Here is a 106,481-nt window from a genome sequence, read left to right as displayed (position 1 = left end):
TCTCAGTGAGTTATGCAGTTCACTCATCTGATCTACTAATGTGTTTTTCTAAAAGCTATCTTTCAGACTTCTTTTTTACTTTCAAAGACTTCCTTAATAGTGCAAGACAATCTATTTCAGTGAGTCACAGGCCTCTCAATCCTTAGAAAATTAACCACATTGAACCTTCCAATATAAAGCTGTTACTTCTTTTCCTAAATGCTATTAACATCCAAAGCATTATTCTGATTACTCTTTGAAGCAGTCTTATTAAGTAACCTGAGAGTATCTCACTTGAGTCTCATTTTCTCTAGACAGGGAAAAATTCTCTTTAATTAATTTTATATTTCTCCTTCTCTTTAGACCATGTCATCAGTCTCACTGGTCTGTACTGGAATTCTGCAATCTGTCTAATGGACAGATATTTTTCCTGGGGTGTGACATCTGAAACAGTATTTTGGTCATGACTTATTTATGATGAATGGAACAAAATGATTACAAAATCCATTCTCAAAGATAAATAGGAGGGCTTCTTCATTCTCTTCTTTGCCTGAGAGAAAGCTTAGTTAATATGAGTCAGATAAATTGGCAATACCAGAGAGATTAATAAATTCTAGTAGGATGAATGTCATGACAAAAGAAAGAGAGGCAAACTAAGTCCATTTGAATGACTACATATAGGAGCAAGTTTTCATATCTCACTGGCACAGGGGACAAAGTCTACAGTCTGCTCCCCACGTGCAGTAAGTAATGTCAATGTTATCCTCTGGATTTTTGGTGTAATACTTGCATTTTAAGCTGAGCCTTAGTTTTTGTTTTATATGCAATTTAAATGAAAATACTTTGATCTCATTCAAGGTGCAAAGGGTTCTGCTGATCTGGAGAGATGAGTCAGAAGTGACTCATCACCTGTTTTTTGGCAAGATGTTTAGAACATGGACAAATCACAAGGTGAATGGTAGGAATAATTTGAAACACTATGGTCTCTTGCCGTTAAAGGCTTGGTTGGTTTAATTTTTTTTTTCTTTTTTTTTCTTCTGAAGCCTCACAGGTAAACCAGAAGGCAGAAGGTTTCTCCTCACTAGAAAATTCTTACTCTCTTTACTTGCGTTTCACAGACAGTAACATTCTGCCAAGTAGCACAGCCTGTGCAGCAGAACCTACCACAGACACCAGTTCCTATCACCTGTGATCCCTTGAAGCACAGAAATCAAAAGATGACTCATGGCCTGCAGATTCCAAAAAAAAACACCTTCCGGTCCAACATTTCTATTCATGTTGTGTCCTTTTTAAAGGGTGTCTGTAGTGTCACACAGAACCAAGTAAGCATTAATCGCTCACATACTTTAAGCATTCGTTGTTCTGAGTGTATCACAGTAGCATTTAAATTCAGATTATTTCTGGACAGACGTTTCAATCTCAGAATCAAAGGAAAACAGTTTCTTCTTTACTGGAACCGCCTTCTACAGCTTAATGCTATTATTAACAAAACAAGCAACTGCTAGTTACTCTGGTTTTTTGTAGGGTTTTAGAATATTGAAGATATCAGAAATGAGACTAACCAAGTCTAAGCCAGAAATGTCTTCGAGAAATGACAGTAACAAATGGACAACAAAATCACTGAGATTCTTAATTTAAGAGTTCTGTATCTATTAGTTGGATTCAGAAGGATACAGGGGATGTACACTATGCCAGGAGGGTCACTGCCAACTAGAAACTCAAGTGCAATGGAATGTTTATCCTATAGCAACTTAGTCCATCAGCTTGCTTTCCTCTTTCTTCTTTCCTCTGAAATATGTTATTCTTTTGCATTTAGCAGAGGGCAAATACACTCACTGCTTATGGCCTTATTAAATTAAGACCAGATAGGGAGAAGTTAACAGCTGTGTTCTTTTGACAGCTTCATCTCTGAGAATCTACAGTATATTTTTTATAGCAAGTTAAAAGCTTACTTCAGAAGATATTAAAAGGAAAGTTCTCCATTGCAAAAATGAAAGCAATTCATTACCTCATTTGCCTTAACATCGACATGAATGAAGCAGGATGTTGTGCAGAACACAATTCTGAAGAAAGCTGGAGGAAAAAAAGCAAAATAAATACTGACTTGATCATACTTTTTGTACCTCCTTTAATCAACTTCCTACATTTATTTTCTCTCATCTAATCTTTATTGGCCACAGAAAAATCAATTTTCTAAAACTTGCATCACTACTTAAGTTCTGATAATTCTATCATTGTTTTCATTACTATTTTCATTTAATTTTTAACAATCCAAGTATTCTAACTTGCCAAAGATATCCTCTTTCCATATTATTTTGAATATGAACTGGCTTGAGACAATAAATAGCATCACTCATCACAATATCTTTTGTATATTTGTGTGTTTTATGTCATCCTTACATCCTCCTATTCTCATGCTCTAAGCAAATTCCATCCTTTTGCTCCAAAACATGCCTCTGAGACTGAGGTTCCTAATCTCACACTCACCGGTGTATGAGACACTTCTCAAAAATATTTTGGACAAATGGGAAAGTTCTGCCATGTGAATGTTAGTGCCACACAGGAACACAGGCTGGGTCAGGTTGGAAGGGACCACAGTGGGTCATCTGGTCCAACCTCCCTGCTCAAGCAGGGTCATCCTAGAGCACATGGCACATGATTGAATCCAGATGGTTCTGGAATATCTCCAGTGAGGGAGACTCCAACCTCTCTGAGCAATAACACGCACTGGATTACCTCAAATTCTGTGCCTGCTTCCAGAGGATCCAGAAGCCCAGCCTCGACTACGCCTGCCTAGGAGGAAGCACAAAAGCCAAAAGCGAGCTCTTGAATTCTGCTAACTCCTTTTGCTGATTCACCTGCCACGGCTGTGGTTAAAACTGAATGCAAGAAGTACAAAGAAACAGTTCTATGTGCAAAGCAAAGCAGGTGTTACACAAACTTGTTTAGTTTGAACTTACCTTAAGTAATGTTACACAGTTCCTTCCATTTTGAACCTTAGACTCACCGTTTAACTTTGTTGTGGAGGAAGAACTCATGGGAAGAGGATCCAGGTAATTATTTTGATAGTTTAGAACCTCCATAATATCCAGAGGTCTCCCGAAACACAAGGAGAATTTTGTCCTTATCGAAAAATTTGTAGTCTAGTTTTGTATGCACTGTATGCATGGGAGCAAGTAATCTGACATACATTTTAAAAGAAAGCAATGGGGAGATGGGAGACTCAACTTAAATGTGAAAATATTATGCATAAAACATGTATCTGCTGCATCAGCGTGAACTTCAGTGTAGGCTAATTTGGTCCACTTCTTGAACAAAGAAAAAGCAGTGTTTCATTAGAAAGTATTTAAAGTGTGTTCTGTGTATTCTTCGTTGCTGTGAAGTGTGATCACAGATTTAATTTGGTTGCAGTTTCTCAGTGGGTTCCTACCAGAATAAGAGTAGGAACTTATATGGAGACATGTTCTTTTTGACGACAGCTCAATCAACATTCAAACACCTTTCCATTACCATTTTTGAAAAATTAAGACACCTTTAGTTAAAGTTACATCCACTTCTGCAAACATGCCCTAAACCAACCTTTGCTGACATTTGCACATTCTTTTCCCCTTCCTCTTAGAGAAATAATTCGTCCCACACTGTGCATACATAAATAACAGACATTTTAAGGTGGATTTTGAATACATTCATAAATAAAAGTATCTTTGAATCAAGCTTATGTAACTTGAAAACATCTAATTGGAAAAGCACTGAGGTTTGCTACTTCTTACTGAATTTTAAAATTGCTTCAGTATTTCTACAGAGTTTAAGGGAAATCTAATATAAGAAAGTTGCTGGGAAAGGTTTCACCAGATATAAATGCTGCCAGTGCTTTAGTAAAAAATAAAGTGTTACATTTACCTTCTTATTATTTTGTTATTTTTTTAATAATAATTTTTAAAGGGAAACTAAAAATGGAAACCTATCATGTCAAATAATAGAACAGTGACTTTAGACAAACTAATTTGTATCATGTTTTCAGGTAAATCAAGATGATACTAAACAGTATTAAAATGATATTTTATATCTACAAGCACACAGGCTAAACACAAAATGCTGAGAATACAGCATACTGAAAGAAGTAGAGTTTCTGTAGTCTTCACATTATCTGTTAGGAAAATATATGACCAAGAGACATACAACTGTATGATCAATAAGTGCCAGCTTCAATAGTGCAACATTTTATTAATGACAGAAATATCTGTTTTTAACACTGCTCATGTTACAAAAAAAATGCAGTGATAGTACTAATGGCAGTAAAGGGGGATTTTGCACTGAAGATATAAAATAGCAAAGCATGTTTCAGTGGTCTTTTAAGTGGATCAACAAAAAGCTTATTAGTGAAAAATGGAAAAAGACCCTTTCATTGATTTAAACTGGCCAATCAAAGAGCAGAATAAAAATTTAGGTAAAATAGTGTAATACAATGTACTCAAGGTTATCTTAGAAATGTTACCTTTTTTTTTCAAGTCAACTGATGTAAATGTAAACACAAATTGCTAAGATACATTTAGCAGTGGCACACACGTGCATTTGATTTTTATTGAATTCAACTACACAGCATATAAATGTTTAGTACTAAAAGGTGCACTTTTAAAACTAGGCTTATTTGTGTCTTGCTTACTTACTTATAGCCTAAATTTATGCCTTCTTTTGTTTGTTTGTTTTCAAATTAGACCTACAATGGTAGTGTTCCTAATAATACATTTGTGTGGAATGTCTTAAGTTTCCTATTTTAAAACTCAACAATCTAAAATGTAAAACAGTACCGTGTTGTTTTCAAAACTTTACACAAAATTTTCACATTCTGGTTTCCATATGTGTATTTCAGGATGTATATCAAATTTGAAGGTGATATAAGCTGTGTCTATGATGAAAGAAAAGATGTGGGGCAAATTAAAATAGCCATTTTGAAACAGTAGTTAATGTCTTTTTTTCTTTAAAAAAACCCCCCTCTTTAATTCTCCTAAAGCTTTACATACAAAGAATAAATGAGATACGATCTTATTTCCTTAAAATTTAATATTGGAAATCGGTGCAAGATAAAAATCTATGATGTAGTTGACTTGTTTTTAAACGTGAACCTGAGTAAGGGCAGGAAATATAACATGACTTCTGACTAAAAGAATAAAATTCCTTCATAATTTAAGTAGCGGAACAGGTTTTTAATGTTCTACCACAAAACAGCAAGGCAACAGATGATAATGGCCTTGTATTCAATGAATTATCATGAACATCCACTGCAAACCTGAATATTTTCTGCAAAAATAAAACATCAGATTATGCACAATAATAAAAAGCATCAGAAATAGATGCACCTGGATCTTCTTTTCTTATTTTAAACCACAAATATCAGAATTCAGCATTTATGTCACAGTCCTTGAACAGTTGCTCTGAGATGACTACATTAAGCACACTACTGCACTAAGTAGACACCCCACAACAGGCTTGCACTGCAACAGTAACATAGTTTTCATATAGGCACAGACCTTTTCTCATTCATGTTCAAAAACAACATGAAATAAGCAACTCAAGACAATATTAGGATTCATCCTGCGTTTCCTGGTTAGCGAAAAGTTCTTGCCACTTTGGTAGTTGAAGTCACTGAATGTTTTTAAAAACTGCAGGTACCTCAGGGAAAAGAAGAGTTCCATATTCAGCAAGGCAGCATTATATCAGGATATTTTATACCAACTAAGGCATAAAGAACTTTGCATCAGGGTATACAATATTCAATCTCTGAATAAAGTTTCATCATATTCTGTGTGGCGAAAGTGCATAGGAGTGGGATTCCACTAGAGTAAAAAGAATCCTCTCACAGTATTAAGGCCTTTCAATTTTATGCAAACTGTGTCAGGCTAAAGTCAGCACAGTGGAAAAAACGTAGGCTGTCATCATACTGGACACCACTGGAGTTTTCTTAGCATGTCTTGTCTTCTCCTAGTTGTCGTTCATCATCTTCATCAGCTTCCTCAATAACCTGAATTTCGTCTGCTTGAGGTAAAGATGAGATTTCAGTCAGCAGTTTAGCTCCTTCGGTTTTGTTTTTTTCTTCCTCTTCAATGACTTTCTTCCATATTTTGTGATTTTCACTGAGGTGGTGTATTAGCTGGCAAAATATTCGTCTACCTTTTTTTCTTTGAACTTCTGCAAAATTATAAGCATATTTGATTGTTTGACATTCAAAGCAATTGTATTTTACACATAGAAAACCAAAGGCACATTGCAGAAGAGATGTAAGTTTGAACAAGACACATGAATGCTTATTATGAGTATTTAAACAGTGGCATGGCAAAGGACATCAATGAGTTTCTGTTTCAAGTTTCAAGTCTTCTGGTAGTAACAAAAATTTTATTGAAAGAGTAAAATTTATGAAGCAGCATAATAGGAAAACCCACAAAATTTGTACTACTCAGTTTCTACTGCCATTGCTGATCTGAATCTATTAAATGACAACTATGCACCAATTGAAATACAGAAACTTACTTAAAATAAGATCATCTTCCATTTCTTCATCATCACTCTCTAACTGTGCACCATCATCATCTTCAGTACTTTCTGCATCCTCCTCCTCTTCATCAACCCACTGCCCTGGAAGCAACCCAGCTGCATTGTAGGAGTTACAAAGGGGACCAACTATGTGAGTGATGAAAGATTCTTGCAGCTTAGCAAGCTGTGGAGAAGAACGATCCATGAAGGGGCTTATAGGTAATCCAAGACTTGCTTCCTCATCACCCTGAAAAAGAAGTGAAAAAAAATATCAAAATTTCTCACAAAATTAACTTTAAATTTTTATTTTAAAAATTACTTGTAAGGAACCAAGGAACTACAGTCTACAGCTTCCTCATAGGGGGAAGAGGAGGGCAGGCACTGATCTCTTCTCTCTGGTGGCCACTGATGGGACGTGAGGAAACAGCATGGAGTCAGGGGAGGTTTAGGTTGGATATTAGAAAAAGTTTCTTCACCCAGAGGCTGTTTGGACACTGAAACAGGCTTCCCAGAGAAGTGGTCACAGCACCAAGCCTGACAGAATTCAAAAAGCATTTGGATGATACTCAGGCATATGGTATGATTCCCGAGGATGGTCCTGTGCAGGGCCAGGAGTTGGACATGATTATCCTTGTGGTCCCTTCCAACTCAGGATATTCTACGATTCCCTGAACCATCACATGGATTGTATCTTTTTACTGGAGGCAATAACAGTAAAGATTAAGTGAATGAAAATGTAATTAGGTAAATTTAAAATAAAGACACATTATGGCTGAGATTTGCATAGTCCATAATATTTCTTTGCTGTGAGAGATCCTTGTGCCTGTTATTTCTCTGCATTTACAGGGCAGCTTTCTTCCCATTTTATAAACTGGAGAAGAAAAAAATTGAACAGTTGTTCATAGAAAAATCTGAGTTATAATCATCTATTTCAGCACTTCCATGCACCTGACAGTTTTATAAGAAAAAGTTTGTTTCATAAATCAGCAACTTAGAATACTAAAGTCTTACAGTAAGTGTAAGCACTTCAGATTATTATTGTTATTACTTAAATCTCCAAAGGACTTTTATTGTTTACTTTTATCTTCCTAGTTTGAAAAAATATTTTTCAATCCTTGATTGTTGCCTCATAAATAGTTAACTCCTCAGGAAGGTGACTACAGAAAAATAACAGAGAATACAGAATATATTTTGGGGGACTTATGGAAGTTGTTAATATAAAAATAGGCGACAAATTTTCGTACTTTTTCCACTTGATAGGATTACTTATCAAAGTTCCTTTTTAAAATTGTTATATACATTTTAATACTGCTAGTTACTAATGTATATTCTTAATATTTCATTTTCAAAGTTTTGAAATATCCTCTGTCTTTGCACTAATAGTTAGCTGAATATACATTTCCAGTCTTGTGGATTTTGTACATATTCTTTCACCTGGAAACATATCTGTGAACTTTACTTCCCACAGTGGAAGAATTAATTTTGGTTTATCAGCATTATGCTATGAAAAGAACCCCTCCCTTCCAAAGCAACCCCTAATATCTGAAAAAGGGACAACACTGGCTGGGAACTTGCTTTGTAACACAATTAATAGAAACTGAAAGATCATGTACGTAAGCTATGAAAAATAAAAATTTTACTATTCAGAATGAGAAGATGGAAATATCTGACCCAAAGATTTAACACAAGAAATTATGCTTAATTTAGTTAAACCATTGGTAAAGCAAAGAATCATTAAAAAAAGAGTGGATTACCCTTTCCACACCCACCTGTTCATAAAATTCATTAACAATGCCTTCTGTCCACTTCAGATGCAGCTCTCTAATTTTGGCTGGACCATTAATATCTGCCAGTTTGATGCATATTTGACAGGCCAGTAGTCGATCGTTTTCATTGCTCCATTCTATACCATTACTGTTGATATCATTGACCTGGATTAAGCACACACATTTTTAAAAATTAAATTAAAACTATTCATCAGTGGGTTTGGTTTTGGTTTCTTTCAGGCTTTGTACAACAGAGACTTGCAATAGTTTTTCTATATCACCTTTTGTCTTATATAGGAAAAGAAAAAAAAGGTTCTTTATTATGTCTCAGAAGACAGAAGTGTGAGACATGATTGAGGTCTCCTGTAAGCCCCTGTGTCACACCTGTTAGGTTTATTAAGCAATCTACAAACAATCTACAATTGACTTGTACAAAGGAAATACTCTATTTGCATTTTAATAACTTAAATTCAAATATTATAAAACTTAAATGCAAGTTATTAAAGCTAACAACTACCGAGAAGCAATGACAACATGAGTATATCAGGATCAAATCAGTGCAGATGCTAAAATGTAACAAACCTTGGCATTAAATTCTGCAAGGAAATCAAAATGCTTCTTGAGATCTGTGGCAAGGATTGCTTCAATCACTAAGAAGCGAAAACGCTTGAATTCTACATGATCAAGATTTGATAAAAAGTTGTATTCTGGTCGTGATAAGAAAAGATTCCAGGCAGAAGCAGCGTGGTGATTTTCTAAGACTGATCTGTCGTTGTAGAGAACAGCCTACAGGAAAACAAACAAACAAACAAAAAACCAAAGGATCATAAATGACAGAGTCAAGTTTTAGAGTTATAATTAAATATTTTGAAGTTTAAGGGCTAGTAAGAAACAAGTCTTAGGTAAAACAAAACAAAAAAAAAAATTGGAAATTATGTTTTGTCTTCTAATTTTGGGGTTAAAATGACATGAAAATGGCAGATGAGGGAAAAAACCCAAACCCAACAGTTACCCAAGTTTTTTCCTTCTTTACAAAGCCCTTAATATCTTGGTGCCAGCTACATTCAGACTGTAGGCACACATATACAAACCACTTAAAATGTAGACTTTGGAATGTGTGTATGTGGACCAAAGAAAGATCTAAGTATATCCCTTTAATTCCTCTTAATTCCAGTCTTCTTTCAAAAAAATCCAAAAAAAAACCCCAAACCACAAAAACTAACAAACAACCAAACACAAAGAGAACTCCAAAGCATATAAGAACTGTTGTTAATGGGAAATGGTTATCACTAGTTTTCAAAGTGCTACGTTTAATGCTGATGCATACCTTTTAACTGTAAATGAGTTAACTAAAATATTAAAACAGTAATAGATTTTACTCACAACTTCCATGTTTATATGAAACAGCCTAAAAATTAATTAATTGAATATAAATTAGATAGAACCTAAAAAAAGTCTTTGAAAAACTTCAGAAAGCATGAACAAAATGAATGTTTGGATCTTTGAAAATTGAAGATGAATGTCTGTGTTATTTTTGTTCTTCTTTGTATGTTGTTTTCTGCAGAAATACTTAACTGCCAATATCCTAAATTCTTTTTGCATAAGAAATTACTAAAAACTTACTGAAAATTACATTTTAAAGTCTCTATCTGCTGACAAGTCATATCGGTTTCTGATTTAGTGTTGTTGATGTTGTGGTTACTATAAGTTTCTTGTCTCTAACTTATTAAAATACATGCAAATAGCCATCATAAATATTCTTCCTCAGACAATATTCCACCCTTAAGATAAAAATATTTCACCATGCAGCTTAGGCATCTTTTCCTCAGTGCTCTTCGTTCCAATTCTTCCCTGCCCTACCCCGATTTTTTATTTGCTATTTCATTCAGCTTTATTCTCCTTTACCTCTTCTTGTCTTTGCCTTTTAGACCCTGAAGTGCATAGCATCTCCTTCCTCAGGTTGCTCAGAGTCCCATCCAACCTGGCCTTGAACACTGCCAGGGATGGCACAACCTGTTCCAGTGCCTCACCACTCTTACAGTGAAGAACTTCCTCCTAATATCAAGTCTAAACTTAATGTCAGTTTGAAGCCATTCCCCCTTGTCCTGTCACTACATGCTCTTTTAAATACTCCTTCTCCATCTTTCTTGTAGGCCCCTTCAGTTACTGGAAGGCCACAATTAGGTCACCCCTGAGCCTTCTCTTCTCTAGGCTGAAAAATCCCAATTCTCTTATTAGGTGCTGCAGTCAACTGGATTATTAGAAGAACCTGTTTTTTCACAGTAATTGCAGATAACATTAGATCTCAGAGTACTCCCAAAATGTAAGATATCCATGAATTAGCTGCTGAGACAGTGCTAGGGCCAGCTCTCTATGAAATAATCCCCTACTCAAACCTGCATTAATTTATGTCATTATTTTCAGTGTAGTAAACTGGAAATTGTTTTTACATGCATACACAACCAATAGGTACAAAACACACCAGAATTTATCAGGGAAGAAAAATAAAAATATTACACAAGTACAGTTCAAATTAATTTCTCAATTTCTTGAATTGGGCAAATGATCCTAAACAGGCTACAGTAGGCATATAGAAGAGAAAAATTTTCTTTATTCTGATTTCAGACACAGTCAAATAATTTTCTGGATAAAGAATGTCTTACCTGAGGTGCATTTGTGGCCACCAGAAAAGCATTTGTACGACCAGGATGATCATAATCGTGCATGGCAGCTGCTACATATAAAGCCATCAATTCCAAAGCAGGAATGTTTGATGCCAAACAACCATAGCTGTCATCAGCAATAGGACAACTTTTTGAAGAAATATAGCTGACTTGAACAGGGGAAATACCACTGGTTTCCTCTAAAAACAATTGAAAGTACAAAAATAAAATATTTTTTAGAACAGTATTTCATTTGTAATATATTTTAAATTACTCAACCAGACGCTATTGCGAACATAGTATGGTTATCCTTGTAATTAAGGAGCTGAGTAATTGGCAGAGAAAGACTTATACTTTAAAAAAGAAAAAGTGTTACTATTGTTTAGAGATAAACCAACATTTTTGAAGAAAAGTTGCAAATTCATCAAGGAGAGATTTGCCTTGGTCCTCAAAACTATGCAGTGCCTTAGTAGTCATGAGAGGAAGTCACTTCTTTTTCAGCTACACTTGTGCTGCAGAAAAGGCTGTTTCAGCAAGCACAAAAGGCAATCTAGTGGAACAAGGAACACTGGCCATCTAGGCCATGTCTCTTGATTGCAGTACAGTTGTCATTTAGATTAGAAAACAACAATAACGATCCAAGACTTTCATTATTAAAATGCACTTGTAGGTATTTGCTCCATGGAAGGGAAAGAAGTGAAGGGGTAAAAACTAGCAAAAGTGTACATCTTAAAGTCCAAACTACAGATCCTGGAAAATCCACATGGATACCTATGGTTACACATTACTGTTAGGGTCATACTTTTGCCTTCCCCTTATTGTTGTGCTGCTAAAGATCTTCAGCTGCCAGGCGCACCTGGAATTTCATTGTCTTCTTAAAATGACAGCACTAAGAGAGCATTCTACAGTTTGCCTCCAACAAAAAAAGATCAAACAGCACCTCCCTTAGTATTTCTATAATTTGCCCATATCTTGAACTTGCAGGCCTATAGGAAAAGCTTGGGGGACAGCAGAAACTACTGCAAAAGGAACTAAGGGCATTAAGTTAAAAATATTTGCACAAAGAGAGATTCAGAGTTTCTCATTTACAAAGTCACTACTTTAAAAAAAAAAAAAAAGAAAGAAAAGAGCTACTGGGGTTTTTTCTTTTATTTCATCAGCACAAAATAAAAAAGGAACACTTTCGCCTTCATAGAATAAGCAAGGATTAAAAATCCTAGTAACATTTAGACTGGAAGAGTTTCAAAGCAATAAGACTATAATTTCTTATTCTAATTTTACTTTTTTTGTAAAAGAGAACAAAAGGATTTTTGCCACTCTATTTTCTTCCAGCCAAGTGTCCAGTCCCAACATATTTAACATTTAGAAAAGGCAATAGGGTGCAATCAGTGGATATGGACAACCTGGGAAAAAAGAAAGGTGACTGCAGAAGGGCTAATTAGTAAGAGAGAAATAACATATTCTGTACAGTTCACAATTTACTTCTTAAAATTCCAGCCTTTTAAAAGCCGTGACTTGCATCTTGCCTCTTTTTACTGCACATATAAAACAGAGTGTGCTTGATTTCCTCATTTCATTTTTCTGAAATAGAAACCATTTACTATGAAAGTCTATGTTTAAAATAGTTATACTTTACTTACAGGATACATTTCAGCAAAAGCTACAAATTTATATTTAAAAGTTAGTTCCATGAAGTCAGAGACAACACAAAAGCAAGGTTCATTGAAAGTAACTTCACACAAGATCTGAATTTGGAGTCTTTATTTCTCTTTCAAGGATGCTCCTATGCAGTTATTGTTAGGATGGCCATGTAATGCCTGAAAGTCTGCATGTGATACCTAATACAGAATTCAAAAATAGTCATTTTTACAATAAAGCCATTAAGAAGAACTTCAATTAAGTTAAATACTTTGGTATCTTTTCTTTGGTCTATTTAATTTTCCAATAAAGTTAAGAAATATTAGTCTAATGTATTTCAAATGCTAAAAATACCCTGACTGTGGCAGAGTACAGAGGTTTCATTCAACACAGAAAATTTATTAAGTGAACCAGTACTCTTGGCTAACAAACTAACCATTACTCATCTAATAATCTTTCTAAAAGTCAACTGCATGATAGTTCTGAACAGTGTGTGCTAACTTTGTGATTTTTCTACGGCCTTATATTAAAATACAAAAAAAAAAAAAATTAGTGATAAGAATAATTATTTTCTTCCAGAGTAATTTGGTTTACCTATTGTAGTTTCACTGAAACATTCTCCAGCAAAACAGAAAAATAACCTAGGTGAATACATACCCATTTCATTTTCCATTATATGCTCATTGTGAATTTGCTGAAATCCAGGAATGGGCCGTGTTGTCAGGTACCACACTGCATGGAGAACATCCGTGGCATGGATACGATTGTGATCTGAAAATTATCAAGATATAATAAAAACATTACGTGAAACATAATCAAAAGGAAGAAAAAAAAATGTAACGTACCAAATGCATAAGTGAAATTTTGATTAAATATAAAGGAAAATTTGAATTGAAATTGTTAGTAGAGGCTCTATGTATCACCAAACAGTTTTAGGAAGTAAGTTAGATAAACATCAAATATTGTGTATGCACACCTTATCCTGCCTAGGAGTCAGGAAGGGATTAAGTGACCTTTTAAATCAATGATGGTAAATCACTGGAGTGGCTGGCAATCTGACACCTACAAGCATCTGAATTGGACAAACATCCACCACATGAGGGAGTGGGAGGGTGTGAAGGGGCAAGTGTGTTTTTTGCTTTGTTTTCCAATAAATTTGGCTGCCCTAGACAGCAAGATGGATAATTACCATCAAAATTCTCTATTTTCTTATTATTTTACTAAGGAATTAACCCAAATTTCTGTTAAATCAGCAAATATTCTCCCAGTAAATTCAGTATGTTTGATTCAACTACTCAGTCAGATTCTTTAAGATTATTTTCAACCAACATATTAACAAATTCAGTTTGAGAGTCCACTCATTTTGTCCTGCAGTTCATTCAATCAGTTCTAAATTCTGTCAAGTGTGTTCATTAAAAATGTACTAAACTCAGATATTGTCTACTTCTACATTAAACATTAAACAAAACACACATGCTAAAGAAAATAGACTGATATATACAAAACCCAAATGTAGTTGGATAGTACTTACAGGGAATATCTCTGTAGCCATTTTCTAGTGCACGGAAGTAATTCATGAATTCTTGAGATGGAATTTTGAAAATTTCAAACAAGCCAGTGTCTTGAAACAAGGTATAAGTTACCTAAATACATATTAAAATTAAGTTTAGTCTGAAAAACATACCTGTGCATATTCTGCTTTTTTAACTTTAAAAAATATTAATGTTTTAAAATTTTTCTTGCCAACAGAGATGGAAATTACTGAAATTCCACTACAGATTATCGGAATGCTACTGTCATAAAGATATATTTAATTACTTTTTTACCACAAAAATGTGGATTTTTATTATCCTCTCAATGCAGAATAATAATAAAAGCTTTTATTTCCTAACTGATAAATTTATGCACAACTGATTAATTTTAATATTTCCCAATTTTTTTTGTCAGGTGAGTAACTCATGCTTTGTTCCATTACTGACCTAAAAATAAGAAATCTATATTCTGACTTATTATTCAAAAATTCAAATTACTTAACTGTGGCAGCAGTCATCACTATTAAAAAACCCAAAACAAACAAACAAACAAACAAACAAAACCACGTCTCAACATTGTGTTTGGTTTTGACACTTTTGGCGGTTTATAACAAAGGTAGTTGGTAAAAGAAAAAAATTTCAAAAATGTACTAAGAACACCCTTATATGTATATAAACCATATATTATGGTTTACATATAGAACTTAGTGAACTTCACCACTTGATCTCCCCACAAGGCTGCAAATATTAAGAAAACGTTTTAAAATAAGTGACTGCTTCTCATTTTTATAACTTTTGTCCCAGACACATGAGAGAAACAGAGGTTCCAAGGTGTGGGATGTGCTCAAAGGAACAGGAGAGCAAAATGAGGGGAAATCACTCATTCCACCAGTTCCAACCATTCCCCTTTCGCAGACCCAATCTCAGAACCTTAAAATAGATGGTAAAATTCAGTTTTTAATTGTCTGTTAAGTAAGACTTGTCTCAGGTGCTTGCAGCAGAACAGGCAAAAGGACTGGGATGGGAGAGGGAGGAGGAGAAATCATACACATACACACAATATCAGGGAGAAGTGATACACAGATTCTGGTAGAGTCAAAACCTGTACACTGAAGTACTTAGAGGTTTCACCTATCCCCTAGACTGCACACAAATGGAATGCAAGCCAATGGGGATCACAGAGTACTAGTATCCTGCTGTAAAAACACCACTCAAAAGTGGATTGTGGCATTCTAGTCTGTACCTTAACACTTGAACTAAGTCAGGTGACAAAAGACCTGAAAACATTTGATCAAACAAGGCCAACTGAAGATTCAAAACAATGCCCAGAATATTGTGAGTTATGAAAGAAAATACAGTGTCTAATGACAAAAATGAAATTATCCCCATTGTTTTTTCCTGACTTCAGTACAGGTGCAGGCTTGTGGTTCCAACTGCACCAAAGTGTCTCTAACTTGTTTCCTTCCAGTTGCTTATTCCTAACACTGATCTTGAACAAAAATAACATGCATTCTACTCCAGGGTGGAAAACTAAGATACTGGCAATAGAAATATTTTGTAGGCAGATCAGAAGCAAATCCAGCTCTACTACAGCTCCATGGTTGCTAATCCACTATAAAGAAAGAGAGAGAAGCTTCCAGGTGACACTGATAAATGAGAGAAGCTGGGAAAGAGCAAACAGGATCATACTTTTGCACCTGCCAGTAGATTGGCTTCAGCACAACATGAAACTGCACAAAAGAGCTTAGTAGTAAGTCAGAAAGAGATAAAAGGGATACTACATGCAGAAAGCAGCATGGAAAAAAAATCCCATTGTTTGTAGGATCAAGAGGCAAAAGACTGCCTAAAAGATCACTTCTCTTCCCCCACAGGTGTAGCGCTGGCAGAAATATTTTACTGAAATAAAGAAAAAAGAAATGGTTGACAAACAAGGTAGTAATTCTGAAAGCAGGAGACAATTCTTCACAGGAAATGGCATATTATGACAAAACCTAGTCACTGTGAGTCTAACTTATTTTTACACTGAGAACAAAATTCAGAAAATTTGGAACAAGTTGTCTATAGACAAAACACTTTTTATGGTTTATGGGATGGAGCACGCAAGAAATCCTACTTCTACTTGCCAAGATAGCTTTCATATATATGTTGACTGCAAAACATCTTCATGGTTTAAATAAAATATATAAACACAACAGCTTTACATACCCTCCCTCATATAATAAAAGACAACAAACCTGGCTAAGGATTCTTCCAGACTGATCTCCCATTTCTTTTACAAGGTCAAAAATTTGGAAATTCCAGTTGTTCATCTTCTCCATTAGTGAATCATGGTCTAATAACATTGTTTCCAATGTATAACTCTGCTCCACCTGTATGAGATTAAGATACTTTATCATCCCTAAAATAACAATGAAAACTAATTTATCAGTTGAGCTGGCAAAAAAAAAAGCCAGGAAAATGATAAAACTTTAGTGAACTTATTGAATGGTGCTGTAACTACAGCCATGATAAAATCATAAATCAATAGTACAAATAGCACAGTTAAGGGCTTGACCTTTCCCATATTGGGGCAGCAGATTCCAGCGTTTTCTGAGATGGTGCTAAATTTTCCTTCTTACTTCTTTTTAAACAAGATGAGTTAATAAAACAAAGCAAAAATATGCATAGGTTAACTAGATATTTACTGAGCTTTACCAGTTCACTATTTGAACAAGTTTTAAGAGACCTGATATATAAATCCAAAATTATACTAAAGAATAAACCATTTGTATCCCTGTTTTTCCAATCAACTGCATTGTATCAACATTCATTTGTAAGTCTTACTGGAGCTTCTGAGAGAAAATACTAGTTGATCACTGTTTGAGCATACTCTCAGCATTAAATATGCACAAATCAATTTTGATCAATAAAAACTTCATACAATGACCAGCTTTCTTGTCATTTGCTAATAAAATTTATGCAAGCTAGAAATAAACAATTCTTAAATAAGAATTTGAATTCCAACAATGCATCATTTCCCTTTAGAAATTATAATTTTGGTAATGCAAAGACCTCTTCACAACAAGTTAGAAATTATAAAGGAATATTGTATTGATAAAAGTTATTGCAAGCTTTTTTTGCAATTACATGCTTACAAGGAGATTATTTTGTGCTTGATCGATCATTTCCTTCCTTTCATCTTTTTTCTTCTCTGTATGGTGGAAAGATTCTTTTGAAACATTAGCACTTCCAATTTCGCCTGAAAGAAAACACATAAGTACTGTATCAATAATTTCTTTGTGAATTACTACTGTCTAATAATTTCTCAACTGATCATACAGATTATTCACAGAAATATAAGTAACAGCTTGTTTCTAAGCCATTTTATTTAAGAATTATACAACAAAAATTGTAATGGACAAAATGGATTAGACGAAACTTATCTGGAGATTGAGAAAAGCTAAAACTAGCTTTTTATTTGCAGAAATTAGTTCAGTGATTAGTTTAGCTGAGTTGGCAGAGAACTTGTGTGATATATGGAGTACAGAACTATGAAGGTATGAGTGGAAGCCTGTTTTAAAATCCTTACTATGAAGCAGGCAATATTTTGTGTTACCTTGATTATTCTAACTCACAAAATAAAGTAAAATATATGCATATGAGTTAAAGTATAGGAAAAATTTTATGTAGAAATATAAAAATTTTAAGTTAACTGGCCTAGAAAAAAAAAAAAAAAGAAGCAAGTTGATATCAAATATTTGTCTATTTTGAAGTCCCACCTGATTTTCTGTCTCTGTGTTCTGCAGATTCTGGTTCTGGTGTTGGAACAGGCTTGAGTATCTGACGTCCACAGCTTACAGAATACATGAAAAATATTTACAACATTCAGTAATTTTCTTCTTTTGCTACTGATGTCTTCTACTGAAAAATATCTGCAGACTACTTTTCTTAAAAAGGCTTTTGAAGGTTCCTCCAAGTGACCTTAGTATTTTCTCCTAAATTTGGCACACAAAGATTTAGTCTGTGCTAAATAATCAACCATCACCTCCCCCAAACTCACCTCCATGCACTAATAAAGTAGAGCTCATTACTTAGAAAGTATTCAGGAATACAGAATTCAATTCCCAAGTAAGAAGTCCTTCTTTTCTAAAAATCCATAGAATATTGTTACTCTAAAATAACAGCTGTTGTGAGGGATGGGTCATTTCAAATCAGTGACATACATAGAACATTCTTTAGTTACCCCTGGATAACACAGTCACAGATTATTATGATATCATGTGCCCTTTTTTTCAATCCTAGCAGATGCATAGGTGTTGCTATATTTTTTCATTTTAACTCTATTCTTTTCAACACACATGAAGTTACCAAGTATGTAACAGAGTTTACAGTACCTGCTACACATATAACCTACAGGTGTTTTAATTTGCTGCTGAAAATCTGGAGAGCTAGATGTGTGTCCTGGAGGCTTATGTATGTTAATGCTTGGTTTTGTAAGGAAATCAGCAGTATCAGGAAATTCTACAGGTGACCAGTTGCTGAAAGCCCCGCTGGAGACAGATCCATGGCTGGGTGAACCCACAGGACTCAGACCAGGCGAAGCACCTTCCAAAACAAACATTACATGGGGTTCAGGTCACAATAAAAACATGTCTGTTTACAAAGACTAGATTTAAACAACACGAACATGCTGATGTTATTTTAGTACTACCTTTACATGAAAAAAAAAACCAACTGTAATACATGATGTACTAACTACTGTCTTGTGCCATGTCACTAAGCTGCATAAATTGCACGGTCTTACCTGCTCGTCTGGGACCTACATAATGAGTCAACGTCATAGAAGATGATCTTTGCTTTGGTATTGTCAGCAAGTTTGCACCAAAAGACCCACTTGAATGAGATCCTTGGCTGAAAAGAAAACAATAAGAATTATTTTTTTACTTTTCTAGTTTTTCTTCCATTTTTATTAAATAAAATGCTTTAAATATAGCTATATTGTCCTGCGACAGATCCACTACCATTCAAGAAAGACAGAGTATTAGAAACATCAGCTAGACAATATATGTCAATTATAGGGAATAAAAACTACTGGGTACTGGGTGAAAGCAACAGACAATTTTATACAGTCCTAAAATGACACAATAAATATACTCAGACCAAGTGCAATAGGTGTTACTTCTAACATGCCACTGTTCTCAAACATTTGAACAAAGCAGGCTATTTACTATCAGATCTGAGAACATTTAGAGGATTGATTACTTTGGAAATACCATCAAAACCTTACACAGCTACAATGATTTTCAAATGAATTTTGAATACTTAATTATTTTATTTATTACAAACTTAGAACTAAAGCTGGTTTTGACATCAAGTCAGATTGTGCTTCAGTAGCCAAATCATTCAGCTCAATAGTTGAATCCTGCCATCTGCTGTTCTAGGCATGAAATTTCACTCAAAATTCAAATTTATTCCTTTAGCAAACAAAAATGTAATATGCAATTAAAAATAACTGTATATGTGTACTCAAAGTGGAAACATTTAATGTAAAACTAACTCTTTCTCTTCAGCGGGGGAAAACAGTGTTTACTGATGCAAGATTTAATCTTGCTTAATCAGATTGCAAATAAAAGTCAAATATGGAAAATATTCTTAATCTCCCATCATTTGTTTAAAAATATGAATAAAAAAATGAGTTAAAGAATAAACATAGATTTATTTCTGCATATATCCATCTACTGGAGAGGGTCCAGCGGAGGGCCACAAAGATGATGAGGGGTCTGGAACACCTCTCTTATGTGGAGAAGAGAAGACTGAGAGGGGTTCTCATCAACAGATATAGATATCTCAAAGGTGGGTGCCAAGAGGATGGTGCCAGACTCTTTTCAGTGGTGCCCAGGGACAGGATGAGGAGCAATGGCCATAAACTAAAACTTCCACCTCCACAAGAGGAAGAACTTCTTTACATTCAGAGTGGCAGAGCACTGGAACAGGCTGCCCAGGGAGGTTTTGGAGTCTCCCTCCCTGTAGACATTCCAAAGTCATCTGGACACATTCCTGTGTCACCTGCTCTAGGTGAGCCTACCTTGGCAGTGGGGTTGGACTGGATGATCTCCAGAGGTCCCTTCCAACCTTAACAAATCTGATGCTTGACATGTTAGTCAGATTTCAGAAATGTTTGGGTTGAAAACTAGGATAGATTGATCTTTTCACTGTTTGTACATTGTTTAGCTATCACAGCTCACATGTACTACTTTAAAGCACATAAAAATGCTGCAAGAGTATTTAGTGTAGGAAGACTACATATTAGGGAAGGTCAGTTCATCTTGAGTTAGTGTTTGAATGAGAAGCCAAATCAAGAATTCACATACAAATAAAACAGTAGATATCAAGATTTGCTTTTAAGCACTGTCTGGATGGGAAAAAAAAAAATTGTGAAACATTAAATCAAATTTTGCAGCAATATTAATTTATAGTACCACTATGTAATATCTTTTTCAATTCAGCAAGAATTCAGTTCAAAGCAGTCAGCTGTTATTTTTCTGACAATTTAAGCATCTGAGTGATCCAGGAGTGCAGGAATGGCAGGACTGCCTCTTGGCAGAAGGAACAGTTATGCCAGTGCATCTATTTCATCTAACCTTATCTATAAACACCCACGGGGGTTTGGGAGATGACTATATGTTAGAAGTTAAAGGGAACCTGATAAGAACAATTGTTGGAAGGTGCAAAGAGACAGGGATAGAGCAAGTGTTGGCAAGAACTTTGGAGGGCAGGACACCAACCATAAAACAGTGAACATGTCTTCTAGGTGAGGGTGTTTTCCATATTGCTACTTTTAATCAGGTGGGCTTAAGCATATTTTATTAAAGCAGAAAAAGCCATTACAAAGGCCAAATTATTTAATTGGTTCACTTCAAAATTAAATATAATACTGATAAATAAATTCTTGGATACATGTATATAAACCTTCATCCATTAATAATTATTAATTATCAGCATAACTCATATTTTCTTTTTTAAAAATACTTCTATTATACTTTACTTATGACCAAAGAAAAAAACCCAAACAAACTAAAAAACAACCAAACAAAAAAAGCAAAACTACACACATTTTTACAGATTTCAGGAGCAAAGGCACACCCATTTACACATTTAAATAAAACTAAATGTGTGAAGTTTCACTCATATACAATATTAAACAAAAAGAAAAAAAGCATTTATTTTAATCCTAATTCAAAATGTTATCTTAATTCTGAAAATAAAACTTTATTTGCACCGTATTGACTAACAAGCAGAGAAGAGATGGCTACCTTAATTTACCTTACCACTTGCTTGATGGCTGTAGGAATAATAAACGTTGCAACACACAGAACAGTGACTACGAAACACAAGAAAGTTGTATCACCTTTTTAATTATATATGGGTATATGGAAGTTGGAGAGTGACACATATTTTAAATAAAAAGAAGGAGGAAGTCAGTACAAGTTCAGAGACTAAACCAGTTTGTTTTGCAATCATGTATGTTCGGCTTTTTTTTTTTTTGTTTTGTTTCCTACTTAAACTGTTGTGCAGGCCTACTTGTAATGACAGAGCACACCATTTAACCTCAGAATGACCTGATTTCTACTCAAGATCAGAGTTACAAAGCACAGTATATAATTAACTTTTCCAGTTTATACTGGCAGAATTTGGAGCCTTAATTAACAAGATTTTACACCAAATACTTCTGCTGCCAAGTTCCAACATTATTATTGCCCTTAAAATGTCATTCAGTGCCTACCTTGATGTGCTATATTCCTGATGAGATCTCTTGCTGTTACTTCGTTCCCATCTCAAAGATGTCGATTCTATAGGTGACATGCCAGAAACTCCTGAAGTTCGTCTCAGCTGTGGGGTTGGTAGGCTACTCCTGCTATTTAATCCCTGTTGAGTAATTTAACCATGGTTAAAATCTATGTAATTAAAAACAGATGTTAAAATTTTATTTGTGGTTTGTAAGGGCTATTTATTGTTACTTTTTACAGTGAAACAGTAAATATGGTATCTTACATTCACTCTTATTGCTTAAGAAAATAGAAAAGATGCCATCTAATTATTTTATTAAGAATAATTACTTTTTGCATCTCTTTTTCTTTCCCCAAATTAATATAGGTAGTGATAGTAATTTCCTGTAGGATTATGGATTCTTTTTCTACAACCACAAAGCTCTCCAGCTCCCAGGGTAGTCTGAGATTTTGATAACTCAGATGCTAAATATTGAACAGTGCAAGTACTGTGGAACTTGTGGAAAGGGTGATGTAGAATTCACGGGGTCAGTTCTGATTCATCAAGGATCCCTCTCTACTTCCATAGCAGCCTCACAGCATTCAGGAAGCTTCCAAGGCACCTCACCACTCCCAGCCTGGAAGCTGTGCTAGTTTAGGCACGCTGCAGCTCAGCCATTGGGCATCACCATTTTACTTGAACAAAAAGCCCTCTGCAAAGAGGGGCAGTGGCATTCAAACAGTTCTGCGTGGAAATAGCTCAGGACTTGCTACCTCTGCCTTACTGAAATACCCCTGAAAAGCATATCTGTGTTTAAATAGCAACTAGTAGAACCTAACTAATAGAAAGGATAGGATCTCTGAACTGAAATTGGAAATGTGGAATGGCATACCTGCATCCATTGCACAGAGAGCCTATACACTGTGTTAAAAAAAATTTAAAATATATGTATATATCTCACTGCATTAAGTCTACAGTCCACTTGATAACTCATGCCTAGATCTGACCATTAAGCAGAGGGAGGGAAGGATGGGCAGGGGAGAGAAGGATGGGCAGTGGAGAGATTCTTCTATGTAATAATGATGTGTGTAATCAGATCCTACATAGTAAAAAAGATGTCAGGAAAAAATTGTTTAAAACAAAAAGCCAAGGCAATATTTGCAGTGTTGAGCAAGGTCAGCAGGTTTGTGTAAGGACACGTGAACCTTGCATAGTAACACTTTGAAGTCTGTCAGAAATAATGACTTGGCAATTTTAACCTTCATCAGAGATCGTATGTGACTCACACAGTTATTGCATATTTAAATTTTAAAAAAATGGTGAAACTGTGTCAAAACAAAGCAGTACAGTTTCTTACCCTGAAAAATCAGACTGCTCTGAGCCCTTGGATATGCCTTGACTCTGTTTGCTTTGCTGCAAAAGTGCAGTCAGAGCCAGAAAGGTGGAAATGCACAGGCAGAATAGGACCCACCCCATCATCCACAGAAACCTGCAGCAGTGCTTAACCAGCCCTACCAGAAAGGGAACCAGAGGAACGTGCCATCACACAGGAAAGTGTTCTCAGGTTGGAATGGATGTTTCTGCCAGTGGATCACAATCCAACCTGTGTGCTCCATGCTATTTGGAGAGCACAGATGAAAATCCCCGACACTGGAGGAGAAAGGTCCACTCCCAAGTGCACATGTTAGCACAATATGGAAAGAAGGCCAGAGCACCTGCGCTTACTTGTTCCTCTTCCTGGCTACTCTGAGAATGAAGGAACACTGGGGATATGGCAAACATCCAGAACTTCCCCTACTAGTTACAGAAGCACAGAATAAACAAAACATGGGTAGCAAAGGACTAAGGAATTCCAGATGCCTCTATCCTAGGAAAGTCACTGGTAATCACTAAACAAAGGGGAAAAGTTGCTCTGGAAATAAAACTTACACCATGCTAGAAATCAAAGTTATTATGAAAGGACTTGTGGTTACCAGCAACAAGAAGAAACATAGAATCATAGAATGAATTTGATTAGGAAGGGACCTTGAAGATCATTTAGTTCTAGTCCCCAGAGACGTCTTTCACTAGACCAGGGTGCTCAGAGCCCCATCCAGTCTGGCTTTGAACACTCCCAGGGATGGGGCATCCACAGTTTTGCTGGCCTGTTATTATAACTGAATGCACTTTGGAAGCCAATCAGGGAAGAGAAATAAAAATGTACAAATCCTCAGCAAAAAAAACAACTCATTTGAAATCTGGAAGAGACCTTCCATATTCCAAATCTGAAAGAGAGAATGGGAACCTCTCAACATAGTCTGAAAGGTACCATTTTGAAGAAATACTCTCTCATTATTTTCTTTGGTGTGTCATAATCTGGAGTTTGTGCTCACTTATTTGGTTTTTGAAAGAAAGAGAAATCTTGTTCTTACAGTAATATACATAGGGGGAGATCTTTTTGTTTACCCCTAAGTCAAACAATCATTGAATGACAGTGGTAAGCACTGTTTTATCCACCATGTAAATTTCTGTACAGAAACCTCCCCAAACTTAAAGGAAAAGTTACTTTTAGGAAGGAGGAAAAGAAAGTAGCTGTGAAAAACCAGAGTCTTCCAATTTCACATACTCTTCATAGCCACTCTTCAGTAAGGAATAGTTTTCATTTCAAACAATTCTGACTAGCTGCATAGAAATTTTAAAAATTAAAAAGTATACTAATCCTTAGAAGCTTTTAGAGAAATCCACAAGAAAAAACATGATGAATGACTTTGATCCCTACCCAGCTGATTTCTGCAGATATCCATGTGACATTCCAAGGAATTTCTTACTGTAATTGTTCTGCAGGATATTCCAAAGAATAACCCGCAGACAGTGAGTTTTCCCCTCCCAGAAATATGGATCCCAACAGATATTTCACAGTCAGGCTGAATCTGGCTCAAGGCAGTTTGTCTGGCTCCAAAGTACTAAGCCAACAAATTGATCAATTTGGGCCCAGCTGCCCACTTCCTGGAAATATAAACAACTACAGGGCAAGGATGTCCCAGACCAGCCTCCACAATAAACAGCCTCAAGCTGCCAATACAGGGCTACCCTAGAATTATTAGCTCTGGTGCCCTGCAGCTGAGTTTCTATATTTTAATGTTTTTCCACTACATTCTTTAACACATCACATAGTAACTACATTCTTGCTTTCACTTATTTACCCTAGATAATGGAGAAGTGACAGCAGATTTAAACAGTGGTCTCATAATGTGATTTGCTGCACAGAAAGAAGCAATATTTTTCCTTTTACGTGACTGATTTGCTTCTGTCTAATGGCTAGTTTGCTGTCCACGAGAGTAAATTTCTTGGGGTAAAAAGGTCAGTGAAAAAGCTGCAGCGACAGTAATTGTTAGGTAAAGAATGTGGGAGAATCAAGAACACCCCTGTTTGTTCCATATCATGAGAATATAACATCTCCAGTTTATATTTGCTGTTATTTTGAGGAATTACGTGTTCAGGGTGCACACCAGTGCTTTTTTATCTGTCCGTCCACCAACCACTTGAATCTGCATTTTGGTACCTATCACATTACATTCAATGTGTTTTCACAGCTGCTCTCTTTTGACCTTAAGGTACCACAGGTACTCAGTAAAGAAGCTACAATGCATACAGGAGCATTCTTTCCTGATGAACTTTCTCTTTTTTTTTTTTTTTTTTAATTGCAACACACACATGAATGAAAATTAAAATCATTTGACCTTGAGCAGCTTTCGATCTTTTTCAGCAGGATCCTCTATTTCAGGACAGGGGAAGAAACCAGGAAATGGTGTGAATGGACTAGCCTTTGGCCTGCATGTGCCTGAGAAAGCACCAATCAGACTATTAATGCTTCGAAGGGAAGAAATCACATGTGGTGGAAGAGATGGATCAGCCAGGAGATCTGTCAGCATGTTCCGAGCCTCATTTAGCACTGAAAGATCAACTCCATTTCCACTGCCAGCATTCTGGAACAGAGGGAAATGTTGCAAATTATTAACATGTCAAAACTTTTCAGGGTATTCTCTGTTTTAAATAAGTCTCCTATCCATTGCAAATTTGAAAAATAAGTTGGAAAAAAAAAATCAATGCAATATTATTAATTAAATTTATAATATACTGACCTGGTAATAGGGTTTGTACCATTGCTTCAAATCCCAATCCCAAAGTATCATCTGTAAAGATAAAAAAAAAAAAAAAGAGTAATAGGTGATATGCTAATATTGAAAAACAGCAATGAGATAACTCTTGATTATGTGACGTCATGAAAAATGTTTCTCCCTTCATGTTTTTATATGTAACTTGGGCCATTTTCTTAGCTAATGTTACCCAGCAAAAGCCCTATAGACGAATCTGAAGAAATTGCATGCAACAGAGATATCTTGATGACAGAATAATTATGTGGCCTTATTTCAATATTTCTGGATTGTTTCTAAATCTTTTAACGTGTACACTAAATTAGGTGGTGACAGTACTTTCCTGCATCTGTTCACCTCAGCCTACAAAATCAAATCTAGCCTAAAACCTGCAATATATTTTTTCCTTCCAGAACCATTCAAACAGTAGCAATTTTTGTAAATACCGTGCAGAAAGCATTACACCAAATCAGTCACTTTTTAAAAAGGTAAAAAGCTCCCCAGTACCTCAGGTTAAAAACCGGTAATGTCAAAAGCATTTTCTTGCAGGAGGTTTCGTTAGGTTTTGCTTGAACATGGTTACAAAGCTCCGTGTTCTGAATAACCTCACAAAACCCACCAAACCCGCAAAAGAACGTCAGCAACACGATCTGAAGATACTATCAGCTTCAAGTACGTCAACAGCACTCACTTAATTTGTCTTCTATACTGACAAAAAATGAAAACAACATACAAGAAATGAAAGTCAGATGTCTGTTTTGTTTCAAAAGGTTTCAGCCTTCGTGACTTCTTGACAGGTTCTAATTATTCTCTGATGAATTAACCTGTTTGCACAACGGATTCACAAATTAAACAAATATAAAGATAACCCTTTTTGTCCTTTTTTTCATAGTTACAGAGCACAAATAAAACGCCAATACCCCACTTGGTAGTTCATAGTCTGCAGTCCTGGATACTTTTCTGCCTTTTTTTTTTTTTATAGGTGAGAACTATGTATGTTCTTGTTCTTCTGAGACTAATAGCTCTTTCATGGAGAAAACACAATGTTCCAGTCTGGCACTTGTCCAGCAGAAGGTGCAGAAAGTGTCAATTAAAAAAACACAGGTGGACGTGTCAGCATTGCCCAGGCAAGGGTGGCACTTAAAGGCCCTTTTTCTCTTCAGTTATCTTCACTGAGATACCACTAAACCACGTTTAAAGTCAATAGTTATGACATCCACTTGCTATGAAAACTGAAGAGATCTATCATTAAGCATGTGCTTGAACTGGGAGTAAGTTATGCTCTATTAGAAATTCATGCTGGTTAAAGCAAGCAGATCAAAATAAGAATTAAGAATTTAAGTATTTGAAGTGTTTAAGTGATTGATCTAGCTACCATGTCTCTTTTTTTTTTCTTTTTTATTATGAGACAACTGTTAGTCTGTCACTGACAAGCATTAAGGTAATAACCAACATTATCTGGCAATACCCACTTTCCCATGACACATTTGGTTGTAGCAACATCTTCATTCTGAGGTTTCTCTTTCTAGATTGACATTTATTTACTGCATTGGACGTCAGTAAATCTTTTGCTTTCATTCTGCTCTCCTAAGCTTGCACACAGAGACTGTATTAATCTGCTTCATTAACTTTTGACTCAATCAGCAACAAAGATCAGCTGTCCACATGAGTTTTGTTAGTTATATTAGTAACCTTTGATACTAATGGTCCACAAAGTTGCGTCAGCTTGCCTGCAATCTTGCAACCTCCTTTAGGGGACAGAAGACAGGTTTCCCTCTTCTAATATTTTATTTTTCTTTTAAATGTATGGTGTGTTAGTTAATTTTATTCATTTATTGTTAACGAGCTCTTAATAAAAAGAGCCCTTCTTACTCCAGGACATTTCTGTACCAAAATCTTAGCTGCAACTACTTTTACTCCTTTATTCACCCTTTAAGCCACTGGGAGCTTTTGTGTACAGGTATGTGTACACACACACATGCTCACATAAGCTACAATTGCAGGGGTCAATCTTCTTGACTAAAAAGGTTCAAAACCTTCCTTTTGGCTTTAGACCTGCTATAGTAAAAAAAGTCACAGAAGCAGAACTTATTCAGTGGAAAGCATTACTGCTCTATCTTGTGTCCCATGCTCACCCAGTATACACAAGGCAAAATAATCTTCCAATCTGCTTCCAATGCAAAAAATGGTTTGATATTTTAGATGGCAGGGCACCATTTTATTCACAAGTTTATTTAGATGAAAAATTTCACCACTTGGATTCATCATTGAAAATTTTTTGTTGTCAATTAAACCAGAAGATTTAAGCTTTGCCACTGATACCGATTTTATAGCAAAGGAAGCAAAACAATTTTGAAGTAAACATAACTTAAGTTTACCTGTACTTTCCTAACAACTTTTTCTTTAATTCAATATACACCACCATTAACTAGAATTCATATCTTCTGAGAGAAGACAGGTCTAGTATATTAGCACAGCTAGCAGGCTGCCACGGTCTCTCAAATTATCAGGGCTCATTCCACATGCCACACATCAAAGTAATTAAAATGAGCTGATGAAAGTTTGAGGCAAAAAGTAGCAATCGTTTCCACTAAGCACAGAGGGGAAAAAATACAGATTGCTAGACAAGGAATATTTTTCCGTGGTAATTGCAACTTGGTACATCTTCACACCAAGCAAATCCTTATAGGTTGCTAGTGAAGGGAGTGTTACCTTTCCTTAGGTGCTCACAATGCTCCACAAGATGGCACTCAAATCCAGAAAGCCTCCCCCACAAAAACAATTTGGGGAGAAAGGAACAGAAGTCAGCAACATATTCCTTAACAGACTTTCTGCGGAACTGACATGGTTAGAAGGACTAGACGAGTTAAAATTTTAAAGGTTAACAGCTGATAAATTCTACTTTCGGGCAAAAAAAATTCTCTGTTTAAAGAATTTACTCCTTACCACTAAAAGAATTATGGTTCGTCTCTCACTACCCACCTACCTTAGTTTAATTAGCCTAACTCTGTGCCTTGTAAGTTAAATCTGGAATACTAAACAAGAAGCATTTCTGGCATTATTTTTTATTGAGAGTTAGACAGTCAAAGCTTTAATCACTGTGGATCATCAAAAGTTACAAAGTATTCCCAGTGTTGTGTTGATCTTACAATAGAAGTAAAAATGATATAGTTTATTTTTACTTAATGTGAACAGACCAAGAGACCTTAAATTAGGTCTTAGGCAGAGCCTCAGCAATTTTTGATTTTGCAACATGAGACTTGTTGCAGAAAGATCTGTACTCTGTAATACTAAGATTTTGTAATCCATTGCACATAACGTTCTTCCTCACCTCCTCCATCAAGAAACACCTTATCTAGGACTGACTTGAGTCACAAAACTTCCAAGCTGCAACTTATACCTCTGCTTAGTAACTCACACACTTCGGCTTTCAGCAGCCATTGTCACTGGATCACATCACAGCAACTGAATGTTTGGGAGCTCCTCTGAAAATGAAACTGCTCTGGGCTCTGATAGTGCAGATGAACTGAAAGGTGAGAAATGTATAGCCCTGCCCCCCCAGAACCATCTATGCCAAATTACCAGTCAGCTTGGAGGAGTTCTCATATCAGCCTGACTCTAAACCCAGAGTCTTTCCCTTTCATGCAAAGAGCAATGAACACACTTCCCTGGTTTTATACACTTGCCTGTCAAGCTGATAAGGATTTTGAAGAATAGCTAATAAAAAAACCAAACCAAAAAAACCACACGTGCCTTGGTCAATTATAATAATTGAATCTATTTAACATCTGAAATAAATTTCAACATGGCTTAAAGAAGACAAGCCAGCTCACGAAGTACAAGTGACCTTTTCCGATCTGGCTGCCATCAGGCATCCATGTCAAAATGAAACATGTCACTCAAGACAGGCCAAGAGTGTCAACAGAAGGAATTTGCATCACTGAAAACTCTTTTTTTAAAGGCTAAAAAAGTTGCTAAAGCTCAACAAATTCTCCACAAAGTTGCTGTTCCAAAGAATGAACACTGTATTCAGTGCTATGGGTGTTTAGTCAAATCTCAAGAGTTTTAAATATGTAACCCTAAGTGCATATATGCAGGCAAATTGACAGTAGGCATCAGTTGGTTTATGTTTTCTCAAACAATAAGAACAACATTTCCATATACTGCAGATGAATTGCCATGTTATTTGAACACAAGAATATCAACCAAACCATTACCAAAACTTAAGGATGGCACTTTTGCAAAGCACACATTGTTAGCAATATCAGAAACATGCTGAAAAAGGTAACAGTAATAGAGGCCTTCCCTAATACAGCTTATAGCTCTAACAGGAACAGGAACAAAGCAACATTAATTTTCACAAAGAAAAAGGGAATAAGTGCTCCTCTGAGAAGTTTATAGTCTAAGTAAACTAAAAACAGATGAGAAATGAAAGAAGACAGTCAATGAAAACCAGCAGGGCTCCAGAGGTTTTTATTTTGTTTTTAATTATTTTTCTATAGAAAAAGTTATCTTTCCTATCGCAGCACAGCCAGTGTTTCCAGGGCCTGCAATAGAAGTGTCTTTCAGAAGAAAGCTGATGCCATGGAGGGTGGAGTTCTTTCAGATCTTCTTTATATGAATACCATGACTCCATTTGGCTAAAGACATGCCTTAGGAATATTTTCAACTTCTAAAGGCTTAAGCATGATAAAAGAGTGTGGATTTTATTTTTCTCAAATTAAAATCCACTAAAATTACTAGAAAAGAGCACTAGTCATTTTTAAACATTTTTTTTTTTTAAATTTTAATGCTGAACTCAAACTATGTTTGGCTAGATAATTCTGGAAATATGTCTTCAGGATATTTTAACTTATAAAATACAAAATCATATCAGCTTAGTTACTCAAGAATTATTTATGTTTGTGCAAACTTATACTAAGGACAATGCTCATGCTTACACAGAGATTTAAAATAGACAGCTACAAAAAAAGATGTTTCGGAGCCTAAAAAATCTAAAAATCAATCTTAAAAGTCAAATATAACTAATACACGCACACTGCCTAAGGCTATACACAGCATTAAGATTTGTTGCATTGCTGTATGATTGCTTAAACCTAAACCAGGATTTAGTTTCACTGACGATACTTTTCAGGAGATTCAATGTGTGCTTTAATGTTTGTTAAGGAAATAAAACTTGTCCTATTCGAGAACACCCATTACATTCCATGCTCCAAAACTTTAATGGAGAAAAATGAGCACAAAATTGAGTTTCTACTTCTGACTGAGTCTTTCATTGATCAAATATAAAGGATTCCTAGTTGCTAGTAGCATCTGTTTGACACCATTAGGCATTAGCTCCGTAAATAAGTATTTCCATAGCAACCAAGCATAGAATTAACTAAACAATGAAACCAACACCATAGCAACTTGATTCAGAAATCAACTCTGTGCAAATTCACCTCATTCAAAAGCAAAATTCTACAACTAGATGAGAAATTAATTTATTGTAAAGTATGAAAAAGGTTACATTACATATCCATTTCTTTTCATGACTGCCTTTCAAACAAGACTAATGCTCGATTCATTGCTTTTATTTCTAGATTAGTCTTGTGTAACAGCTTACAAGCAATTAGCGTTTTTAATCCATGTAATTTAATGACCCCAAAAACCAAACACTGCACTGTACAACCTAGATTCTTAGGGGTTTTATTAATTTATTAGGGTTTTTTCCCCTCTCTCTGTAGGAAAGGTAGATGTTGAAAAACAGTATGTTATTAAGTAGTTAAGTTGTATTCGGTGTAAACTAAAGGTGATGCAACCAAAGAATGACTCTCAAAGTAGAGGCAGCATTATTTAGATAACACAGACAACGTTCTGTTGTGAAATCTTGCAGGCCAAAACAGTAGCCACTTGAGTGGATTATTGTAATAAAGACAAAATACAGCACTCACTATGATACTCCAGGCATTTAGAATCATGATGGTATTTCTCCACTCACTAAACCTTCCCACGAAAATAAATGGGACAGGAAAAAAACTAGGATATTTTTGGAATCCTAATACTTATCACTTCCTGACTCTATATACAATTTATTTATCCAAGGTTGCAAAATGGCCAATAGGTTGTGAAGTCTGCAGATAGCCACAATCTTTGAATAGAAACTGTGTGTGCTTTCCTGCTTCTGAGGTTTGGATACATGTACTGACGGAAACAGTCATATCCCCTGTCCAACGACTCAGCTGTGGACTCTACTGCACTATGTTATGAAAGGCATTGCTTTTGCTTTTTTAAGAAGTCTAAAATCTTCCTTCAATGAAAAGAGATTTGCTTCTACTTAATTGCTTTAGTTAATACTATTCTCTACATTAAACAGTACCTGCAGTAAATTTGGCTGGACACGTAAGAACAACACTGGAACACGCAGGTGTCTGGTCACTATAATGTTTTCCTCCACAGCATTCTGATCTTCCCTGTAAATACAAATCTTTCACAAGAGCTGCACCTAAGTAAACTTTAACAAGTGACTTTAGAGTCTTCACATGTTTAGTTACTATTTTCAGTAACTTTGCCCTCAGCACAGATATAAAAACAGAGTAAAAATGCTCTGCTGTATGCTGAAGTTTCAAATAGGTCTTCAGCAGGCCTATTCTTAAAGCTAACACTACTCCCTGAAAGTAGAAAAGATTTTGGTTTTTGTTTGGTTGGGGTTTTGTTGCTTTTTTTATATGTTTGTTTCATTTGCTTGCTTTTAAAAAGACATGTTACTTCTGCTTTTGTAGCCAGGAGTATCAGCAGGTCAGCTTCTACTTTGTCTGCTGTAGAAAGTTTACAGTTTTCTTATTGCTTGATATTTTGATCTGGTCTGTTTTATATTTTTTTTAAGATCTTTAATTGTTTCAAAAAGGTTCTAAAAGGTGTTTTGTCTATCAAGGGAAAGGAGAGGTGTGTTTTTTTTTTTTCTTATTATGTAGGGAATGAGAAAAAAACTGTCTAAAACCACACTTAGGTCATTTCCTGTTCCTTCTAGGTTTTGTCAGACTTGCACGTCAGAGTAAAGGCCAACCAGCAATTTATGGCAACTGGGGGAGGGAGGGCAGAGGGAAAAAAAAAAAAGCCTGCTATGTGCAGATCCTTTAATTGCCCATTATAAGCATTTTCCTTTGGAGCATGTGGTTCTAATCACCATCAAAGAAAAGCAGTAGTGCTAGGTGGATTATTGCTCTGGGCTGGTACAGTTGCTTCCGTATTCTGGCATTCTGTACGAACTTTTAGTGTCATCCAAAGCCTAGAGCCTTTTCATTTTTTTTAAAGTTGTGTTTATTTTACAAAAAGCAAAATTCCTCCCAAAACATCCTTTTTGCATTTACCTATTGGCATTATTTTACAATTATACACAGTAAAAGCCTTTAGTGCTGTGTTGACACACTGTTGGAACAGACAGAGAGAGCAACCTTAAATTTTCTCTTTCTGTAATAGAAGGATGTGCTTATGCACATCTTATGCCAAAATAATTTACTGTATGCTGATGTATTCTTAATGCAATAATTAAAAACACTTAATAGAGATGAACGAATTTCTCCCTCTAGTGACTTAAAATTTTTCAATTAACTGGTGTTTTTCCACCTATTACACTGGAGATATAGGAATGAATCTCAGATCTTTTTCTTTTCAGCGAAGAGAAACTAGTTCATATGACCACAAGTCTTTTTTTTTTTCAGCACTAAGGTAAAAAAAAAAAAAGGAGTTACTGAATTTTTCTCAAATAGTTTTCTCACAAATTTCACTTTAAAATCTCATAGAAATACTTACATTTGCCTCTCTCCCTCAGTGCCCCTCTAGAACAAGCAGCACAAAATTAAACTGTACAACTTTCACAGTCAAAAATTAACATGAACTTGAAAATGGTTAGCATCAAATTAATTAGACCAAATGATCAACTAATCCAGTGTCTTGTCGATGGCAAGAGCAGCCATCTAAAGATCTAAAGCAAGCAGTACTAATTCTCAGATTATTTTTTCAGCCTTAACAACACAGCCCAAGGAGCCATATGTCATATATGCCTTTGTATATTACAAAAGTTGATAGGTTTTTCATCTTTGCATTTCCCTGATCACCTTTCCCAGAACAGACACAAAATTCCACAATCCATTCTCCACGATCCAATACCACACACAAAGGCATTTCACAAGTTCAATACAGATTTTGCTAAGTTCCCTTTCACTCTGTTGATGTTGAAGTTGTACAGTGAGGAAGCAATCAGCAATACTTTTGTGCAGTTCACCCACTGAACAAGTTGTTTTTGCAAAAGTTTATGGTTGTTCTCTGTCTGACTTCAGGCACCAGAGAAATTTTTTCAGACTATGAGGTTGCATTTTCAAATCCCTCAGGCCAGTTCAGAGACACAGTGCCTTCAGAGTAAAAAACCCTCTGAACAGCAACATTTTTCATTTGATTGCATTGTCATCTTAAGGATTTTTTATTTACAATATTGCCACAGGGTAAAAGTTTTACAAATATGAGTGTTGTTTTCTTTCAATAATTTGATGGTGATCCAAAAAGAAATGTTACAGGGACCGAAGTTAAGAGAAGTAAGCTGATAGAAGCTGGTCAAGACACTAAAGATGTTATGTTATAAGGGGTAGCAAATATTGCTGCAGTGCTCTGGTTGAAAGTTATACATGGGGAGTGAACTGGCCACATTCTCAGCTGCTCAAGCTAAAGAATTATAAGCAATAATTTAAAAACAGGCAAAAGTATAATTATGAGTCTGATTACAGGAGCAATTGTGTTAGTGAAAGTTAAATCAGTATTAAGAAAAATGTCTTAATGGACAAGTTTCTGGTTGAAGTGCCAGGAAATACAAGATGAGATCTCTCAGGGGGAAAAATATTGAAGCTCCGAAGAATGTAATACAGATTGCTCTCAGGAACAGAGGGGGATGTAAATTGCTGCATTCTACAGAAAGTGCCAATTTACTTTTCTCTCATGTATTCATGATAAAGAGTACTTTATTTGGCAGCTTCATAAGCAGCTGAGAAAATACTCAAATGCAGTAGATTTGAAAGAAAGTAGAAATTTTTTTTCCATGTAGTAACATTGTGATGCTGTTCTAAATGAAAAAGAAAGAACAATGATGCTTTCCCACTTGTTGTAGCATTAGGCAATGACTAAATTAGATAAAAGTACTTGGGGAGATCCACTTGTCCCCAAAATGACAAGTCTTGCATAGACCATATGTTTATGTCATGCTTATCTTGCATGTTCCAACTGAACAAAGGATCACTTTCGATTACCACCACTAGCAGTATAGGCAGGGCCATGTACATCATCCTACTTGCCTCATAAATTCACTCATCTAAGGAGAAAACATGCAGTCAGACACCTCTGGCAGTGGCTACCGCTCACTAATCTGGTGAAAGAATTCTCTATGAAAAGACTGAGGGATGAACAAGCTCAGATTTCATTTAAAAGATGGAAAAAGAACCCCAAATACCTGAAAACTCCAGAAGTTGTTGTGAAATGCTGAGGGCTCAATAAGGTTTAATAGCACATCCTCCTGGATGTGATTCACTTTGTGCAGATGCAAGCTGAATTTCACATTCTGCTAATACGGTAACTAAAGGTGCACTTACAGGAAAGAAAAATCATCTCTGTACCACAATCAATATCTCCTAAACTAGAGGTTCTTTTCTTCATTGGCCTTTTTGTGTATTATGTTCCATTCTGCTGTTCAAACAATCACAGGACTCTTCCACACTTGAAGACATAACTGTACAACCCACTACACACAAAGGTAAATTGTACGCAAAAGCCTGTTTTCACTACCCTGTTTTGCTTTACTCTCTAAGCTGCTTTGCTACCCTATTTGTAGAGCAGAAGTTACAATTGCCTACATCATTCTTATTACAAAGGTTTCTGAATACTGTCAGACAAAAGTCTAGTGCAAAAGAGGATTGTGAAAATTACTGAGGCTGACTTGATCCCTAGTAAAAGTAACCTACCAATTTTTGTTTTTATAATGAGTTTTCCTACAATTTTGATGGGTGAAATAATCATCCAACCCCTCTTTCAAAAAAAAAAAAAACAAAACCACTTTTTTTCTGGAACAGATTTTCTTATGATTTTGATGTGTGAAATTGTTATCCAAACACCCTCTCCCCCCCAAAAAAAAAATCAAAACTTATGATATATCAGGTTGAGTTGATCTTAAAAACACCCAGACAACACAACTTTTTTTCTTTCATTTTGGTAGCATGAGTCAGATGGAGAAACTAATACGAAAGAAAGAGGTCAAGATGGGTCAAGTGTCTTCCAGTGGTCGTAAGATAATAACTTGCCAGTCTCTTCTATACAAGCAGAAAAGCATTGGGATGTTGTTTTAAACTGCAAGACATTTATGGTAAAATTATTACAATAGTGAAAGTTACATAAATGTCTGCAGAGAACAACACTGGCAGTGAGAATATCATTTGCCATTTGGGACAAGTATTACTTACAATAAAGTTGCAGTGTAGCATGCCCAATAAATCCATCAAATATTACAAATGCACGCAAAGTAACTTTTCCTTGGGGAACAATACTAATTTTTTCATTTCTCAGCGTTTTTCTTAGAGCCTTTAATGTGTTTCCTATGAAGTCTCTTTCAGACTGTGTTTTTAAAATAGCTGCTAATAAGATGAACCTAAAAAACAAGTCTACACTCATCTGTGACTAATTCTATGTTCTTATCAACAAATTCAACTCTGAACTAGCATCTCCTAGAACTTGCATATGTTTTGATTTTTTTTTTCTAAAGCAGAAAAAAGGAAAATGCCAAGAATTTTAACCATAGAAAAACAATGGGATGATGAGACTCCCAGCAATATCTGCCTAGAAAAATACTGTCCCAATGAGACAAGCAAAAAAGCTTTGATAACACCTATCAGACTGTTGTAATTGGCTATTCCATTTTATAAAAAGAAACATCAATCTTTATTAAAGAGGCACAGTTTAGGGTTTTTTAACTGAAAGCTATGCAACTTATGATTAAAAACAAACATTTTTTTACCATTAGGGAAATTATAGATTGCATTCTAAAATTAATATATACAACAAACATCTCCTACAGCATTTAATTACAATCTTTACACTGAAATGTAGTAATTTCAATTTTTTTATCCATTTGAGTATTTTTAACATAGCAGTTAACTTACAACATTCAAAATGTATATATTAATCAAATACCCTCGTAAAGCACATAAAATCAAAGTAGGAGATAGACTGGACAAAATAAATAATCAGGTATTTAATTGTTTGATCCAATATATGAAAGAAAATGTGTTATTCTAGTAACCTTCAAAGGAGTAAAATCTGTATTCCGTGTTATAACCAATGACAAGCTACATCTTGTACCATGGAACCAGAAACTAGCAGCTATAACATCAGCTTTTAAAGGGTTCCAGAAGAACATGGGGAAACTATCAGAGAAAATGGACAGAAACTGGTGGAGATGGGATGGGGATGGGACCCTACAAAATTAATTAATAGCTGCACCATTTAAATGAAATATTGACAAAAATTGGTAGGATTTTCCTACACCAATACCATGACAGACAAATCTACTGGTCTTTTTCTAACAGACTGAACACACCAATAAAAGTGAACCAGTCAACCAGTGTACTTTGATTAAAAAACCAACCAAACAAAACAATCCACAACAAAAATCTGATATGGTCTCCCCTCAACAGTCCTGAAGAAATCACATTTACATAGGAAGAAATGGATGGTTCTTCTCTGAATTAGCAATTTCTTAAAACATAGAAGTAAAGAACAAGAGTAGAAAGTTCACAAAAAGAAAAAAATTGCCAGTAGATGTTTCCTCAAAGATCTTAATCAGCCCACTCAGATTAAATTGAAATGGCAATAGCCATCTGAAGTGTCAACATGCACTGATGATATGAAAGTCCTGAGGATATTCTGAAATAGAGTTGATTGTGAAAAAGCATCAATAGATCTTACTATAGTGAGAATAAATAGGAATAGGACATTGCTGAAATTCAGTACTACCTAATGAATAAATGCTGAGAGTAAAAATAAATTTTGAACTATTTATATAGAAAGCTGGGTTAATATTACATCAACAGCAACCAGAAAAGGGATCTTGAAGTCCTTTGCATCAGTCCAATTCTCAAAGAGGTTAAATTAAATACTACAAAAGAAACATCAAACAATACAGACAGAACAATGTCACTTCCTAGGTCCATGCAACACCCACAGCCTGAGCTGCATAGAGATATAGAAGTATTGAAGAAATAAAAAAGGACCGTCTGATAAGTGAAATCAAAGATATGGAGCAGCCTCTGCTTTGAGGAGCTACACAGACTGGGATCCCTTCAGCATGAGGAAAACAGAGGGATTATTACAGTGCTCTATAGTTACCAGTGTTATGTAGTCTGTGCTGTCCAAAAGCACGTGAATGGGGGCCATGTAATTAGACATCTGGCAGGAGGCTTAAAACAAGCCAAAGGAGGTATTTCTCACATCCTACATAATTAAATTATTGCAGTCATTACTGCAGGTTTTTACAGAAACTGAAAGTAAGCATAGATGTTAGAGAACTTCACAGAGACTGATCAGTCCATGGCTGCTCACCACAGCCCAGACACATTCTCTTCCTAAGGATGGTCCAATCCGTAATACGACAAAACATGGCAGAGAACCCCAGACGGGAAAGAACCCACTTCTGAAACAAATGCTACTACTGACTATTATTAAAGATAAAAAACCTGGGCTGGGTGGACCAGTTTGATATCATCTCCATAGTAAGGAAAAACAAGTAATGATAAAAATGGGCCCATCCTAGCAATCTTCCTAGTTGTATCAAATCATAATATCCTTTCATATCCTTGGGAAGTTTCCTACTGAGGCCTGCTTATAGAATTGCTCCTCTGATCCATCTCTGAACTACAGGTCCCCAGATTCTTTCTCTAAATCTCACAGAATCACAGAATTGTTAGGGTTGGAAGGGACCTCTGCAGATCTAGTCCAACCTCCCTGCCAAAGCAACGTAAAGAAGTACTATCTCAGGTTGAGGTAGAAGTTCTTGTATTTTAGCTTGGAAAACCTTGATTTCATTTCCTTTTCATACTGTTGATATTTTTATATACAGGTATGTGCATGCATATGTATGCATATACATACCTATATATATAATGTGTATACACACAAATTCTACAGAAAAGAGTATTTAAAGTATCTAATCACATTATAAAAGCTTTTAAAAACATATCATTCTACTAAAAATATTATCACCTCCGTCATACTAGAGCATCAGCAAACTAAGTAACACAGCAAAATAAATGAAGAAACATACTAAAACATCATCTTCCATAATGCTTAGAAAATCCTTTGGAAAAGCAAGTTACAGAACTTTTGCTTTTTCATGCAATGCATCTCAATTTTATTTCTCTTACACTTTGAAAATGGAAGTATCTGGCTGGCAACTAAAAATGATCAGAAAGGTTCAACAGAGAAAAATAAGGGGAAGAGCAGCGCTTCCAGCAGCACGGATCTCCAAGTAACAGAATGCAACATAAAATATTACAATAAACACAAAACTGAAGCCAAAAGAGCTGAGAACTTGCTGACAATTATACTTAACTAATCAAACACATGATGCATCTGTTATTAGCACATCCAGCTAGAACCTACTTTATAAGATCAGAGTAAACTGCAAGTCTAATCTGAAGATGACAGGCACTGTCACAATCATAACTATACCTGCTGTGAAAGGCACAAGGTATATGTCTCTAAACTGAACATTATATGACCCAATAGCTTAAAAGAACCCAAATTCATAAAAGATGTGTAAGAATTCTTGCAGAGATTAACACTTCCCTTAAAACTAGCTAGAGACCTTCAGAAGCTGCATTTAAAATTTAAATTGCACTTCTAAATGAAAATAAGTTCAGTTATTTTCCCATTCTTTATCCTCCAGTAATTTTACTGTTACTGCTTGGAAAGAAATTAGATGAGCAGCATCTTGAGAGAAGAGAAAGGAGAAATAAGGAAAGACTAATATTCTGGTGAGATTCTAAATTACCGGTCCTTAACTTATTTTCTTTCAGAAGGATTACTTAATATTTGAAATGCATTCCAGACTCCTCAGATTGTCATATAAAATTCCATGACCTGCTCTATCTACATAAGTGCTTATTTTTAAATTTGACAGTGACAGCTGATGATCACATGAATGCATTCTACTGCACTGAATCAAATAACCTGAAAGAACAGTTTTGAAACATAAGTTTATGTGTCCTCTTAAGCAAAGATGATCATATGATAGGAAGGTGGAGAACAGTAAATCTTCAAGTGAAAGGTTCTTTTGAACCATGCTGGATTTACTCATGCCTATCACTAACATTTGCCTTGTCCAGCTGCAAATAGCATAATGTAAGGTTAAACTGCTTTAATTCTCATATTCAAGCAGGAAATTTTTGAAGAAAGAATAACCAACATAACCAATATCTTATTCCCTGAAAAGTAATGGTAAATAGATACCGAATATTTGTCTCTTCACTCCAACTATATTCTAGCAAATAATCTGTAAGAAAGAAGAGAAAAATAAAAAACAGTATATAGAAAAAGTTCTATTTATGCTAATGGAATTGGAAAAAAAAAAATCACAAAAAAATCACTGACATATAAGTTTATATGTCACGGATACCACTGAAAGGAAAGACACAACAAATGAAAAGTTTCAGACAAACAGAGAATGATTTCTTCTACAGTATTTTTTTCACCTCTCCTTTTTTTTTTTTAATTCCCTCTTTTCAATCCACCTGTTTATACTGACTTTTTTTTATTTGTTTCTGCCAAAGACAGTCAGCTGGGCTATAAGGGTGATTAGATCAGCAAGACATCATATAATTACCATGCATATTGCCAGCGATTTTTTCCTAGAGATCAGTCAAGAGGAAGTGGACAGCAGACAAAAATAAAAAAAAACAAACCAAATTACCAAAAAATCTCTCAAATTTTGAAGAAGACAGCTCTTACTTAGGAAAAAAAAAAAAAAAATGAAAAATCACCTGAAAATTGCCCACTGCCTTTGCTGCTTCTTTTTTCCTTGCTTTCATATTTTTTCGAGAAAAAAAACCTGAACACAGAACAGCCTGCCTTTATTTCAACTGCCTCTCTTCACCAGAGCATTATGATTCAAATCTTTCCAGGTCTACCTGTGCAGTACTTTCTCAGCCTGTGAAGACAGTTATCATAGAATCACAGAATATCCAGAGTTGGAAGGGACCCACAAGGATCATCAAAGTTCAACTCCTGGGCCTGCACAGGACAGCCCCAAGAATCACACCATGTGCCTGAGAGTGTTATCCCAAAGCTTCTTGAACTCTGTCAGGTTTGGTGCTGTGACCACTTCCCTGGGGAGACTGTTCCAGTGCCCAACCATCCTTTGGGGGAAGAACCTTTTCCTAATATCTAACTTAAACAACCCCTGACCCAGCTTCAGGCCATTCCCTCTGCTCACCAGAGAGAAGAGATCAGTGCCTGCCCCTCCACTTCCCCTTGCAGGGAAGCTGTAACTGCAATGAAGTCTGCTCTGTCTCCCCTAGGCTGTTATGCAGTTATCAGTCAGAAATGGTAAAGCTCACTGATTTAACCTGGAATAGTAAGAGGTCTTTAAACTCTTCTTCCTTGGGAGTTCTGTGATGCCAATTGCCTCTGTTCCCTGTGCTTCAATTATGCCACCAACTGCCAAAAGTATGTTTTAACACTTAAGAAGTATGAGCAGCCATATTAAGCTTTAACAGCAGATGATTAAATAGGATACACACAACATACTTATGAAATATTAGGCCCAAAGGGATTCATTTTGTTCTTTAATTACACAGAACAGAAGAGATCATAATTTCTGCACCCATCCCATAATTACCAACTGGTTTATTCTGGAACCTATTTTTAATGATAACGTCTGGGTCTTATCACAAAAGTTAATTTTAGCTGAAAGAGGGTAGGTGTGAACGAATGTTTTAAATATTTGCTCTAGCTCATGTCATATGCAGCATAGTTAGCGTTGTGCTAAATCACCTCATCTCTACAGAGCACAGAAAACCCATCCTCCAAATATTAATGTTATTTTAAAAACTAATTCTGACTTGAACACGTACAGCAAGAAATCTGTCTTCAAATTCCAACTTCCTACAGTATCTTTTGCACATACAAAGAGGAGTTCTGTAGCCAGTTTATCAGAGCAGGAAGGCCATCATCACACTTCAGCCTTTTCTGCCAGGAGTAAAGTGAACAAATCTTGCATTTCAAGAACATTAAAAATCTTGTGGCTGGGGGGATCAACAGATATGTCATAACCACAAAAGTTAAACTATTTAAACATTTTAACAGCTAAAAATTACTTTATGTATAGTAATATGATAGAGACAGACAGACTTTGGTTCTCTGGCCAGTTTGTAAGCAGAGCTGCTCCCAAGTGCTTCACAGTAAGGCAAGAAAGCAATGAAAGAGAGAATTAACAGCAGTCCATGTACAAAGGCAGCTTGGACCAGTATTACAGATCAAAAGCTCTAACACAGCTCAACTTAAGAGAATTGTCTCCCCAGGGAAGAAGCAAAAACTATTTTCTCCAAGTTAAATTTCGTTAGAGACCAACTCTTTTTCAGATCCTGTCTTCCCCTCACTTACAGCATGCCCTAACTGAACCTGAGTTAGATTCAGAAACCTTCCCAGTTTGCCACCAGAGCATGAAAGCTTAGGACTGCACTGAAGAAATTATTAATGTTTCTCCTAATAATCCTTTGTTGCCTAGAGTATGAGTCCAGCTCAAATATCACATTTCTCAAATGCATGCCTTATTGCAAAGGTGTACACAGAGACATCAAAAACTCCCAAGTAGCCTCTATAGTAAAGGTGGTTCTTAAAATCCACTGGAGGATTACACGTGTGGTCAACAGTAGATAAGAACCTCTGTGGTACAAACCAGAAAAGACCAAAAGTAATTAACTTAAAAAAAAAACAAAGCAGTATGGGAACAGAAGAATAAACAGACACAAAAAGAAGAAAACTGCTCTGGTTTAAAGCTGTTGTGTAGTATTAAGAAGTGGTAAATCTGGGATTAGACTTTTGGTTTATGCCAGCGAGAAGACACATAGAAAGGCAAGGTTTGTGTATGTCCATGGGTCCTGCTCATGCAAGAAATTTTCTAGTCTCCAAGACAGTATTGTGTGTTCACCTATGTAATGACCATATATGGATGAAGAAGCACGATAACAGAATTCTTAACTAGAAGGAAATTGCACAAGTCTCATACTACCCCTTAGAAGTAGTTTTCTATAATTCCAGCTATTAAACTTCTACATGGGAACTGTGAGCATGAAGTCCAGAAGAAAAATGTTACACACAAATATGTCTTGAACATTTGAGTAGCCCCTTGAAGGTTTTCTATCATATGCTATTCCATTTCCTCTCTCGCTACTGCCCTTACAAATGCTCTTACTCTCATTATATAAAGGATATTAAGGCTCTTTCCTCTTTCTGATATGATTTTTTTTCACAACCTTCTTTCATATAGGAAGCATCACCAATGGTCCTTAATATAATTTAACATTTTCATGCTGATTACACTGTAGTGTCTGCACCATCCTAAAACTCTTTTTTAAAAAATAGAGATGACTGTAAAATGTGCTATTTAGACACTTAGAAAGACATTTATCAGGGTGTACAAGAACCAATTTGAAACATCATACCATCAGGTTCACTCTCATAGAATGGTTTGAAAAAAGTAGCTGTGCCCTAATTTATGGGTGCTTCTCTTACAAGCCATCTGCCTCAAGGAAAACAGCTGCCAGTGATGCAAGCTGGGAAAGTGGCCAATCTGACTCACATGCAACTATATACCCAAGAGAGCAATTAATAAGTCACAAAACAGTACCCAATTATGCAAGCATTTTTGAATCTTGGGGCTCAGAACAGGGCTGAGAGAGAGCATGAAGGAACTCTCAGCATTCAACTACAACATATGGATGCTGCAGCACCATCCAGTCTTTCCTTCTTAGCAAGTGTCTTCAAAAACATGAACCCAGATGCCAATATTTAAATTGCAGGAAAATATCTTAAATAATTGCTTAGACCCCGAGACTCACATAATGCTACCTTTCATTCAAAGAGCACAGGGGACTTATTCAAGAGAAGAGAGTTAATAATTATTTACACAAGTCATATTATTTTGCCTATCCTATGTGAAGGAATTAGAAGAAACATTATTTCTATTGTCTTCTTTCAAACATTACTACCTGAGTTTCATATATTTTGTTCTTAATTAATAATTTTAAATGCAATAAATCAATCCCCGTCAACCATGAACTGAAATGCAGCCAAGGATACATTTTTTGGCAGGTAGAATGCAAGATTCAAGATGAAAACATCTGAGTAAGTTTTGACAGTTGTATCACATCAAATTAATTTTTCAATTCTCTTTTGTTCACAGCAAGTTTGACTAATTGTCAAAATGTATGAAAATTAAGGTCTACACATGTTTCAGTCTCTGGGGGCTTCTTCTCATCAGGAAACAGACTATGTTAGAGCTAAAAAGATTAGTCCACACTTGTGTTTTTTTCAGATTAACTGGAGGACCTGTGCATTAGGAGAATATCTCCAGGTTTAATAAAAAGAATACACACTGATCCACACGCATAATGTAAAAATCAAAACAGAAAAATTACTAAACATGTAAATATGCCCTATTTGGTAGCAGTTCTCTGTTTTGTTTCTTAAAATAAGCAGGAATAGTTTGTTTTTCAAAATATTATTGCAGTATGACTACTTGGCAACCGTCACTACAGTAGGAGACACACAGTAGATATACAGTAGAAGAACACAACTATATCTCTATTACAAGTTCTATCCCAACATTACTTCCACAAATAAGCATTTAAAAGGTATATTTTAGTTTCAAATGTAGAAAAGCTGAGATGCCTAAATCAGTCAACTCTCTACTTTTTACTTTCTCTCTCCTCCCTCAAAATAGATAAAATTATTCATAAAACATAGCAATTTGTTCACACGTGTGAAAAAAATGAAAAACATCCATCATTATGTTCAATAAAGTAGTACATTAGAAAGCATAAGATCAAAATTAGTTTGGCAAATTTTAATTCCAAAAGTGTAAACGTCTTTAAAGAGCCACATAACGGTCATACACTTACTCAAACAAGCTACTTGATTCAACAAGACATGTTTAGAATAGACAGGGAGCAGCAGGAGGAAGACAGAACCATAAAGAACTTCACAACTTTAGAAACCTCAGGATAGCAAGGCAACAGGGAAACTCCTGCTTGGTTACCTGGTACCTGCAACGTAGTTAAAGATTTACTAGAAGGAACTCTGTTCCTCATAATTTTAGCAAATCTTTTGGAAAGGGTTCATTTAAGGTGAGAAAGTTAAGAAACAAAAATTCAGTAGCAATGTCTCAAAATTCGTATAATGAAATATTGTATGGTAGAAGAGCTAAAGGGAACAGTCAGAAAAAATACACCAAAATTTTAAATTGAAACTAAGGTTGCCATGCACTTATAATGCTTCTGAGGTCTTTCTCCCACCATAAGTGCTCTCTGGTAGAGCACACATAGAAGTTTGCAATGAAATCATTAATATCTACAATTCCAAAACTTACAGCAACTGGATCATCAGTAAAATAACTACACCTTTATTGTTTTTTTAAAATGATGCAACAAGTTCAAAAGCTAGCAAAGCAAGAGGGGACAGATGTACAGGCAAATACAGAGAGCACACTCTCCTGCACCTTTCTGCCTGCAAGGCAGAATCATATAAGCTTCACTTCCTTTGGAAACTGAGCTAAAATATATATTATATCCCCAATACTATTTACTGAATAAACATACTTCTTCCTCTACAGGAATTGTTCTTTCTGCTCTACTAACTTCTAAAAAATTAAGTATAACAGTTTAAATCTACCTGTTGCATGAACCCAGAACGACAACATTGTGAATGACACGATAAAGCGTCAGGCAACCTCCCCAGAATATTTAAGGGATGTAAAGGAGCTGTAATCTACCTCCTGCCACTGCACCATCTTTCTATTCCCATATCACACAGAAACATTGAGGCCATGCAATTACCTCTCAGTCTCAGATGAGGTCAGCAGCTATCTCTGACCTCAGCCATAGTACAGTTTGGTTACTTGTACCACCCTAAATTTAGCTTGGTAAGCCATAATACAAAGTGCACTGTCAGTACTTGCAAATGCATTTGTCACATTTAAGTAATGAAACAAAAACAATCAAAAACTTTACAAAATATTTAAATAGACAGTAACTCCACAAACTTTTATGACACAAGATTTACCCACCTAACATCTGGCTTTAAAAAAACCTCCTATTACTCATACAAACGGTGTAAACACTTGCCAGGAACGGCAAGGGAACCTGACAGGACAGAAATGCCTGAGGCCTGTCATTTACTTCGATCATGGCATGAAGTGTCAGTTAAGGAGTGACCACTTTAGAGCCTCTAACAAACAAGTAGCCATCTGTCAGACACTGACATCCTGCGACTGCTTGAAGGGCATTCTGAACATCTCTACCCAGCCATACCAGGGCACACTTATGAAATTTTCCATTCTGCTTCACAATACTTTTGATTTTATGTGCAGTTTAAGCCCATAAATCATCATTTTGTATAATAACTGAAGAAAAGAAATTTCATATTTATGTAGTATAAATGTGGTTGGTACAATTTGTAAAAAAAGTAAGATTTCAGTTTCTGTAATGAAGTCCATTTGAGCAAGGATCAAGTTTAACTTGGAAAGTGAGATGAAAGTTACATTTTATTGCTACATTTGAATTGTAAGTGTATAAAATGACTAAAGAATTATTTTCTAAATTTTTTTATCTATAATAATGCCAAGTTCTTTTTCCTTATACACACATATATTTTTATTATTTTTACCCTTCTCTCCCATGAGTACTCGTGTGTTTAAAGAAATTGAAACAAAGACATTTGCAGAAAACTCAAAGTGCTACAAACTGAGTAAGGTCAAAAGTATTACATCAGAACTGAACTTTATTCCACAACGACACTTTTTAAGCCTCACTATCATATTTCAACAGAAACCAGTTGAATAAATTTTACCAGTTACAATGTAACGGCCCATAAAGTTTTTTAAAATCTACAGACCTCAACCATTGCATCATTCTATGACCTGCACCAGTAGGATTGGTACACAGCAAGTCTATAGTCCCAAATGAGATCAAACAGATTTTTGAAATTTTGAGCATGTTCTAATATTTTTTCCCTTCATCATATCATTTTGTGAAAAACTTATAATAATTTGATTGTATGTCCTCATCTGGATATACTGAATAACTTTAGACTTTGGATAGAAGTTGATTTCTTAAATATGATCCTTTGGGGAGATAGTGCCATATCACTTCAGAGGTCACACCACTGATACATATATAAATATATATATTTCAATAGGATCTCTGTCTTATTTGCTTTTCTATACTAGGCATTGCATCTATTGCATCTTGTTTCAAAAAAGAGAGTATATAATTACTCACTATTGAAACACAAAACAAATACAACCAATAGTTATTTCCAGTGGTATGAAAACATACAGAAAAAGCCTACAGGCTGGTTTTTCAATCGATTTCTTAATTTTAATTAAAAATTTCAATGCCACCTTCCACCATTCCTCTTCCACTTTTATTGCATTGATCCAAAATAGATTTTTAAAAATTTACTTGATGGCTTATAGTTATTAGATCTGCGTGTGTCACACAACAGCTTTCTTATCCTTGAATGAACCTTTCCAAAAGCAGACTAACAATGCCCTTCCCAATGATGCTCCTGAAAAACTTTCTTACATTCAAAATTGTCAGATATTACTAAGGATAATACCATGCTGCAATATCCATGCTGGTCACAATTTTATACTGAGCACTACTGAGTTCAACTACTGAACACTAAAATCGAAGAGGGTTATTTGAAACTTCGAAAGGTCTAAGGTCTAAGGCCTATTTTCAAGCTACCATTCTGACAAACTATCTGAGACCCCGAAATTAAGTAACTCAGGAGGCTTAATGCTCTCTCTGAACTCATCAGAAAGGTGCTAAGGCATTGGGCAGATGATGCCCACAGGAAGCTAAGGCTGCTCCTGCCATCAATGAGCTCAGGTAACAGCAGATCGTGAACTACTCTTCATCTGCTGCAGCAGAAAGAGCTAAACGCATTTAAAACCTTTTACCACAACTCTGTCATTTCAGACATATATCATCATGGCCATTAGGTAATTTAAAAGTACTTTAGGTTTCCCAAATCTACATGGCACTACACTTTTATACCAAACTGTAACATAAAAGGCCTTGAATTTGGAAAGCAGTAAGTCCCGTATCCAAACACAACTTCAAACCTGTGGGAATGTTTCAGGGGGCATGAGAACACAAAGCTTGGATTATTCATCAGCTGATACTTCAGGGCTGATGATCTCTCCTCAAGCATATATTCAGTGATTCCTCTTTATGGAATCACTCCAGGCTGATTACGTACAATGACTGTCAAATACAAAATATTTGTTCAGTGAAACTACAAGATCAGTTAGTAACAAACAGAAAAATTTTATGTATTCCATCAGTTTGATATGTTATGGTAGAAAAATTTTTAAAAAGGAGACTATTTTGGCTGGAAGATACTTTCTACAAAGCACCCACCACCAGCTCCCTTGTCTATGATGGGTTTTGTGGCAGTAATATAAACTTTTGGTCCTCTCGAGTTGCTAATTTAATTTTTTTTTAAGACAACCAGTGCCCTCTTTCCCTGAAGATCTTATATTCCCAAAATAGTTTCCTTAAATCCATTATTAAACTGAGAAACTGCAAAAAGAATCACATAAGCACCACGCTTTTTTTTCCCCAGAAAACTTGTGAGTCGCATTTTATAATATTATGACAACAGAGACCTCTTAAGTGGACAGATTGACAGATAAGAGAAAACCAAAATATTTTTCCTTTGAGAAGACAGCAGTCTGTACTTGGACAATACCGAAAGCCACTGCCAAGCAGAAACAAGTTTAGAGGTCGAAGCCAAGTGCCAGTAGTGCTATCTTGAACAATAATCACTGTATGTACAGAATACTTCTGCTGCTGCATTAATATTTCTTCTGTGATGAAGGAAAAATGCAGACTGAATCTCATAGGATTGCCAGATGTCCAGTGTAATTAAGATGTTGTGTTCTAGTGGTCAAATTCAAAGCCTTATGAAAAGCACTTACAGTATGGCTTTTCCTGTATTTCTGTAGTAACAGTTGTTTTTCCAAACACACAGAAATCAAGGCTACGGGGCATTCAGAAAAGCAGTTGTTGTGCAGATAAATTGTACTTTCCATGCACAGTCAACCTATGTATGCACAGTTTAGTTCTCTGTCATTGTCCCAGATTTTCACATCTAAACTCCGGCAACCCTAAAATACTGCCAAATTTCTACAGACAAAGGAACAGTTTCTTTCAGCTCCAGATGTGATTGTGACTAAGGAGCTACTTCTGACCTCCCTCCTCTCTCCCATTGACCTTGGCAAATTACTTGTAAAATGGAACTATTTATATTCATGAGTTGCCCTCTCAGAACTGGTTCATTACTGCATCATCAGTCTGTATACAAAACCATTACTTGTGGTAAAAGATGCAAATTTGACTTTTTTTATACTATTAGCTTGCAAATGTTGAACCAAATTGCTAGGGGCTTGTAGAAAGGAAAAGAAGTTAAGCTGAGAAAATCAGAATATTACATAGTGATCGGAGACAATCTGTCATTCTGAAGAGCACCTTTACACCGATGGAGGCGGGGAAAGGCTGAGAAACAGTTCTTCACTCACAGTTTAAAAAATCTTAGGAGGCCAATGGAGTAGATGACAGAAATTGCCTGCCACAGACGTAGAGACGGTTTTTCAACTAGACATTCTTTAGACTTCAGCAATTTTAACCTAAACCTTCAGAATACGTGTAAAATGGTTAATTAAAAATTAATTAATTTAGAACATCTCAAGAGAGTTTTGCCATCAGTTTAAAACTGCCAGTCAGCTGTGAAACTATTGGATCAAATAGAAATTGTTAACTGAACCTGTACTCAAACCAAAGCAAAATGCTGATATTCCTAACATTAATGTTGCAATAAATTAAATTAACCCATTTAACGTTCTTATATGTGCTGTGTAAGCGGTAGCCCAAATTTCTTTGGGGTATTGTAAAGAAAGTGCAAAGTAAACTCTCGGAAGTTTTGGAAAAAGTAATAAAAACACTAAAATTATAATAAATTTTTGAAGCAACATGATAAATCAAAAACTCCCAATATATATCCATCTTAATTCCAGGAAATGTGAATTACCTGGTTTCTCAAGTGGTAGAAACAGGTTGACAGTGAATGACTCAAGATATGAGGATTGCTGCAGTTTCCTATGGAGGTGACTCTACCCCACCTCTCTGGGACATTTTTCTCAGCATTAGAGCCTCTCAGACATATCCATTAAGCAATTAGTGTGGTGAGAGCTGCTGTTTTTCAGCTGCTCCATCTGAAGCCTCTCACTCTTTAAAAATCAAAATACTTCACGTTATCACCCCTCAGAGAAAACACACAGGGAACGTATTACTACACTGGAAATAAAAGCAAATCCATCGGCAATTACTGCAGAACAGCTGATGTACCATAAACTAGCCAAGCCATAGCAACATACCCACCCACACAGCTTAATGATCACGGGATAAAAGGTTAACTTGGACCATTTTAGAGTAAGGAAATAATTTAGTGTTTCTTTCTATTCCACACTAATTTAGTGTGACCTCGTATGTTCTTTACTGTACACCTTCCAAACTGGTAAGAGAATACAGATTAATTTTCTAATGAGTTTTCTATAATGATATTTAAAAAAAAAATCTTCTCCAAGACAGATGAAAGCATTATGATAAATATTTTAAAGACAAAGACAGAAAGACAATTGAAACAGACCGTTTATCGGCATAACAACACTGTATCAGAAAAAGATTTTTTTATCATTGACCTTTTACAATCAAAAAATGATACTTTCTTATCTTACTTGCAACCTTGAAACAAAATAAGGCATAGTTTTCTCTCATCAACTACAGAATTTATTTCATATCTTCCATTATTAACACCGATTATTTTCTCTGAACACATCCAGCTTGTACCTGGAGAAGAGATAAAAGATTGCTGGAACAGGAAAGGTTTTATCATAATCCTGTGCAATGGAAGAGAACTGAGGGCTATTAGTATGGTAACATTTCAGGTAAAACTGTAAAGCATAAATGCAGGTTTCTTAAATGCATCACATGCTTTACTGCACATAAAACTGCAATACTTGAACTGAAGTATATAAAAATACACTATGCAGTACAGTATAACATACCTGGTATAAAATGCATATATATATTTGTAATAAAGTTGTATAGTATATAATCAACACTCATGTCCTAGACACTAATGTCCTAGACATTAAAAATATTGTGGTTAATATTTTAGAATCACAGTACCACTGCCACGTGCTGATGTACTAGAAACAAAGATTTCAATTCATGACTGACAGAACTTGCTCTATTGCAGCAGAACAATTAATTAGCTGTCACATTCCTTTTTGGTGATGCGTGTAAGCAGTTCGTCATCACTCATTCAATGGAAAGCATTTCTCAAAATTCCGTTTAGAAAATGTGCCTCTGAAATTCTCAGTCTCATAAGGTAACCTCGAGTTTGATGCAATAATGATGTTTAGAAAACATCATGCTATTGTGCCTCTAAAAAGAAAAAGCAAAGGCAGTCAGTGTTAATAGTAGTCTTAGTTTCAAGAGATGAGCAAATGAAGTAGAAATTTTGCCTGTCAACAAGGAGCGTAGCAAGTGAGAGTTGACACAGTTGAAAAACAATGGATTAGGTCCACAGACAGAGCTCAGTACTCAGCTGCTTTATTGTCCTGTGCACAGCCCCGTAATTGCTGAATGCAGTTCAAAACACTCAGTTTATTTTTCACATCCTCTGTCTTTGGTACAGTGCCTCCCATGATAGCACCTGAATATTCATATAAAATTAGTAATTAAATGCTTGTAAAATATTGGAGTACTTTACTGATCAGTAACTCAGATTTTAAAAAAATAATTAAAAATAATCTTGCTAAATTTGAATGTGTGGCTGAATGTTCAGTTTCTTTCACCACAACATAGACTTTAAGTTACTCAAAGTACAGTTGATAGCCCTTGGTTGCATCAAGGAGTGGTTACCATTACTGCAAATCAGATCCATAGTCACAAAACACAAACCTAAAACAAATAACAAAAACAAAGTACCCACATGCAACTAAAGAACCACTTGGGAAAAATCAGATTTTAGCGGCTCACCAAGGATCTCGCACACAGAAAGAAGTTTCAATGACAAAGGCAGAATAAAACTCAGTTCTCCAATGTAATGTTCATCTGTGCAGCCTAAATCAACCTCTTCTTTTTTTCTGACCTCCAACTCATTCTTTACACTTACTTAGGGTCACAGAGAACTGGGAACTACAGTGAGAAAACAAAACATCTCTCATTGCTCACTGTGTTGCACCACAAATTTCAGGATTTGGAGGGCAAAGGTGTATGGAATTGTATAACTAGAACTGGCAAAATCATAGACACTTTTATTCTTTTTTAATCCTCCAGAAACACAGGCCACTTTAGCTTTTTATTTCTACTACCTAATTGTTCTCAAGGCAAACCAAAACTCTCGAATTACATCATATGTCATCACACTGATCGAGTGACAAGCCACTAGAAGACTTGTCTCACTGAAGCAAGCAACAGCAGAAGTCAGATCAATATATCTTATTCAGGTGACTATTAGAAAGCACCCAAGAGTTTTTTTCAAGTGCTTGTTTGCAGCCGAGGGAGATGGTGTCACTCAGGCTCCGGACTGCCGTGTTCCTCAGCAGCCACAAATTTCTGCTTGTTCTCTCAAATACAAGATTTACAGCCCTGTCTATTCAGCATTAATCCAGACCCAACCCATAACTCCTTATTCCAGTTTCACTCTTCAGGTATCTCCAGCTATGTTTACTTCCCAAGCTTCTCACCATAACCTCCTTGTCTAGCATGTCAATCTCATTACTCCAGACATAAAATTATCCCATTCTCATTCAAGCTCAAACCACCGTTTGAGCCTCCTTTCCTTCAGTCCTAACTTCTTCCCTTCTGCTTACCAAAACATTGGACTTATTTTCTTCTCCACACCCGTATCCAGTTCTTATCCCTACTGCAATCAGGCAAGACAAGGCAAGGGAGAAACAAAGCACAGAGGAAACCATTCTCCAGTTCTGGGGCACAGCCCAAACTCAGAGATGAAACTATAGGCCAAGTCCACTTCAGATCAGATTGTACATATTGTGATGAAATCTTTAGACACCGTACTATAAAAACATAGCTAGTCCAAGAGCAGAATTTTAGAAAGACAACATCACAAACATCCTTGCCATTAAGGCCCTTTCTCTTTAACTTTCAGACTCGGCCGACAACAAAGGACTTTGAGACAACATTCAAACCAATGAGAGAAATAGAAAGGAATAATAAGGTAGGTTTAATCTATATGTCAACTTAGTAGCTTTCAGTTTGGAAAAGGGAAGAGATAAGTTAGATTATAATTTAGAAATCAATTAAGTAATCAGTTTTGGCTAGACAGGCTAAAAAGAAGCTTGACTTCACTTCAGAACCATGTTTCTAACCTAATAAATGTTCACCTCCTATATGCAGAGCTAAGAAATAAACCATACAAATATCTACTCAAATATGTCCATATTCAGTCCAGGTTTTACGTTTTCAAGATCTGTAGCATTATGTAAAAACAAGCTTTATGTACTCGCATTTTGAGTTCCTCGAGAGTGACTCCACACATTCATACTAACAAAATACATCAAATAAAAGCAACTCCTCTATCAAGACTTGCTGTCACATTCACCAGCTTCTCCTGCCTTTGGCATTCCAACCAAAACAGATTCTTCCAATTGCTCAAATTCCTAATAACTGGCAATTCAGGTGACAAAGTGAAAGGTGCGCAAACTTTAAAAAATCCAAGCAGATTGTAACAGATGAATCTTTATTATCTACAAGCTTGCTAGTTCCTTCAAAAAATTCTCACAAGCTTGTTTGATGCAAGACTCACTCACAAAAGCAAAGTTGACTCTTCCCCAAGACGTTTTTCTCTGAAGTGAGTCATTCAATGTTTGTTATGATTTCTACCAATTTGCCTGCCATGAAAATTGTGATTATTGGCCAAAAGTTCTTTAGAGCTTTCTTGGAAACTTTCATTAAATGGCATGACATGAGCCAACTTGCAGTCAGTGGGGACCTAATCAAATTTAAGTAAAAAGCAATTGGGCTGTTTTTTCCTCAAGTTTCCTGAGACCCTTGGGCATGCATTATCTGGTCCTGAGAATCTGCTGGTTTTCTAGTAACAAATGTATTTTACAACACTTAAATTTGATTTAAAGTCTCTGAAACGTTACCTGTAAATTTCCAGCATAGGCATTTTCTCCAGGTTCTACGGCAACAAATGCTATCAAAAAAAATCTTTTCCTACTGTGACCTACTCTTGTATGGATGCTCTTTCTATTTCTGAGAGCTTAGTAGTCCTATAGGCATTCTGTGAGGCTTCAAGCTTCTAATGTATTTGTAAAAATATTATTAATTTTTTAATATATGTTCTACAAGTTGCTTTTCAGGTTATTTTTTATCTGCCTTGGACCATTATATTTAATCTGTCTGGTTTAGATACAATTTTTTTAAGAATGCTTACTTTTACCTATGAGCATTTTTAGCATCTTGTTTAATCATGGCATACATATTTTTATCTTTAGATCTTATTCTGAAAAATGGCCTGCATTTGTCTCAAGTTTCCAGTGCAATGTCCTGGAACGTTCACTATGCTATCTGCAGGGATTTTACTTCATTTACTTTCCTCTTTTATTTTAACAGTTTTTCTGAGCACAAGTTTAACACATCTTTTGCTTTCCATTGCTCCAATATGAATTCTGAATGAACATTGGCACTGCAGTGTTCACTACAGAAATACTCTCTGATTGCTGTTTTGAAGGAGATCCTAAATATTCCTCAGGAAGGAATTAACAGTTATTTTTCCTTTTCTGATTGGCTGCTCCAATAAACAAACATTGATAGTATCTGAGATTTAATCTGAGCACCCCACCCTCATGCAAAATCTGAACAATCTGCATAAAGATGTATTTAATTCATGTAGTTTTAAAATTAGTAAGGTGCCAAAAAAAGCAAGACCTTTGAACGGAGAAAAAATCTTCAGTTACAATTAATATCGATATTACCTCCAACTCACTCAATCTCCAACAATTTACAATTATCTGGATTCTTTAGACTAGTGAGATTTTTCACTATTGTAATTTATCATGGAGGTCAACTTGTAAAAAATTGCAGGAGTGTTCTTTGTTTTGTTCAGACAAATTTTTAAGACAGCTTTCTCAAACTATTCTGCTGTTTTATGTCTACCCATGACACCTCTATTAATTTCTGAATTTCTTGATAAAGCCTGGTGTAAGGGACTATTTAATTTTTTAAGTCTTGTAACACAAATCCAGTGCACTGATGATGAAATGGGGAATTATCACAGACTTTACAAGTACAGCTTTCCATTACAGAATGTTTAGTATTGAATCCTCAGTGGTCCAGTCCATCTAATCACTGCTTCAACCCATTCAATAATGAAGCTATTAAGAAGCATCAGAAAATTTAAGTCTCAGAAGAGATGGTATTGCCTCAGTCTAATGGAGGAGAACGACATCTAGCAGGACCTTTGTTTGTGGGGCAAGGTTTTGGTAAGGAGGGGGCAGGGGGTGGCTACTGAGGTGAGAGGCTGCTGGAAGCTTTCCTTGTGTCTGGTGGAGCCAATGCCAGATGGCTCCAAGACTGACCTGCTGCTGGTCACGGCTGAGCCAGTCAGAGATGGGATAACGTATTTAAGAGAGAATAAAACTTATGGCATGGCAGCAATTGCAGCTGGAGAAGAGAGGAGTGAGAATATGCCAGGGGAGCAGCCCTGCAAATACCAAGGTCAGTGTAGAAGGAGAGGAGGAGATGCTCCAGGCACTGGAGCTGAGGTTCCCCTGCAGCCTGTGGTGCAGACCAGGGTGAGGCAGCTGTGCCTCTGCAGCCCACAGAAGTCCATGGATGCAGACATCCACCTGCAGCCCATGAAGGATCCCATGCCAAAACAGGTGGATACCCAAGGGAGGCAGTGACTCCACGGTAAGCCCATGCTGGAGCAGGCTTCTGGCAGGACCTGTGGACCTGTGGAGAGAGGAGTCCATGCTGGAACAGGTTTGCTGTTGGGAGTTGTGACCCTGTGGGGGACCCATGTTGGAGCAGCCTGTTCCTGAAGGACTGCACCCTGTGGAAGGGACCCACCTGGAGCAGTTCATGAACAACTGCAGCCTGTGGTAAGGACTCACGTTGGAGTTCATGGAGGACTGTCTCCCATGGGAGGGACCCCGTGCTTGTGCAGGGGAAGGAGTCCTCCCTTCGGAGGAAGCAGTGGCAGAAACAACATGTGATGAATTGATCACAACCTCCATTCCCTGTTCACCTGCACTGCTTGGGGAATGAGGCAGAGAACCAGGAATAAAGTTAAGCCCAGGAAGAAGGGTGGGTAAGGGGAAGGTGGTTTTAAGATTTGGTTTTACCTCTCATTATACTACCCTGATTTGACTATAATAAATTAATTTCCCCAAGTCAAGCCTATTTTGCCCATGGTAGTAATTGATGAGTGATCTCTCCCTGTCTTAACCCACAAGCTCTTGTCCAGCTGAGGAGCAACTTGATGAGCAACTAGGATCCAGCCAAGGTCAAGCCACCACAGCCCTATCAGATGCCAACCTGTTCAAGTACTGAAATCTCAGCTTGCTGTGTGATTGAGCACCTTTCCTACTCTGGAGTTCCTCTGCTGCATCATTTTTCACTCACAAAAGCCCTCAAGTTGCACTAATTAATTAGGTAAATGCATCAAACCTTTCTTCAGAACAGGTCTGTGGAGGAATTTCATAAATATTTCTTTAGTTCAAGTACTTGGGTAAACTGAAAATCTACCTGTAATCCTTTATGAAAGAGAACAACATTTTATATGATTCACAAACTGAGAATTTTAAAATAGATTTTGCACTTACAGAGTAAAACCATTTAAAAATTCTAACGTGAATCATGTATGCAGCTTATTCATTCTCTATTACATACTTTGTATGTAGTGAAGGACAAGAATCATATGGTATCACTTCTTTTCCCAGTTTAAGATGTGCAAGTTTCTGAGAGTTGTCCTATACTCTCTTAAAGGAAGACACAGACTTAAACTGTTAAAAAAAATATACTTCAAAGCTCATTCTATTATGAATTACTTCAGCAGCCTTAAATCAACATCCAAAATCAACAAAAAGTTTTATACCAGGATGGGGATAAGAGAACTAAATTAAAAATATCAACAAGAGGTTTAATTTTTTAAGAGTTTAGTCATTGACGTTAAAGGCAACCAATGCAGCAGTCAGAGGGCATTGTAACACAGAGGTAAAGCATATGAACATTTTCCTCCAGAATTCACACGATTTAATCAAAATGCTACGTTAAACATCAGAGCAACTAGGAGTTTCTATTGTGTTAGCAGAAGTTTTCAGGTTTCAGTGATATTTGAAGGTACAACGTGATTTGAGCACACAGTTGCTATGACTGCTGTGCTACAGAGAGAGAATATATTAAAGGCATCTAAAATGCCTGTTTGAAAACACTAAACATTTAGTCTGCTCCTACCACCTTCTGAAACATAAATTTAATACATGTTGATAAGTTTACACTAACACAGTAAGTTAACAGACTGAGGTACTGGTTAAAGTAATAAGAAACTCTGGTTTCTTGCAAGTTTAATCCAGTGAACAGAAAGATGGGATATATAAAGTTGTATGGCCTATTTCTACAATGGCAGAAGCGTTATGAGTAATCAAAGGTACTGAGATGTTCCTAGTTCATTCATACAAACTAACAAGATGTTAGAAAACCAGAGAACTACAAGCTAAAAAGCTTAGGCTGTACTAGCTCAGTAGCCACAGTGGCTGGAGTTCAACATTGACTCAATACTTAAATATTTGCTCAGCTCCTTTCCCAGGATTCACAGCCTGAGAAGAATTATGTGCTACTGCAAACATGCCCTCAGCAGTACCTCCATTAGTTAGCTATGTCTACACAGAATTTCACACCAACAGGTACATAGTCTTCTAGGATAATTCCATTTGAAAGGAACCTCAAGGGGTCACAGAGTCATAATAAGTCAACAGTAGATGTTTTCTATGAAAGAATAAATGTTATCCTGTATCCCCATCTCACCTTTATACCAAAAGGAGTAGTTGCCAATTTTATTTCACCTGTTGTGATAAGTTCCATTTCAAGCCTCATTTGTGCTAGGATTAGAACTCCAAGTATTAATAAGCAATGAAGTTTTTACACTACTGATGGAATTTCCTTTGCAACTTCTGTAACCCCAAGTAGTATGGCAACCATTGGTTGCCCCAGGTAGTTTGTGGACAACTGCTGTACAACATATAAGAGAATCAACACTTTGGTAAGTCAGTTTCTAAAATAAGGCAACGAGGCAAAATTACCAAGAGCAGAAAGAGAATAACCAATATTTCACAAAATATGCTATGAATCCGCTTTAGGAAAACCATGTTAAAGTGACTGCATCTAAGAAAAGAATAACTCAAAAAGAAATCAAGAAATAAAGCCTATGTGTTCAGGTTGCCTCCAAGGACTACAGTAGGCATTAAACATACCAAGTTGAAGCTAATTCTTTCAGATACCATGCCCAGCTTATATACAAACCTTTCTCTTTTTTTGGCAGCCATATGTGAACTATCCCTCTTAGAAGTATCTATTCTTGGCTACAGAGACAAAAAGCATCTTCAGCACTTATGTACAAATATATTTGATTTGTAACTTTTTAAATGCACCCTATCAGCCAACTTTCTTATTAATTGCTGTCTAACACATGCTAACCAAAACCAAGGTATATCTGTTGGAGTCTCCTAGCCTTTCTGAAAACACCACCTTTATACTTGTTCCACCATATATCTGGAATAAAAGCAGAAGTCATACGGAAAGCAGGAAGAAGACATTGACATGATCAAAGATCAAATGGATATTTTCATAATCTTTGTATAAACAAAACAACAAAATCCCACTGTTAGCCAATTATCAGCGAAAGATTACTCCATTTCCAGCATTTCATACTAACAACACACATATTCCAAACCTATTCCACTTCCTTATTGAAAGCATCCAGCAAATTACTAATCAAAAAGTTATAAAGAACCAGCATGGGTATTTCTTGCAAGTCTAGAGACAAATGCTTCTCAGTTTGTCTATTGTAAATTTACAGAGAAAAGGTTTTGGATCAGAACCCAGTTAGAGTTTCACGAACTAATACAACATAAAGGATAGTAACTAAGAAACCTGAGACATAAATTATTTTTATAGGCTGTACTGCAACTAAGAAACATAATAAATGCCTGTTGCTTTGTCTCAATTTAAATTAATTATGGTTAACTCAAGTGTTGTCAAAAATTTCAAGAACAATATTTTACACCCTTAATTTAATAAGGGGTTATAGTAACTGTTTAACATATTAAAGAGCTTCATTTTAAAAAAAATAATTATAGAAATTAAATTTGTTTTGTATAGTATCCCAGAGCAGCATTTTGAAATAGGACTGTTAAAAGTTCACAAGTTATAAACAATGAGTTACTTCTAAAAATTTTTAATTATTATTTTTACTGTTAACACATGACTTAACAAGGAAACAGTGACCTTTTCTGGCTATAAATGTGTATTTTGAATTCTGTGTTGGCTGCCTTTTGAAGTTAGTGACAATGAAAGAATTAAGTTTAGGAATAATCCATTTATTCACAAAAACATACCAAGTTTGCTCTCTGAAAACAAGAGCAGAACGTGCAAAACAAATATTGGTAAAAATCCAAACTGTGTGTCCAAGGTGCACCCATTTCTCTGTAAGTGTGTAAAGACAGTTAAGGTAATTTCAACTGATCTCACAACACCCAATCAACAACTTTCCCCTACAAAAAGAAACCCATGTAATAGCACAGTGTGATATCTCAGTGAGTGTATTTTTCTGCTCTCCATTTGTCTCCAGGTGTTTTGCACAAGCTTTGAGCAGCATCAACCTGAGGCAAAAAAGTCCTAATAGCAGGTAGTTATTAACCTCCAGGAAACAGAAAAACTACACATTACTGCAATGTATTCAGCCTGAGAATACACAAACTCGTGAAGTTTGATGCATCGGGGTGGTCTCTAAATCACCTTAAAATAATTTTTAAACAAATTAGTTATTGTCATGGCTAGCTGCCACGCACATTGCTACACAGAACTCCTGATTGTTACAAATTCTGCCCAAGGAACTGGTCAGCAGAAAGTTAAACACATTAGGGTACTTTTTTACAATAACCAGAAGCTATTAGAATGGACCAGGAACAACCAGTCCAAACCAGAAAGAGACAGTTCTTCCCTAATAGGTAGTAAGTAATCTGCTTTATCAAAGAATGCAAGAAGTTTAAATAAGTTCAAGCAAAAACTGGGCAAAGGGAGAAACATTCTGATTGAACAGCACTTTTAACTAAATAGCTAAACCACGTTACAAAGTCCCCTGAGCTGAAAACAGGTGGAAGTTGGGAGAGTGTAGGAAGGTGGTATGGAAAAAAAGAAAGATGAGTATCATATGTTATCATATTTTTATCCTTCCATCAGCTTCTGATTACAGCTACTTTCTTTTCCCCCATGACCTTAAATGCATTTAATTGCACATTAGCCCCTGCAATGGACGGGAAAATGATAAGCAGCAACTTGTGATTACAGTTTTTATTGATTTTTCCCCTGGTGTACTGCTTCTAAAGACACTGCAGTAACAGGCAGATGCATAGGATAGACAGAAAGAGTTCCAACCCATCTTTTGGCCCTAAAAGTCTCTTTAATATGATATCTTCAAGTCAAAGATGTAAAAGATATTTAACTGTTACAAACAGATGTTAAACTTGACTTTAGACAAAGATCACAGATTAGAGACAGAATATTAAGATGAATGAACTCTTAATCTGAGCCATTTTTATGCTTTTATATTAATGAAACTCACAAGTAACTTCACCATTTGTTTAAGAGCAGTTTGCTGAATTAAATGTCATCTCCTAACTCTACCTTTCCTACTAGAAGTTAAAATAAAAAATCTTATAGCAAGAAAATATGGTAAAAGGGAACGAAAATTCAATAAAGACCCAGAAGAAGAAGCAGTAAGGGCAAATGAGCAGTAGAACCTGCAGCTACTTAACTTTTTTCAACCTGAATTAAACTCCATCATATCGTTCTGCACAGTGGAGGTTTACAAGACATGCTCACACATGAGAGGGGCTGGGCTGCCATCCAGAGGGACCCAGACAAGCTGGAGGGATGAGTGAACAGGAGTCTTATGAAATTCAGCAGTGACACACACAAATCCCTGCATCTGGGAGGGAAGAGTCCCCTGCAACAGAGCAGGTCACCAAGACAACACCACCAGTACCCAGGGGTGCATAGCGGGAAGATGAGTGGCAATGTTGAAACAAGTTCAGACTAGGTGCAAGGAAAAAAATGTCTCACTATGAGGACACACAGGCAGTGAGATAAACTAAAGCAAAATGCACAGAGAAGCTGCGCAGCCTCCATCCCTGAAGGTTCTGAAGGTAAGACTGGATAGCACAATATAACAGTACAGGAAATGTCAAGATTGATAGGACTTCAGAACTAGTATTCACCACAGCCATATTCAAAGTGGACCTTATTTAGCTTGACTTTTTCACCTTTATGCTTGCTAATATTCTCCTATGTCCCACAGGCATTTACTTTAACATTAATCTGATTTAAGTTAATTTGGAGCAATTTTTCTCAGTTTTTATTTAGTTCTGAAAGTTGCTGCTTCTATTCTTCAACCTGAAGAAGAGATTCTAGCCATTTTTATTCCTGTCTTATTATGCCATTCAGTACTACTACCTCCTATAAACTTCTTACCTTCACTTTTTGGCATACCATGACTGCAGTCCCACTACTGTCTCCTTTACTTTCATAAAAAGATTTTCATGCAAAAAGTTTTTGCTAAAGGTAATTTTTATTCATTGTGGGCGTGCTGCAAGTATAATCAAGGACAAAAAAAAAATTCACAAAGGTCAGAAAGCCAGTTCCACTCCAACTCCATTTGACACAAAGGCATGCAGTAAAATATTCCAAGAGTATCATTCCAGTTTTTCCAAATTTATAGGTTCTGGCCAAAAATCTCTAAGAAAATATGTTTCACTTAAACTGGAAATTGCAAGCCTGCTTTCACTTCTAACCTTGAGATCAGGTATGTGAAAGTTTTATGTTGTGGCACATAGAATGAGAATTTAAATTCTCATTCTAACTACGCTGTAGGAAAGAAGTAAAACAGCTGCCCCTTTAAAGCAATAGCAAAGAGAATGTATACCCCTCCTTATCATGCCCTGCAAACGAGATACTGTGGCATATGCAACAGAAGATACAGCTGCTAATCAAAATAAAATACATTTAAAAAAAAAAAAAAAGAGTAAGGCATTGCAAACAGCATGTATGCTTATTTAAAGCAGCAATCTCTTTGGCCTAATCTAGTTACATACTTTCGTCTTTTCTAAGAGTCTGCCCACAGCAGATAAACACACAAACCTTCTTGTGCTGCACCAACTGACGTCAGCAGTCGCTTAGGAACAGCGTTTGGTGCAAAAGTGGTAGTACCGAAACTATGTTTACAATTGAAAAAGAATGAAGTATGCAGAGCTCACCATAGCTTCAGGAAAAAGAGATACAAATTTATAAATGTAAACTACGAAAGACCTTCTCTAAAAATTCATGGGACTTTCAGGGAATGTTTATCTGCTTAAACATCTTCCAGTGAATACAAAGAGTAATAGATTTATTTTTTTATATTTTCAACAGTTCACTCTTCCCAGAAAAAAAAAAAAAGGGGGGGGGAAAAAAAGAAAGAAGTAGTCATCAGTTTCGTCAGTTTTGGAATGTAAGCTTTGAGCTTCTTTCATTTCTGTTTAATCTGTAAATGAAAATTCAAATCCAGTAACAACTTTATTGGGTAACTCTTTAGAGGGACAAAGCCCTGTTGTTCCCACAGCAAGAAAACAAAAGATCTCACAAAACAACCTGCACCAGTAGAAATAATCATCCCATCACTATTTTCTAAGTAGTCAAATGTTCATAAAGTCTAGTATCTAAGGAACTTGAACTGCTCCACTTTAAATAACTCAGTGCAAAAATTATTTAGAAGACCCTGAAAAATAAACAATGTAAAACTGTACAGATGCAAAGCTGTTTGCTACAGCTTCCCAAATAAACTTAATTTTACAATTACAGAATTTTAATTTAGAAAGAATGTACATGAAATCTCTAAGAATGGGCTTATTTATTGGTTCAGTGTATTTTATAAGTAAAGCCCAAATTCTGAGTACCCTGATACTTTCCATTCTTTGACAACATATGATAAAGTTTCTAACCACTTGTTACACTTCTGGAAGTCTACTGAATAAGAAAAAAAATGGCATTGTTTACGCAAGTTTAAAAAATGTTATTTAATATATATTTATATATATTAGACCTCTAGTTGGCATTCTCCAGCTTAAGTCTATGAAAATGAAGCAGTTCTCTCATCAGAGCTGGGCCTAATAGGAATGCACTGTAATACTGGACATCATAACAGAGAGAGTCTGTACCTTGTGTGCTCACATTCCTCCTGCTGGCTCTGAGAAAACATGAAGGAAGAAGTTAAAACTAGACTGGCCAAAAAAAGGACACTGCAGAGAAGGACACTGAATAATATGGGTCAATATTACAAAAACCAGAGTGCTTATTTTCATATTCTTTTGACATATTTTCAATATAAAACCTCATATTCAACAGTCACTCTCAACCCCTCAACAGTAATTAGTTACTGAGACCTGAGAAGCTGTGCATGCATTTATCACAGTTTTTTGCTGCACACATTTCCAATCAAAAAAGTGCATGGGAAGAGAACACAGCCTGCTTCTCCCATTAAGCTAATATAAGCTTAACTTATAAACTTAATATATAATATAAGTTTATTTCAGGAAGGCTAACTGGAATATATATCAAATGGAAGTGATCAAAATCAGGAACATTTCCCCTTCACTCCACCAAAAGAAACCCATCACCTATATGCAAAGTGGAAAAACTATATAAAAGACAACAGGGATAATCCTCTTTTTTTTTTTTTTTTTTTTTAAATACTGAATTCCTGACATGCAAACAGTTTTACCAAATGTCTGAAATGAAGACAAGGAAAAGGAGCAGGTAAAACCAACTTATCTGAAGCAGATAATCTGTGGTTCCATTCATCTCACTATTTTTTATTCTGCTATGAGGATTGGGAGAAAGCTGTTTCTGTGATTCCAAGGCACCCCTAAAGAATATTGTCTCTGGACAAAGTCCAGATGTAACTTGGGCCAGGAATAGCTATACGATCCCAAACTGAAACATTCCTAGACCATCCAATGGTCTAAGTAGTTTATCTGGAAGTCAAGCAGAGAGATTTGAAGAATAAAATAGTTTGACTAAACTCAGCAAAGCCTTGCTCATTGATCCAGGCAGAGTTCAGAAACTGCTTCAGCTTGCTTTCTGATTTATATGCCTCTACCTGGCCTCTAAGTCAACTTTTCCAGGATTCTAAATTTACTTCCCATCACACCTCTCATCATGACAGCTGAAAAGCAAGTTTCCAGTCTTCTAATACCCTTGGGAAACAGAGCATCATTTTTCTACTGCTGTATCTGGAAATAATCAAGGTGCTGAAGGGAACAACTGGCTCTTCAAACTACTGCTGTACTTTGAGAATTTCTGATGGGATAGAACACAGTTCAACCATGCTTCAATGTACAGCACCAGCAGGAGACTCTGTTGTCTCAAGTCTCACTCCTGGTAAACCTCTCAAACAGAGACGTCTACCTGGATAATCTTTTATATATGACTTGGGATAGGAAGCAAAGAGCCAGAAACAAATGTCCAGTTGTTATCAGAACTGCAGCCTATGCACTAAGCACAACCTTCACAGAATTCTAGTTAGAATTATCCTCCTACAATGCCAGCTTTGTGTCCCATAAAGAGGTAAGACTTACTGGGAGATTAATTTTGCTGTTCCAACAACTGGTCTTGAAAACAGCCAAGTTTTAAGTAAGTGTCTTTTTCCTTCTTCACCCTCTCCTTCACAAATGTTAGCTAGTTAATTTTAAAGCTAACAAGAAAATTACCTCACTGCTGATGCACACAAACATGCATTTGAGCAATGTAATAAACTATAAACATAAAAATCATCTTGTCTGCAAAAATAATGTGAACTTGGAGATACAATGAGAAACATACTTCACTCACACATATATTCCATTTCTTAGAGGGGGGAAATAACTCTGAGCATCAGAAAAGACTGAGGAAAATGAGTGGGAATCAATGTTAACAACACTTCAGACTCTCTAAAGTCATTTTGAGAAAAGAAATTCTATGAAAACTCATCTTTTCCTTGAAAAGCAAGCTTCTTTGCTTCATCCTGTTATCTGCTGTCCATTTTACTATTCAGGGCTCCACAAGAATAGTCTGTGACCTGTCCTTTTACTTCTCAATAGGCATAACACAAAATAAAATATCAGTGACACAGTTTGCTTTCACATCCAGCAACAGCAGTGAATCAGGCCTCTTGCCAAGTCAAAACTTGTTCGAGCACCTCTTCCAAAAAATGGCCATCACCACTCCTATCTAGTAGACTGTTAAAATGAAAAAGAAGTGATAGTCTCTGTGAGAAAGGCTCAGAGCATAAATAAATTAGCCAATAAGTCAGCGTTTCATTTATCTCGGAGCTGTCATTGCTAGACAGCTTGTTTGTGTAACGGGTAAAGACAGAAGAACAATAAATCAAGTCCTACAACATGATAGCAAATAAACTGTCATGTTTCACTGCATAGAAGACCACCTTCCCAAAACTCGAACGAACATCACAACAAGGAATATCAGAACAATAAACACACTTTTTCAGGAAAAGGGGTAAGTAGCTCTGCGAGGAGCACAAATGATGAAACCCTTGGACCTTTTGTCTCATGACTAGATTACCTGGCAACTTGGAGTGAGACTTTTATCCCGTCAAATTTCACTGAATTAAAAGATACTGGGGATGAATACTTCAGGCCGACAAAGTTGTGGTTGTTCAGCCTAGAAAAGAGAAGGCTGCACAGACACCTCATGGCAGCCATCCAGCATCTGAAGGGGGCCTACAATGAATCCAGAGAGTGACTGTAGGGACAGGATGAGGGAGAATGGCTTCAAACTGAAAGAGAGCAGGTTTATATTAGATGTTAGGAAGAAATTCTTTACTGTGAGGATAGTGAGGCACTGGAACAATTTGTCCAGAGAAGTTGTGGATGTGCCATCCCTGGAAGTGTTCAAGGTCAGGGTGGATGGGGCCCTGAGCAATCTGGTCTAGCAGAAGGTGTCCCTGTTCATGGCAGGGAGGATGAAACTAGAGCATCTTTAAGGTCCCTTTGAACCCAAACCATTCTATGATTCTATGAGAGATTGCATGACAAAAAAGGTATTTGAATTAAGCTATGACGTGTGCACATGTACACTACAGGCACATACATAAATTTGCTTGTATTTACAAAATGTGAATGTTGTAATTCAATACAGGGTTATACACCAAATAAATTACTCCACAGATGTACATCCAAAAAGGTCATAATAGCCACTGCAGAGACAACCTTGAAAACAGGTATCTGTGGTAAGGGAACAAAAATTCTTTACCAAGTCCAGATACAATCATAGAATCACAGAATCATTAAGATAGGAAAAGACCTTTAAGGTCATCAAGTCCAACCATCAAGCCAGCACTATCACCATGTTCACCATTAAGCCATGTCCTCGAGTGCCCTAACCATTGTTTTTTGAACAATTCCAGGGATGATGACTCCATCACTTCCCTGGGCAGCCTGTTTCAATGCTTTACAACCCTTTCCATGAAAATATTTTTCCTAACATCCAATCTATAACTCCTCTGGTGCAACCTGAGGCCATTTTCTCTCATTCTGTCACTTGTTACCTGGGAGAAGAGACCACCTCTCACCTGGTTACATCCTCCTTTTAGGTAATTGTAGAGAGCAATAAGGTCTTCCCTGAGTCTCCTTTTCTCCAGGTTAAACAAGCCCAGCTCCCTAAGCCGCTCCTCATCCGACTTGTGCTCCAGATCCTTCCCCAGCTCCTTTCTCTGGACTCACTCCAGCACCTCAGTGTCACAACCTTCTTGAACTGAGGGGCCCAGAACTGGACACAGGATTTGAGGTGTGGCCCCAAATTTGAGGTGTGCCAGGTATAGGGGAACACTCACTTTCCTAGTCCTGCTGGCCACACTATTTCTGATCCAAGCCAGGGTGCCATTGGCCTTCTTGGCCACCTGGCACGTGCTGGTTCACATTCAGCTGCTGTCAATCAGCACCCCCCAGGTCCTTTTCCACCAGGCACTTTTCCAGCCACTCTTCCCAAAACCTGGAGCACTGCATGGGGTTGTGACTCAACACGACAGTGTCTTTCATCAGTGTTTAACAGGAAAATAAAATAGGAAAAAGGAAGTTATTTCTTCAAGACTTTTTGTTTTGTATTATAAACTTTAGGGATACATTTACATAGCTAAAAAGATGCTTTAGCTTCTTGTAAGGACCATGATTTCAAGAATCTGTGCAGTTCAGCACTAAAGCTTTAACAATGAAAGATGCTTAAAGGAAACTCAGCTTGGGAGATCACAAAAATAAGTTGGTTAAGACTAGAAAAGGCTACTTATAAGAGAAATGCTGATTCATTTGCAGAATAGAACAGCTTAATTGATTTACTTTTCAATTAAAAAAAAATCATATTGGTCCTTAAAAAGACTGATGTGGAAACTTCAGACATACAAACACCATAAGACTGAGTCACACTACATGATGTTAATTCTCACTATCACACTTAAACAGTTTTAATTAATTGCCTCAGGACACATAAAATGAACTACTGCTTTGCAAACTAGAAAATGCGGTTTCTCAGTGCATAAAAATGACTACAACTGCTTAAACAAAACCATACTGTACAGTTCATACAAGTTATCAAACTAGTCAGAATACTAAGCAGTTTTATGTTTCAAATGTCAAAATGCAAAAGCTGTCATTTAACTTCAATTATTTTTGATTATATTTTTGGTATTGACAATAATTTTACTCATATAAAAGAAGTTGTGTAGCTGCTTTGAAGACACAAGATTTCAGTGTCAAAACACAGGGCATTTTATGATATTTAAACACATCATAACAGTTCAGTCTTTAAACACACAGATCTGAAACTAGGGTGGGAAAAGCACATATGTTCTGTGAATGTCAGGCATTCTAGTTTTCTTTTTTCTTTTTTATAAAATTTTGGAATTCTGGGGCATATGGATATTTTTTCTTTTAAACTTCAAAGTAAATGTTCTAACAATCACTTCTAAGTAATCAGCACAGCAGAATGCAGCAATTCTTCAATCAAATAAAACCAATAAAGCTAGACAAAGCACTTACAAGAAGCTGTGGAATGAATGGTCTTAATTATAATCTCAGTATTCCTAATTTTCATATTGAAAATTTGAAACATTTTGAATACTCAGTTTAAATTTTCTGACAAAATATTGTCTTCTAAAAATACTATCTTTAAGCATTTTGGAAAAATAAGAATCCTTTACTTTATAAGTGTTCCAAGAAAAAAGAGACTAAAGCTCTCTTTTATATAATGAAACCTAAAAAATATAAATGTATTATAGCTTTCTTTAGCATTTTCACATAGAAAAAACCCTGCAATCTTATTGTGAATCAAGCTATATGTTAAATACCAAAGCAAACACTTAAGAGATTCTGAAATCGCTTCTGTTTGATGCATGTTTCTGATCAATACATAAAAGGGTAATCTTTAATTTTCCTCAACTCACACAGGACTGTAATCAAGCTAATTAATTAATTAAAATCTGCACACAGGACATTTGCATTGAGAACAAAGCCTGTAACTTACAAAAAAGACAGGTTTTTGTCTGGAGGCCCCCAGACATTGTGGTTTAGAAAATAAAGCAGGGAAATCGGATTAGAATTGCCTGCTCTGGCCTTGGGTTATGTCCCTGAAGGGTTTGACCATTTTAGCAGGAGACATTGGTTAAATTCACAAAGCATTCAACTCTTGACAGTTCATCAGCCACAACAAGGGGTTTTGGCAAAATATTTAAGTCTTGTGGGCTACTTTTCAAAATGTTCAATTTATCAAAAAGATTAATGGCAGAAAGGAATTCAACACAAAATATCCACCCATGTTCACCCAATTTCCTGAGGGGATTTCACAGTATGCTGCAAATTGTCTCAACTGTGCCATTAGCAGCATTAGATGCAGTTGTTTTAGGGGTATCACAAACAGCAGTCACTGTGCCCCTTTTCTCGAGATGTTGTAGGGTCACTGTAATGGATGACTGCTAAGATCCACACTCTTCAAAAGTTCTTGCCAAGCTGTCTCAGTCAATAAATAATTCTCCTCAACTATTTCTTACAATATATTTCTAATAATGTTTTCACTAGCCATACTTACTAAAGATGGTACAGAACACATGGAGCTCTGAGTAACCTGATCTAGTGAAAGGTGTCCCTGCCTACACAGCAGGGTGGGAACAAGATGATCCTTAATGTCCCTTCCAGCCCAAACCATTCTATGATTCTGTGACATTCTGGGAATGTCCAGTGACAGAGGACCCTGCACATCCTTCATACTTCACACTGCATTATCTTGTACAATCACTAGCAAACAAATAAAGTCCTAAAAAATACTTATTTGACATAATAAAAATAAAGTGTTCTAACTCCATCTTCTGGCTAGGAGTAATTGATGTGTGAAGATAAAAAATTATCAAGCAAATTCAGCTTGACATCAGGCTTTACTTATAAACTTTAGGCCTCTAAAGTTTCTTCTTTGTGTGATTAAAGCTTTCTCTCCAGTTTATTTTTCATTTCCCTCTCACTTCTCCTAGGTTTGAGTTTGATCTTTGCAAAGCATCTATGTAATCAACATTTTTGTTAACGTTTTGGTTAAAAAAATGTGAACTTGATCAAAAGCAAATTTCCTCTTTCTCTTCCTGAACATTATTTTAAGAGAAAATAATCATAATAACTAGGTAATGAGAAACTGTCCTTTTGTTAGGAGAGCATCATTAGTTGCACAATGCAAGATTTAACATTTCACGTTTCATAAAGGAGTAGAACCAACAACTCAAAACAGCAGGTCTGCAGATGATTTCCTCTTTGATCACAGACCTCCAACAGATGGAGGAAGAAAACACAAAAAAGTTCACAAGAGAAACAGATACCTGAAGTCATTTGTGTGTACTCCCCAGCAGCTGAATTTATTCAAAACCTGCAGTGTGGTGTGCCTGCTTCCATTTCTCCATTCTCAACCTCTCCTGTAAAAACTTATCACAGTGGGTAATGTCTTTTACACTGGTGGTTCTGCTGGGGTGATGGACAGAACATATAAGCAGATAACTCTATAAAATGAACATACCATGGACTAAGAGCTGTTATGAAAGGAATAAGTGATATATTATTGAATTGCACAATTCCACATGATTGAAAATGGTAAACTGGAAGGAACAAAGTCATGGGACCTGTTTGTCCCATGAAGTTCAGTCTGGGCTTGAACTATGAGAAACTGACATTTTGATCACATTTTCCTATTTCTCGCTGTCATATATGTGAATTTTTGGCAACATGAAAATTAAGAGCCAAGGAGAGTTACTGCCAAGAGCTGGATAGAAGCTTCCTTACCATAGCAACCTATTTTATCTGAAATTTCAGGGACCCACAAAAGTCAAAAAAATCATCACACAGAGGCATCAAAGAGGGACAGACATAATTCCTGACCCAGCATGAGAAGACTTCCACTTCAACAGTTCCAGGTCATAGCTTTTCTTCACTACCACATTACATATTTAGTTTTGCAGATGGAAACATGGTGAATTGATGAGAGTCCAAGACTCATAAGGTGACTCACAGAAGTGTTGTTACAGTTTTATGTTTTCATTTTACTTCACTCCAAAAAATTATGAGGAATTTTCACATAAACAGTAGAGTACTAAAACACTGTTTTAAGGGAGTGTGAAATACTCCAGTATTTGGAATAATCTGATTCTCATGTGCTCTTTACCAGTTCATCCTGTTCTCACTATGAATGCAAGATAATTCTGTCTCTACCACATAATATCCTAAAGTGTTTTTCAAATGAACCCTCTGCCTCATTTCTGTGCAAGTCTCAAATATTTAAATTGTACCTTTCCACTCAAGGTCTTTGTAAAACCTTTGCAGAAAACACTATATGTTGTAAGCCTGGTACTACACCTGACTGCAATTGTTTAATATCTTACCTTTTAGGTCCCCATTTGCCACATATCATCTATCCAATGCTGAAGCATTTTTTTCCTTTACTTCAAGTAGACAATGCAGAATATACGGTTCACTCAAGACATAGAAAAAATATAGAGGTTTTTGGGCATGAGGGGATGCTATTTTGACTGATTTATTGGGAAGTTCTAACACATCCATTCTTTACACGGCAGTGCCATTAGTTCTCTTAAATCAGCACAACTTGGCATTGCCACAATAAAGCATCAGTCCTGCCCTCCCTCAGCTGCTCATTCCCATCCCTGGGTCTCTCCCTCCCTTACACAGCAAAAGCATTCACGCAGACACGTGGCAAGGAGCTACAAAAAGAACTGATTACTTTTAACATGGATTAGTTCCCCAATTTAGTTCACTGTGTAGTCTCATGAATGCTTGTGTCAGCACAATGGGGGATGGTGCTAGGGCAGGAATGAGCAGAAAGGGCTGGGAAGGACCACTCCTTTCAGTGTCAGTGCCATAAAGCACTCAGGGAATTGGAACATTTGAGCAGAGCCATTCAGATTAGAAATGATATGTCCAAAGGTAAAAAAAAAAAAAATCCCCTTTTTGTGACTACATAAAAATTAATCTAAATTGGACATAGTTCTTAGCATCAAAAATTTTTTATGCTCTGACCTCAGAACTCATCATTTTGATCACCACTTGCACTGCAACTGTACCTCCCAGCCTACAAAACCTGCTGTTGCACTACATATTTACTTAGTTCTGCTGCTGGTATTCTGAGAAAAAAAGAGGTAAAAAAACCCCCTAAAAAAACCCCCAAACACAACACACTAATAATATGTGAAGGAACAATGAGGAAGACTTGGGGGAAAAAGTAGAATATAGCAGAGACAAATACAAGAGGTCAGCATTCCAATTTTTTAAAAAAATAAAGAAAGGAGAAAAAAAAGAAAGAAGGAGGTATAGAAAGGTTACTGATAGCACTATATTACTTGATTTTAAAAACCATTGAAATCTTGACCTCCAACATGCATCTTAGCAAAAACCTTTCCTCTAATTAGGTACAGTATACAGTGGATAACATTTTAAGTCAAAAATGTTTATAAAATTGCTATTGCAGAAGAGAACTGTAGTGAAACATGAAGACAGAGAAAAATCGTCTGCAACTGTAACCTAAGGCAAAGAAAAGGAGAAATGAGCTCTTCATTCCACAAGATTTTAGCAAACTGTTACATTTTATTGATTAGTTAAGGACTCAAATTCTATGTAGACACCAAACACATAGAAAGCCTGACACTGAGGAAACTGGAAACAAGTCAGTCACTTGGACACAGAAAGTAAATAAACTGTGAAAATCACAAAATAGTAAAGGGAAACTTGTGACATGCCAGGAAAATTTAGAAATGGCTGTGGCATTCCTCTCTGTTATTCCCCCTAGCTCTTGTTCTCTGAAAATCTAAAACAAACAAAGAAGCCCAATGACAGGTTTACCGCAGGCTGAAGTTGTGATCTCCTAGAGTGGAAATGCAGAGAAACTTCCTATTCCTAGGAAAGAGGAAGACTTTAATATCAGGAGAAAGGGGCTGCTGAACAGAACTAAGTCTACATAATTTCCTCTATTGGTCCTAAGGATTACATGGAAACAAACAAAAAAAAACCCCTTACTAACAAAGATAGTTTGAAAATAAAAAGACCTGGAAGAAAGTTACTCAAATTAGACAATTGGAATAATAATATTTTTTAAAAGGTTGCCCACCTTAGGGAATTCTAATGATCATATAGGAACATAACCATATGATGAAGCCACAAAACAAAGAAAACATCCCTTTGTGCTGCTCAGAAAAGCACGGAAACCTTCCCAATGCACAAAACTTTCCACACAAGGTGATCTGACTGCTGGCCCTTTTAGCTACATGCATAAAAAAACAATGGATTCTCGGTCACTTCCTTCATATTTTCAGTGGCATTTTCTACAAAAGACTTCATAGCATAAGAGTTGCAAAAACATTTTACTGGCTTGCTTTCCACAGTAAAAATCACAATCAGAAAAACATGGAAGACACCTTAATCCATGTTCTCTTTCATAGTACCCACCTATTTGACTGATTCTAAAAGATACAGAATAAACAATATTGGAGAAGTTGACTTACGAAGCCATAAGATTAAAACAAATATAAAGCAAATGTTTCCACAGGAACTGGGTAAAATATCACCAACTCTGCTGAAAAAAAAATTGCAGTCCCTTACTATAATGCCTGAAAGATGGAATAGCCAAGTAGTATCCAGTTCTATCTGTTATTAGACTTACCTTTTGAAACATGCATGTACACCAAACAGTCTGGCTGAGAGTTCAGAAAACAACAACTGAATGTTGTCAGCTCATAAAGACACCTTGAAAATAGCTAACAAGTGCCAGAATAAAGACTTAATTCAGGTAATTAAACAATATTAAAATTCACATAGGAAAAAAATGTAGTACATGATCAGGTAACTCCCCTTTCCTTAATTGAAGGAAACTAACAAGGCTTACAGGGCTAAAATACTAAACAAGGATAAACCAAAATATTTGATATGTCTCATGTATTGCATAACCAGCAGGAATTTCCCTAAATAAATGGCAAAATTACTGGACATACATTCGTGGAACCCACCAGTGACCTGACAACACCTTAGCCTCCATTTTACAGTCCAGAATCGAAGGGCTAAAGAAGATTAAGGACAAAATTGTGATCTCCAGATCTTTCTTTCCTAATATCTACATTAGCTGTTTATTGGTCATACGGATTTAGGTCCTAACACTCATTGATTCCAAGAGTAAAACTTCATAACTTGCAGTTGAACTGATACGAGCAGGCACCAAACACAGCACAAACTAAGCAGAGGCCACATGCAATGTCTGAGTGAGGCTGGACAGGTCAGACAAACTACTCTCAACTATCAGCAAAACCAGTTACTCCTCCATTATAAATGGCATTCCAGTGCTTTAGCCACCTTCACACAATTTTAATTTTTATTTCTTTTTACTTATGTAAAATACAGTTGAAGAGAAACCTGTACAAAGATCCCGGGCCATGTAGACAGTGAGTACTGTTTGGAATGCAGCCCCGGTGATCAACTAACCATAAATGATGCTGGCATACAGTCCAAAAAGCACCCTAAAAATATGGGCTGCCAGACTCTTGCAGCCAACTTAATTTATCAAAAATGTGCAGAAATTAAGATACCCACTCTTTCTAAGCCTTATATTCAAGGGTTTGGAGCTGGGGGGAGGGGAAATTTGGGGTTGAGGTTGGGTGGTGGTGGTTGGGGTTTTTTTTGTTTTCAGTGGTGTTCCTTGTTTGGAGTGGTTTTCTTTCAATGGGGTGGGAAGGTTTGCTGATTCGGTTGCTGCCTTTTTTTTTTTATTATTCTTTTAAACACAGAAAAAAATGCAGTGGGTTTTATGGAGACATTCTTCCAAAATAATTTGAAAATCCTACTATTCAAACATTTAAAATATATTGAGGTTTTAAGCTTCACACAAACACAGGAATACATCTATTCTGAATTAACTCTGACATTTTAACAAGTCTGGCCTGCAACTGTATGCTATAATTCTAGTTTGTTAAAATCAAAGTTTATTCTTGTGTTTGCCTATTAAAAAAAATAGAAAAATAAAAACACAAACACTTTTGGTTTAAGCTGTTGGTCACCATGTGGTTTTCCCCAAAAAAACTCCAGCCATAGGTAGCCATAAGGCAACACCCATATTAAGAACATGCATCAATATTAAAGCAGTTACTGTAAAGTTGTTTACAGTTTCGAAGTGAAATGCAGAAGATATGATGATTTTCTGAGATAAAACACACTGCTTTCAACACTAGTTGGTTTACACTAGTGGCTAGGTAGCCACTAGGTAACTATTAGAAGCTACTGAATTTTAATCACACCAGAAAACTACTAGAACAATACAGAATTTAGAGTCCCTTTCTTTAGATCTTAAACCTCGGGTAACACTAATTTTGAAAACTGTGTTTTAATACGTGGCACCAAAAAACACTTCAGGTTATTTGCTGGAAAAGGTGGTGATATCCAAACCGCTGGTCAAACTTATGTGTACTTTATTTTGGCAACTGGGGAAGATCATTTTCGTACAGATCACCAAAATTTGATTATACATCTTTGAGAATCAATCCCAGCTACAATGTTCTTGAGAGAAGTAGCCTTGGAAAGTTTAAATAATTTTTCAATTTATTCGCTTCACAAATCCTCACAAGCCGCAGTCACAACCAAAGGGTTTGAGACTAAGCCAGTCCTTTCCTTTGTAACAGGCGAGTTCAGCTTGCAACACTATCAAAAATAAAAGAACTGTAAGCTAATTGCTGGCAAGTATGACGCAAGCAGTTTCCTAGGTAACAGCCCAAGTTGCTGAAGTGCCTGATCCAGCATTTCCTCATCTGTTTGCACTCACACCAGCAGTCTGACAATGTAGTCACTGCATCCTGTTTCACTCAGCAGCCAGAGAAACACACTGAGCTTAACCCTTGAGTAACATCTTTACGGTCAACCCGGCTCATCTCTAACTGACTTTTACAGCGAAGCTTTCTGCTGGCATTTTCATTTTCACACACCTCTGCAGCAGCTGTGTGCGCTGCTTTTCCTATTTTTAATTGAGAAGGAAAGCACGAGAAAGAAAATAATTTAAAATGAAATAAAAAAAAATATGTCATGTATCTTTTAATTTTCATTTGCACTACTGAAAGTTTCTGCTACAAATTAAATTTAAAAAAATTAGTCACCTACAGATTTTACATAAAACTATAAATTATATTTAAGTCAGATCTCAAATTTATAAACACAGAATTTTCCTGATTTAAACTATACTAAAAGTAAATTAGTAAAGTAAAAACATCAAGAGTAACTCTTAAACTACTTCACATTGAATTCAAACAAATGTATACTCATGTAGAAGTATATATAAGTAAGATAAGTGTTTTCAAAATGTATCACAAAACAGTTACTGTATACACTAAGGAATACAAAAATCACATTTTGATCTAAAAAAAACCCTGTAGAGATCATGGGTCTCATCAGTGAGCTATCTTGCAGGGAAATTGCAGATTTTAGAGAAAAAAAAATTTAATAAAAACAAATGCTGACCTATCTGACCATATATTGCACAGACACAATAGACAGATTATTTTACAGTTTATTTTCAAATGTGAATTTGAAGTTGGTCATTTCGCGACATGAATAAACATGAAACAAACTATTTTCAGCACAGAGCTTTTATGTGCTGACATCGGTGCTTATCCGGTGTAAAAACCATAACTGCTTTTCTGTGCTCTTGGAATACTTGTGGGCCACAAAGAAAGCAAGAAGGCAAGATAAAAGTAATTTTTTTTATATTTTTTTTGTAAAAGGTCCTGGGCAAAGCTTCACCGGGACAAAATGCGCATGAAATTCACTGCTGAAAAAGTCACCCACTTTCACAGAGTGATCCACCCAGTGCACTTTGAAATGGGAAATCCCCCTCGAGCACTCTGAAGCAGACAGATGACAGCCAGCCAGAACAACCTGTCACAGCAGCTTCCTGACCACTAAAGAGAACCTGAGGGTGCATGGACCAGGCAATGTTAGGGACTTTTCAGTATTCCTTTCTCAAAAGCTTTACTTGCTCAGGAGACCAGGTTCACATCACACCACAACTGCTCTACAAGGAAATCTAAGACCTCCCGATTTTTCCAGTAACTGGCAGCCTCATTCTTTCAAATACATCGTGGTTTCTCCAGTTTCTTGAGAAGTTTTCATGGTCAAATCTAGTATCGTAATTTAACCATATTCCAAAAAAACAAAATATCAAGTTTTAGGCCAAAAAGCCCAGGGGTACAGACAGCCTGAAATAAAACTCCAAAGAACAGTATACAAGCATGCACTGGCAACTATACTTATGTAGAAAATAAGAAACTGAAAAGTTTACACTATATAGTCAATGCTCTGGCTTAGTCAACAATTAACTATTTGTTAGCATCTGAGAGACATTGCTCTCAAAATACAGATGTTTCCATCAGCAGGCTTTTCTACTCTATTAATATAGTTTTTCTCTGCATCACTTCTTAGTTTCTTCCCATGCACCTGCATTCCTCTTTGTTCTGATGTTGCAGTACCCACATAATATGTGAGAAGGCGGAAGAAAAGAAGCAAGAAATGCTTTCTTCACCCATAGACTCATTTTCCTCAACTGAATGGAAAGTCAGATAAGAAAAAAAAAAAAAGTAAAGGAAGTAGTCTGGTATGTGTCGTGGAAATTGCATAAAGAAATCAAGAATTTTCAGGGATGAATAGGTAGAAAATCCGGGATGACAAAAGGCATGTTGAGGAACCCAAATATCCCTGTACGGGAGGGAAGCAAACCAGCACAGACTAGCAAGACTATTGCTACAGGGTTATGCTGGGATACAAAAGATTCCCACCCTAACTCTATTCACCAATGGATTAGGAAATCCTGAGAAAAGCCATGAGCCACATGATGGCTTTAGGTTATGGGATTCAAGTTTCAGACAAGTTTTCCAAAACAAAAACATAAAATGGTTGCTGTGGATGACTTCGACAAAATGAGTTTTTAAATGCCTGGTTGAGAACCCAGTGGAAGAAGAACCTCCACATACAAGATCTGTCAAAGGGCTAAAAAATGCTTATATCTAAGTATGAACAAAAGCACCAAAGGACTTAACCAATTAAGTTACATAACTGTTACAAAACAAGACTATTTTGCATAGAAGGTGAGCCTCTACAAGGGTCGGAAATCTATCCAAATATTAATGATATAGTACTTTTGCAACACTCAGAATTGTTATCTGCCTTATAACAATCCACAGACTATGGAATCTACCATCACAATACAGTTTTCTCCAGCTCTGTGTCCTGCTATACTCTGGGACACAAGAATTAAAATACAGCTCTGTCCATCAAGCTGGATAACCTCCCAAATGATGCACATGTTGAGACAGGTGTGGGGAACTCGCTGTTCTTTTTAACTTTGGCTTTTCTTGGCTTACCCCTCTTACTGAAATCTGCTGGGGTATCACCGCAGAACATCTCAAAGAGTGAATCAGAGCTAATGGGAAGAAAAGCAGACCTGGGACACAGCTGGGAATCTAGTGGACATGCTGAACCAAAGTATTACTCAGAAATTAAAGTTCAGAATTCCCTTGAAAAGAAAATAAAGTTCTGCAGAAGTCCAGTTAAATGTGCTTGCCTTGTGGATGGAAACAAAGCTCAAGGCATCAGGACAGAAAATATTGCTCTGCTTCTACTGACCCTGTTACAACCCAAGCTGTAATCAGAATGAAATACCTCAACTGAATTCAATGTCAGTATTACAAGCAAAGATTTCTTATATCCTTAAAACACTGCAGGAAGGTACATCGACAAATACAACTACTCTAATTTTTTCCTTCAATTGTGAAGAGATCAAGTTGTTCAGTATTTATTTTTTGAGGCACAGCTATTATCATTAGTCAGTCAGCTACTCTTGCTACAACCACAGCACTGGAGTCAATACCACTCCTATTTCTCCCTCCTCACTTGCTTATGACGGGAGAGAGCCAGGCAAAACATAAACAAGATGGCTACAGGTTTAGTCTTCTAAAAAAAAAAAAAAGAAAAAAACGAACCCCAAACCAACCTAGAAAACCTTTGTCCCCTCCATCCAGGAAACAAACAAACATTGGATTGTTTTCAGCTTTGAAACTACCGAAAACATACAGATTCTCTTTGGGTAGCAAAGAAAAACCTACATACTAAGAGAGCTCAGATCTCACACATAAACTTGCAATTATGTTTACAGAGAATGAAGCAGATGAATGAGCACCTTGTATCTAACCTGCAGAACTAAAAGAACAAAATGAAAAACACAAATAACTTTACCGTATCCTATACTGTCAAGGTAAAGGATAAGGTCTGCATGACTATGTAAAAAATAATCTATGTGCCTTCTTAAATGCAGTCTAGTTATGTCTGATTTTTTAATAATGGACAGTTCGTGTACTTAAGTAAGATAGTCTAGAAATATTTTAATTCTGTAAATGCAAATAAATATTTAATTCTGTTAAAATCATATGTTACCACATCTTCTACAATTTTTTTCAAAAAATAATTTGATTGCAAGGTTTCCAAAAAAGTTAAATATTTTGAGTCAGAACATTTTTATGTCTCTGCTGAAAGAGACACTTGTAATTTTGGACCAAGTTACGGTACTGATATTGCAACACATATGAAGAGAAAGAACACACTGGTGTTAAAATTATCTCAAAAATAAGAAAAGATAAGGACAGAAAGATAAAGAAAAATGACAGTTCAAAAAGGACAAGCAAATAAGCAATTTACTATTGAACATTAATCACCTAGAAAATTATTTTTCTTGTACTTTCAGGGCCCAAATAATTAAAAATAAAGATCTGCCTTCTAAAGGCACACCAACCCTCTCCATCACCAGACAGGTGAAAGCAACATAGCTCTAACAATGTATTTGAGACTGTTAACACTTGTTACTAGAGAGCTAAAGTTATAAATTACACTAAACCCTGTGAATTTTTAAACAAGTAAGGACTATAATCTCAGTCCTTAAACACTGCAAAACACGTGTTCTTTTCCACTTGAAGGCTTAAGTACTCTGCTGACTCTAGGGAGCTTCCTACTAGAATAAGTGTTAAGGCAAGCACAGAAGACTTACAAATCCTTAGCAATGAGATTTTAACAGCAAATAGTCTCTTAAAAGAAAAATTGCATAAGACTAAATATACCTTTATAAGTCCATCTTTTGCAGATGCCTGAAATGGCATCTCTATTGCATGAAACACAGTCCAAACATTTCCTAAGGTTTAAGATAATTTCCTGAACAAGGAATCAATTTCATATTTACATGTATAGCACCAGTTTCCAAATCAATTCGTCTGGAAATTTTATCCCTAATGATATGGGTCTTTTAACTATTTTTGATTTTTAATCTTCATAAAAAATTCTTATCCTTCACACATACACTGAAATACTCTTTTCTTCATAAGACCTTTCTGCAGATGTCTCAGATATGATAGTCATTGTCTCAGAGGATTTAAAAACACAAGTCACACTTGAAACCAATAGCCAGCATCTGCCTCTGCTCGTCTACTCCCAGTTTTTTATTTTAATCTCAACATCACAGAAGATCACTTGCAAACTTATCACTTGCAAACTTCTTTAAAATTCTTTGGCATCTAATGAACAGGCTGCCAGTTACGAAAAATAAATTAATTAAAAGCAATGACAAAAACAGACTGGTCATTAACACAAAAGCTGTTCCAAACTCTTCTTTCTAAATCAAACTTGTTCAAGCAGAGACTGCAAATAGGAGGGAAAATGAGACTTTTGATATTACCAGAGCATGGAAACATTCTGCTATGGTGAATAAAAAGTAGTAAGAAATGCTGATACAAATTCTAATTAATGCTTTCTATAAGTACATAAAAATAATTTAACAGATATTTTTAATCAAAATACTTTCAACTGTGCTTTACCGTAACAGCAAAAAGCTGTTATTTACATCACGGTAATAACTCATTTTAACTGCAGAGAGACATACTACAGCTTTTTAATCATTGAAAAGATCCTAAGTAGCATTCCACAGCTTTTTTACTATTTAAACAAAAAAAGAAAAAGATGCTTAAACATCCATGTGCATAATCTATGGAAATTCTCCCATTGCAAATTCATTTGAAATCAGCTTGGTAAGCATATTTCAGTGGTCCCCAAAAGGATATTATGCTGCCCTAAAAATGCAGTTAGCTGAACAAGGCCAGAAAGAGGACACATAAAGGGTGGACAAGAGAAGCTTGTTTGTGTTTTTTATATGAAACATACTGCTCTATCCTATATTAATATATTAGGAAGAATCAAGCCCCTGTCATCATTAATGATTTCATTACCCCAGTCCATAAGCAGCAACACACAGTAGGCACATCTGTGTTTCAGTGCCCTTTTGTATGGCCAATCTCAATGGAAACAGTATAACTTGGATCAACATTCATCTTTCCCTGAGCAAAATAAAGTCTGTTTCTTGCAGATCCAACTAGCCAAGAGGAAAACTGTGCCTTTACTTCTTCCAATCTGAGCCAATTCCCTCAGGGCAGTCAGTGCCAGAGCAGATGGTGTTTCACAGGCACAGCAGGATCTAAACTTTTTCAGCCTGCTAATCACACCATCAGGTTTGAACACAAATTTCCCTCCCCTGCTACCCACACATGAGGACACAAATGCTTGTATCTACATAAAACACAGTTTAAATTAAATAAAATTTAATTTCATGCTACGTAATGAGGATAATTCTAGGGGAGGGAGAATGCAGTGAATACTATGGAATTGCAAGAGTAGGTGACAAAGAGTTTGTGAGCATATTTACACACTACACTGTCTAGGTGGCAAATCAAACGAAATGAAGGCTACTGTGAACATTAATCAAAACAATAATCACTTCTTAAGACTTCTCTCAAAAACATTCCTTTTTTTTTTTTGCAAGTTAGCATCATTAAACTACATGTATGACACAGGGTTTTATTAACTACTAACGATGTTCTATGAAGTCAGAGATCAAACCCTGCCTCAGAAAAAGCTCATCAAAAGTCAGTTCACTTTCAAAATTGCAAGCCCAGCTAAGAGGCCATCCCTGCCTGTAAAGCACACGCAGTGTGAGGCTCCTTGCCCACCACACAGCCCTCACACAGAAGATAAGGAGGTATCTGAGGATTACTGTTTAGCAGTCATCAAATGTTGAAAACAAGTAGATGTATCAGTAATTTCTGTGAAAGGATAGAAACTGTTCTGGAGAGCCAGAAAGTATTAGAAAAACTCACTGATACTTGTTCTTTAAAAACCATCTACTTCTTATCCTGTATTACTAACTTAGAGTATCCAGAAATTTAGAATTTTTCTAAGACAATCTACCAGACAGAAGGAATAAAATTATATTCCTGAAGTGGCAAACAGGTGTCACGCAACAACATTTAAGAAGGAAAAGTAATAAATTTAAAAACCCTAAAAATATATTATGATTTAACCTGTAATATCAACTGAATCTACGGAAATTAAAAAGTCCCTAAATGTAAATACAGGCCTTTAATTTTAGGTCACATTGAAAAAAAAAAGTCATGCCAAAGATGCAGATATTTAGCCTAGTGTAAGAATGTCCCTTTTAGCCCTTAGTTTAGCTCCAATCCTTTAAAGAGGGTTAATTAAACAAAAATTAAATGTAACATGACCAATAATGAAGGTTAAAGAGACACTGTAATCCATAGTGCCTAGGCAGGGAGACACAGTGAAGCCATTATTCCAGTAAAACTGATGAAACTTCCCTCTGCTAACCCTAACTTCCACATACTTTCAGAAAGATTTATCCTGTATTATGAACTTTGCTGATAAAACCACACTGACAGTAGATATAAACAGGCAGGTGTGACACAGTCTTGCTGTATCACCACCTATCAGAGGTACAGACAGAGTGAGGTTAGCACTGCTGGTCATGAATGTTCTGCATAACAGCACTGTTTTTCAGAAATATTGAAAAAACAAACAGATAACAAAAAATATACTTGTGTATCTGTGCCCTAGTCTGTCTCTCTCCCAGTAAATTTGCGCTTTGTTTCAAAGGAACGTGCTATGTATAAAAGCTATGTATGAAAAACTAAGGATGGCCCAACACATCAAAACTTAATCCTGGTCACCAGCTGCCTGTATTTGTAAGAATTATGACCTTTCCCAAAGCTGTATGATCCATTTTCAAATACAAAACTGCTCCAGAAACTGTGACTTTGTTTCAGCAGTCATGTGTTGTTGTGGCATCTCTAGTTCCTAGAACAGTTTGGTTTGTCACACTCAGCAGCAAGGCCATTCCCTTAACTGGCCTTCCTTAAGCACAGATCTCTCTGAGCTATTTCTTTCACGCTTCCCTTCCCCAAATGCCATCACCTGTCAGTTTATTCCTAACCCTGTGAACTCTAATTTACTAACATCCATGGCTCCTGTCTGTTTTGAAGGCTCTAGTACACTTTCACTGCCACTGGATCCTTAAAGTTATTGGTCCTTTTTATTCTTCACTAACAGTCAATCATACATTACACAGTCTGCCCTGACCAACCCAAGCTCTAGCTTTAACCTTAAATTTTCATTTCCACTACTGAGTTGCAGGAAAGTCCCCTTTTTTTTTTTCACCACTTAAATTTATTCTGTCGGGTCATTCCATTTTCTAAGCATTGTTTTCACCCATTATAAAGGATATGTTGAAATTCAACATTTCCTTTCATTCCCCTTTATTCTCATCTTCAACAATTCTTTCAGCTTGCTCTCCACATAGTTTTAGCCTAGAAAAATCAGAAAGATTCCAGCAAAATATTCTATGTCTGCAGCCTCCTGTGGTCTTCCCTCCCTCCTCATTGGCAGGCAGAAGTTTCTCAACTGTTTTCCTCAACAAGTTTTTGCATCAACAATAGAACAGACTCCATCTCCCAGTTTCCCTACCTGTAATCCTTATCTTTGCACAAAAGTAAAAGATTCACTCTTTCCCATCTTCAGCAACAAGTATCATCTGACAGTTGCAGTTGGCTTTGTTCAGTGATTTGTTCGAAGGGTGGTAAAGCTACATGAAGTTTTCACTTTTAGGTATCGGAAAAGAAAAACAGGAGGGAAAAGGCTTTTTTAAAAAATATAACTTTCCTATCAAATGTCACCTAAGGCCCAGGCTTTACCAGAATCCCCACCCCACCTCCATTCTGGTATTCACTCATGACATGAGACACTGTCATGGGGATTCTTAGAGTCCAGCTCACACCGCAGACTTGCTCTGTGTTGGGGCATTTTCCATAGGGTCCCTTCACTTCCCACTCACTCTTTTTCATAAAACTTGCTGCAGTTTGGAACTTCTAAGGCCTCCGTATTCAATCAGTTCTGTTGGTCAAGTTCAACTATTAGGATAGTACTGTCAGGCATACACATGCTCAGACTTACATTGTGTCAGAAAATGAGTCTTTTTCTCAGGAAGATACACCCAACTCCTTGCAATTCTCTTCCCTTTCACATTTAACCTCACAGAATATACTGTTTACAAACCTCAGCATGGAGGCTGTTCGCTTTGTCATTCTAGATTCTTCTGGGAACCTTTTGTTCCTCATCTATACAAGTTTCTTTCATAAATATAAAACATCTTCCTGGTCCAAGCTGAATATTATTCTACTAGTTTTCTTCAACACAGTCAATCATGCAGTTCTTAAAACCATCTCTCAAAGTTTCTTCCGTTTCTTTCCTCCACCAAATTTCTCCAGCATTTGCACAGCAGTTGTCTTTGATCTCCTTCCTTTCTCCATTTACATTTTCTTTCCAGGAAAACACACCTGAAGAAACAGCCAACCTCCTTTGCTACACTGACGACTTACAGTCATGCTTCCCTGCTTTTAGTTGTGCAGAATATGAACTGCCACCAAGTCTTGGATATCTGAAAGCCAGCTCAAGGTAAACTTGGCTAACAGAGTTCTTAACTGCACTCAGTTTCCCTAATATACTTTGTTTTGTCATTCTCTGTGAGCCACTGCACAATCCTTGGGGTCACTTGACCACAGGATACCATCTTAAACTCTGACCTCTCTATGGGCAAACCATATTCAAATCATCCTTTCTTTGTGGTATAATACTTTAAGGATAAAACTATATAACCAATATAAAAAAAAAAAAGGGAAAAAAAAAGGAAAAAAGAAAAAGAAAAAAAAAGGAAAAAAAAAAGGAAAAAAAAGGGGAAAAAAAGAAAAAAAGAAAAAAGGATGCAACTCTTACCAAGAGTCTTCTCATTTCACATTTCATCCAGCACAAAATATTTAGTCAAGGTCAGAGAGAAACAATAGAATCCTACTCATCCAAAGTACAGTTGCAGAAAGTTTTCCAAGTCTGTTGCTTTCACCACGTAATCCTTCCCTTTGCACATTCCTCACACTCAGCTGCATCCCATTGAAACTAATTACATTCACAGCTCAACACACATTGCCACCTTGATTTTTCCCCATAAGACAAACCTGAGAGGCATGAAGATTCTGTTAACAACAGAAACACATCTTGACATGCAGGTACAACTGTGGTAACAGCCATTGTAATCTGGGGGGGAACCTTGAAATATCAAAGAGCTAGTTTGTCAAATACATAACAAAAAGAATGACATTTTTTGTTATTGGCTGCAATTAACAGGTAAAGGGTGACATGTTTTTAGGCTGCAAACAGGATCTGAATTTAACAATTATAAGACACTCAAAAATACACATTAACTGACAGCTTCTGCTCTAGGAAGTTTATACCCTGAATACTTAAGGACAAAATAGAATTTGTTTCACAAATAGGAAACAGACACAGACATAAATTTCCTAAGCAAATAAGGAACTACATTAATTTCAAGTTACACAAATATTTTAGACTCTTGAAATCAAGCCCTTATCTTCCTAGGGTAATACATCAAAGGTACGAGATAGCTTGGAACAGAAACTGGGGAGAGGCAGCAGCCAATCCAACAACCTAAACACAAGACAATTCTTCCTGCAGTTATCAGAGTCCAACATGAAGGCAGTCCTTGTCCATGAAATATCACAGCTTTCCTATAAGTTGTAACCTGGTCAGGTAACCAGAAAATGTATCAGCTCTGTTTGCAGACTGTTTTGGACACTTATGTGTATTTAATTAGGAAGGCCTATTCTTTACTGAAGGAAAAACATGAATTTTAGAAATCACATATTCTTTCTGGATTCTGAGAAGCTCCTGTGTTTGATTTCCTACACATAGTTGTTTGCTCTCTCATGCAAGTTCACCATCAATTTAAAGGAAAAAAAGTTTTACTACCATATTTTTCAGAACAGTATTTACAAGATCTGCAACACTGATAAGCACCTTTTAGATTCTCAGTTCTGATTTGGCTTTTAGGCAAAAGAGAAATGATGAAATTAAGTGCTAAATATGCAACAGCCAATGAAGATAAACCCTTTGATATCAGTAGCAACAGGTACAGCTAACAGATTAGCATCCCATTAACACATGCAATCAAAATATGACCTACACAAAATTTGAAATACCAATCAGTCCTGTAGTCTTACTTTAATTCCTCCCTGGGTCCAAGATGAACACTGAAGTAAGAATATAAAAGCCTGTTTACTCCTAAAATCACATGAATTTCTGCGAGCAGAAGTGTTAATATAGCAGAGTTCAGAAAAGACATTTCAATTGCCTGACTTTTAGACTTAATTTGATTCATATTGTTTCCTTCTATGTGTATTTATATATTTGATAATGGCATTTAAGTATATGTACATAAAAATTTAAAGATATAATTATTCAAGTTTCTTTTCTCCCACCTCAAACTACACTGCCAGACATATGTACTGCAGAGAAGTTACACACAGCAGGAATTTGCATACTTTGATGGCTAAAGTTAATATGGATGTTCATATAAAAGGTAAGAATAAAGGTAAACTAGCTTTATCAACCCTCCAGTGTTATAGTTGCTGCACCTGTTGAAGTGTAGCAACTAAATCTAAATATTTGTCATGAGGACTGCTCAAATTAGCAAACTTTTACAGGATCGTGCTTACAGGGCCTCTTTCCACTTCTGCCCCAGAAAAGAGCAAAAGCTATATCCAATTTCTGTGTGCACACAGGACTGGTTCCACATACCTGGGTGTTCATATTCCATCCTGCCTCCCACTCGATGCACACAAGCCCCTTAGAAAATAATTTATTAAAGGGAAAAACCCCAATCAACTAAATATAATTATTTTCTGGTACATTTAACTAGACAGAGAGCCCACATAATTTCAAATCAACGCATAACTGAAAATTTAAGGTCAATACTAATATTCCCTATTTTCCTCAAAGAATAATTAAAATCTACACAAGACAAAATTTGTTCACAGTAAGAACAATCAGCCATCGGATTAATCTCCCCAGGGAAGTGGTGGATTCTCCAGTTTTAAGATTTAGCTGGACAGGGTGCTGGGCCATCTTGTCTAGACAGTGCTTTTGCCAAGAAAGGTTGAACCAGATGATCCTTGGGGGTCACCTTCTGACCTGCTATTTATATTTGACATAAACCTCTAACATACAAGAGGCTTGTAACAATCACACTAAATACATCTAATAGAATCACAGTAACAACTCATTCATCAAAGTATTCCTGTTATGATGGACTTGTAGCACGTTCCTTGTACTGATCTTCCTAACAATGCTCATTAAACTCCCTCTTAAAATATTAATACTTGAAAAGAACCATTGTAATATTTTATAAAGATTTGCAAAACATGTAATCAGCCCTTAAAGAAAACTCACACAATATATTCTCTCTGAAAAGCACTAAGTGCATACATTCCTTCTGTTTCAAGGAAGCAATATAAAAACCTTGTGCTGTTTATTCAAATAAAGTCACACATTATGGGCTTAATTCTCCCTCCTCCTGCTCAAACAATTGATGTTATATCATCTCTGCAATGTCTGATCTCTCTCCAACTCAGACAGGAGAACAGAAGATTTAACCTGTGTTATCCTTGTAAAATTGCATATAAAATACAGTACAGAACAAGTATCTGTGAATCCCATTTAAGCTGCTCTTAACAAAGTACAAATATTTACTGTAAAGCATAATAGACTATTAGGAAAATGAAGACCTCCATATCTCTTTGTTGTTCACATCTAGTGATAACAAAGATATCCAATTCTGGAAGTCTACCAAACAGTTACATTTTATTATGAACATGTATGATTTAAGTACCGCCAATAAATTCTACATATTTAGTTACAGTTGACATTTATGATGTTGCTTAAAGAATAATGAATGCCCTAACTTGAAATATGCGCATGCCTTTAAGGAGGGAGTTGAACGTCAAAGGAAGCTTTTAGTAACATGCATATGAACAAATATCTTCTATCATCTAGAAAGGTTAATGAAATCACATTTTCTGAGATTTCTGTACTGCAGACTAACGTAACAGAAAAAGGGCACATCTACTGTCTCGAAGGGAACAGAAAAAGTAAATTGTTATACAATATTCCCTACATATCTTAACTGCTAGTACAATATTTTAATGTATCTTTCATTGTATGCGTTAGATAGTCTACAACTTACTGAATGAGTTATTTCTGAAGCCTTTTATAGCATACTTGCATTTTGACCTTTTAATACTGCTGTATTAATTCTACTGTGCAAACACAGGGGGAAAAAATGGTCGAAAACTACTCCACCGTTTCAGATTCACCTCGTATTTCCTTAGACCTAATTCACAATCAATCGTAAGAAGTGCATTACAGAATACATGTCAAAGCAAAGTTAGAAAAGCAAAGTTTCATTTAGCACCCATGAATTTCAGCCACGACAGTAACAGACAGGGGATTCTGCAGCAACAGTCACTTCCCAGAAACTGCTCACTTGGACGTTTATTGAATACACTCCCCTTATTCTGCCTCCTACAACGGGCTGATAATCCACTTGCAGCAGCCTCGGGCCAGTTCCAACACAACTCGATGTTCCTGCTGTTGACGTGCAAGTGCCCAAATAAAAACAAACTCCCCCACACGCACGGGGGTTTACGCTACAAAAAACAAGACTCATTGAAAAGTTTTCCGGGAGGTAGAAACCAACAGAGTTCCATTCAAGAAAACTGAGCGTTTCGGGCATCCCTCCAGACCCTACTGAACAGCTCTCTCTTCTGTAAAAAGAGGTTTCTTAAAACCCATCAACGCAAAACTAACGTTAACTTAGGTGGAGCGAGGAAGAGAGGGTGAGAGGGAGACAGAGGAACAAGCGACAGAGGAACAAGTGAGAGGCAGAAGGACAGCTGCCGCTCAAACAACGCCAACATTTGATAAATAATATCCCTCAAAACCTGGTCTTTCTTTAGCACTTGGCAATCATTTTGTCGGCAGAAAGCGGGAAGGACCAGAAGTGCCGAGCAGCTAGAAAGCTGTGGTTTCTTTCTCTCGTAAAATCTGCCAGAAGCGGAGGAGGTGGGGGGCTTTGGAAAAGAAATAATCACAATAACAAGGTAACTGATAGCTGAAGATGTTTGGTTTGAGGTTTTGTTCTAATCAATAAGAACTACTGTTTAATATTTAAGATCACATAAAAAGCGAGCGAGCCTTCTGTCCTATAGCAAATACATTATTATGATTTAGCTCCCACTCAGAAATAAAGGAGTATATCGATCGTACAGAACCGAGCGGAGAAAGCAGCTAAGGGACTAACGTTTCCCTCCATTCCTCTAGCAGGAGTTTGCCAGGAAGCAGAAATCCAGCACAGACGTACACAGCGGTTAGGAAAAGCGAGTGGCGCTCATTCCTCGGAAAGTTTCTCTCCCAAGTTTCGGAGAAACCTACCTGCTCTCTGGAAATGCAAGGCAACGAGGGTCTCCTAAACATTTTGCAGCTGCCGTAGTAGCTGGCCGAAGTTTCCCCTAAGGACACGCAGCTAGACCTCCTCCTTGGTCTGATCACAGGCACTTTTTCCTCCACGCTGGGGAGCCGTGGGTGGCGATGATGCTGGTGGTGCGCTCCTCGGCCGTGAGCCGAGAAGATGCCGTGCTCCCCGCCACAGAGTGCCAGGAGGCAGCCTGCCACCCCGGCCGTGCCGGCCAGCAGCGGTCTGAGGGCTGGGGGGAGCGAGGGGAAGCTGGCGAGCGGCACCAGCCACACCAGGCTGGAGAAGACCAAGACGAGGAGGCTCCAGCGCAACCTCAGAGAGCTCTGCAGCAGGGTCAGCGCTGTCACCGAGCCCAGCACTGTCAGGAGCCTTCCTAGGAACATCTGCGGCTCCTCTTCGTGCCCCTCCTCGGGCAGCAGCCACTGCAGCGCCACGAAGTCCCCCGAGTAGCAGCACACGGGCAGCGCCAGCAGCCACCAGCGGGGAGTGCCGCCGCCGAGCTCCCCGCGCCGGCCGCCGGCCAGGTAGCAGGTGAGGAAGAAGAAGGCACAGGCGATGCTGAAGAGGGGGCTGAGGCAGCGGGACAGGCACAGCAAGGCGTGCAGCGGCCGCGGGCTCTGCCAGCCGCTCCCGTCCTGCCGCTCCCGGACGCTGCCCTGGCCGGGAAAGGCCAGGAGCGAGAGGACAGCGGCGGCCAGGACGCCCAGGGCGAGCCGAGCCCGGGAGGAGGAGGCGGTGGGGAAGAGCAGCAGGGAGAGGAGGCTCTTCGGGGGGTCCTGGCGCAGGGGGGTCGCGCAGCTCTTCACGTATCCGTTCCGCAGGCTCTCCGCGGGGGCCGCCCCGCCGCCGTCCGGCTGCGGGCAAGGCTGCGGGGCTCTGCCGGGGCCGTGGGGGGAGGCGGCCGCCGCGGCAGTTTCTCTCTCTTCCCTCATGGTGGTCGGGGACGCGGGAGGGGGGAGGTCGGGGGAGAGGCGCGGGTCGCGCTAGCTGTGTCCCGGCCGCGCCTCCCGCATCCCTTCTCAGGAGGAGGGCGCCGGGCTGAGCCGCCGCTCGTCCCCCGCGGGCAGCGGCGTCCGCAGCATGGTGGGTGAGGACGGGGGGGGGGAAACAAAACAAAACAAAAAAAAAAATAGAGAGAAAAGGTAAAAGTCTCGCTCGCCCGTCCGCGTTCCCCCAGCGGATCCGGCGGCGGGGACTCGCTGCCGCCTCCCAGCGCTCAGCAGCGGCAGCGGCCGCCGGCGCAGCCCCCGCGGGGGTGGGAGTGGGGCGGGAACAGCCCCCGACGCCCGCCCCCCTTTCTTCCCTCCCTCTCTGTCTCCCGCCTTCCTTTCCTCCTTTCCCAGGGCCCTGCGAACCGCGCTTCCCGCGATCTTTTTTAAAATATAAATATACACATATATATATACATATATCGATCTCTATCCCGCCGGCCCCCAGCAGCCCGGGCCACCGCGCATCGCCCTCGCCAGGCGCTCCCGCCTGGAAGCGGGAAGGGGCGGCTGGGGAAGCGATGAAGGGGCAGGAACGCTGAGCTGGCGCGACTTTGTGTTTTATCTTGTCCTTTTGCTTTGAGATGCCGAGGAAAAGTTGCTCGTACGGACTGTAAAGCACACGCAGAGTATCGAAGTGTTTCCCCTCTGAGGACCATGCCTTTCTCCCTTTTTTTTTTTTTTTTTTTTTGTTTTAAGCACCCGAGAAGTAAGTATGGATTAGAGTAATTGTCTGCACTCTTTTTTTTTTCAGTCTTTGTTAGTTATGTTGCAGATTAGACCGCGTTGCGCGACCAGGTTTATTTGCACAGCTAATCCCTTTGGAATGGATCAAAATAATCATTTTGGAACAGACTGTTTGGAAGTGTTTAGACTGCTGTAAGGGCAAATACTAATGGCATTTTTGAGTAACGCCTTTGCTCATTCATGCTGTTTGTTTCTGAAAAACTATGTAGCGCTTTGGAAATTTATTATAACTGTTCATCTTGTGACTTGAAACAAACGTCTTTTGAGCCATGTTTCCGCATAATATTGTGCTGATTTACTGAAATTTGTTCAGAAATCAGTTCAGGTAGATCAATGACTGCAGTTTTTGCTTGTTTATTGAAACAAGGAACTCTTTAAATGATTTGATGTCATGCTTGTGATTTGCTACTTTTGGACAGCCTCCGAGTAGCAGCTGGTTTGGGGAAGCTGTGGGGCGGCAGGAAGTGCTGCTGCGGGACATGGGCCTGAAAGTCGAGAGTGATTGCTGGTAGAAAATGCAATATGCAGTGGCAAACGAAGTAACTTGTGTACATAAATGGAAATAAGTAATGATTTATTTTTCAAAAGGTAAATCGAACTGATGGAATTCGAGTACTGCAGTACGCCTTCTTCTGTTGGAAATACTCCTAGACTTCCAAAAAAGAATACAGTTTTGTCCCGACTTGGTACAATTAACACAAATTCTGTACCATTCTACTGGTACTAAGAAGTTTTTGAAAAGGGGAAAATGTGAAGTTCCTTCGGGGATTATATCCATACATTTACTTGTATTCGTGTGTTAATGATCTCGACTGGACCACAATCAAGTGTTTATGTAAGTGCTTTCATGGCTGAGATGTATCTTCTATTATGCATATCCTTTATTTTTCAGTTCCTTTGAATTTAGCTATAAATAAATACATTCCAGAAATAATAAGCTGGTGTAGTCTTCATTGAAACATATTTGGGGATATTTGTCTGTAGCAGTGGGCACTAGAAAGTGCCTAAGGAAGACTACAGAGATAGGATGTCATATGATCCCTTATAGCACAAATGCAACCATCTGTGGCTTTAGCACTTTCTGAATCAGAAGTGGTATCTTATTTTTAACAGTTCTCAGTAGGTTTTTATTCCACAAATTTCCCTGCTGTTTTTTCTTTTGAATCCTCATAGGTTTTTAACATCTGCAGAGCAGTGCAAGAAAAAAATCCTTGCTCAATTCCTATCTATCTTAATTTATATTCTTCTCATTTTGATAGAAACAATGAACAAGTAACTTTCTCTCCTCAGTTTATTATTTTATATCTTTCCTCAGCGTTGTATTTATTTCCTAAGCTGACGAGTTTTGATATACTTGGTTTTTTTCATGTCAGTACTATTTTTTTTGAGCACTACTATATGCTTTAGAGAAGAGGAGACCAGGAGTTACACCCAGTATTCAAGACACAAGCACAGTTGAAATAATGATTTTCATGTAATTATTCAGTTCTTTGCTTATAATTCTTGTCACTCATTTGTTTTGCTTTGCTAGGAAAGTGAGAAAGCAGATAAACTAAGCATGGTTGGGAGTTGTTCTGTTGAACATTGAACATTGTTTTCACAACATTAACTCCGTATATCCCAGGCTCTGTTTTCTAATTGTTAATATCTACATCCACTAGATAATTTTATAGGTAAGATTAGGGTTTTTTCTGTGTTTACATTACAGTTATCTGCAGTAAATTTCACCTGCCTTTTAACTCAGGATTGTGAGACTTTAAGCAGATTCCTTTAGCCAGCTCTAGCTTTACTACCCTCAGTAACTTTGTATAAACAGCATACTTCACCACTTACTATTTGTTCTCAGATCATTTATCATGAATTAATTAGCTTTTTTTCAGTGGTATGTGTGTGCAAAAACACCCTGAAGAAACGTATACACCAAACAACAAACAAGAGAAATATTATGCCTCCAGAAAACCCATACAAGTGTGGTCCACTTAGGGAAATCAAAAGTCTTAACCAAACTTGAGTGAATGTTTGGAGAAACACCAGCGCTGTGCCTTCTCTTTCTAAGCTTGTATCGTGGCAAACACCGTGGCTGCTCTGTAGAAACACGTGCTGCAGCCAGCAACTGGAGCTGCTTGGATCATCCTATGCTTATCTATGTGCAATGTGCTCTCCTTTAAATGCAGGTTATGATACCAACTGCTAAGGTGTTTGTATGTCTGCAGGGCTGAAGGCCTAGAGAAACCTCTGCTGGTTTGTAGCCAACCAGACGTAACGGGAACAAGTGACTGGAGGATATACCAAGGTGCAGTTACTAAGGGAATTACAAATGCTCAGGTGAAAGAGGCTTCTTGTGCCAGTGTATTCACTATGCACGATGTCAGTATACTTGCAATGAGGTGTTGTTAATCCATTTGTCGTGTCTAAGGCTGGGAAAGAGAGATCCAGTTGCCTTCCACGTAAAACAATGTTAAGTCACAACATTTTGATCATTGTTTGGCAGCGAAGACCAAGTTGCTACAAATTACGTCTTTTACTTTAATTTGTCAAAAACAGGCCAGCCCATGGCAAAGAAAACTGGAAAGGAGTAATGAAAAGTAACTTGTTTTTTGTATAATAAGGTGTTTCTAGTGGATGTAGTGCTTGTCAGTTTAAAAAGCATGGGTGATAGCACTGGAAAGATGGAGCTGCTGTGATAGGCCACAGATAGATGAGATTTCCTGTTTCTTGTGCAGAAAGATACCACTGCAATGATCTTTGACAAACTATCAGTGAGTAGCAGAAATATCATATCATGCTAATGAAACACTAACTCCATTTAGAAACGACAGGGACACAAAGGTTTTCCGCTGCCCATAATTTTGGTTTTATGGAGAGAAGCAGCAGCTTGTTGGCTTCTGGTATTGTATCTAGGTGCTTCTACTATTGTATTTTTTAAATCTAGGAGATCAACCTCCTTGTCTGAATAAGATTGGACTCTTCAGCAACGGACTAACACCTTCATCTCCAGATAAGCACATAATGATGTGGACCTCTACAGCTGAAAAGTGTTTTGATCATACAAAGGTTTACTTTAGAGGTGACATTTTCAATGATTTTTAATGATTTATAAACAGAATTTAATGATGTGGATGTGATTTCAGTAGTCAGGCCACGTATAGTCTGCATATTCCTTTATGTAAAATTAATGGTCTAATGCTTCATGTTGGCTTTATGTAAAGTTTTAATGGAATTGCATAACTTTTTAAAACACATTTTTATGTAATATATGATGTATAAATTTTAAAAATGTTTTAGAAGTTGTTCCGATATTACACATTTAAATAAATAAGGATGTCTTTGGCTATTTTTCCCCCTGAGTTTGGATGTTTACTTCCTAATAAAAATAAAGATGATGGGCTATCAAGTTCAACAAATAAGTGTCAAAGTTCTGGCTTTAAGATATTTGAGATTTGTGTAATTATATATGATACTTATTTTTTACATGACCTTATTTGGAGAATAGTGGTAGAGGTTGGGAGAGGGGGTGAAAATAAAAATGCAGTAATGTCATCTTATATTATAAGCAAAACTGATGGTTAATAATAAAACAGAAGATAAGAGACTTTTTTCATATGTAGCATCTCTATAAAAAGTTTATTTTATGCTGAATCATGTTTTATCATAAAAGCTACACCTTCAGTGAAATAGCATTAAACTTCAGAATACATGCTAATATTTTAATGGCAATTCAGTCCTTAACTTGCTAATTGAAATTTCTGTCTTGAATTGAAATAGAGGCATTTTATGGACTCTGCTTATTAATAGAGCTAAAGATTAAAATCTAACTAGGTTAAATCTAACCATGGTTTGGTTTTTCAGAGAAGTCTGACTTAATGCATGAGCGTTAGATGCTTAAATATATTCTGAAAAAAAAAGACCAAAATTAGTCCAAGTCAAGTCATTTATTGGGAAGGAGAGGGGAGAGAAAAATGAGCTGAATCATTTAGTCAGCTTCTCTCGTTTCCAGATCTTTCAGATACCCATTTTATTGACCCTAAATCATTAAGACAGGTCCTTGTTAATAAACATTCATTTAAATTCTGTTAAATTGCTAAAATTACATTATATTGTCAGCAGGCATAAAATAACCCAGTAAAGAAATTGTGCTGAGTTATACCTCTTCAGTGTCTGGCCTGTTTCAGCACATGCTTGAGTATAATCTCAACAGTTGTGTTTGGCTGTATTATTCCATTCAGTTTTGTGTATGAAGCTCTTATAGGCCTTAATGCATTCAGAAATTCATCATACTTAATTCTTCCTTATGTTAAGTGTTGGAAAAACTTGGACCTTGAAGAAAATAGTATAAACATAGTCACTAATTGTTCTGTTCATAGTTAAATAAAAATGAAAACTTTGTCTTGAAGTATCAGGCTGCGGATGACTGAATAATAGTGGAAATATGTAAAATATCTTACCTTCTAAATAAAAAAAGAAATCTGGACTCTTAAGCCTTCTTGTTTTCTGTGATGTTTCAATATGAATTTTGTTTTATCATTCAAAGTAATGGTGGTCTAATAAGACAGTCTGTGTAAGCAAATCTCCAGACCAAAACATCTAATTCCCTCAGTACAAAGAAGGAGAAATGTAACATAATCTTGTAATTGGTGACTTAGTAACTATTTCTGCTGGAAATTCAACATGAGATTAAAAAAACAGCAAAATTATGCAATTAAGATGATTAGCTCATTAATGTGGAAGTGTTTTGTCATTCTAACCACAGAAGGAATTCACCCGAGTGGAAAAGTAGACAGGAATAAATTTTGGTGGGAGCCAGAAATTGTCTGGGTTTTATATGATAAATTTATGTGGTTTATGTCTGTCCTCTAAAACCTAAGCACCAGCATTTCTCAGGTTAATTTTTTTATTGCTTGTTAAGACCAAGTTCATCGTGCATTACCTGAGCTGTTTATGTTTTTCAGGAAGACATGACATGCAGTGAAAGTGTTCCAGTTTCAAACAACTTACCTCAATAATTTTTCCTTTTTAAGTCTACTTTTGTGGCTAAAAATTACTTTTGTTCCTCATATAGTGCAGTGGGACTGTTTAGCATTTGTAATCAATACTGTGTACAATTGCAGTAATTTATCAGCCTGTCTTTAGCATGTTAGCTGAAAATCCTGTTTGCCATTCATTCACAAAGTTGTGTTGGGCAAGGATTAGGTTAGATATTAGAAAAAAGTCCTCCACCCGGAGCGTGGTTGGGCACTGGAACAGGCTCCCCAGGGAAGTGGTCACAGCACCAAGCCTGACAGAATTCAAGAAGCATTTGGACAATGTTCTCAGGCACATGGTGTGATTCTTGGGGCTGTCCTGTGCAGGGCCAGGAGTTGGACTTTGATGATCCTTGTGGGTCTCTTCCAACTCAAGGTATTCTATGATTCTGTGAATCACAGTTTATTGAAAGCAGTACCCATTAAGACAACTCAGAGCCTGAATTTACCATGTGAGAAACTACACAGCAAATGAAGTGAAATGTGCTTGTAATTCTGATAGGTTTGCTGCTTTTGTCTCCTCTGTATGGTACAATGACACATCAAGATTATTTACAAACATTGAGGGATAGTATTTAGTTGTCAAAGGAAACAAATGCAGGTAAAGCAGACAGCAGTGTCACAAGATCAAGTAACAGATAAGTGACTTGATCATTTACCTCAGCTATTTTTGTGCTCAAAACCAGCACTTGTTACCCTGAGGCATGATGTTGCAGTAAGAGGAGGAACAGTTGGATGTGAAAGTGTGTTTAAATATTTCCAAGATGTGTATTTTTGTCAGGTGATATTCCCTACAAGTAAGAATAAATAGGGTATTTTAGAAAATATTGCTAACCTCTTTGGTGTTGCCCAAGTAGCAAACACTAGTCCATCATAAAAAAACCCTGTCCCCTTATTGTTAACAACATGTCTGAATTGACTACCTAAGCCAAAATGAGGGTACGCTATGGAAAATTTACAAATTCTGAATCTAAATAATTCAAGTGTATCTAATTTCAGTTAAGTAGATTTTATGTGCTTATTTATAGCTAAAATGCACCCAGCACAGAGGTGTGCAAAGTAATGATGTAGAAACAATCAGCCATGCGCACCTGTTGGATCTTTCTTGCAATGAAAGAATAATAATTGACCCACAATAGCAAAAGAAACACATTTAGAAGGGTTCTTCTGTTGCTTTGGAGTTTTTGTGTTTGAATTAACAAAAGCCTTAGAGGAAAGGACCTTGAAAGGGAGCAAACTGGACACAACAACAGGTTTTAACAAAGCTGATTAGGGAACCCCAGAAGCTGACATTATGATATCTTTGCATTTATGCTCCATTAGTAATAACTAGCTGGCAATGACTAATGCTTTAATATAACAAACTCAAACACTGTATCAGCAGAGAACTGTGTTTCAGTCATTAGCTGAGTTATTATTTATCATGTATTTGCAATGTCTGTAATGTTTCCTGTTGTGATTGTTTAAACTATGGGTGACCTAATTACCCGCTACAACTACTTGAAAGGAGGTTGTACAAGGTTTGGGTTGGCCTATTCTCCCAGGCAACTAGTGACAGGATGAGAGGACGTAGCCTCAAGCTGTGCCAGGGGAGGTTTAGATGGGACATCAGGAAGAATTTCTTCACAGGAAAGGTGATTATACATTGGAAGGGACCGCCCAGGGAGGTGGTGGAGTCACCATCCCCAGAGGTGTTCAAGAAATGACTGGATGTGGCACTTAGTGCCATGGTCTAGTTGACAAGGTGGTGATCGGTCAAAGGTTAGACTTGGTGGTCTCAGAGGCCTTTACCAACCTAAATGATTCTGTGCTTATGTAAGAATTTATGAAAGCATGGGAAAAATCTCAAGGGTTTTTTGTGACCTGAAATCTATCTAGTTCAACCTTGATGGAATTTTGATTACATTTGGAAAAAAATTTATATCAATTGCAAATTATACGAAACACATGTATCTTATTTTCTTATAACTATTAGCATAACACAGACTGGAAACTGACTTACAGAGGTTTTTATTTAGTTTACATTCAAATATTTTTTCCAGAGCAATAGACATTGCATAATAAATTTCACTGATATGGTATTCACTAGCACTGACCTGCAACAAACTGCAGTGCTACGTTTACTTGGTTATTTTTTATTACTATATTAAGAATGTCATCTTTACTAGAATTGGCATGTTTATTAAATATGAATATTATATTATGCCAATATATTGCTAGAGAAAAAGCAGAGTGAACAAACAGTACAATTAGTAAATGAAGTGAACATGTAGCTGTATTACCCTTCATTATTGTTTACTTACTTACTGATTTGTAAAAGCTGCTGGTTTGTAATCCATTTCTCTGTGACTGCTGTTAGTTACAAGGACTCTAAAATTCATAATAATTACTGTTTAGTACCAACATGTGCTTGGTAATGGTTTGAAAGTTTGTGGTTCCTGGCCACTTTAGTTTTTAGTACTTAATTATTGTAAGGCTTATTGTAATGTAGTAGTTTCCTAAATGCTGGTCTCCTAGATGCATGCAACCTTTGGGATTTAAAACACTGCACAGTTTTCATTAACTGATGTATTAAAATTACAAAAAAGCTATGTACCAGGAAGTTATCCAGATACCAAAGACACTGAGTGACACACTTCAGCTGAAGTTACTTACATCATGTACTCAAACTGTTAATTCTGAGGCACTTCTATATGAAAAAGCGAACTAAACTAAAGAATTGCTTTTGAGCATTCTGTTTCAGCCAGAATGGGAAAGAGCAGTACTCCAGACAAAGACAAAACCCTGTGCCTGGGACCCTCTGATTCCTGAGTAAGACCTTAGTAGTAGTGGGCGAGCTCCATGACCATTGTGGCAACTGGAGAAGCTTGTCAGACCTGCAGCATCATGTTACCTGTTTTCCAGAGCCATGACACAAACTATTGCCATATTACCATGTACTTTAGGAAAAGATCTCCCTGCAGTCAACATATTCACCTCCGCTCACTGCATCATAAGTACTTTCCAAGGCTACTTTTCTGAGAACTCATGACTTACTTGTGCTCCATAAAAGACCAGACTTTTTAGCCTCATTTCAGTTCCACATTAGGAACTACCTTGTGTGCTTCTCAAACTGTATCCAGAAGGTCTTTGACCATCTGGTGACCTTTATCAGATTACTGTCTAAAGATTTTTGCCAGAAGTTTGACACTCCAATTATTGAGGGTCATATATCATCTAGAACAATCTTGCAAGCCTCACTTGACACAGCAGGGACAGCAGTCTGTGGTTTCAACTCCTTCTTATTTCTTAGGCAATTTTCTTGGCTTTTGTGTTTCTAGGGAGAATAAAGCAATTATAAAGAAAGAGATTCCTTAGCATCCTTTCCAAAGAAGCTTTATGGCCCACAAAGGGGTGTGACTTGGGACATCATACCTGAAGTAAGCAGAAGTGGTAGGAAATAACTTCTACCAGTTGTTTAGTGAAGTTTTGCCCTTCTTTTAAAGTATGGACTTTTTCATGGATGAGCCTGAGCAATGCTGTTATTAAAATGTTCTTCTAACTACCCATTCTCCCAGGTCTTTGTAACAGACATTTGCTTTCTTGGCTAGAAGTTGTGTCTGGGTGACTCGAGATCGGAAGAAGGTATGCTGTCCACTCCAGAAGTAAATATATCAGGTATCAGACACTTCTGAAATCTGCCTGGTTCTTGAATGAGCTGGAAAACAGATTAGGTCATTCAAGCATCCATATCACATGCAGGAAGCCCATGTTGATGTACTTGAGACTTTTCTACAGGAATGTGGTTAACCAAGTCTCATTCTTCCCATGGATGTGAATAGGGAATGTCAGTCTTTTTACTACTGAATGGATTCCAAACTCTTTTGTAATCATCATTAAAGGAGACAAATGCATTCATGTCCCCCATTTTTTTTTCTTTTACTGCCCAGAGAGGTTTTTTCCCCCTTCAGAGAAATACCCTAATTGATAGAAGAACAAATAGTAGGCTTAATTTTCCATGTGTCACACGGCAAAGCCTGTTTTCTTTTCCTTGTCCTCATTGTCTGGACTTCTGCTCTATTTCCTGGATGGCATTGAGTTCCTCTCACAGCTCAACCTATTTGACTGCTTTTTCAGCACTGCACTTCCAGGTTAGTACCTTCTTTGGGTTTTTTTGATACTACAGTAATTGCATCTTGAAGGGTTTGATAATATTTTTTTCACCTTTATCTACCAGTTTTCAAGTATTCAAGGTTTTGAATATTATAGTTGTTTTCTCTGTTTCTGAACACTTTTGAGTGGTCAGAAATAGTAACTGAGCTTTGAAGTGCTTGTGAATGTTCATCACAGGTCCTTCATAACTTAGGCTAATCTTGGAAAGAGTATACATTAAGACAGAAAAAGTATGGAAGAACACATGCAAAGCTAGATATACATTAAAACTGAGATACATTTTATGAAATTCACATTCACTTCACTTTGCAGAAGTGGTTGTATAATGAGTTCATCCATGGCTAGAAACCAGAGATAGTTGGGCAATTTGATACCAGTGCTCAAAAGTCTCTTAAAGGAGAGGTAAATCCCTCCTCTGCCATGAACTACTGCTGTCATTTTACTTGTAAACTACTGTTACAAAATGCTGTATTATTAAAAAACTTCGTAAAAATACAAAAAGTGCATAATGACATTGTTACACTGCCAATTCCTGTTACAGTTTTAAATTTCTTTTCTTCTTTGTGGCTGATCAAATTTGGGTCAAAACTCAGAAGACCATTCACAAATACGTTGCTGGAGGGGGCCACTCAGTATCTAGAGTAATCCTTAAAATTCACAAGGCAAATGCTATGGTATGAAATTTGGAGATATAATCACATAACCACCAGCTTTCAATAAAAGCTGAAATCAAATATAATTTATATACCTTCTTAATTTGATTTAAATTTGACAAAACCCACTACATGTTCAAGATCAAAGTAAAACTGAGGCTATACTGAAATCAGTTAAAAAAAAATCATTGATAATGTTGTAAAGATTATTACTCAGAAACTGGATTTTAAAACTCAGGTTGAATACATTCTGAATCTGATTTGCGTTAGAAATATATACTGATGCCACTTTAGTAAAAGCTATAGTATGAAAGGGAAAGCCATATACTCAGGTGAGGCTTGGTAATTATTGATAGGGAAGCAGCATCAGGGAATACTTCAAATTACACTGTATAAGTGATTTTTTGGATAAGATCCTAAACAAATTAACTTAATGTTTTGCTTTAGTGGTAAGAAGAGTATTTTTATCTGAAGCTAATCTAGATAACATTTCCTAAGTGTTGTGTAAAGTTAATAGTGAGAATACAGAATTTGGTAAAAGGAACATTCTGTTTGAGAGTAACTTATTTTGTAACTTTCAGCCATGTGATTTTACACGATCTTAAAAGAAATACAAATCCATCCATATTCGCTGCTCACTGGGAGACAACAAGGTACCCAGGGCTTTCTGGTAATTATATTGCCTTAATGCATTTCAAATTGCACAACAAAAACAGACAGTCTCTGCCACTGGTCACTTCAAAATCCTAAGGTACATATTCGGTTTCCAACCTGGAAAATATCGTCCTGTGTTTATTAAGTATTAGAACACAGTTGAAAGGGTCTTTACAAATGCAAAAATAATCTTCTGATTTCACAGTCTGTTCTTTTTTTTTTTTTTCCTTTTAAATTTCCCTATTCCAAGTATGAAATCTTCCGTTTGGTAATAACTTTTGTCTGAAGAATTATTATTCCCATTCATTTAACGATGTGATAAACACATCTTTAAAATATTTTGGTACCACAGAATCTCTTACGAACTAGACATCTGTAGTCACAAATCTATTTGATACATACTTCTTAAAATCAAAACCAGATGTGCAGATGTGTGACCATATATTGATATGCTAATTACTAAGGCAGAGGTTTTTAGATACTCACTAGCCGGATTCAAGGCAGGGTTATATCGAGGTGGTCTGGAATTAATTTAGAGCCCTTCAGGCCCGTCTTTTCCTAGACCAGGCGTAGGAGCCAAGGGTTGCGCCAAATACTCTGGATTTAGAATTATCCTTAGATCAATGGAATTTGTTCATAATTTAAGCATGTATGATGCAGTGTCTGAGCTCTGTGATCCGTCAGAACGATCGCAGACAATGGACGCTGCAGTGCCAGGAGCTCTCTCACATTTGTCGGGACAGGCTTAGATTTCTGCTTGCATTGTTGTTAGTTTAGGAATACATGCAATAAATATAATGGTGCCAAATAAAATTTGTACTGTGAAAACAAGGATGTGCATGACAGCAAAGCTGTTAAAATCCATGTAGCAAAATTAGAAGCTTGGCAAACAGAAAAAAAAAACTGGCTGATGACAGCAAGACTTTTTAAGACTAAAGCCTACTCAAACATCTTTTTTTCCTGCTTATTAATTTTGTGTTGTAGTCTTTCCAAATCAAAAACTGAACCCATGTTAAGAACAGGTTGAGGCACTTTTTGAAAAGCGTGGTCTACAAATACCAGTACTGTTGCCTAAACAGTAACTGACTATTACAATAAGTTTAACTCTCCTATAGAACTTGAAAATGCCTATAAAGAGAAGTGTCAAGTAAATCCTTAATGTTTTACCATGAATAGTAAGTAATTTCCAGGGCCTTTTTTCTCCTTTTTTTTTTCCTTTTAGTTTAATATCCTCTGGCAAATCTGTTTCTGTATATGAATGTATTTCCATTTTTCAAGCAGAAGCTTTTGGCAAAAACATTGAGAACATTTTACTGCGTAATCTACATATAAGTAGTCATTGTAAAATATTTATGGAACATAAATACATTACTAAGAAGGTAATACTTTGTCTAGCCATTAATTTAATATGACAATAATATCTGTCATAAGGAAATGGGATCCATTAGTGGTCTCATGGCTTACAAAGGCTTTATTTCTGTGCCACTCTGTTATTTTCTATCTGTGCTGACAACTACACTTAATTGCTTCATAGGCAGAAATTTTGAAAAATTTCATTACTAATATAGCTGACATAGTATTTATTCATTAATCTGTGCATCATTCATGGTTGTCTGTCTCAAAATGTTACATATCCACTGCTGAAGGTTTGATGACACTTTGGTTTTAATTCAGTTATAATCAGTCAAAAATAATTACAACAATATGAACCAACAGAGCAATTAATATATTTGAAAGAGCTTATGCAGCTATATGTACACTAAAATGGATCTTTTGTCCTCAGAAACTTAATAACTGCCATCCTTTTTTACTGAAATAAAAATTTATGATAATAGTTCTTCAGTTATATTTTGACGACTCAGACAATACTATGTACACTGTTTAACCCATAACTTCTAGGCTAGCAAGCAGTTTACAGCTCAAAATATATTTTGCTTGTACAGTAAGATTATTTTTTACAGAAACCCTTCCTCAGAGTGAAGAAATAAATTTCAGGTCCAAGAAATAACTAGCAATAATATCCATGTAAATTTATCTATAAACATATTTTTGTTTTACTCAGACAAGAACTTAAAAGCTATTTCCATGACCAGGACATGCTACAACAGCTCTACTGTGTTGAACTTTGTGCTCCTTGTTTGTTCCAGGGCTGGACAGAGAGAGCCAGACCCTTTTCCGCAGTTCTCTTTCCACAGGGATTATTTTAGCCTGCTTTCAGCATTGCCAGCCAGCTCTGATGATCAAGCAAGGTTAGTTGCCCTATAGGCCTGTCCTGAAAAGGTCAAATGATGTCAGTTCACAAAAGCTATGGATTAAAAAAAATTAGGAACAGACTTTAAAATGTACTTAGTTAACATTTTTCCGGACAAAATATTCCAGTGGTTTTAATTGGTCAGTAGTTTAAAAATGGTAAAAAATGCCTTTGACAACCTGAATACAAGGCTGTCATGGAGAAAAAAAATATCTGCACCTCCACAGAAGCACCAGCAAAAGAATAGGAAAGAAATCTGGCATAATTTATAGAGAGAGGTTATTTTTTCCTATTTACAGTACTAAATACAAAATGATAGATTTTTTTACTTTGTGAGAACTTCTGAGATCATCTTTAAGTGATTCTAAAGACAAGTATACATTTATAGCAGCTGTCAAATTTTTATTCTTAGCCTTAATGGAGTCGATGAGAATGTCATCAAATATGACCAGTGTCACACGCAAAGGCTTACAGTTAAGTAGTCTTTTTATTAATGAAGTAAACTTATTACCTGTATTAAATCCAAATATGGACGGTTCACATTGACTAGGGAGGAAGACAATTCTCAGAATAACTTAGTCGAAATGTTCAGTCCTGAATGTATTATGACAGCAGTGCTATTTGTGGGTAACCACTTGTCCATCTGACAGGAGTGGCTCCCTGATCTCTCTGGGATCTGTCCTTTCCCTTCTCCAAGGGGATGCAGACACTGCCTTCATTTAGTCTGTCTCTTACTCTAGCACAAAAGGTTTCTTCCTTCATCTTTTGCAGTCTGCTGTGCCCAAGCAGTACAACATGCAGTCCCTGGGAGTGCTACCAATGACCTCAGTGTGGCCAATCTTCTACCAAAAACTCCACGTAACTGCAGGAGCGTAGCACGCAGCAGCTAATGCAGGCTGACGGTGAATGGCATCCCAAAAGGGGACTTGGTGGAATGTTGTTTCCTCTAGTGAATCAGCAGGAGAGGAGACATAATGGCCTTGCCTTTCAGTTGCTGTACATCAATCTCTGCAGAGCAATGCCTGTCATCACTCAGATGTCAGATGCTGTTTATAACTTTGCTGGAAACATAACATGGAACAAAATGGTATCATTAGTTTCTCTTGAGATTGTATATGCATGTTTTAGGTTAACTGCTTTCACTGCTGCACGCCGTTCAAACATTGTTTTAGCAGTATTAGTGGCTTGGAAAGTTGTTTTATCTGTGAATTTGGCCAGTTGCTCTCTTAGTACGTGAACAAAAGACCATGATGTGTTCAGGTGCAAAGGTTTCCACAGCACAGGTATGATATGTCTCAGAAGTACCCCCTTGTCTTTGCTTGAACCTACTGTTTTTAATGACACCAGTGCTGCAGGACAGAGAAGCATCACATCTATTCAGCACCCCTGATTTCACGAGTGTTCATCACCTTTCCTTTTTTATCTGTCATTTAGACTAAAGACTTCTACTCTTTACTGTCATTCTTAATATGAAGCATTCCATAATTCGAATCCTTCTTTCTGCTTTTCCCAGTGCCTTCAGTGCTGCCACATAGTTCCAAGGTGGGAAATGAGTCACAGCCAGTGTTCAAGTCTGAAGGGTGTCAGATATGGCATGGATTTATAGCACTTTTTTTCTCCTTCCTAATCATTCCTAACATTTAAACTGGCCATTACTGAACACTGAAGATGTTTTCCTACATCTGTCAATTGTGTATTCATTGCTCTGAAGTGATCCTGATTATCAGGTTGCCAGCTGTGAAACTAAAAGTGAGAAAATAGTTTTCCCCTAACATAGATGTTTTATAAGTAGTTTATTTAAATGTGAGGGTAGTTTTAGTTTTACTTTTCACTCCTGTAGACTTTTATATTGTGATTTCTTGTTGAAATATGTTGATTGCTGTTCACCATTCACTTTTTCCCTCTATGATTAAATTTGTATTTTTTAAATCTTCTTTTTCTATTAATTCAAACCCTCTATAGAACATATTAAGATTGGTGTTAGGACTGTTGCCAAAGAAAACATCTGAT

General features: G+C 36.8%; 1 protein-coding gene and 1 non-coding gene across 2 annotated transcripts; both read right to left on the bottom strand.

Annotated features, from left to right (window-relative positions):
* Positions 1–4,176: 4,176 nt before the first annotated feature.
* Positions 4,177–90,951, bottom strand: PDE3B (phosphodiesterase 3B). Its single transcript, XM_027651198.1, has 16 exons — positions 89,962–90,951; positions 25,974–26,024; positions 25,572–25,817; positions 21,869–22,011; positions 18,890–18,996; positions 18,480–18,690; positions 17,865–17,938; positions 17,241–17,344; positions 16,341–16,475; positions 14,106–14,217; positions 13,232–13,345; positions 10,937–11,136; positions 8,856–9,059; positions 8,277–8,438; positions 6,505–6,754; positions 4,177–6,165 (listed from the first exon to the last, which is right to left on the bottom strand). Exons 1-16 carry the CDS (start codon positions 90,934–90,936, stop codon positions 5,939–5,941), a joined length of 3,315 nt encoding a protein of 1,104 aa, XP_027506999.1. The 5' UTR covers positions 90,937–90,951; the 3' UTR covers positions 4,177–5,938.
* LOC113950957 lies at positions 60,960–61,149 on the bottom strand. The gene has a single exon (XR_003528944.1). It is a non-coding gene; the product is annotated as a U2 spliceosomal RNA (small nuclear RNA).
* Positions 90,952–106,481: the final 15,530 nt, after the last annotated feature.

The sequence above is a fragment of the Corapipo altera genome, unplaced genomic scaffold (genome assembly GCF_003945725.1).
Source record: "Corapipo altera isolate COAL_440 unplaced genomic scaffold, ASM394572v1 78, whole genome shotgun sequence".
In the NCBI taxonomy this organism is placed as follows: domain Eukaryota; kingdom Metazoa; phylum Chordata; class Aves; order Passeriformes; family Pipridae; genus Corapipo; species Corapipo altera.
The sequence above is the reverse complement of the archived record's forward strand: the minus strand, read 5'-3'. Positions and strand labels throughout refer to the sequence as shown.

Excerpts from the sequence above, each read along its gene's own strand:
- PDE3B (XM_027651198.1), bottom strand. The coding sequence starts at position 90,936 with ATGAGGGAAGAGAGAGAAACTGCCGCGGCGGCCGCCTCCCCCCACGGC. Across the intron at positions 9,060-10,936 it reads TGGCCACAAATGCACCTCAG|GCTGTTCTCTACAACGACAG; the intron begins GTAAGACATTCT and ends GTTTTCCTGTAG. Across the intron at positions 6,755-8,276 it reads TTAATGAATTTTATGAACAG|GGTGATGAGGAAGCAAGTCT; the intron begins GTGGGTGTGGAA and ends CTTCTTTTTCAG.